Source organism: Stegodyphus dumicola, chromosome X1 (assembly GCF_044657685.1).
Source record: "Stegodyphus dumicola isolate Sdum_Otavi_A_Nest chromosome X1, ASM4465768v1".
In the NCBI taxonomy this organism is placed as follows: domain Eukaryota; kingdom Metazoa; phylum Arthropoda; class Arachnida; order Araneae; family Eresidae; genus Stegodyphus; species Stegodyphus dumicola.
This window is the reverse complement of record NC_140780.1, coordinates 123,295,271-123,415,509: the sequence shown is the minus strand read 5'-3', so window position 1 is coordinate 123,415,509 and position 120,239 is coordinate 123,295,271. Positions and strand designations below refer to the sequence as shown.

The 120,239-nt window shown below is 34.0% G+C and overlaps 1 protein-coding gene across 1 annotated transcript; it reads right to left on the bottom strand.

The window, feature by feature from the left end:
• Positions 1–47,172: 47,172 nt before the first annotated feature.
• Positions 47,173–115,553, bottom strand: Nplp1 (Neuropeptide-like precursor 1). The gene is made up of 2 exons (XM_085807525.1): positions 115,422–115,553; positions 47,173–49,131 (listed from the first exon to the last, which is right to left on the bottom strand). The coding sequence occupies exons 1-2, from the start codon at positions 115,467–115,469 to the stop codon at positions 47,722–47,724; spliced, it is 1,458 nt and encodes a 485-aa protein (XP_085663651.1). The 5' UTR covers positions 115,470–115,553; the 3' UTR covers positions 47,173–47,721.
• Positions 115,554–120,239: the final 4,686 nt, after the last annotated feature.

Here is a 120,239-nt window from a genome sequence, read left to right as displayed (position 1 = left end):
ATCAATATGATCTACTGGCGTACTGTATGTAATTGTTACTTTTTAATATATATCAAATAAGCAATTCACTATGGAAATGAAAATAAATAGTAAATTAAAGTCTGACGGTAGTAAACACTGCAGATTTATTGAATTATTGAGCAACATCACTAAAACTAACTGGATTGTTCACAAGACGGAGCCATATTTTAAATCGTTGCACAAAAATTTAAGGCAACGGATGAGGATAGCGAAGGGTGCCGACGTGGTTGGGAGTTGTTCCTAAATTTGTCAGGGTTCGTATTCGGAAGTTTAGGAAGTTCTGAGCTTTTTTATTTATTTTAAATTTTTTCACAACATTGTCGAGTATTATTGTTCTCCGTTGGTTTTAGAAGAAGATAATCTTTTGTTTATGTCTTTGTTCCTTCCAAGACATTAAACTATTCGGATATGGATATAATTTGAAATCCTATAGGCAAAGTAGAATGCTTTCCTTCATCATACTTCACTTACATTAGCTTTTACTGCTCATCATTTACGATTTTAAGACATTTTTTTAATCTTTCGTATGCATATAGTTCTTTCTTGCATAACTTCCTTACCCATGCCATTGAAGCCTTTTTGCATTCTTTCAACTCCCACCGTAGGGAAAAACCCAAACAGAAAGAAAGGCATCATTCAGGAGCGTCTCAATTCTACCCAAATCCTCTCGGGTTGTCGTAGGAATTGTGGTAGAAATCTATATATAAATCTAATAGATATCCTAAGTCCGCTTTCGAGACATGAAAAAGGCAAGTGGAGTTTCATCAATCGGCCCAGTAGAACAGGAGATATAGAACTGTCCTTTTTTTTTTTTTTTTTTTTGAGTGTCCATGCTGTGTATCTTGAAGAGGCAAAATTTACTTACCTTGAAATAGAAATTTGCATAATATGATAATTTCTAAACCTATTTCATCACTAGATTTGAAGAATGAATAGGATGGATTTAAATGTATAATAATTATAAAATTAGGTATTTCAGTGCTTGTGACAGTTAAATGTATAACAGTAATAAAATTAGGCATATGTGTTGATAGCACTCACACCCCAAATCTTTACAGATTTTCATTTAATCACGTTATTAATCATAGATGAATTTTGGACAGATGAATTTTGGTTCTGGATGTCCTGCATTTTCTGCAACTGATTATACTGCAATCAGTTTACTTTTTAATTCTATTACAAGTAAGCGTATGTAAGTCTGTTTTAAAGCTTTTGAAACAAGAACCACCAAGTACAAAAATTAAATTGCAAAGAAAATTTTTTTTCAACAGAGAAAAAAAAAAGAAGGAAAAAAAACCGTATCAAATAGTATACAAAATCTAATGATGCAGAAAAGCAACTCATAATTGAATGTCTCCATTGTCTCCATTCATTCGGATTTTGATCATTCATATGCAGGTGATTTATAAATAGTGATATTTTATGGCCCATTTTCAAATTTTGCTTACATATGCTGTCGTAGAAGAAAAGGAAGAAAATTCAAGGTAAATTATGTTTAAAGTTTAATTTGAACAATGCATTGCATAAAGATGACTATATTTCTACAATTCAAAATATAAAAAAAGTTGAAATTTTTTAGATATAAATCTTAAAATGTGTGATCGTAGGCAAAAATGCCTATCCTTTTCAAGTTTCATGTTATTCAAACTCTTTCTTTTTATAACCTAATTTATTTTCTTAAATAAAGAAGTTTAATTATTTTAAACATGAACTATTAGTGTGTTATATTCATGACAAAAATTAATTACAGAAATTCCTTTCTTTAACAAATCAATAGAGAAATAATTTGTCTTCCACTTTATATCAAGTCCGTTACATTGAGATCATTTTACCTCAAATTAGTTTGTGTCTAAAAGGGGCAGTACGTATTCAGTGATATAGATAAACTGGTCAAACTAAGTTTGACTACTTTGAATATGTACTGCCCCTCTTTAGGCAGATTTACAAACTAATTGGGGGTAAAATAATCTCAAGGTAACGGACTTGACGTGAAGTGGAAAACAAATTATTTTTATCGATTTGCTAAATTTTTATCTAAAAATTTTCAATCTTTTTTTTTTTAATATTTTAAATTGTAGAAATGTATTTATAGTCATTTTATGCGATGCACTGCTCAAATTAAACGTTAACTATTAATTTTTCTTGAATTTTTCTTTCTTTTCTTCTGGGACAGCATATGTAACAAAATTTGAAAATGGGTCTTATGTTTAAAAATTATTCACATAAGAGCAACTATATTGAGTTGATTTTAAAATTGGACCTGTTGTTAAGTCTCCCAATTGTTGCAAATAACTTTTATTTGTGATTATATTTCCCATTTGTATTTTACAACATGTGTGGCAACACGCTTTTTATATTTTTCTCTTGGCAACGTTTTTTTAGTTGTTGTCACTGTTTTACTTTACCATGTAGAATTTACTGTACTTGTGCCATTTTGTGTTTCAATATATTTTAATTTAGATGAATCTCTGCTTATTTATTTGTCTCCATTCCTAACGTTAGACTTCATCAGGTTATGGGTACCAGCATGATATAACTGTGCGGGGAAATTTATGAGCGAAGTGGAGATAAACATTACCGGCAGTTCGTAAGCCTAACACGGCAGTTCTTAAGCCTTACGTGAGTCGGAAAATTAGTTCGCAAAAATGGAAGCTGCAAAGATATTGGTTCAGCCGTTATGCGGAAAAAGTGATTGGCCTATTTGGAAATATAAGAATTAAGTTCGTATTAAATTATCACGAAAACGCTTTAGAAGTCGTGGAAGGAAAACTGAAGAAGCCAGAGGAGCCTGATCATGCGGCCGCCGAAGAGATTCGAAAGAGATTTAGAGATGATATGAAGGTTTTTAATAAAGCAAATAATTGCCCTATGATGGTACTTACGAACTCCATGACTGAAGACACTTTACAAAAGGTAATGAGATTTGACAGCGCAAGAGACATTTGGCTGGAACTTCACAAAGTATTCGAAGATTCGTCCGATAACCAACTTTATAACATATGTTTACAGTTCTTCAAATTCAGTTGGTCAAATGATGATATGGCAGCTCATTTGTCAAAATTGAAAAATCTATGGAATGAACTGAACAGTGGGCTTGAAAATAATGAAGAAAACAGACTGCCAGAAATGCTGTTGATTTGTAAAATATTGGATACTCTTTCTCCCAGTTATCGTACTTTCAAATCGAGTTGGTTACTTCTTAGTGATGAAAAGAGAACTTTAGATGAATTAACCACACAATTGTGCACCCATGAAAGAGAATTAAGGAAAGATCCAAATTTTTTAGAAACTTTAGATCAGGAAGCATTGATAGCAAATCCGGAATTTAAGCGGAAATCATCTATTAACAAGAAAAACAATGGCAAGTGTAATTATTGCCACCAGAGAGGACATTGGGTCAGAACATGCAAGAAATGGATAGCTGATGGAAAACCGCCGAAACGCAGTCCACATATAGGGCCAAACAAGGGAAGTAAAAATAGCGTTGCTGCAAATGTGACACTTCTAGCTGTAGATGATACAATATTTTCTCCAGAAACGAATTCTGATGATTGGTTTATTGATAATGGGGCCTCGAAGCATGTCGTCAATAACAGGCACTACTTTATAGACTTAAAAAGATTTAAGCTTCCTCATAGCATCACCGTGGCAAATGGAAAGTCATTACCAGCAATTGGAAAGGGCACCATCAAGATAATGACCAATGTAAATGGGATGAATCAAATCAAAAATCTTGAAAATGTCTGGTATGTTCCAGAAATAAGTAAAAATCTATTTTCTGTGTTAGCATCTCAAGGTAGAAATCAAAACAGTGTGTTTGAATCAACATTTAAGGACTGCTATTTAAAAATAGATGGTGAAATAGTTCTGCATGGAACAAGAAATGCTGGTGGGGGTCTCTTCAAAGCCGTGATGAAGACCTTAGTTCCTAACACTCACATTGACATCAACATGACTGAGAATAATGAATCAACTCTCCAACTTTATCATGAACGATGGGGTCACCAAGATAAAAAGCATGTAAAGGCCATTGTAGAGAAAGAGTTGAATATTAAGATTAAGTCTGATATGAAATTATGTGAAGCTTGTGTATACGGAAAATCCCACCGTTTAAAGTTTGGAACCAGGAAAGCGGTTACAAAAGCTGGAGAATTATTCTCGACAGATATTTGTGGGCCATTTGATCAGTCATTTAGGAAATACCGTTACTTTGCAATCTTCAAAGATGCCTACACCAAATTTTGATACTGTTTTTTCTTAAAGCACAAATCAGAAGTAAAAGATGTGATTGAAAATTTCATAGCTCACGCTACGGTTAAAGAAATGCTCAGTGACAATGGTGGAGAATTTGACAACCAAGCCGTTCGCAAGATCTTCAACAAGCATGGAATCTCCCAGAGGCTCACAGCTCCATATACACCAGAACAAAATGGCAGTGCTGAACGAGAGAACAGAACAGTCCTAGAAATGGCCAGAACTCTCAAATACTCGAATGAGGAAGTGGACTTTCCAGCTTTCCTATGGGCAGAGTTCTTCAGTACTTCAATTTATATATTGAATAGGACAGGCAAGTCTTCAGTTCCTAATTCAAGCCCTTATGAATTATGGATGGGAAAGAAACCCAGAATAAAACACATGCGCATCATTGGATCGACTTGCTATACTCATATCCCAGTTCAGAAGAGGAGAAAGATGGACAAAAGGGCAACTAAAGGCTATCTCCTTGGGTATGATGGAGATGAAAGGTACCGCATTTACATCAAAGAAACCAGTACAGTAATCTGTTCCCGAGATGTCATATTTGAAGAGAAACCTTCCATGACTGGAAACATTATAACATTGCACCCACAACAAGTTTCTGGAAGAAATTCATCTCAAGATGATGAAGTTGAAAATAAAGTAATAGACGAAGGCCCTCAACAGGAAAAGAAGGAGGTGGAGGATATACCAGAAAAGGAGACTCGACCCAGAAGACAAATTTCAGCGCCTAAGTGGACAAAGGATTATATCATGGAAAATTCAGAGATTTATGAAGAAAATCCTCCAGAAATAAATGGAATTACAAGTGGAATGCAGTGCAGATGACAGTCCGAGAAACAGAAATATGAAGGCTCAACACCCAAGAAAGCTTTCCAGAATGATCCTGAAACTTTAGAAGAGGCATTAACTAGTCCAGATGCCGAAAAATGGAAGTTAGCCATGGAAGAAGAGTTGGAAAATTTAAAACGAAATGAAACTTGGGACATAGTGCCTAGGCCAGAGGGAAGGAAAGTTGTGAAATGTAAGTGGGTTTTCAAGAGAAAACTTAACAAAGATGGACAAGTGGAAAGATATAAAGCTCGTTTAGTTGCTCGTGGCTACACCCAAGTCGAAGGAATTGACTACAAAGAGACGTTTTCACCTGTAATAAAAACAAAATCAATTAGAACTTTATTAGCATTCTCAGTTGAGCAAGACTGGCAGGTTCATCAACTTGATATTACTGCAGCCTATTTAAATGGAAGACTGAGTGAGACAATTTTCATGGAACAGCCACCCGTGAGTCTGCATGAGAAAACACACAGAGAAGTTTGCTTGCTAAAGAGAAGCCTTTATGGACTTCATCAGTCTGGGAGAGAATGGAATATGTGCCTCGATAAATTTTTGAAATCAACGAGCCTAACAAGATCCAGAGCAGATCCTTGTGTTTACTTCAATAAAGAAAAGGAGTTAATTGTAGGTGTGTATGTGGATGATCTTCTTGTAATGTCCAGCAAAGAATTCATCATTCAGGAATTTAAGGATAATATTGCAGCTACATTTAAAATCAAGGACTTGGGAGAAATACATCACCTTCTTTCAATTAGGATAAGTAGAAGGGAAGATAGCTGTGGACTCTTGACCAAAGTGTCTATGCTAGTGAACTCTTGAAAACAACCAATATGCAAGATGCTAAAGGAGCATCAACACCATTAGATCCAGGTATGAAATATACAACAGCCACTAAGGATAACATGTTGAATGCTGAAGGAGCATTAAAATATAGGTAGGCTGTTGGAGGGCTCTTGTACCTAGCAGGAGGAACAAGGCCAGATTTAGCTTTTGCTACTACTTACATGAGCCAATTCAATAATTGCGCAAGGAACATTGGGCTGGTGTACAACATATCCTTCGTTACCTAAAACAGACCAAGGAATTAAAGCTGACTTTCCAAAAGACAGGAAAGAATTTGGAAGTGTTTTGTGATTCTGATTGGGCTGGTGATAAGATTGACAGACGATCATTTAGTGGCTATGTGGTGCTACTAGCAGGTGGAGCTGTCTCATCTAGCGGTAAGAAACAACAGACGACTGCATTGTCAACAGTTGAAGCTGAGTACCTCTCAATGTGCCACGCAGCCAAGGAAGTACTGTGGTTCCAAATTTTTTTTAAAGAAATTGTGGGAGAACATTTTTTAAACTTTCCACAAAGCATATTTGTTGATAATCAGGGTGCCATTTCTTTAGCCCAAAACCATGTCACTTCAGAGCGTAACAAACATATTGAACTCAGGCATTTTTTCTTGAGAGAAAAGGTTGAAGAGAAGTTGTTAAACTTTACGTATGTGCCTTCCAGTTCAAATGCAGCAGACATGTTCACAAAGAGTGTGCAAAAGAAAGCCTTGTTCAATCAAAGGTTCTGTGTAGGACTGAGGGAAATTTAATCAAGGGGGAGTGTTGCAAATAACTTTTATTTGTGATTATATTTCCCATTTGTATTTTAAAACATGTGTGGCAACACGCTTTTTATATTTTTCTCTTGGCAACGTTTTTTTAGTTGTTGTCACTGTTTTACTTTACCATGTAGAATTTACTGTACTTGTGCCATTTTGTGTTTCAATATATTTTAATTTAGATGAATCTCTGCTTATTTATTTGTCTCCATTCCTAACGTTAGACATCATCACCAATGGCCCTTGTTTTCGAGATTGTCTGTTTTTGAATAGCTTTCTGGAAATAAGTGCTTTTAGGACATTTACAGATCATTTTATTTTAATGAAAATTAGAAAACATTGACAAGCTTACTGTCCAAGTTAACGTATCGAAATTTAAAATTTTCTTGTATTTATGAAATTAGTTTGTAATTTTAATTTTACGCATGTTTCACCTAGATTATGCAAAATTGAACTTTGTGCAAGTATTTTAGCAATTATTATTTATGACAACTTTCCGTGAATGTTAAAAGTTTGCTTTCAGCTGTATTGCCATGACTGTCACGTGTAAAGATCTTTTCTACTTTATGAGTCATTGATTGTTAATCTCAAGCAAAGTATTGTTAACAATTTCTTTTCTCTTTATTACCTGGAGACAGTAGAATCAGAGATGTCTTTTCTGTCCTGAATGTTTCTAGATCAAATCACTTTGAACTAAATATGCATTTAAGGGACTTGCTCTCTTTCATCACCTCCTATTTAATAGCCAAAATTAATTTTCTTCATTAAAGAACTTGAAAGTTAACAAATTTGGGATGCCATAAATTTTATGCTTTAATCTGAAGGATGTTTTTGAAGAAAAACAATGTTGATTGTCTAGATGAAAGGCATTTTTTTGCCAACACCACCTCCTAGCTCGTTGATGATAAAATTCTTGCCAATTGGGAAAAGTTGTAGAGAGATTAGGTTATTTTCTGGAAGCAGGAGACTTGAAAAATGAGCAATGCCTTCGCCGGGAATCGAATTACGGACCTCTGGAATACGCACCCAGCGTACAGACCACCACACCATGAAGGCACGCCAAGAAGGCGGGAGAAATACCTTATATACTCCACATTTTAAAGGGCGACTGGGGTTTTAGGGGACCCAATCGCCAAATCCTGGGTGTGTAGAATCATCGTCCACCACCCTTTTAGTTCGAGCGCCACTGTAGAGACATTAATTATATTTTTAGGAGCACGAGACTTTAAACTGAGCAACGCCTTCGCCGGAATTCGAACCACGGACTTCTGAAATACCGGCCCACCGTGCAGACCACCACACCGCGAAGGCACGCTAAGAAGGCGGGAGAAATACCTTATAAAGTTACCAGTGAAATGCAGGGACACCTCTTGCTCTGAATAATAATTTTATTCATTTGAATGAAGCATAATCAGATCTCTGGGAAATCACTAAGAACTTCTTTGCCTGATGCTAGAAAAATGGCTTTGAAGACCTTGTCACTAAGAACTGGATTAAAAGTTTCTTCAAGACTACACTGCAAAGGCCATAAGCCTTTCTATGCAAGGAGGAAATGCAGTTTACCATCCTTAGGAATTCTCAGGAAACACCCATAAAAGGACTCCCCATAATTCTATTGGGAGCGCATATAAAAACAAAATTTTGAACTGGAAATACTCATATAACTAAGATCAGAACAAAGCAGGTAAAAAAGGGGTAATTGTTGAAAAATTCCCAATGTTTATAAACAAATGTTGCTTTTCTGTCATATATATTTATTGTTATTATCACTTTCTCTTTTATACTTTTATTTGATGCCTTATGATTTAGTTTTGTAATGCTTAACAGAAAATTATTCATTCTTTGACTTTTGGAGGGCAGTGTATTTTTTTTGCAATAGGAAGAAAGCAATTATAAGTTTCAGAATGTCAGTTACAAAAAACACTTTTCATTGAAAATTAGTTCATAGAGGAATTTGCTCAGAAATGAGATTACAGTACATGAGCGTCCTATAGCTATCATTGAAGGAGCATAAAATATTGTTTTAAGAACGCAGCCACTTCTCACAGCAATGTTTTATGCTGTTAATGGTAAGCCAATATGCTGAGAGTACTTTTTGATTATTATATAATATCCTTAGTTTTGACATTTGACAAAATTGCTCTGTTTATGGCGTATTTTCAAGTATACACGCAACAAACATCAACCCACGCATGTCTGTATCGTCTAATGTGTTTGAGTCCAGACAGATTTATATGCTGAACATTTAACTGTGAAAATGAAGTTGACATTGACTGTGGAAAGGAAAATATATGTCATGCAGATATTGGTTTCTCATAAAATGCTTCTTTTTTATCATTATTTATGTAGAGAATAGTACTTATGAGCTGCAGAGATAGCCAAACCATTATTTTTCATCAATTCACAAAATCGCCAGTATACTGGTGACTTTCTGGTGGGGTTACGGATAATCAGAAAGCAACGAATGATATTATTAATATGCTGAAGCAGCTAGAAGTTCTGCTCTGCTTTTAGCTGGCAGTTTGGAGATAATACATGTCTTTTGCTAAGTAATTAGAAAAAACGGTTCTATGCCGTTAGGATCGGGTTCACTTTCCAAAGAAGTCCTGGATGTTATTTATCTGTTATGTTCATACTTTCATTTTGGCATGGGAGTATACCAAAAATCCATTTGTCAGGTTGATGGAAAAGGAAGAGCAGTATAAGATATTCATGCACTAGGTGTTTTCATTAAAAATGAAGAAGCAGCTGGGTAATGTTGCTGCGGCAGCTTTTGAATTTGAGACTTGGAATTCTTGAATGTAATGCATAGGAGCTCTCCTGTGCTAGTGGCACAGAAGACTTCTCCAATGTTGTGACCTCTAATTCTGTATTCCAAGTCACCGAGGACTTCTGCATCACACTTCTGATTCGACCCATAGTTGTCACCATGAGCAGAGTTGTCACCATGAGTTGTCACCTGTGCTAGGAATACCGAAAGCACGGAACAATTGTGAGCTACAAGTCAAACTGGCTAAGCTCCACTCCCTTTGGAGGCTCAGAATTATCCAGGTAAAACTAGTCAATTTTTCAGTAATGTCAGAGATTCAAAAAGTGGGGTACGGTTTGGAAATACTCTACCGACAGTTCCGCCATTTTACCGCTTTGTACCTTTTTAATAAAAGCTATAAATATGCTTTTATTAGGCAGTCATAAATCATTGTCAACAACCTGCAGTCGCTTACAGATATAATGAATGTCTGAGAAACCATGGAGTATGATTTAAAACAGTGAAGCAATTGAATGCTTCTGGAATAAAGAGGACACCCCTGTAATCTGAGAGATCAGTACAACAGTTTTCAGAAATGAGCGAAGAAAGCTATGATGTTCAAGAGTTTTTGTAAACTAAATTTATTCTAGGAAGTGCAGCACTTCTTGAAAAAATACTTTCTGTTATGAACAGTATGCTGCCAAAAGTTAAATCTGAGTTGAGCATCAAGCTACAAAGTTCTAGTTAATTTACGTGTCCTTGCCTGCTAAAAATTTAGTGAAGATTCTGGCGACTATTCGCTGATCTTCTAACAGTTATAAAGATAGGTTCAAAGAATGGTTAAAATACCCCTTTATTCACTCACAGAAATAATAGCAGTCGGACCCTCTCGGGCTTAAAGGAAAGCCTCCACTTGGGCTTTAACTTAAGATAGCAAAATAAGAAACTAAACTAATTCTAACTAAAAGTTACCCTAAGCTTTGCATAAATAACTAACCGAGTGGGTCCCTAATTAAATCTCATCGGCGAATATTAACTGGCACGTAAGACTAAGGCCGAACATAATAAGATAGGCTTAAAGCAACGACGTAGCCCGAAGGCAGAACACGCTTTACTGAGAGCTTCTGAGCTCTTGTACGGAAGTGACTCAGCTTCCCATTAAATACTGGTTCTGCATTTCCATAAAACGCGATACTAAAAACTCATTCTGGTAAGGAGTTGTAAGAGGGAAACAAGGATTTAAAGGAAAGGGTTTCAAATTAAAAATAACTATTAGAAAATTAAAATAATCAGTACAAAAGAAAAGAAATTTCTGCTGAATTTTGATGCAAATTTACACCAGAAGTGTGCGAAGTTTATGGAAGGGTACAGAAAGATCAAAATTCTGCGTATGCTAACTTCATCAGAGAAATACTCATAATATAATCGTCTCGAAATATACTTCACCTCTTAAAGTATACCTAAATTTTTCTACGCATTCCGAAATCTTTCTTTGTTACAATTAACCCTTTGTCTTCTTTCTGTCGTTCAAATATCCTGTTTAGTTTAATGAAAGTCTGTAAATCATATATCTTATTGTAGAAGAGTTATTATTTGTATCTCTAACTAGGCAGCTCTCCCTTCAACCTATGCTTCTGTTATTTATATCTGCCGTTTGGCAGCACAAGCTAATTCAGTGACAATCCATCTGCATGACGGCATAATCACATGCTTCATGTTCAATAACGTAAAAGTACTACGATTTCGTATTAAAAGGTGCTTTATTTAGACTTGTTTATTCATTTCTGATGACCTGCACTGCAACGTTCTAAGAAATTTGTCTCGAATTATAGTCATTTTAGAGCAATACAAAATGACAGACACTTTACCTGATAATTAATGTGCTTACTATGGATTGAATGTGCAGAACAAATGAGGTATAGAAAAAATTTGCCAAAGCGGTAATTTGTTTTACACCAGCTGTAATCAGCGAAATGAATCGAATAAACTCCTAAAGAATCTCCTGCTCTTTTTTATCCCCTCCCGAATCAGTTTAAAGTTTGAGTAAGTGCAAACTGCAGTTTGGTTGAAAAAATGAGGAAGCGATTTTTTCGATAAAATATTAAACTTACGGGAAATAACCCAATGCGCAGGAAATTGAAAATGCTTTTTCTCATTTAGAATCATAAAATATTAAAAGAATTAATTATTAAATCGAAGTAAAAGGGAACTGAAAATATGCAAATTTATATTTAGCAATGCAGCTGTGTTTATGAGATTTTACAAAATTTTTAAAATTCTGCCAAGTTTTTTTCAGAAAGTTCGAATTTGGCAATCAAGAACTCCATATTTAATTTTTTTTTAAGTTATCATTAGCAGTTAAATTTTTTACTACTATGTATGTCTAAATGAGTAGATTCACATATACTTTTCTTCTGAGAAAAAAATGAGAGTTCATGCTTGGAAAATGTTACTTGTAAATAAAACTCATTAAAGCTCTCAAAAAGACTCAGTGAATGTTTCCTATTGTATAAACGAGATATGATTCAGAATAAATAATGAGGAATTGAACGAATAAAACTCAACATGCAACATTCAGGAATTAAAAAAGAAGTCCTGAACTTGCCCCAAATTCCGCAGCTAATAGAGCTTATTGACAAAAGGAATGCTAGCAGTAAATTATCTCAGATATGTTCATGACAATCGCGTTAGCTAAGAATTATTTATGTTATGCTAAAGCACACGAGGGCTATCTAGCCATAGGATACCAACCTCATACATAATCTCTTTATACCAGTTAATGTAATGTTAATGCATAAGTTTAATGCTCAATGTAATCGAACAGGGGAATGCAATTTTTATGTTATGTATGTATTAATGTAATGTTATATATGTATACATGTATTATTAAGGTATAATACATAACGAAGTATTACTAACGGTTTGGTTAAATGTTGAACGAACTTGAAATCGTAATACGTATAATTAATAAGCATGTATAATGTATGTGTAATGAATAAGTATGGATAATGTATGTATAACTAATAAGCATTTATAATGTATCTATAATTAATAATACGTATAATAAATAAGAACCACTTCTCGAGGTCACAGTCATATACAGTCATACAGTTCTCTATACAGTCACTAGTTGTATAATGTACACTGGTACTGTCCTGTAATATGTAAGTAAAAATCGGGAACATATTATTAATGTAACAAAGTATTGATAATGGTTTAGTTAAATGTTCAACGAATTTGAAATCGTAATATGTACGAGGGCTATTTTTTTTTCAACCTCCGATGGGCTATAAAGAAAAAACGGGTGAATATACAAAAAAGATTTTATTACCAAAAGTAATGTACAATACAGGTTACTTCTCTACATGATCACCTTGAAGATTGAGGCATTTGTCATATCTGTTAACAAGCTTTGCAATACCCTCTTCACAAAATATCCCCGCCAATGATTGGAAGTGAGTTGTGACGGTTTCTTTCAGCTCCACGTCATTTTGGGAGCTCTTCCCGCCAAGCCATTGCTTCAGTTCAGGGAACAGAGGAAAGTCACTCGGCGCTAGGTCGGGACTATATGGAGGATGTTCGAAAATGTCCCATTGAAATTGCTGAAGGAGCCGTTGGGTTACACGAGCGCTGTGAGGACGGGCATTGTCGTGGATCAGAACTATTCCAAGAAGTCAGCATGCCTCTTCGTCGTTTGTTTTGAATAGCTCTCCGTAAGCGTCGCAAAGTTTCACAATATGAATCTGCATTAATTGTTTTGGCTGCATAAACTCCACAAGCAACACACCCTTTTGGTCCCAAAAAACAGTTGCCATACCTTACGGTTGTTAAAGGTTCGTTTGAATTTTGTGGGTCTCTTTGGAGAATTTCTGTGCATCCGCAGTTGTGATTGTCGTTTCGTTTCGGGTGTGTCATATTGAACCCATGTCTCATAACCTGTCACAATGGATTTCAAAAACTTTTCTCCGTCAGTATTGTAACGGTCAAGAAACTCAAACGCTGCAACCATTCGGCGAGTTTTGTGGTCGTTAGCGCAACTGTTCAGTAACGATAGAGTACAGGGAAGATCTTGAAACTTCCGGACATTTCATCGATAATTCACTTATGGTGAACCTACGATTGCTTAACCGCTTGGTCAACTCGTTGAACAATGTCGTCTGTAGCGACAGACTTGCGTCCTTGACCCCCTTCATCATGCGCATCAGTTCGGCCATTTTTAAACTTTCGACATCATTCACGAACAACGCCATCACTCATAAAGCTGTTTCCATACACTCGACTCATTCTTCGATGAATTTCCGCTGCACTGTTCCCTTCTGCCTGCAAGAAACGAATAACAGCTTGCAATTCACACTTGGCGGGACAATCAATAACGACAGCCATGTTTACGTGACTGCAACTCAACAGAAAATGGCGTGTTGAATACGCCAGTGACAGAGCGTGTGGAGGGTGAGATGCGCAGTCGCCTACTACGCACACCAACCACCTGCCGCATACTGTGGTATCGGAGGTTGAAAAAAAAACAACCTACGTATATTTAATAAGCACGTACAATGTATATATAATTAATATGTATGGATAATGCATATATAATTATTAAGCATGTGTAATTAATAACTAATATTGTAGAGACATTAGGTATATTTTTGGAAGCAGGAAAGATAAAAAATAGCAAACGCCTTCGCCGGGAATCGAACCACGGACCTCTGGAATACCGGCCCAGTGTGCAGAACTATTACACCACGAAGGCACGCTAGGAAATCTGGAGAAATACCTTATAATATGTATAATCAATAAGCACCCCCTTTCGACCTAACGTATCTTTATATATTTACTACACGCATAATATGCACCAGTACTGCTCTGTAATATGTCAGTGGAGTTTAGGAACCTTTTTTTAGTGTATGTCTTTATATATAGAGGGCTATTAATGCATTATTATTATTATTATAAGGGGATAGCCCCGATCCTCCTAGCAGGCAGAAGCCGGACGTATGATAAAAAAAAGGATATTTTATAACGATATTAATGCATATTTTATAACGATGTAATATTACCGTATTAATTCAATATAGCACAACTTTCTTGTAGTTCAATGCTTAATGCTATGTTTTAAATGCTCAACGGGCTTGAAAATGTAAAACGTACAATTACTAGGAGTAACACCTTTTTTTGATGTAAGGTATTTTTATACTGGTATGTAATTGTATAATAAGCATTGGTATTGTAAGAATCCGCAATTCGTCTATTTTCTAACATCAGCCCCTGTCTGGTAAAGTTTTTATGGACAGCTGCGGGATCCGGACACTTATGAATAGTCAATGAAAGCCGCCCAGGTGTCCAGGCCCTGCTCTCACTGTCACCTGCCTAAGGGTAGTGATATTTCCGTAGAGGGCTTTTATAGGAAACTGATGTGTATTTATATGACGCATGGGAAAAACGACGAAAACTCCCATGCAGTTAGCCTTTTGCCAGAATTAGAATCCGGCTTGAAATGCCAGTAGAGATCCACGATATTTTACATAATTTATTTAAGAGATCAATTTAACTAATTAACTAACTTAACATATTAACTAACGTAATTTTCCCTAAAGGCATGATACTTTTGCTGGTTAAGCATTCGTCAGGAATAACCGAACCCATCGGTAATTTAATCGTCTCATCGCCGAGAACTTTGTTCAAGGTGCCACTAGGAAGAGACCGAATTACACCCACTAGAAAATCGAAGCCCCGTTTCAGTTTTGATGGAGAATCCCTTGGGAGATGGATTCGACAGACTGTCACTCCTCTTCCCCTATCACAGCCTCTTGAGAGAACTTTCGGCACCACAGTAATTTACGTGTTCCCATGCAGCAAAGATACTATATATTTACAAACATCCGTGTTTTCTCCGTGATTAGAGTTCGGCCCTAAAGACATGACAGCCGTCTTCCCTGACACTCTGCCAATAGGGCGTCAGTAAACATTTGTAAATCGCATAAAGTATTTATTACATTTTTGCAAATGTTAGGCTATTCTTCAAGAAGTACAAAATTTACAAAGGTTGCTCTTGTGAGTAAATTCTTGATCGAAATCTCAAAAAGATTTGTAATAAAATAGAAAACAGTGAAAAGTAAGTGCTTTATTCTTAAGACAACAACTATAAACATGATATCCTTAAAAGAGCGCCAGAACTCGATTTTAAGAGTTTTATAAGGTACCTAATCATGGGCACGTTGGAAAGCTGTGTTATGAAAATAATTCCTAGAAATCTCTAGTGCTCTTAAAATCTTCGATTTCTAATATTCCAATAAATTAGCAGTTAGTAATTTCCCAATTTGCTATGTTGTTGTTGTCTAAAATAATAAATTTTTCTTAATATGAAATTTTAAATTAGTTTTGATTTGATTCATCCTTTTCTATAGGATCTCTCATCTTTTCTATAGGATATCTTATCTCTTATCAAATCTATTCAATTTTATTTATTATACTCAATTTAATTGTTCACACCTTTCAATATAATGCATTCAGTGTCCAAAAACTCATCTAAAGCTAAATAACATGCAACAGAAACTGGGCAAGTTCGTAGCAGAACTTTGAAGGTAAATTTTTCGTTACGGCAAATATTACTTTCAGAAAAAGAAGATAGTGTATTTTTATCTTTTGAGATTTGATGAAAAAAAATAAGCTTTACACTGCGATAAACATTTAAAACATAGCAATCTTGATTCAGTGTTCTAAAGCTTAATTTCTCATTTTGTGCTGCATATCATTTCTTGCAGAGGCTTTCTCCAGTTTTGCTTACCGCTTGCTACAGTATCTAGGTTCATTGTCTTTAGAAAATTGATCATGTTTCAATGCATTTATTTTACTGTACAAACATAAAGTTACCCAAATCTTAAATGAATTATATTCAATGAAGCAAATAAGTAAACAGGCATATGCTTATTTGTAATTATCGGAACGTGTACGTGTGTGCATTAATAATTTAGTTACTTTGTAAGATATATTTTAATTTTATAACAATTATTTTAAGTTTACGACACTTTCCTATCTCTTCTAGCTTCTGATTGCAATTCCTTACCAGAATGAGTTTTTAGAATCGCGATAAATGCAAATGAGAGTTATTTTGGTTCAAGTTGAATTATGCAAAATTTTACCAAGTTCGAATAAAACTGTAGACTTTATTTGGATAGAAAAAAAAATATTGCGTGCCGATTCTTGAGCAAGCTAGGTGTAACTGACCATATGAAAAACATGGTGTTTTCAAGTTAATCTCTGCCACACAAAGGGATTGTCCCTGTGCCTTGTTGATACTCCTAACGAATGAAAATCGGATAGGGAAAAAATTCTCTTGAAATCGAAGGTAATACTTTTATTCGTTGGTGCCAATAAAATGAGAGTAATAAAAATGTTTTCACCTGTAGTATTTCTATGAGGATGGAGCCCCTGTTACGTTCGGTAAGAGACTGTTCACAGTGAACCTTGTACCGTTGCACTTACGTTACGTTGCACTGATATTGCGTTGCACTCATGTATGTTGCACTGTTGTTACGTAATAATATGATAAGGAATACTTTTTAAAAGTAAGCTTGTGTGGCTGCATTCCTGGGGATTTAAGAGCATTTAAAAATTCAGTCCAGTAATGTAAATCTTGCTCTGTATCTGTTACTTAATCAATGGATGAAAAGATGACAGTGTTCCCGGGAAGTATTTTCTGCATAAGCTTGTTAACATAATTAACACTACCGTATTCTGGCACTAAAACGACCCTTTTATATAGCCATAGATGCAAAAAGCAAGACGAGTTAGTTGATATATGGTTATCCAAGCTGACGATCCTGCAACAGTCAAATGAAAAATGGCGATTTAATGGCGAGTTCCTGCGTTATGTAAATGACTTTCGAGCTTCAGTTTCCGAAAAAAATTCAAGATCTCAGTGGAAACTCTTAGAGCATTCTAAAGCGAAAACGAATGACTAATAAAAAGAAATAATAAAAGAAGATGCTGCTGCAGTCAGATCATCAGGACAGCCATAAGAATTCCCAAACGGGTCGTCGGTGAGAACTATCAGAATACCAAGATGATTCGTAAAATAGAAAAGTAGCCAAGAGGGAATCATACTGCATGTATACTGTTATATGTAATTATAAATTAATATCCATCGATTATTTAAAGATTTGAATTTTGCTTGTTATCAGTTATGTCTTTTTTCAGAAATGATCTTTCGGAAAATCACCATCCACTCTGGCCGATTTCGAAATATTTATGAAAACCTGATAGATAGCTCATTTAAATTTTGATTCAAAGCTTCTACACTGTTCTAAAGCAATAATTGACGCGGCGCTAAGTAAGGGTTTTAGTAAGAATTGGTACTTGCTTTGCTATTGGCCGATTTCTTGTCATTTTCAAAGCATTCACAAAAAGAAAAAGAAAAAAAAAAAGGGGGGGGGACAGACAGCCTACTTAAACTATATTTTAAAGGATTTACAATGTTTTAAGAATAAACAAACACGACGCCATCTAACCGTTTTAGTAAGAACTGATAGGAACGTAGCATCGGCGATGTGAACGTAATTTTCAAAATTGAAATGGTACAGAAAATTTAATATTTATTTTTCTGTAAAAAAATATAAATTTCTTGCCTAGTATGAATGATTTTCTCTAATAGTGAGAACGCAACAACGGCAATGCAATCCTAAAATGAGTGCCGTGAGAGCACCGATTTAATATACACGTTCGGAGTGTGGAGAAGGTGATGTGGTTTATCAAAATATTATATAGACAGTTAACTTTATCCTGTTTTGAAGGTCAGATGGGAAAATTTCATCAAGATCGTAATAAAGTTGGAGACTTGTTTGGATTACAAACAAAGAAACAAACGAACACTCTTTTATATCTATCTATATATATGACTTTAATGAGTCCAGCTAATGTAATTTCACGGGTCCGACTAGTAATTAATAATAACTGAAATTAAGCTGCGTTTGCTGATTTTGAATCGCTCAGTTTATAAGGTATTTCTTCCACTTCCCTAGCGTGCCTTCGTGGTGTAACGGTAGCACGCTGGGCCGGTATTCCAGAGGTCCATGGTTTGATTCCCGGCGAAGGCGGTTGCATATTTTTCATCTTTTCCCTTCCAATTAACCTAATGACTCTACAAGTTTTTTAATTAATTACAGAATAAATTTAAAAGAAATGTTAAATATCTTATGCTTTCCCGAAAACGACTACAGACTGCTGCTTGGAAGAGAAAAGTATTTTAACTAGGGCAGTAGTAACACAAAGCTTTTAAGTCACTGAGCTTTTATCAAAAGTGATTAAATTTCCATAAAATCTGTATGTATGGAGTGTGGACTCGTGGGGTGGTTCTTTCGAAAACTTAACGTAGACAAAGATATTTCTTTTGTTTTGAAGATCAAGTGCGCAAAATGTCATTAAAATCAAAATACAATTGTAGATTTGCATGAATTACAAACAAACGGACGCTCTTCTTTATATATATAAATTAAGATTTGTTATTACATTAGAAACACTTCTTGTGTAATGATTGCAGTGTTTTAAAATTTCAAATTAGAATCCGAATGCCAAGTATCTATTGATATTTTTTAGCTGTTATGCAAGCAATTCGAACAAATTCTCCAAAACTATTAAAGAAAATCAAAATACCTGTACTTTTGATGCCAATAAAATGTAATGAAAAAGTATTGCCAGATCGCAACCGCGCAACATAGGGCGTAAAATAACTACAAGTCTTAACGTGTTTTATTTCTGTACGAAACTAATTTCAGTTGTCCGCTCTTTAATCGGTTTTATTTAGTTCATAATTCAAAAATATTTACACGATAAGCAGTTTTATTTTAGAGCTAAGTAGCTTTATATGTAGGCGAGAGACACGTAGCTTATAAAATATGTGGCTATTCTATCGCCTAGAAAAGCCTGCTTGAATTGTACTTGTGCTGCGATAGTACTTTTAACATGATCAGTTTGAGCATGATTTTACGACCCAGAGTGTCCCTGACTCAAGCCTGACCTGAAGCAGAGCAGTCAGGAAGCTTATCAACCTTCACTGGCGTCACTAATCGGATAATATCGCCATTAGCAACTACACTCATGTTCATAAATTAAGGATAATTCGGAGTCAAGCGGAAATCGAACTCTAAAATAAATATATCACCTGTAAAATCATTACACACATCTTCAAGAATCATATGCAAATTTCAGGAAGTAACCAGATGACACTGATGGTACGTCACAATGATGAGAGTGTAAGAGAGTGATCTATAAGGAATACAGGCAAAGAAGTAAAATTGTTCGCAAGCGCTTTATAAGCATTTCAGTGCAATAACCGAATAGTTATGACACAAAGGACGCATTTGGATGGTTTTTTTACGTGGTAGAATTATCGGCCGTCTGGAATGTGGGCGTACCCAACTGGAAGTATCAGACGAACTTGGAATTGCCCAGAGTGTCATCTCCAGGCTTTGGCAACGATACCAAAATGATGGTAATGTGAGTAGACGTTACAGCACAGGTCGCCCCAGAGTTACAACGGCGAACGAGGACCGGTATTTGGCAATTACTGCCAAAAGAAACAGGCGGAGCACACCTGTCTCGTCAGCTCTCTTCAGCCACTGGTACAACAATTTCAAGACAGACCGTGTACAGACGCTTAGGGCAGATTGGCCTATATGTTCGTAGACCTGTCAGATGCGTTCCACGTACTGCAACTCACTGTCGCCTGTGGTTAGCCTGGAGTAGAGAGCATGCATTGTGGACACCACAGCAGTGGGCTTGCGTGATGTTTTCCGACGATTCTAGGTTTAGCTTGCGGTCTGATTCCCGCCAGACTTTCATATGGAGAGCTCCAGGTACCCGTTACCACCAAGAAAACATCATTGAACGACACCGTTACTGTGGTGCAGGAGTGCTCGTTTGGGGTGGAATTATTCCGGGTTCCAGAACTGACCTGCATGTTCAAATTGGAACCATGACAAGCCAAATCTATCGGGACGTCATTCTGGAACAACATGTACGTTTGTTTCGGGGCGCCATGGGCGCACAATTTGTGTTTATGGATGACAACGCCCGTTCTCACCATGCAAACATCGTAAGCGAATGCCTTCAATCGGAGGATATCACCCGTATGGACTGGCCAGCATTCTCACCGGACTTGAATCCAGTAGAGCACGTGTGGGACATGCTTGGCCGACGAGTTGCAGCCCGTCAACCTCCTCCTACATGTCTACCGGAACTTCGGAGAGCATTGCTTTTTGAGTGGTGTAATATCCCCCAAGATCAGATCGATAATTTGATACTCAGGATGCCTAGGCGTTGTACGGACTGTATTGCATCGTCTGGGAGACATACAATGTATTAGCAATCATACCAACCATGTAATATTGGTTTATTGTAAATAGGTATTTTTTGTAATTTGCTCCAGGGAAAAAAATCGCTAATTTTGTTTAACAATATCAAACATATAGCATCGTTTTTGCTCTTTACCTTTTGCTTAATAAATAAGCTTTACAAATAAGTCAAATTTGTTTTGCTTCTAACTCTTCCTCTGCCTGATTTTGCATTATCCTTAATTTATGGACATGAGTGTAAATTGAACAGACTAAAGCTACGATCCCACAAGCCCATCTGCACGAAAAGTGGCAACGCGGGGGAAAAAAATCCTTTTCCGAGGGCAATTAACAACAGAGAGGAAAATTTCAGTCTAAAAGTTGTCATATGCACCCATTAGATCGCTCTTCATATCGGACACTTAGGGTATTTTTGAAATTTTTGTGTGGTATTTTGACTTCCTAGGTTACATTTTTTAAAAATTAAAATGGAACCAATTTCTGTTAGATTAAAACTTATTGTACTTCTTACGTTACGTACAAGAAGAAGCAAAAATTTTCAGTTAAACTAATACGTGAGAAACAAGGAGATGCAAGTTATTTAAATGAGGATATGTGCTTGAATGACATCGAAAGTTTTTTAATTACTTTCGCACGACGCCTCATCAGTTCGATGAGCCAATTTCAAATTCCGGCTACTGGAAAAAGAAAGATATCTGGGTATCATTACCTTCAAAATTTATAGAATTTAACTCAAAATCTGCGCCAAACTAAGATTGTGTTTTTGCTTAATTTGAAAGGTGTTTGTTATGCTAACTTGTTGGCCCAACTCTGCAAAGACATAAAGGTGTGGCAGCACAGCAGAAAAATATTACTTTTTCACAATAACTCTCTCGCAAGCAAGACTCAGATTTAGATTTCCTAGACTAGTATTAAGAATTGTTTATTATAGTTTATTCTCCATCCACTAGATTCACCAGATCTGGCTCTAAATGGCTTTATTTTTGTTTCAAACACTGAAGCCGCATTTGCATAGTTCATGTTTCAGAGAGAACACTAATTTTAAGGATGCCAATTTAGGTATGAGTTGAAGTTTGCGAGGAAACAGTTATTTTCCCTACTGGAGTCCTGCACTTAGTAGATCGCTCGTCTAAGTGCAAATTTGAAAAAGTAATTTTAGACATTAATATTAAGCTTACTGAACGTCCGGCCTGCTCTAACGGAAATTTATAGGTGCCGTTAATTGTTTGGAATCCCCCAGTGCTTATAAATCTCAGTATTTCGACGTTCACAGTGTTTGGAAAAGTTAATACGTATGAGTTCTAATAAATAGTGTAATACAATATTAACCTATAAAGCAAAATTAGCAGTTGATGTTGGAGCTGAAAAGTTCTTTCATCATCTCTAAGGTAACGGATAACGTTCTTAATGAAACCCCAAGTGACATTAAGTAACAAACAAAACCTATAATAACACTAACGTATAGTAAAAGCGCATGGGAACCATGCGAGAATAATATATAGAAATGATATGAATACAGCTTATATGATACGATACATTCCTATAACTAAGGGGTCCAAATAGCAGCCAAGTGGTTAAGACCAATGAAAAATGATATTTCGAGCCTTGACAAGCGGGCTGGCTGCATTGGTTGGTTTTAGAGGTTTACCGCACTTGTAATATGGATACGAGCTAGTTTTCTTAGAAATTCCTCCAAGAAGTCATCCGTACGTGCCTACGGTGCCTCGTGCATGCAGAAAGCCCTCATGTGCTTTGACGTACTAAAAAAACCTAACCTATAATTCAGGTTCACTTTCCTGAGCCAGAAATGTTTGAATTCTTTCTCTACATATTTTTCATTAAGTCATAAGTTTCATAAGTGAACAAAGATATTAAAGATGATGTTTCATAACAGCGAAATGGAGCTAAGAACATTATTGTAGATTAGAGGATACTCGCATTTTAAAAAGATGTTATTGTGGTAGCTAAAAGGGGTATTTTAGGACTGCATATCCATTGCTGAAACCATAAGCACAGTTGAATGAATGAAAGGAATCTAAAATGCATATTAAGAATTTTCTACAGTTGTATATTTGCACTTTAAATGTAGTGATAATTTATTCTGATCTAAAGCTATGAAAAATGTCTTTAATGATCATTAAATTCACCTGTTTATGTCCCACATACCATTCAAGGTAAAATATTAACTGCAGTAAATGCCATAAAATGTATTTTTAAATTTTATCACATTTACTTAATTGCGTTATTAATATTGAACAGGCAGAAAGAGATTTGCGAAGTTTTTGAAATAATTTTTCTAATCCCCGAAGCCGTGAATACATTATAATGAAGCTATAAATGCCACGAATATTAAACTCAATCGAGAAAGACACTTTCATTTGGTACTGAAAAGTTCTAAGAAGGCAATTAATGAATAATACTAGAATTTATTTTGTACCTAAGTTTATCTCTCTTTTAGGCTCTAATCTTAGCCAGTTTCTGTTGAGCCTAGGTGTAAAATTGCTTTAAAAAAGGAAGAGATCGATAGGAGTATTTAGCCCCATCCAAATGTAGATCGATTCTACTTAATAATCATTTCACTGCTGAAAAGTTTCATCACCACTTTTTAATCCTTTATAAGCCCTTGAGGTTTTACATTTAGCATTTAGCGAATCAATAAATCTCTGTGTGATACATCATATTGCATGAAATATGTTAAGAATTGCTTTCCATGACTAATCCTGGTCTTAAAAAATAAATTAGATCAATTTTTAAATTGAAAAGCTCCTTTAGTTGCAAGGATCTTTTATAAAAATTACATCGCAAAAACTCTTTGAAGGAGAGCTATTCTATGCAACATATGGGAAATGGGAACAGTTTTCTTGCAATATGTAACATATCTCGAAGCTAAACATTCGTGCTTATATTTTTTAGGTGTTTTATGAAAAAGCTATAACAGACATAAAAAATTCATGCAATGCACCTGTTACAGAAAATATATTTCGAGGATTTTAGGCCACATAAACCCGTAAGGAATTAATGGCATTCTTCTCAGTGCTGCAATTATTCGAAGACCCAAATATAAAAGGACTGGATTATTTCAGTTATGAAAACACACACAAAGCTTATTTTCCTAAGGGAATGGATACTTTATTGAGGATATTTTAAAGAAAATTGGTCCCTGTTGACATTATATATGGGATAAACCACGAAATCTCTTAGCAGAGTATTTGTCAGGATTTCAGCCTCGATCGAATTACCAGCATTCAGCTGTATTACCGCTCTGCGGTTGGTGGGCTGGGGGATCGACACCTTCTGCTCTGGTGTAGCAACGGTTTGACACCAAATCGATTATTTGGAGATCCTCTGCTTAAATTCGAGCAATGGCGCATTTTATTTTCAAGGATTTCTTATCCCCAATTGCTAGCGCTATTAGCTATTTCCAGCGAATGGGTCAATGCATGAAATTTTGGTGGCTTTCTCCATGCAGAATGCAAATGCAAGGAAGTTTCCACTTGAAAGTCTTCCTGGAAGGCCTCCCTTAATTTAAGCAGATAGTTCTCGCCCGTTACCAATCAATCAGAAATCTAGATACATTTTATATTTTAAATTCATCTTAATATGTCAGTAAGGAACCAGTTTTAGGCAACAGATCAATTAACTTTTGTAAAAAAGCATAACTTTAGATTATGTTTACTAGTATTTAAGGAAAAACCTTTCTACTCATTTATTCTAATTTTCTATCTTGCAAGGCCTTTTCTGTTCGCCTTTCTGTTTAATCAAGTATCGCTTTTTACTAATTAAATATTATTCTTTCATTTTATAACTTTAAATTTTGATTTTCTACTGTTGTCTTCGAAGCTATAAAAGCTCTGTATTCCTCTAAAAGCTCACTAAAGTAGATCCCCTTTCTGTAGTGCTACGACAGGCCATTAAAAAAAGATAAAGTTATGTAGATTTCCATAAAAGCTGCATATATTTTACTTTTTTAATCATTTGCAGCTCTTGAATTTTTTAAAAACTCTAAGTTGGTATAAAAATTTCAAGAAGAAATTTATTAAATTTTTCAACAAATTTATCATGTAATAATAGTTTTGATGAAGTTGGTCTGTTTTATCAAGAACGTTTTAAGTGCATTTTGAATTCATTTTCGTTAAAATTTTGAAACTCCGTTTTCAGTGAAATTAAAGTATTATTATTTCCAAAATAAAGATCCTAGGTAATCGAAAACGGTGCTATCCAGGCAGATTATTTCACTGTGTTAAAATTGTAATTTAAGGATTTAAAGCTACTGGGAATCTAAAGTTCCTCTGGAGCATGGCATAGAACTTCTATTTGCAAAAGAGAAATTAAATTTATTTGATTTTAAATGAAATTAAACTTGTTAATCTGCTCCTAAATTATTATTTTCGTATGGTTCTTTATAATGTGCTGCTGCATGCCCTATCCTTATAGCTTTAAAAATTTAGCATTTAGCAGATCATGCTATGATTCTGTTGAAAGGAAAGCTGAATAATGAATGTTGTATTTAGTTTTATGGGTTAACATATTAGCAACAAAATTAGCATTCTAAGAAGAAATTTATAAGCGGAACAATCGCAAATCATAGTACAATTTTCTGAGCCTCCCAGACTTCTCCAGCTTTGATCAAGGGGTCATTCTCGCAGCATATCGCAAGTAGAACAGTAGTCGAATAGTATCATAAACAAGAAAACCTTTAGTTGGATTAATATACTTTTCCCAAGTCTTATATAAGGTCCATTCCCTTTGCGGTTCTGATGAAGCCCAGCAGGAAGAAGTTTGGTGTCGTTAGGCTTAGAAATCTAAGCCGCAAAATCTAATGAACGAGGACAATTGCTTAATCTCTTCCCGTGCTTTAACGAGTTTGAAGATTTTGTTCCAAACATAAACGTCACAAGCCAGGCTCGGGAGAAGAGAGCTGGGCCTAGCATAAACATCACGAACCAGGCTCGTGAAAAGAAAGCTGGGGCAAACATAAACATCACGAGCCGGGCGCGTAAACATTAACATCCTAATTTCACGGTCGTAATCGAAAGTTAGTTCCCACCAGTACACCACAAGAGTTAGTCACGATTCTCATAATTGCTGTTATAAAGCAGTTTAGCTAGTAAAATTTAATAAACGCCTACAAAATGCAAAATACAAAAGATTGAAGTGTGAAAGCAGTGATAGTCACGTGCTTGCGCCAACCAGAAAGCGTCTAAGGCATATGATCATAAATGAAAGTAGTGAAGAGGAAAGTCCGACGCGTCGGTCATGGATTTGGGAGAAAGTAAAAAAATAATAGTTTGGAAGTATTCTGAAACTACGAAAGGCCAGAAGGATTAATGTTCACTTCCACGCCAGCAGTTTCGCGCAAAATTGACTACACTGAAGTGACAAAAGTCATGAGATACCTCCTACTATTTTGTCGGTCCTCCTTTTGCCTGGCAAAGTGCAGCAACTCGACGTGGCATGGACTCAACAAGTCGTTGGAAGTCCCCTGCAGGAATATTGAGCCATGCTGCCTCTATAGACGTCCATAATTGTGAAAGTGTTGACGGTTCAGGGTTTTGAGCACGAACTGACCTCTCGATGATGTCCCATAAATGTTCGATGGGATTCATGTCGGGAGATCTAGGTGGCCAGATCATTCGCTGGAATTGTCCAGAATGTTCTTCTAACCAATCGCGAACAATTGTGGCCCGGTGACATGGCGCAATGTGATCCATAAAAATCCCATCGTTGTTTGAGTACGTGAAGTCCACCAATGGCTGTAAGTGATCTCCAAGTAGCTGAAGGTATCCATTTCCAGTCAATGATCGGTTCAGTTGCACCAGAGGACCGAGTCCATGCCATGTAAAAACAGCCCAGACCATTATGGAACCACCACCAGCTTGAACAGTGCCTTGTTGACAACTTGGGTCCATGGCTTCGTGGGGTCTGCGCCACACTCGAACCCTACCATCAGCTCTTACCAACTGAAATCGTGACTCATCTGACCAAGCCACGGTTTTCCATTCGTTTAAGGACCAACCGATATGCTCACGAGCCCACGAGAGTCGCTGCAGGCGATGTCGTGCTGTCAGTAAAGGCACTCGAGTCGGTCTTCTGTTGGCATAGCCCAAGGAAGACAAATTTCGCCTCACTGTCCTATCGGACACGTCCCCCGTACGTCCCACATTGATTTCTGCGGTTATTTGACGCAGTGTTGCTTGTCTGTGAACATTGACAATTCTACGCAGACGTGGCTGGTCTCGGTCGTTAAGTGCAGGTGGTCGGCCACTGCGCTGTCCATGGTGGGATGTTATGCCTGAAATTAGATACTCTCGGCACACTCTTGACACTGTGGATCTCGGAATGTTGATTTCCCTAACGATATCCGAAATGGAATGACCCATGCGTCTAGCTCCAACTACCATTCCGCGTTCAAAGTCTGTTAATTCTCGTCGTGCGGCCATAATCACGTCAAAGCCTCTTCACATGAATAACTTGAACACAAATGAAAGCCCTGCCAAAGCACTTCGCATTTATACATTTTCTTCGCTATACTACTGCCATCTGTATATTTGCCTATTGCTATCTCATGACTTTTGTTCCTTCAGTGTATAACAGAGGCATTTACGTTTCGGCTCGTATTGTGATTTTTCTCAAGCATCAGTTTGGCTTGTTTACCATGCGTTAACCCATAACACGTTTCTTGCTTATTACGTGCTCCGCCCTTAGGCACTACACGGAAAGGGAGGGATGCCGCATGGCGGCTTTTTTAAGGAAAGCTGGCTCGTATATACGTTACACATGGGGAAAACCACGAAAACTCCCATACGGCCAGCCCGTTCGCCGGGACTCGAACCCCGGACCGAACTGCCAGTATTCAGCGGCTTTTACCGCTCGGCCGCTGGTGGGCTGACCCGTAACACTTGGGTCCAAGTTTCGTCGAGGTAAATGGCACGGGAATGGGTTAAAAAGGCCTTTCTGCTTAACCTTGCATTTCATTGTCTATTGTCTGCTGTCTTGTTTATTTTCTGCTGAAACAAAGATTAGGCGTCTGTTGCATTGCGTTACGCGAGACATTCAAGCATAACTGCCAGCATGCATTAATTGCAACGGGCAATCTTTCAAGCATTACTATTAGCTTACATCAGTTGCAATGGAAACCATCTTCCTAACATAATTTTTAAAACCTGAAAATGACTCAATAAGGTGCAATGCATTTTTTGTTTTTAGCAGTGTCTATGCATATCTCTGCCTGACTCTCCGTAGTACCTTTTTTTAATAAAAACCATAAGATTCTGCTGTTCGACCCCACAGATTCTTGCACAGCGACAGTGACTTCTGCTCCCTCGGATAAACAGAAGAAGCAATCCACTGCATTTTCAATTATTCATCCTCAAAAGGGTTTCGTTTGAAGAAACCTGAAGTAGTATATAAGAATTTTTGTAGTTATGAAACATTCACTAGTACCAGTCTTGTATTTAAAATAAGAAGTGCACTGAGTTTTAATAAAACTTAATAAGCAGTGCATTGGCCGAAGAGTACATAATATATGAGGATAACGCGGTTAGACATAGTGCATAATATATGCGGATGATGTCTCATATGTAGTAATACAGCATCATGTTACATAATATCGCAAGACTTATCAACATGATGCAAGTGTGATGTTTACTTTTAGGTTACTTATTATTCTTATTTATTTTTTATCATCATCATTATTAAGCATCATTATTACGTGATATCGCAAAACGTATCAACGTGGTGCGTGTGCATTCTTTGGGTTACTTATTATTATTATTATTATTATTGTTTATTTATTTTTACCATCACGATTTATTACCATTTATTTTCTCTACTATTATAATGCTGTTTGCAGTGAAATATCGTTCTTACTTTCTGGAATTTTAACTTTTTCTGTATTTCATGTAATGTTTTAAGGGTCCGAGATTTGCTCATTGGCGCACATTATTAATTAACACATTAGTTTCATCTTTAAATAATAAGATTTCATGATCTACTTGTTTGCTTATCAAAGTAATGTGTTTCAATGCTTTGTGTACTTCAGAGAACTATATTTCAATAGCACTTTAAGAGGGAATGGGTATGACTAAAGCATGAATGCGATGCATTTGCTTTGTAATAAAAAAAGGAATTTATGAAGGGGTATCAGATAAGAAAAATTGCTTTCAGAACACACTTGTTGTTTCTGTCCTGATTGCTCACATTAGTTTTAAATTAATTTTATTGCTACTTGACCTATTTAACAATAAAGGCTTTTATTTTTGTGAGCAACATGGTGATTTATAAAACAAAATAGCCAACCACTGGAAACAGGACATACGGAAAAGCTGAGCAAATTTCAGGTACGCACCAGAAGGCACTTAAAATGCTGACTTCAGAAATGAAAGAAAGCCGAACTGAAGCTTCTTGAGAAGTTCTGTGTATAATAAACGCTGACAAAGATTTTTTTTTCTGTTAGCGACATAAGATGAGACGTAGTTTCATCAAACCGAAGCAAGAGAGGCAAGGTATAGAAGTTTAGCCCATAAATTCCTGTCCCCATAAATTCAGAATACCTTATGTTTTCTCGAAAGATTTTGCTCACCATGTTTTCGTTTAAAAAAGGAGGGTCATTTCTCATTGACTATTTGCCACGTAAATACATGATAACACCATAAAGGAGAAAGTTCGGGGCAAGCACAGCTTGAAAGTTTCGCTTTTGTATATATCCGAGCAGCAGGCTGAGGTTTTCCCAATTGTTATCCAGTGTGTGTGTATGATTATGGCAAAGCCTCGAGGACTAGCTGCCTAAGGGGAGGGGTGACTTCGTGTAGGACTTTCTAAGGGAAACTGGCTCGTATACACGTTATGCATGGGGAAAACCACGAAAACGCCCATGCAGCCAGCCCGTTCGCGGGATTCGAACCTCGGATCGAACTACCAGTGTTCAGCGACTTTACCGCTCGGCCGCTGGTGGGCCCATTGTTTTCCAGAAATAAGGATCTCATCTTCCTCCTGACGCACCGTGTTCAACGAATATCGACTTTTTAAAATTTAGAAACTGAAGCAGTGTTTATGTGGTTCATGTTACAACGATGATGATGAGATAAAAGATGTCTTTTATTAATCACTTGAAAGCTGTAACAAACGTTTTCTATTTATTGGAACGAGATGTCTAACAAATCGAAGTGCTATGCGCATTGAAATGTAAGGAAACTGCAGATCATTATGGACATTTGCTTTTTAGACATCCGATAGGTTTAAAATTTACTAATCGGCCTTTGCAAATTCGCAGAAAGGGCTGACTCTTTTAAAGAAACTGAGCTTGATTTGTAACTAGACGGATTACCTCCAATTCCTTTCAAAGTTTGGCATTCAAAGTAAAATGGGAATATTGCTATGATAAAATGATTTTGTTACTGAGCCTGAAGGTATTCTGCACAATTAGTTTAAAGAAACTCGAGCTGTCAGTTTATGAATTAGCAGTTCAATTTTCAGAGTGAAAGCTTTAGAAATACTAATATAGTATGTGTGCGTACATGCATGCCTGGGAATAAAAATATGTCGATCCATCGGTGAGAGACTATATAGCTTCTTGGCTACCTTTGATGATTCAAAATAATACTACAAGAAGAACGTCCAGTGCGTTATAGAAAGGGCATTTTTTTCTAAGTGTTGCTAAAACTAAGATTTCATCGCATCAGAAGCAGTGCACTGTTACACTGTGCGTGTTGCTAGACCTTCTTTGTTGATTGTTCCTGTCTTTAAAATATTTCCTTTTATTTTTTTCTTTATAATTTTGAGTATTATTACACGATCTCTGTCACAGTTTTCCTCTCCTGATTCTATATCCTTTCTGAGTGTTTTACCTTTTTCCAATATTGAATACCCAGTCCATTCTGGTAAACCCATGTTAGAAGCTCAAGCATTCCTTCTATTTTTCTTAGTGCTTTTTACTGTGCAATAATTAGCAAAAGGTGAATGTATTATCTGTGAGCCCGTGTTGAATTTTCTGTTGTGTGTTGTGTGAATTTTTTGTTGTGAATGATTGGGCAATGCAGCTAAAAGATCAGCTATGTATTTAATAGTGTAAAACAATGGTCCCGAAAACATCGTGGAAGAAAACGTGGCGGAGAAAACTACGCAAGAGGATAACATAGTAGTACAAAACAATCGTGGGAAGAGAAAACTTCGCAGTTCTAAAATAGCGTGGTATAAAACATCATCATAGAAAATAAACAGACTAAAAAACTTCCCTTTTTTTAAAAAATTATCATAAAAATGTCATGGTAAAACATGAAGCACCTACTAATCATCGCAGACATATGTTTCCAGAATGTAAAAATTTTGAATACATATTCGCATTACCAATCCAACTTTGTAAAAGAGATTATTATTAATCCAGTTTTAGAAAGAGATTAATTGAACAATGACCTTTGTTAGCTAACTCCATTCAGTAGACTAAATTTTCTTAGCAAACATAAACTAATGCTATCACATATATTAATGCTAAACTGTGCTAAACATAAACTAATGCTAAACTGTGTGAGGTATTACCCCCAAGTCTTCAGTACGACAAAGTACAGAGAAGGGTGTAAGGGTACCTTTATTAACTCATCATCACAGATGACACCAACTAATGCTTACAAAAAGCCAATACTTCAGGCTTAACTCAAGAAGTAACAAGTAATTTAAAATAAAATATAATTAAATTAACCTAACGGACTTTAATAGATTACTTAAGCCACAGGCAGAGTCTGACTCGTAAAATCCGGCGTAAACAAGCTTAATAGCTAGTTTAATAGCTAGCTTAATAGCTAGTTTAATGCCAGTTTCAGGATACTGGATCTAGTTGAGAAGACCTAGGCAAAGACAACCAAGCTCTGCAAGGACGAAGTGCCTCGGACCAGACTTCAGTGGAGCATCTTTCTTTTTACAGATAACTCGAGATTCAGCTTGGACACTGATTCTCAGCGTGAATGTATATGTAAAAAGCCTAGAATACTATGCCATCTCTCGCTCATCAGGGAAAAGAATCATTACGGTGATGGAGGTGTAATGGTTTGGACAGGCACTGCGTTTGACTTCGTCACACCTTTGCACGTGTTTGACAAAGGCTCTCTGACTGCTATGAAGTATAGACAGAAGATCGTAGAGCCCTATGTTCGACTTTTCAGAGGCGCAGTTAGTCCTGGATTCTCGTTAATGGATGTCAAAGCATATGAACATAAGGCTCAACTGTAGACGGTTACCTGAAAACTGAGGACACTTGCCGCATGACTTAGTCATCCAGATATCCTGACCTTAACACTGCAGAGCATGTTTGGGATGCTCTTGGGAGGGAATTTTCATCTCGACATCCCCCTCCGAGAATCATTCCTAGGTTTAAAATTGCTTTTCTGCAGGAGTGGGATCGACTGCAGTAGAAACTCTTCAACTGCCTCCAGTCCAGTCTCCTGTCGTGAGAGGAGAACATACCCCATGTTAGATTCATTTTCCGTTCGATATCACAATTTGGATTTTGGACATCCCTGCACTATAAGCTTTACTGATAGTGTCGAGTACATAAAATGACCTTAAATGGTACATGGCTTTCTCTGTTTCAAATGTATACTCACACCAAATTTCACTAAAATCTATCCATTAGTTCTTCGAAAATTCGACGTAATGTTCAAATCTCTTAATTTTATACACGAGTGCATAAAGGTACGAAAGGAAATATTTACAGTCCAAAAGTCTGATAGTGAGTTTTCAATGAATAAACAGGATTTAGGTTCTCCACAACAACATTTTTACTGTTTTTACATTGATGTCTGTGTGTGTGGCTGTCTGTGTGTGACTAGTTTTTCGTCCACGATAACTTTTATATCAAACTTCTAAAAAGTTCTATTTTCCATATTTAAGCTTTTTGCTTTCATACAAAAAGATGAGTAATTGCGTAAATCTGGAGAAACCTAAATGGTACTTTACTTGAAGCCCGTAATAATTTTGCAGCAATCAAAATAATGCATTGTTATATATATAAACCATAACATATTGTTGCAGTTGAACGACCATTGTTTACTGATACCTAAATACTGCGGGGTTTATATGTGCATATGAAAATGAATTTAGGTTTGTTAATACTATAGGAATAGCATAAAGTTATTAAGTTAAGAAATTACGTTATTCGCTTCAAACTACTTATTTTAAATACATTATAAACACTTAATTTTCTTGAAATAAAATGCCAGTTGAATTATATGTTATTTAACTGCTTAGTAAATTATAATTTTCAATAAAATAAATAAAGGTCTAAGCATTTGATTATGTTAATATTAATTTAGAAAAAACAGCTTTTCCGCATAACTAACTATATTTAATAAAATCTGATATACAATTTTGTATTACAGATCTTCCTCTTTATGGGATCAAGAAATTAGAATTTGTTCACAAACGCTTAAGCGGAAATGCTCCTATATTTAAAGCATGGAATTGGCGGAGGGTCATGTGCTGACCACATCAGCTGTTTTTCAAATGAGTTTCTAAAGTTTCATAGCCAGTTTTGAGCCTTTTCTAATTGTTCCCTTGAGGTAAGTTCCTCATTTGCCTCACCCTTGTCCCGACTCTGATTGCGTTATTTAAAATATTTTTGTATTTGGGAGTATATATTTGCTATAAACTGTTACGAAATTAAAAGCTGAGTAAGGACTTTTGGGAATAGGTTGTACTAATAGCTAACCAATGAAATGTGTTTTTTGAATTTACATTTTGATGGCCAACCAACGGCCCAGCGGTTAAGTTACTGAGTACTGGAAGTTCGGTCCGAGGTTCGATTACCGGCGAACGGGTTGGCTGCATGGACGTTTTCGTGTTTTTCCCTCATGTATAATATGTATACGAGCAACTTCGCTTAGAAAGTCCTCGAATGCATCACTCCCCATAGAAAGATTGACCTCCAGTGCTTTGCCATAATCAAATAAACCAAACCAAATGTTATTTTTCTTAATCATCACTTTTTTTCTTCTAAAAGAGTTTGAACTCTACGTAACAGTAAATCGGTCATTACAACTATCAGCCGGCTATCGCACTTTTCTGTCTAGTTTAAACTTCTTTTAGAATAGACCAGCAGCAGCTGCATCAACAACGTTTGATCATGTATCCACATTTAATACGTTTTTCACTTTTTAATATAAAGTAATATTAATTTGAGGCTAATTGATAACGATTTACGATAATTAAAATAAAAAAATCTGATTTGCATGGTATGTATGCATTGAATGTTTAGCTTCAAAATTAAATGAGGCCCACCAGCGGCAGAGTGGTAAAATCGCTGAATATTGGGAATTCGGTCTGGGATTCGAGTACCGGGCGAACGAGCTGGCTATATAGGCGCTTTCGTGGTTTTTCCCGTGTGTAATAATAAGAAATATTTTCCCTTCGAAAATCCTCCACGAAGACACCCCTTTCCTTAGGCAGATAGCCGTCGCGTGCTTTTCCATAATTAAGCAAAGCAAATCAAAACTAACACGACAGATTTTAATAACCTCGAACCAGAAATGAGCTATTTTATTGTTACTTAAACATTGATTATATTTTCCAAGCACTGCACTGTAAAGGTTGTAAATGAATCAATACATATAATTTAGGAATGTATTAATTCATTTAGAGAGCGCTGCGTTGCAAACAAGGCTATGAGATAAATAACACTACATTAAATAAAGATGAGATTTATGTATTATAGAGTTATAAAGCTGTTTTCGATGTTTACAAATTATTTTTTCTGTTGGAGATAATGGTCTTTGATTTGTATAAAGCTTGAGAAATATTTTAGGTCAATATCAAAATTAGACGTCTTTGTTATTGCCTTGATCTCGATCGACATAGAGTGTGCCTCGACATCTAGAAAATAAAATAAAATTATCAGTACTGAATGCTCATTTACGTTCTTATAAATTTTAGTCATTTTTAATGGTGATCGTCTACAGGACGTGCACGCCACAAAAAGGTTTACTCTTTGTGTGAAAGTAATTGTTGCATGACTTCTGTCTTATGTCTTCATTAAGTATTATGAAATAAATTACAGATCTAGCATAATTTATTTTAATGTTAGAAAAGGCGTTACTGTGCATACACTGTGCAAAATTTTAGAAAGGTATGTTCTCTTTGGTTTATTAAGAGTAAAGAATATAATTTACTTTTTTTTCAGAAATCCTATGTGTTGCAAAATTAGTTATTAGCTCACTTATCTATTCTTTTAATTTTATGCATAGCTCAGATTTATCTTTAGTTTGTTTTAAACTTTAGCCGAACCCCATTTTTATGCTTCTTTCTTTTAATAACCAGGTTATTACTCATTTTTCAAAATAAGTTTTCAGAATGATTCAAAACTGATTCAATGATCCACGTATAGTTTCTGTAGGTTATTATATATATATATTTTGATTTATCTATAGCTGGATTTTCTTCTATTGTATTGTGAGGTTTATGTTAATTTTTCTAGCAATTCATTTTTAGTTAAAAGTTACTTTCCTATCCTCCTGAATTTCAGCTTATAACTTCCGGACAGAAAGTATTTTTAGAATCGCGTTTGAATGCAAATGAGGAGAAGTATTTAACTGTGAAGTTCTCTGACTTCGTGAGAGAGCCATAGATTCTATGCAGCGCGTGTTAGCCTTTTGGCTATACTCTCTCTAAAGCTATTTCTACGATCGGCCGTACTTTAGGCCCTTGATAGCTTCGCCGTTAATTAACGTTAAGGGGCGAACTCTGTTAGAATACTGATAGCTTCGGCTATATCTTTTTAGTTAGATTAGTTAAGTTTAATTTCTTAGTTTTCTGAGTTCAAGCCCGAGTGGAGGCTTTATTGTAAAACTCCAAGAAGGAGTATTCTGTAAACTTTCTTTGGAATAATAAAGGGTATTTAACCCTTCTCATGTTTTGTTCTCTGTCTCACGAACTCAAGCGATTATTCGCTTATCAGTTCTTAAGGTTCCTCCATTTTAACTGTAACTTAAAAGTACACAGGTTGGAATCTTACAGTACTTTTCACATTATGTTGACATTTTCTTCAATTTCAGGAAGAAAATTTATCAGAAGTACATAACTTTATCTGCCGTAATTCATTTTTGATTATACAGAATACTTAATTGTATGTGTCAACTATGAAGAGGCCTTCGATATTAAGTAACGGATAGAAAGTTTTCTTTCAGCGCACGCAGTTTAATTCCTTCCTTCCGCGTGCTGTTAAAGTGCAAAGAGTTGCACACCAAGAGGTCATTCGAATATCCCGCGCTCTAAATAATATGCCACGAACTTCGAGTGTTAGACTGAGAATCAAACCGTCTCTTCCGATCTTCTTCAAAGGGAACGTAATGAATAACAGCATTTTTCTCATGTGTTCTTGTGGTGTAGTCAATGAGCCAAGACGACGATTCCGAAGTCTTGCGTTCGACTGCTAGAAAGAGCACTTTTTATTTACAAGATTTTTTTCTTCCTGAAGTCTTAATGCTCTTTGCACCTGACGTCTGAATCGAAGTTGGACAATGATTCTTCATCAGATTTAGACACGGTTTATTGGGCTCCTCAGATTAGTCCCCAGACGCTTTTATGCACTAGGAAAATGTAGGATATCAATGACGTTGTCTTTTGGGATCGTGTGATGCAACTGTAAACACACCGAATCGAGTGTTTGAAGATCTCGCATTTGACTTAGGACAAAGTCACAGTTAATTTTCAAAGCTTTAACTCTCCTAAATTCCTAATGTTTTCTATTTTGTTGCTTTGTATTGGTTTTGCTAGATTAAATACAGTCCTGTAAATTAGATAAAGAACTTCGAATAATCTTGAAATATATTCATGCATATTTATATTTCTATAAATTTTTTACGATACGTCATTAGTTAAAAATATAAGAATGGTTATTAAAATTTATTACCTTTTTGATTGCGTTTAACTTCCTATTTTATCTTAATATACTAATCACACCGGAAAGTGGGATCGGAAAAACTCGTTAATAACCAACTGATATAGAATTCTATTTTAATTATATTGTACAGTGTTTCGCGTGTATAAATAATAAATGTTGCAATAGTTTCTGCATTTACTAAGTCTGACTTGGATTGTTTAAGGCACGTTGTAGTCTGTAGTCTTACCTGAGGTTTCTATGTTAACCAGATGCGTTCTAATACGCCTTTGCAATGGTTTTGTTTTTGTGTTTTCCTGCCCACACTCCATTTGTCCAATAGTTGATATAAACTGTGCTCTTGATATTCGTTTTAGCGTTAGAGAAAACATTTTGGGTGTCAGCATGTGTCTGTTTTGCAAACTATTATGTTATAATGAGTTTTTTGACTGGATAGAATTTACTGAAGAATTTGTTGCCTTTATCTATAGTGATTTTGAAGTGTTGTGCACATGTGGAAAATACTTCTTAAAATGTATAGGAGATTTACATTAGACACTTTGTCCAGAACTATACATTAAATCCTTGTTTGTGTACAATGATGTCGAGATTTCGTTTGATCATTCTTTCCCTTTTTTTTTTTTTTGAAAGGTGGGAAGATCTCAATAGTTATTGTGAAGGGATAATTTATGAGTACCTAATAAAATCTTCCAACAACTGGACTTTCTCGCTTGCAGTGCTGTAGCCCCTTGCATCCTTACAACCCTCAGGGGCTCAAACAACTCTAATCTGTTTCGTGATTCTGTTATTAGCAGCGCTCTCTTTGTAATTGGCATAGATGGTCCTGAGTAATTGTATAGGAATTTTATTTCAAAATGTACTCGAGGTGTGCAGATTTCTTTAAAGAATGGATGATAAGAATTTACTTATTTGATATGTAATATAGAACAGTCATAGTATGCTCTGAGACTTTAAAACAGACTGAATGCGAATTTCGATGGTTTCTTATTTTCGATATTTCTTTGGTCCCTTACATGTTGAATAAGTGTAGGATAATGTTCCATAAAATTTTAATGGGATATGTAAGAAGGAAAAGGCAGTGGCATCGCGCAGGAGCACCACAGGTCCGGGGTTCGATTCCCGGGCTGGGCAAGGTCGATTTAGCCTTTCATCCCTTGATTTCCATCACTTGGGTCGATAAAATGAGTACCAAATTCGCTTGGGAACTAAACACCGGGGATCCTGAGACCAAGCTGACCACTTGTTCAGGGCATATGCTTACGCACACTGGGGCACGCGGTCAAGAAAGCAGATTTCGGGCACTGCAGGCCTTGGCCCATTAGGGATGTTATGCCACTGAGTTTAGTTTTTTTAAAACTTTTTTTCTGTAAAAATGAAATTCATTTTAAGAACTAGATTTTAAAAGGCATAGACATTCGAGATCTCTGGTCATGGATCATACCAAAGTACTTCTATGAACGAAATCTTTCAAGCACGAAAATATGCGTTTGTGGCATCCGAGTGATCCAGACCATTATTTATTCCAATGCCCAATAACAGCAGACCATCATCTCCGCCATCCCACAGCACCAGGAACAGACTTCAAACGCTTCCTGATAAAGCATCAGAAAGTCCACATTAGTATCAAAAACATAACTGACACACTCCATCGTCACGGCCTGGAACTGTGTGCACCATAACTGATATAAGTGCTTCTTCTTCTCCTTCTCAGACACAAACGCCAGTTCTCCAATCGGGGTGTCTTTATAGTCAATGCAATAGATTATCTTAGTGTATCAAGGTCAGTACTGATTTAGAACCTAGAAAATACGACCACAGTTATGCACATCAAAAAATGGCATAACTGGAACTGGTGAACTCTACTGTATGTATGAACTCTGACTCAATCCATGAACTTTTCATGAACTGTCAATGAACTGTGAAACATCTATGAACTGCAACTCCGTACTGACACTGCACACTGAGCAAACCTATCAACTTGTAAGGATCCTAAGTTTTACTAACGTTTATTTTATTTTAAAACTGTACTATCACTTCTTATTTTCTACTTTCGGCCAGAATTAAATGCTTTAACTTGTTTATGCAAATTGTCTTGCTAACGCCAAGTACTTAAGTTGTGGCTTTTTGCCAAGAGAGAGAGAGAGAAGGAGTTTTTAGGAAGCAAGCCGCTTGCCACTGTACTTTTACGAGTTTCACTCGGTGGCTGGTTGCCACCGAGTGATATACGGGTATAGAGTGGTATTTTATCCAGTTTTACGAGTTTCACTCGGTTGCTGGTTACCTTTAAGGCCAGAGGTTTAGCCCTCTTGATAATTGCAGACGTATCGTAGTTTTAGAAGCTCTGCGTACTACATACGTACCTTTCTTTAAATAAAGGCCAATCTTAGTGCTAGGCATTTGTATACTTATTCAAAGTTAGTTTTAAGTTAGAGTTTTAGTTAGTAGTTTTTATATTCTTACGTTCAGACCACAAGTGGTTGGTCTTTGTATTCCGAAGCTCGGAAGATCCTGTAAAAAATTGAAAATAAAGGGTTTCGTATATCCTTCTCGCTTGTATTGTCTACTTCACACCTTCTTGAACATAGCTTGAGTAAGCTCCCTGTTCCGATTCAGGACCATTCATGTTTCCAACGCAAATGAAGAGAAACACGAGTCCTGACAAAACTTAAGCCCACGACACCCACAATGCAATTCTCAAATATGTATTTCACTGTTCCAAAAAACATCACCTTAATATCACAATAACTTAACCAAGATAATAATGTTTAATGTTTTTCGATTCAATTCTATTTGTTTATTTGTGTACATATACTTATATTCATATTTATACTTCACCATCAACTGTAATGTATGGTATTGTATTGTGGTGTCATTGTCATCAGCAACTGTATCTCCCGACCATGCTCTGTACCACAAGTTATGTATGCCCCTAACGATAACTTTTCAATTACCACCGATGCGTGGCGTAAGTGCGCCCAGTGGAGGTTAGTGTGTATTTCTCAAGACGGTTAGTGTGAAAAAGCGACACTAGTTCTGCCAATGGTGATGTGTTGGTGCTTCCCACACTTAGTCCTGTCCTGTGAAATATATTTCACAGAGCTTGGGATTGGTCCTTAATCCTCTTAGAGCACTGACTTCCTTTATCTCATTTTTAGATCCCAAGTGACTCTTAATTTATCGCACAGTTATTTAAATTATTTTATTTTTCATTTTTATAAACCTAGATTAATGAGAAGCAAAGTGCAAATCGCAAAGTAATTTTTGTGGATTACAAGTTGTTTTGAAGTTTTTTTTGGGGGGGGGTTGGTTTCCTTTCATAAAATTTTGTTTGTTTATTGATAATTATTAATTAATTGTTAATAGTTTAGGCATACTGATCTTATTTATTCTGCTATTTGCTTCTTTGTTTTTGTTCAGAACAACCGTATGTATGTTGGCAGCGATATTACAAAGTTTCGAAATTAGTGATTTAGCTATCATTCTAACGAATGGGAGGTTAGTTATAAAAGCTTCCTTATTAATAGAGTGGAATATAAGTTATTACACAAATTACGTTAGTAAATGCTATGTAAATGCAGGTCTGTTCACGACTGGGTTCCGAAAGCTTAGCCGCACAGAGAATTGAACGAGGATGCAACTGATAAGTTAGTTTATGTTAACTACTTCTTTAGAAATATATACTTTATGATACATATCCAAAGCATACAAAAAAACTAAATTTGACTCTGAAATTTTCGAAATTCTTAAAATTTTAAATGCATTAGATGAAATGTAAATTTGATGTACATTTCCCCCACGCATTTCTTAAAAGAGCAAATGAATTAATTTTAATATTCTTTTACATAGTTTTCGATCAAATTTAATATTAGTTTGGTCGACTAAAGCATAATTTGGTGCATCAAAGTGAACAGTTTGTTAAATCGAACACAACTATTTTGGTGAAAACTATATTCCATCTTCGAAATGCGTTTGAAAGTTCAATTTAATATATTCGAGGAAGCTAGCTCAAATGTATTAGTAATGAAATCTAGTTCCAAATCACAATGGGTCTTTTACCTACTTTAAAAAGCGCTTATTTAATAATTTTTTAAACAACAATAACTTTAAGACCTCAGTAATTTTTACTCGTTTAGAAAAACACAGTATTTGGACCACACGAAGAAAAGATTTCTAATATTTTGAGAAAATTCTTATTTATTGTTATATAAAATCAATATTATGACATTAGATCACTCACTTGTTAAAAACATTTATTTTCAGCTACTGTTGTAAATGTTAATTTAATTAAACACAGGAGGCAAATTTTGTATCTGAAGTTCTCCCGCAGAAAATATTTAAACTTTCGGCAGTAAAATGAAAGTAAATGAAACAGCGTTCCCCACATTTTAAACTTTTTGGATCAAATACTCCATTTATTATAATCTGTCGTTCAGTGACTTTTACCGCTTAGAATCAGGTATTGTAAGAGAATTGAATGGGCGTATTACTTCCGTTTTTTGAATGCATTAGTTTATTTAACGTTGAATCCATCTTTCATTTAATATTTCTGCCCCCACTGTAAAGAAAGCTATAACAAAATCGACTAATACAATATTTTAATTTCGTATCTGCTTTTACTTTTAGCGCTATACTACGTTTCAGGTTTGGTTATCATAGTTGGTTATTTTCTCCCAGGAATGTGCTTAAATTTTTCTGAAATATGTGTATTTATAAATGCAGATTGTCATGAAAAGTATTCATCAATGTGAATTTTTTTCCGAAAAGATCCTATTTACAGAATCTTATCGAATTCCATTATAGAAAACAGTGGTGCACATAGCCATTTGGTAATATTATATGCAAAAATTAGAAATGAAAAATATTTCTAATTTAATGTTTTTTGTGTGATTATTAGATTATGATTCTAAAATAATAAAATTAATAATTTTTAGCATTTGAAAACATATAAATTACTTATGTGAAAAATCTTTCGGCTTGCCATATCTAACAAAATTATAAAGTAAGGAATTTTACCTATTGGTAAAACATCAAAGATTGTCACAATGACTTTAGAGAACACAATCTACCTCGAATTATTATAACGCATTTTTTAAATAAACCCTAGAAGTAACTTGAAAAAGACGATAAAAATCTCATAATCTGAAACTGAATATCTATGTTAATTTTTAACATATGGAAGTCAAATGCCTTATAATTCAGCTTTGTATTATGAATATACACGTTTACTAAATGTAATTATAGAGAGTGAGAGGCTGTATATAAAATCAGATCTCTTAATTTTCCCAAAATTAATATTCAAATTAAAAATAAAACATGGAAATTTGCGATATTTAGAATAGTTTTGTAAGTTGGAATATATGTACAATGAATATATAATTAAATGTTATTCATATACAGAGTGCATATGTACAAGAGGACTAAACTTTAGGGAGTGATAGAAGGTAGCTTACAAGAAATATTCGTCATAGAATGTATGGACGGAATGCAAGCGGTGAGAAGTTAAAGAGTAGTTTTCCATTGTCACATTTAAAGCATTAACACAAGAATGAGAGGAGATACTTCAGAAAACATTTTGTTAACAGAAAATGCTCATAGAAATTGCTCAAAAGACCTTCCGTCATCTGTAATGTAAGCTCCACAATTGCGGAATAGGGGGATTGACGCACATTTGCGAAGACATTAGGCATTTCCCGAATATCGCCGACAACAACGACGGTCCTTGCGACTAGATCCAAATTGGTTTCAATGGGGCACTCAAAGATTAGGCCTTTTTGATATGGCCACACAGGAAAATGTCCAAACACGAGAGATCTGGCCAAGCTATGAGACCACCTCGACCAGTTCATCGCCCTGGAACTTTCATGGTTCGCATAACCATCAATCCTCTCGGCTATCCACGGTAGAAAATGCTGTTGGGTACAACTGCGACTCAATAATATACCGAACTATTGCTGACAGCAACGCTGCCGGTTCCTGAGACAAAGCCCGAAGGCACATGATGTATTAGTTCTAGACCTGGGAATCTCTGAAGAGAAATCGGAGGCAAGGGAGAAGGAAGAAAAAGGAGGGTGACCAAAAGGTCAAAATGCCAAAAGAAAGAATCAGGCAAATATCCTCAGAGCAGGACAAATGTCGAATAGAACCTCAGATAAAGTTATCCAAATACGAAATACAAGTTGTAGAAATCAAATTTCAAGATACAATGGGCAAGAAACAACCTACAATAAAAACATATACATATACAATATGCTATACACAAAATTCAATAAAACAAGTAACAAACTTACATGTGCAGAGAAGATATTAATACAAGTACAAATATCAACAAGAAGTGAAATCTGATAAGTAGAGACAACCACTACCGAGGAGCTCAAGAAACAAAATTTTGATCGCCATCGATGATAGTATGTGCAGTATGAGGTCTGATGTATTTGTTTTCATGGAGAATCACCGTTGGGTACGAGAATCGACCCTTTTTATACCATTTATTTACAATACCACCTAACGGCTCGCCCTTTGCGTTCCAACCATACATTCTATTACAAATATTGATTGTATAGCCGTTTTCTACCACCTTCTAAAGCTTTGCCCTCTTGTTCAGATTCGCCCTGTATACATGTATGTATAACACTAACGCTCTAAGTTCGGAGGGTTTAAAATGATTCGTTTTGTAAATTCGCCTTTTATTGAAAATACGTCACTGAAATATCCCCAGTTCTAATTACCTGATTGGAAAATTTTATGTGAGAGTTTCTCATATCTATTGACCTTTTTTCAAAAGTTGCTCAAGCTATGATATTACATCAAATTTAAAAAATAATGCATTCTTAAACTATGCTGTTTAGTGTTTGAGAAAGTGTTTTTAAGAACTAACTGTATTAAAATAACAATGGATATATGGAAGAACATAATCCTTTCTGAATTTTACTCCTGATTTTTATAACGAAACTATAAAATACTGAGAGCATTGCTCAATTAACAGGTAACTAAAGGAGAACTATGTTTTTTAACTGAGATATATATAAATATATTTTACAATAATAATTTAGTTTTTGAAGGAATTATTAATCCTCTCATAAGGGGTGAGAAATGTATTAATATGAAACAAATGACCTTACCCTGAACTGTTATAGTCCACCAGCGTCTACTAGCTAAAACCGAGGAATGTTAGTTTTCTAATTTCAGATTGCGACGAACAAGCTGATTGCACAAGTATTACGTGGTTTTTCTCTTGTACAACGCGAATTCAAGTCAGTTTCAATTTAAATGTCTTTTATGAATACAGCCTCCTACTTTGGCAAATAGCCCTTGTATGCTTTGCCATTATCTAAATAATACATTGCAATCCAGTCTGAACGTTTATTAATATAAAATCACCATCGGTACTTAATCAGTAGCGAGAACTAATTATTTTCAGATATGGCTTTAAAATAATAAAATTTTCCAAATATATTCTTCTATATTTATAGAAAATATTTTGATAATATGTCCTATTACTTCTAAATAATTCTGAAAAGTTTTAACCAAATTACTTAATCAAAATCGTAAAAAAAACCTTGTATTTAGAGTAGGTATAATGAAACACTCAATCGATTTCGAGGGCAGCTAAAGGTCCCTCCTCATCAGGAGAAAGAAATACCTAGAAAGAAGAAAATAAAGGAGTCACAGAAACACGTGGTCCTTATCAGCACTGCACGTGGTTATAACTAGATTTTTAATCAGAGTTGCACTGGCCGCCTACTTTTACTGAGCCAGGCTATCTGATCGAGCAGGAAAAATTAGCGAAGTTAAAATAGGGAGCGAGGGGGAAATGCACCTTACGCTCAAAATCTGAACTTCAAATAATGGAAAGCAACCACTGAACGGGTTTCTATACCCTCTGGTAGTACCAAACGCGAGGAGGTAACGCCATCTATCGGCAAAAATAACTGAATTAAGATAGTAGAATTTTAAAGGCATTAGGAAGGACTGGATTGGACTTCAAATCATTAACTAAACCTGCTAAATCTTTGTGAATGTGAAAAGCCTCAAGAAAATCCAATTCACCTATGGAAGAAGCCTTTTGGATAATTTTTGCAGATCCAAAATCAAAATTATGGTTAAAAGTCCAACTATGATACGCTATTGAAGACTTGTTAATTTCGCCTTTTTTGACATAAGATTCATGTTTCTTGATACGAAACTTGAACGCTCTTTTCGTTTAGCCGATATATCTTAAACCACACTGACACGATATACTATAAATTCCCCAAGAATTCAAGACAGAAACGCAATCTTTTAGAATCGAAGGGTGAATTTTATTAATAGGGGAGAAACCGACTTGAAAATTCCGACTTCCAACATAGGTACTGCTGCATATCCTTTGGCCAAATATTTAGTTTCCAGATTTTCTCCTCTACTTGCTAACAATATTCACACTGTAAAAAATTCTGTTGAAGTCATTGATAAACTTAAAAATATTTCTCCACTTCGTTCCATTATGGTTTCATTTGATGTCAAATCACTCTTTACTAATGTTCCGGTCGAAGGAGCACTAAATTGTCTTGAAACTAGGCTTCGGGAATTTCACTTCATACATACTGAAATTAATGAGTTGGTATCGCTTACTAAAGTTTCTCTAAGTCAAACCCACTTTGTTTTCCAAAATGCATATTTTCGTCAAGTTGAAGGATTGGCTATGGGTAATCCTCTCAGTCCGGTACTTGCTGACATTTATACGCACTATTTTGAGATGAAATTATTTGATAAACTATCTTTTCGTCTTTGGATTCGGTATGTTGACGACACTTTCGCATTTTTTGACGGTTATAAAGAGGATTTATCAGAGATTCTATCTATTATGAATTCAATTGATCCAGCCATCCAATTCACTCTTGAAATTGAATCCAACAATTCCCGCCCCTTCCTTGATATTCTTATAATCCGCAATGAAACTGATTTTAGCACCACTGTGTACCGTAAACCCTTTGCAGTTTGTTTACCACCCCATGCCAAGTCATGCCACACTGTTAAGCAAAAAATGGCTTCTTTTTACTATTATGTATTCCGCGCGCTTAAAGTTTGTTCCTTTCAATCTTTGCTTACCAATGAACTTAATTATTTGAGAGCAGTTGCGATTGACCGTGGACTTTCTCCCGTGATTATTGATAAAGCCGTTAAAAAATTTTCAGATTCCCATCAAAGAAGACATTCCATTGTTAGAAATAATATTAATGACCTTGTCGTGCTTCCATTTTATCCTTCTGTTAGCTATAAAATTGCACGGATTCTCCAGAAATTCAATTTCCAAGTCGGTTTCTCCCCTATTAATAAAATTCACCCTTCGATTCTAAAAGATTGCGTTTCTGTCTTGAATTCTTGGGGAATTTATAGTATATCGTGTCAATGTGGTTTAAGATATATCGGCCAAACGAAAAGAGCGTTGAAGTTTCGTATCAAGGAACATGAATCTTATGTCAAAAAAGGCGAAATTAACAAGTCATCAATAGCGTATCATAATTGGACTTTTAAGCATAATTTTGATTTTCGATCTGCAAAAATTATCCAAAAGGCTTCTTCCATAGGTGAATTGGATTTTCTTGAGGCTTTTCACATTCACAAAGATTTAGCAGGTTTAGTTAATGATTTGAAGTCCAATCCAGTCCTTCCTAATGCCTTTAAAATTCTACTATCTTAATTCAGTTATTTTTGCCGATAGATGGCGTTACCTCCTCGCGTTTGGTACTACCAGAGGGTATAGAAACCCGTTCAGTGGTTGCTTTCCATTATTTGAAGTTCAGATTTTGAGCGTAAGGTGCATTTCCCCCTCGCTCCCTATTTTAACTTCGCTAATTTTTCCTGCTCGATCAGATAGCCTGGCTCAGTAAAAGTAGGCGGCCAGTGCAACTCTGATTAAAATTCTAGTTATAACCACGTGCAGTGCTGATAAGGACCACGTGTTTCTGTGACTCCTTTATTTTCTTCTTTCTAGGTATTTCTTTCTCCTGATGAGGAAGGACCTTTAGCTGCCCTCGAAATCGATTGAGTGTTTCATTATACCTACGCTAAATACAAGGTTGTTTTTACGATTTTGATTGTCACATGAGCGTGTTTCTCTTCTAGTCCAAATTACTCATCTCTACCGAAAATTCCTCAAAACCCATTCTTATCATATTGCCACTTCAGATGACTTTAGTTGCAATACAGTGCAAAATATTCAACACTGAAGTACTTTTAAAATACTGAAAATCTTTCAGAAGTTTTAACAACAATATGATTATTTAAAATTAAATTACGAAGTTAAAGAAATTAGTGTAAGAAAACCATTATTTATGAATACAGTTTTAAACCTTCTTCTCGAAACTAATGTAAACTCAGTTTTTTTCCTTTTAACTTTATACGAAGTACTATAATTAGTATTTAACGTGTCATAAAAATCTGTGCTGATGTAAAGAAATAAATGCATAGGTAAAAAACATGTGACCAATAAAGGACATCAAAAAAATTCATAAATCAAGAACAGTCTATTTAATAAGCAGAAACAATACTTTTGAAGAGTTGAAACAAATAAATCTAAAAGAAGTAAGCCATTTTATCATTTATCACTAAAATACAACGATCAACTTGCATCATCCACGTAATGGGTAAAATAACAGTCATATTCAATAGCTAATTATTGTAAAAGCAATAAAACTCCTCTTTTTCACCAATATTAACACATATCGATTGATATACTATCTCTCTGATTTACAGAACTTAAGATCAAACTCAAGGAACTTTGCACTACTTAGAGGATATGCAGCATAATTCATTATTACATTAGTACGATTCTGCTTCTGACTATTTATCAGTTTTGTAACTTATGTCACTTACTTGATTGAAATCATATTAAACACATTAGGTAATTCGTTTTCTTGCAATGAATACATGAATGTTTAACGATTATTTAACATTTATTGAAAAGGTAGGAGATTTCTTTACACTTGAGTTATATATTTTTTGCCTTAGCTCAAAGTTTTCAATTTCTACAGATAATATTTTATTCTTCGCTTCTTTAACATTTTTTCGTTTTCAGTGCAAACTCTTCTACGTCATTTTCTGAGTTATCTCCATTTGTAAAGTTCTGTGACATCTGGTGGGAATCATCTCGTTTGTCTCCCCACCACATTCTCTGGGAATGCCATGCTGGAAGGCGGCCAGACCTTGCTAGTGCTGCTACGTAACGCTTTTGCTGCACCAGGTTTGGAGTACTTTTGCAATCTATGACTTGCATGCTGCTAGTTTCGTCACTATTCATTCTTCTCCTGCCAACCTCATGTGACTGATGACTCCCATAACGCAAAGCATTAAGTCTACCAAGTCGAGCTAAAGCGGCGACATTTCTCTTTTCTTCACTTTGTTCCTTCAAATTGGTATTTCCAGAACGCAGAGCATTAAGTCTACCGAGACGAGCTAGAGATTGAATATTTTTTTTCTCTTCATTTTCCGATTTCAAATCAGAACTTCTTAAGTGTACAGCATTAAGTCTACCGAGGCGAGCTAAAGCTGCAATGTTTCTTTTCTCATCATTTTGTTCTTTGAAACCTGTGTTTCCAGATCGCAAACTATTAAGCCTCCCGAGACGAGCTAAAGCTGCAATATTTCTTTTCGCGTCATTTTCTTCCTTCAAGCTAGTACTGCCAGAGCGCAGAGCATTAAGTTTTCCGAGGCGAGCTAAAGCTGCAATATTTCGTTTCTCTTCATTTTGCTCTTTCACACTGGCATCTCCAGTACGAAAAGCGTTAAGTTTTCCAAGACGAGCTAAAGACTGAATATTTTTTTTCTCTTCATTTTGCTCTTTCAGACTGGCATCTCCAGAACGAAAAGCATTAAGTCTTCCAAGGCGAGCCAATGACTGAATATTTCTTTTCTCATCATTTTGATCTTTAAAACTGCCATCTCCAGAACGAAACGAATTAAGTCTTCCAAGACGAGCTAAAGCTGCAATGTTTCTTTTCTCTTCGTTTTGATCTTTCAGATTGCTATCTACTGAACGAAAAGCATTAAGTCTTCCTAGGCGAGCCAAGGACTGAATATTTTTTTTCTGTTCATTTTGCTCTTTCAGATTGGTGTCTCCAGTACGAAATGCATTGAGTTTTCCAAGACGAGCCAATGACTGAATATTTTTTTTCTCTTCATTTTGTTGTTTCAAATTAGTGTTTCCATATCGCAAAGGATTAAGTCTTCCAAGACGGGCTAAAGCTGCAACATTGCGTTTTACTTCAAATTGTTCTTCTGAATTTTCTTTCCCAGAGAAGGGATAAAATGTTACTGCAGATTCCTTGTTATCTGAAAACGGTAAAATTTCCGTTTTAACAACCAAATCTTTATTTCGAAAATCGACTAATTCAGGTAAATCTTCTGTTGACTCGAAAGCTTTAAGATAGTCTTCGCTATCTAGCCGCGCTTCGCTGTGCGACGACATCTGCAAAACAAAAATATCTTTAAATCAATATAACCAGACATTAATTAATGTTAATGTACTATAAAATTTCATTTATTTTCACAAATTTTAATTTTTTTAAAATTACGCTTTTTATTAGTTTATTATATTTCTATAAAACACCTATTCTATCTAAACATGAAAGGAAAACCTAAAGCTTCAGATATCATGTTATTACTGTTTGCTAACCTGACAGTTTTGCTAGCGCAATTTTACTTTTTTTCTGTTGACTTTGTTTCAAATTGGCGAGAAAGCTGATGAGTATATAATTATCAAATAATGGGTAAACTTAGATAGCTAAGACGCTTGAGAGTAGATAGGTGTCTTTTACAGAAAGTGCAGACGTATAATTAGTTGCCATTGTTAAGTAGTTAGCGCTTATATTACACGATGCTCTAAGATCATCAAAAAAGTTTAGCCCACGTAACCTCAGATTAGTTATAAATTAATTTTACATTTTACTTATATTGCTATTCACTTTCAATTATGTTGAAAAGTTGTTGGAATAGATTAAATCTAGCCAGTACGTTATTATAAAAAGAATGAAGATCAATTATTCAGAGGTTGTAGAATTTATTACAATTTTCTTCTGCAAAGGATTTTTATTTCTTAAATACATTAAGACAAAGACAAAATTCTTCGCACCATTTTCAGTACTGTTTCGAGTCAAGCATGTTTTAGTTCTTCATGGAGTAAAAATAGATGTATAGAATTATTCCATAAATCAATTTGTTGCTGATATGAACATGGTAGTCTCATATTGTAAAATAATTGCTTCAGTCAGACTTCGATTCCAAGCGAAAGATATAAGTCTAAAACATTTCAGATGCGAAAACTTAAAATTTAAGAATGCCAAAAAGCAATTTGAAAAGTAAAATTAAAAATATGTTTACCTTTGTTATTTAAAAGTATTTTTAATAGATTTTATACTAGTTAATACTTGTCGCTTCAATGGTAAGCAACTTACCACTAAAATTTTAATACATCATCCGTGAAACTTAATTTGAGTTATAATCTGAGTGTAACTTTTATATCATCTCTTTTCATTTATTTAAAAAATTAGTTTTCATTTATTTAACAAAAATAGTTTTTTAAGTTAAAATACAGTTTAGTGCAAAAATTTTACAAATTTTTATGAAAGCGTTAGCTTGAGCATTTAGTCGCACTTTGAAAATTAATTTAAATGCTAATGTTAATAAATAACATATCAACTTAGAAATAATTTTATAGAAAATTTAAAAAAAAATAGGCTTAAAGATATTGTAAACAGTATGAATGAGAGAATGGAAAGAAACGTTGAGACTAATAAAAACGTTTTTTAAATATAAGTCTATTAAACTACAAATAATTTTTAATGCCAAAGATAATAATTAGGTAAAGTTACAAAATGAATTTTAAACATGTTTCGAGTTATATAGATTATTAATAGATAATTAATGAGCCTTTATTTTTAAATACTAATGCACATCTTTTGAAAATACTAATTAAAGTTTGCAAAAGTCATTCATTGGAATTAGATTATACATGGAATTACGGTTTCAGTTAAGTCTGCTTTACTGTTGTGATTTTGTAGAGCAATCTGTTTCAATATAATCAAAAGTTTCTCAAATGGACTGAGATTTTGCATTTGGCAGGCCACGGTAATTTTTAAGCCATTGTTCGTTCTCAATGGCATGGTGCATTATCATCCTGAACGACATAAACACAATAACAGAAGGAAGTATTTTTTTTTCAAACATCAATACTTTGGGTCACATTCATTTTTTCTTCTACGATGTGAAATCGAACCGCTTCATATGTTGAGATTAACTCCATATCATAAATGAAGTAAGTTTATTTACTGTCGCTACAGTAAAATATGATTAAATATATCATTATGATGTTGTACAAAAGTGGTTCCTTTATAGACTGTTGAAGAAAGTGTTGTTTCATCACTGCAAATAACTTTACGCCGTTGATCTACAGTTCGTCCTTCATGACCAGTGTCTTTTGAAAGTGTAATGATTTTATCATGCCTAATTTTTTTATTTGCGAACGACATTCATTTAAATGAACATAAAGTATATAGGAATTCAAAATTGCAACGCAGAGGTCTCAATACCAAAATCTTTAGAGCAAGCAATAGTTGTTCTTTTGTAGGTAGCATTAGACAACCAGAGAGATCTACAGTAGATTGAGAAAGCAATTTAGAATTTTTATTTATTAATTGTCCTTTTCGTGAGCCAATCTTTCTTTAGTAACTTTTCAGTTATTGATTTTACTTTAAAACGATAATATGTTTTGAACAGTATTTAAAATTATCTTTAAAAGTGTGTGTAATTTATTAGATTTGGTCTTGAAGTTAACTTTAAGAATACAATTATATTCTCCGAATACATTTCAGGAGGTTTTTGCACCAAGTTGTATTTAACCAAAAATTCTCACATATAATAACTATAGAGGTTTTTAAAAGGGGAAATATACAACGTTTGTGTCTATCTGAGCTTTAGTAATGGACTGTCGAGTTTTCGTTCACAAGCACGATGTTTGAATTCACTTCGTGAATTTCAATGTTGTTCAAAGTAACCAAGTTTTGAATAAATAATCTTCATCACTCTTAACAAAATACTATCGGGAATTTTCATCCTTCAGCCCGGAAGCCGAAGGCATAAGCCTGCATAAGTAGGAAGTCCGAAAAACGGAATAAGTAGAACTACTAGAAGCCTACCATGGCATTTCAGCAATGACAAATAACACTGCATATTTTTCATATTAATTGTGGAACGAAGCCAATGTGAAATATACGCAGTAGAAACAATATTTAAATAACAGCATAATTTTAGTAACGAAATATGAAATATATATTTTTAAAAATTGTTCTTTGATTTAGTCTTCAAAGTTTCAAAGAAATCTAGAAAAGAATACATAAAGATATTGAAATTTAAGTGATCGATGATTGAGTCACAAAAATTGTAAGGAATATTTTAAACAATCGATCAAAACCAGTCAGGAAATTTTTAAAAGATTCTAAATGAATTTTTACAATGTTTCGAATGAAATGTAGGAATAATTTTGATTATGGTAACAATATAAACTGCAGAAACAAGACTTTTTTGATGCAGGTAACATAAAAATTATCTATAGTTTTGCCAGGATTTAAGCGACAGACATGCCACTTGCTAGTTAAACGTACTAACCACTTACAAACAAAGCATGAGATTGATAGTTGAACTTATTAACCACTTACAACACAAAATCACGTCTAGAAGTATGTGTTAATTCCTTAATAAGTAAGTAAATGCTAAGTTCGTTGATTTGATTTGATTAAAACAAAGCATGCGATAGCTAAGGAACGATTCTTTAGTGGAGGTTTTTTTTAACTGAGATTGGGACGCATTTTCATGTCAAACTTGGAGAGAAAGAAACGTGATTATGAAATATTTATTCATTAAAATGTACCAAATAAATTCTCTCCTATTTATTGCAAATGTTCAGTAAGAAAATGACTCAGGTGTATTTCATAGTTCTATTAAAAGTATTTAGTTAAATGAAGAAAAAGGAGAAAGATAACTAGAAACCCTGCATTATTAGACTTATTAAATTGAGTATTACAGGATTCCTGAGAGGTTTTATAGATAAAGAGCTTTAAAATTTCAAAATTACATGAAGAGATATATTTTGGATGAAAGTACAACTAATCTGGGAAGCAGTTCCTAAGAAAATGTTTTGCATGTGTGCCGAAAGTAGTTCCCTTAATGCCAGGAAAATTTTAAATAAAATCTTAAAAAAAAAAAAAAAAAAAAAAAAAAAAAAAGGCCACATTTTATGCAAAATATTGACCTTATAATTTAGTAGTGATAGTTCAAAATACATTATGCTTCTGTTGTTGAAATTAAATGAATAAAAATATAATGGTTATATTCTCAAATAGTCTTTACATAGTTGCAACAAATGAGAGACACGAACATTCGCGCAGTATTGTACTCGTATACATGCTTTACATATGCTCGCATACGCATTTTAAATTCTCATTTTTTGCGTCTTAATCCAAACAGGTTTCTTCTTTCCCACGTGAGATCATATCTGTGTTGCTGTGCTAAGAATTCATTCTAGTGATCGAAATTTAACAGACTGTAAGAAAATCATTACCCATCGAGAAGATTGAATCACAGTGCCATTAATGGAATACTGAAGACTATAAGCACACATAGAATAGGACTTAAAGCAGTCGAGCGTCATGTCAGATTCCGGAATTCTATCTCTTATCTAACGCGTGGGTAATTGATCCACAGAAATCTATCTAGGAAACATGAGATATAAGTGAAAGATAATCGGTCTGCACAAAGGTACTTGGGAAACACAAGATGCCAAACGACAGATAAGTTTGAAAAGCCTTATGATGAAGAATGGAATAAAATCAATAACATTTCATTATGAGTTTCAGAATTAAGATTAAATTTTAAATTAACAGATATTTCTCAGTATAAATAAACTTTCTAGCTAACGTTAGCTTAAATAAGTGTCCATATTAACTAGTTTGCTTAAATTTATATTTCATTTAAACTGAATCCTCCTTCTTATCACAACTATGCTTAATACACCACAAAACCGATATGTTTCGTTCTCTTACAATGCTTATACCATCAGGTGAGTGCGTTATATGAAGAAGACTATAAACTAAAATAAAGAAGAAAAAAGAAAAGAAACCTCTCAGACGGGGATAGATTTTTTAAATAAGACGCTAAATTTCGAAGATGATCTGGCATAGGTCCCTCTTTTTCAGGAGCAAAAAGTGTTTACTAAAATGGAAAAAGCAAACTTTTGCAGGAAAGACCTGTCAGATCGCTCTTGAAATCAATAGAGGTTTAGTCAAAATCTACTCGCATCTAAGACTTTTTTAGTGCTAAATTTTAATTTTTATATTACTGCCTTTCTCTTTTAATTAGAATACTATACGTCTCGAAGTCATCGTACTGAAACCTATCAGAGGTAAATTAGTTTTACTTCCTAGGCATGATATCACATTTATTTTGAATTTGTCATGATAAATGCTATAGAATGGTGTCCAGATAGACATAAAGCAGCATTTGTACCAACACGACAACGCAGAATACGGATAAACGATAAGCTTGAAAAGCCTTTTAAAATACAGTCAAATGAAATATTTCACTATACTTTCAGGGAAATGTGTTCTATAATGTAACGCAAAAATAAAACGCAATTTCGCAAAATACAGGTATAATGTAGATCGATAAAAATGGGCAGGAGATACGTACTTCAACAGTGTCGAACTTCTGAAGCACACTAGTTCATATTTACTTTACACGCGGGAAAAATCACTGAAGTGTTTATTCTCTCAGACCTTGCTCCTGATAATCGAATTTCAGACAAAAAAATTCGGTGCTTTTGTTCATTTATTTAAACTTGTGCCCTTCTGATTATATATTTTCTAGCAAACAGGTTTAAAATTTTATGAATCATGGAACAACTGCTGTGGTAAAAGTAGTCTTCGTTTAGAGGCTTTTCTAAAGCATCATCATCAGAGACATATGAATAAACTCAGTAAGTATCTGCAGTTTTTAGGTACTGACAATACTTGTATCTTTCAAAGTGCCTGCCAATGTAAGAGGCGTAAGGAATGTTCACTAGTCTCCACGTTCATACAAACCTCATCTTTTATTTTCGAGAAATGTCTAAAGAGAAAATTCACACACAAAAAAAAAATGTGATTGGTTATATATAATGTAAATGTACGAACTCATAACGGAATTACAAGAGTCTTCTTTTCATAAAACGAAACAAAATAATAAAAAATAAATAAACTTTTGAACTTTTCTCGGTCGTGACTTCACACTCTAAACAAATCCGAACTCAATTTTATTTTGTAAATGCATCTCAGAGATATTTCACTGCTTGGCATGCTGCGGTAATAGCAGTCAACGTATCAATGCTAGAAATCTCAAGAATGCTGTCAAACCGAAGATGGATTATTCTAATACAGGTATTGAATTAAACTTCTCCAAGAAACGTGACCAAAATTGCAAATAAATAAGGAAATGCTATTTCTTCACAGTAAAGAAAACTAAAAGTTATACGATTGCTAAGAAATTTAAGCTTTGAGAACTTTAAGGTCAGGACTTATTGTTTAACGATATATTGCGTTAAGTATTTTAAGTTTCCCCGAAGTCCGATATTTTATTAAGTTTTTGATAAAAGGTATTAATAAAATCGCTGATGTTAAATGTATCAATTATGATAACCCGATATTTTCCCCTTATCCTCCCTCAACAAATGAAAATTTAGATATTATGAAGTAAAGTTTGTGTAAAACACGATATTCAAGCACCCAACTCCTAACAATTAAATTTTTTACAGCTGCTAGCATGAGCTCGACAGATTTTCACTTGTGTTAAAAACTGGAATTAACGTTGATAGGCTATTATTTCTTTACTTCTGTCCTTCATGCATACATATTTTGGCATTAGTAAAATAAATAGAAGTACATAAAAATTCTTAAAAAATTATGACTTACTACGCGTTGTATTCAGCACTATCGAAAAGAAATAGAAGAGGAATGCAGTACTGGTGTGCATATCAATAAACAGTTTCCGATTTAGTTGATGTCCATTATGACCATAATTAAAACGCATCGAATATTTTATATTTAACATATAATGATGGAATATTAAAATATATTTCATTTTAAAGTTACAGTTAAAAACGAGGCATTTGAATAATAATGTTTATTAGTCACTTTAAATAAATAGATACTGAAAATTTGTTTGTGAGCTTAAACAGATACCGAAATCGGTGGAAAGAATAGAATCGCGGTTAATGAAATTCACGAAGGATATCGAATGTACTTTTATCAATTGAAGTGTAATAATTACTTATGTCGCCTATCAGTTTTATGCGCGATAAATAGATAAATGAATGAATCTTCGAACTACAAATTTCTTTCTCACACAATAAATACGCTCTTTGTGTTCTTCTCTTTAAAACGTTAAATGTCCTAAAGAAACTGTTAAATTTAATAACAAAAAGAGAGATTAAGCTCAGATCTTATTTAACGTCCATTAAGAAGTTAAATAAAAATTGACTCATAATACATTCAAATCGTTCTTTAGCGATGTTACAAATTAAAGGAATTCTGATTCGAGCACTTTTTATTTTCCGGAATAACGTTAAAATTTCATGATGCAGGAAATTATGCAATGAAATTTGATAACTAGGAGAAATACTTTAACACATGTATAAAATATGACATCATTTAAAGCAAAAAATGACTTCATGAATCATTTCTCTTTAATACACTCAACGTAAGGAAAAAAGTCAGCCAGATGAATTTATTTAAATTGATTTGAAGACGTGTGTTCAACACACTAATCCAATTTTAAGCGAGTAATTTATAATGCGAAAAATTTTATTTCGTTGTATATTTTCTCAGAGATGTAGGGCTGTTTCTTAGAATATTGTGAAACTTTAACCAACATAAGTTCTTGATAGGAATAAAATCTGGTAATTCAGTACATATTAATTTCTAAATCTGTGATTCCAATAAACGGTTTATAAACATTTTTAGAACTGCTAAGGAATAAATATGTAGAAACCATTCGGTTTTTTAAAGCCAGGAAACATAAAAAAAAAAAAAAAAAAAAAAAAAAAAAAAAACTGTGCCTTCACTGACATTCAAACTACGGATTTGTCAATAGCTTGCTAACCCCTTACATCACAAAAGCACGAACCGGGTGGTGGTCTAATTCCACATAAATGTTGCTATTTTGAAGATTAACCCAAGAGAAGACGCCTTTTTCCAAACTGCTTCGTCATCTTCAAACGATATCGAAAAATTAATTAGTTACTCTCTGCTTGAAAGTAAATTAATTTTCTTTTAAAAGTTTGTGGCGTAGTGCTTTATTCATAGAAAATTAAGGTTGCTGAAAACATTAACTCATTCAATTTTGTATAAATAATTGATTCATCTTTTTAATCTGAATTTGTCCTTTATTTCAAATTTTATTTTATTTAAAATATATGTTTTTTTGGTTATGACATGCTTTTTTGTAGGGATACAGGTAGAAGAAGCTACAAATCTTCTACATGAAAACATTTTCAGTCCTTTCTGGCTGTTTCAATAAGTAAGTTTTGTATTATTACAGGACATAAAATGTCAGCGACATCTTATTATACATAATAAGGTTTAATTAAGAAATTTCATTTTCTTACAGTAATTTCCTAAAAGGTCTCCAAATTATTCCATAGGCAAACAATCTCTTTTCTGTTGAATTATTAACTGCTTATAAAACCTCGAGATATTCGAAACACTCCAAATAGTACTAAAAGGAATTTCTCTTATTTGAAAGGCATCCACTCAGTTATGGCTTGAAGGAGTTACAAATGGAATACCGGCAGTTTCTGTTTGTCAAACGACAAAGCGCCTTCTTCTATAAATTCCGTCTTCTGCATACATATCTTTGGTTGAAATTAATTACTAATTTTATTTCATGGGAACATTACTCTAATCATTTAAGTAAAACATTGGATATTAGAATTTTATATCAACAAAATTCCATTTTTCTTTTTTATAGTGATATGTAATATATATTAAAAGAAATACATGCACACATATAATATATTATATTTATAAAATATGGATAATACCGATATATAGCGTTGGCTATTTATAATCTAGAGCACAGGTTCTCCAACCTTTCAAATTTTGTACGACATAAATAGGAGACAAAAATATGTGTATCACCATAAAAACATTTCGCAATTAAAAATCAATGCATCCTAAATGGAGTGTATATAATCAAAGTAATATTCGTAAATGAAACTTTTACATTACAATAAATATAAATAAGTATACTACAAGTAACATAGTTGTACAAAAGCAAAGAAGACACCTGAGTCACAAGGCTAACATTGACAAGATACGTTTAAAAATACATACATTCTGTCTTTTTGACATTTTAGATATTATAAGGTTTAAAAAAGTGGTGAATGTTGTGAAATTTAATCAGTTTTTTTGGAAAAGTCGTCATTTTAACAATAAAGCTAGATGTGTTTCTGAATAATAAAAATTAAAACAAAATGTTAAAAAGGGGCGTAATTTTACATTCATTTTGAGCATTCACTTAATTTTTTTTCTGTAAAAAATTGTACCACTAAAATATTGTAACGTACCAACAGTAGTACAGTACCAGAGTTTGAGAACCGGTGATCTAGAGTAAAACTGAAGGTTGGCTTTCTGTTAATTAAATCTTTATTCTCAAGTTTTTTAAGCAAAAGTAACCAGTATTTTTTAAGTTCGACTAATACATCAGCTCTTCCTTAAAGTTATAAGGTTACACTTATTCTGATATTGGAACTTCAGTCCTATGACTGGACATGTAACGAGGAACCATTATATCTAAAATACACTCGTGTGCAAAATTAAGAGATTTTGAAAATTATATCGAATTTCTAAAAAGATAATGAACAGATTTTAATGAAATTTGGTACGAATATACATTTACAACAGAGCCATTTAAAACATTTGAAAACATTCAGTTGTACCATTCATAAGTCGTTTCATGTGCGCATGATTATCAGTAAAGCTCATAGTGCAAGGATGTAAAAAATCCACGTTGTGATATTGTATTGAAAATGAGTTTAATATGGAGTACGGTAGCCTCTAACATCCATACAGTTTCGCGCAGCGTGATGGCATAGTGGACAGGAGGCAGTTGAGTAGTTTCTGTGGCAGTCTATCCCACTCCTGCTGGAAGATAGTTTTTAACTTCGGAATGGTTCTCGGAGGCGGATGGCGAGATGAAATTTCTGTTCCAAAAATGTCCCAGACTTGCTCTGTAGGTTAAGGCTAATTAATGCGGCGAATATCCTCAATTTTCAGGTAATTGTCGACAGCTGAGCCGTATCTGAACATGCTTTGTCATCCAGCAACAGGAATTCAGGACTAAATTTGCCCCTCAAAAGTCGAACATAGGGTTCTACGATCTCCTCTCTGTATTTCATAGCAGTCTGTGTATTTCATAGCAGAGAGCCTTTGCAGAGGTGTGAGGCCGACCAACGCAATGCCTGTCCAAACCATTACGCCTCCATCACCGTAATGATAATTTTCCTGATGAGGGAGGCATGACATAATGTTCCAGGCTCTCTCCGGATACTGTTACGCTAAGAAGTTAAGAACATTTACGCAGTGTCCAGGCTGGATCTCGAGTCATCTGTAAAAGGAAAGATGCTCCACTGAAGTCTGGTCCACGGCGCATGTTATCTGCACCGGCTAAACGCGCTTTTCTGCCATGCAGACATATCTTATGAAGCCTTCGGGCACTTGTAGACCATGAAACTCGGGTTCCAGTGGCAGCATCCAGTTCACGTGAGAGCTGTGAAGCTGTAACCATCCTCTATCGCTGCGCTGAAAGGGCCAAACAACTATCCTCATTAGTCATCGCGGATCTTGGTTGACCTTCCCTACGCCTTCTCTATGTAGATGTAGTATCCTGAAATTGTCTCCAGAAATTGCAGATACACTGAGCGTTACATTGAGCTCTGTAAGCACGCGGGTTTGTGATCGACCTGCCTCCACTCTACCGACAATTCTCTATTTCATTTCATCATTCCTATGTTCGGGGCTACTCATTTTACCTGATAACTTATAAAATTATCCAACTCCTGCAAGAAATACGCTTAAGGTCGTGAAGTTGTAGCAGTACGAGCTCACAAATTGAAGAAATTCGCCCATTTGTTAACTTACGAGTATATCTCCTCCACAATCACAGCTCCGCAGTTACGCACGTGTACGCTTAGGTATTCGAATATTTCCATAAGTCTTGGGCGGTATAGCTAGTACCTTTAGTTCAATACATTTCTTAAAAATAGACATAATTTGCAAATTCGCTTAATTTTGCACCCGAGTGTAGCATTGCATGACTTACAAAGCTTTTAAACAAGCTCTTGTGAAATTGAACTTTCAACAAACCAGAACATTGCTCGTGCTACAGATAACGATTGCATGGGGCAATGCAAATTAAATAAGCAGTCAAATGAATTTAAACGTTGATCAGTTTGTAGCTTAGTATTTAACTGTGTAGTCTGTAACTGTGTAGTCTGTAATTGTGTAGTTAACTGTGTAGTCTAAGACTACACACTTAAATACTAAGCTGCAAGCTGGCTCAGATAATTTAACGGTGAGGAAGTTTTGAAATATCGTCTACGAAGGAACGCAAATCCGAGAAAATGACATTTAGCTAGAGCTTGCAGAAACCTAACCACGTTACGCGAGTGTCGGGAACTCTCACTCTTAAGATCTAAAAACCTCAGCTTAAATGCAAGCTAATTTGCATTTTGATGAAGAATGCGAAAAGAAGAAGTTAAAGTAAAGATCAAAATCATGTTTAACATAAGAACCTTAGAAAGTTATTCTCTCTTTGAATAAAACCTCTGCACGTCTGAAATGATACTTCATAACGTTTCAAATTGTACTAATTTACTGTCGAATGATATTGGCCAAAAACATTTATTGAAATTAAAGAAATAATAATAGATGCTATTTGTTACTCTGACCTCCTAGAAGCTATTCAGGATTATTATTATCCGTGCCGTTCAAATTGCTAAATTAGATATTCTAATGCTTTGCTTTTGAGATAGTAGACTTGTTTATTTAAAATAATGAATAAATATATTTCCTTTCCGAGATTTATTTATTAAATTGAGAAAGAAATTAGAAACTTTGTTTTATAAATCATATTAGTTTCTTGGAAGTCTACGAACTTTTATTACATATTATTACAGCATTCGTATTATTAGCCACTTTGCACTACAACAACTGCAGAACAATAGCTTTTTCTGTCAAAATAGAACAAGCTATTGTTCTGCAGTTGTTCTAATCTAACTTTAAATACTAATTTATATTTATCTTAAACTATTTATTTTAATTCATTGACTAATAATAATACTTGTAAGTTTAAGAATCAGTTTGCCATTTTGGAAAGATATTACTTAGTTTTTAGTTCTGTTAAAGTAGAATCTTACAGCTTTCATCCGCAATCAAGAAAAAATAAGAATTAGATTTCATTGCAGTTCTTTTATTTCTACAAGTCACATTGCATTGTTTCTCAGTTTCGAATTGTACCAGCAGATATATTAGTTAATTTAGCAATCTTCTATATTTTTTTAATATTTCAAGATAAAATAAAACTTTTCTCATTTCTTTTTCTCCCTAAATTCTACACTACTCTGCATTTAAATTCAGCATATAATTTGTAAAATTCTACATTTAGAGACAGATCTGATTACAGATTCAGTTTAATCCAGTCATGATATCCAGCTTTTCGCAGCACACAAGGATTCCTTTATATCACTAAACAATTACATTTACCACAATTACATTTAATTAAATGCTAAGCACATTCACCGGAACATATCCACTCATACCTGTCAAGAGCTATCTTAATTACATTAAGTCCCTTGCACTATTCGTCACATCTGTCACAATGCTCGAAGCCCAGTCTAGGCTTACTTAGTACACGTTAACACGCAAGGAATTATTCTACCAATTCTCTGCTTATGAACTAGTGATGCAAGCAAAGTTTTGCGTATGGCATCATTTGCATGATTTTGAAGTGTACTTATAATTTTTGGAGCTGCGTTAATTTCTTATTTTTAAACAGTTATCTCAGCTAAAGCAAATTATTTATTATTATCATCGAATCCCTTTTTTTATTAGAAACTAAGTAATTTTTTATTACTTTCTTCCTAAAGATCAGTTACTTACCGAGAAACTGAAATATTAATGTTGCATTTATAATTATTTTACGGGCAGCAATTGAAATATAGTTAAAATGCTTGATATTTTTTCCTGTCTAGAATTCACTTTCTAGTAAAATTAAGTAACTAATAAAATAAAAGTTTTAGTAAAATAAAGTAATTTTTTAGTAAAATAAACTACCTTTTGAGCAATATAAAGTAACATTTTCTAGTAAGTAAATATTTTTATCATATAAAGGAAGTATAAAAAGGAGCCGAACCAAACAAAATTGAAATATCTGGTTACAACGTGTTGTGAAAAACGCTAATTAAAATTTGATTACAATAACAATGTTACTGCTATCTGTAATTCCATTAAAAACGGAATAAAATCTATCGAAGTGTTTTATAACTGTCGTATAACTCTATACCTATGAATATTTTCCTTCTGAATTATTATTATAATAAAAAACACGGCACTTTCTAGTTACTGAATTTGAAATATTAAGAATCTGCTGTGCATTCAAAATTACCAATCGCTTTTTTGTAAGTCGCAAAAATACCTCCTTCAACGAATTCTGCATAACTGGAAAAAAAACTACATTTTAACAGAATAATAATGAAAATAACATATTCTGTATCCAACTAAGATTCTGAAGACTGAGCGAAATGGTTTTTAAACCGCTTCAGGTACCTTAGGTTCTATTTGCTGTATAAAGCTTGTACCATCAATATCTCCTGAAGAAAACCTTGTTATGCAAAAGAAGCACATATTAATTTATAAGGTATTTTCCCCGCCTTCCTAGCGTGCCTTCGAGGTGTAGTGGTTCTGCACGCTGGGCCGGTATTCCAGAGTTCCGGGCTTCGATTCTCGGCGAAGGCGTTGTTAAATTTTCATCTTTCATGCTTGGAAAAAAAATTACCTAATGTCTCTACAGTGGCGCCTGAACTAAAAGGGTGGTGGATGATGATTCTCCTCACCCAGGATTTGGTGCTTGGGTCCCCTAAAAACACCGGTCGCTCTTTAAAAGGGGAGTATATAAGGTATTTCTCCCGCCTTCCTAGCGTGCCTTCGTGGTGCAGTGATATTATGAACAGAAGAATTGAAAATAGGTTACATATAAACAGACTGATGAGAAGAATATTATTACATTCAATAAAATTTATAAGCATCTGTTGACACCTCTTAGAAAAAAAATCAGCGATTTAATAACTGCGCCAGATTATTGATTTTAAGCTTATTTTTGATCATAGCCGTTGCTTGTTACAATAAATATGAAACAAAATTTTGTTGATGTTTACCAGGATTTGGAATTTTATTTTAGGTCATTAAAATGCAAAAATGATGCTAACTAACAAACTGAATGTTGAAAAATTTATAAAATTAAACTTTATTTATGGAAAGTAACAGTAATTAAAATGCTTGCCTTGACTGAACAATTTAAGTATTATATGACCCTTAAATACGTAAGGCAATGCATAAGTAAATTTGCAGATCGTAATTTCTTTGCAGCAATGCTGCAATTTTCGTTCAGAAACTGTAATATGAAACAGATTGCAGTGCAGAGTACCATTATATGTTTTACCTAAAAGTCAGTGCAGTAGTGAAGTAAGACGAAGGAAATGGGCAATAAAGACACATAATATGCTGTCTAGTTAAATGCTGCTTATTTGCGCTTTTGTGGGCTGGAGACCATACGACATCCTGGGTTTCTTTGATGTGCCTAGCCTAGTCGCTACCCTGCCGTGTGTGTAAATTGAGGGCAAAGTTATGGTTGTGCTGATGCGGGAATCCCCATCACTTCACTCGACGGGGACTCTACGGTAAACGGAAGCCGGAGCTAGCCATTACGTAAAACTACAAGGAAGTGCTCTCTGAAGATAAAACGGAAATTTCTCATATTAATCTTTTCTATTATTTATGGAAAATAGTTCCACGTGGTATACTGTTAGTTTGGTTTGGAAAGTGTAATTCGTATTGGCGTTTGTTTTGAATTATTTATTATTTGAATTTGTCAATTTGTTTAAAAAAAGAAAAAAGTTAAGTATTAGTAAGAACGTTTGTCATCAAAATTTAAAAAGAAATCATAATCTTTGAAGGAAATTACTGTACAAAGAACCCAATATATTGGTAGAGAAAAATAAAAAAGATAAAAACTGTTTTCAGGCTATGAAGAATTCTTAGAACTATCAGCATGATGGGTTAAGATATTGAGACACTAATTTAAAGCTATCGGATTAAAAAAAATAACATATTTATGTAAATATTTTCGAGTAGTGCTTCATTCTGTTTTTTGAAATCCATTGAGTACAAATGCAAAGTTTTTAAATGAAAACTAAATTTACAAGTGAAATTAAAAAAAATAAACTGTTTTAAAAAGAAAAGGCATTTGCCTCCCTTTTTCATGTTAAACCTAGCTTTTATCCAGCTTATTTTTTTTCATGTGCTTTGTAGAGATATTAGGTTTTTTTATGTGGGAGACGTGAAAAATGTGCAATGCCCTCGCCGGGACTCGAACCCTAGACCTCTCGAATACGCGCCGAGTGTGCTAACCATTACATCACGAAGACATGTTGGAGGGAGGGAGAAAATAACTTATAACTTAAATGACTTTTTAATAACATAAGAAACAGTTTAATGATTAAAATACGTAAAATCTTTATAAGGATTTAATGACATCTTCCCTTAAATGAGAAATTTCAAAAAACAAATAAATGTATGCCGATGACATAAATTCATATCAAATAATATTATCAAAATACGTTTTCCTACTTTTGCATGTGTAACGTGAATACGAGCCACTTTCCTTTAGAAAGTTCTCCACGAAAGTGTTTCTTCTTTCAAGCTAACAGCCCTAGTGTGCTTAGCCATAATCTAAATAATGCAGTGCAATTACTAGCTTAATTCTCCAAATGAAATTATTTTAAAATTACAAATTATCAAATGAATTTTATTGTACTTCAGATATTTTTTCTTATAACCAAAGAAATCTACACGTTGTCAAGCTTTTGGATGACACGGATTTAATTAATCATCAGTGAATACAACTTTTAATCACGAATTAATTCCTTTTCATATTTTTGCAGTGACAGTTACTTAAACATATTTATTCTTGCATCGCTTCAAATATGTAATTTAGATTTTATATATTAAAACCCTATCATTTTGAACAGCCCTTAAATATCAGTCAGAATCGTAGTTTTTGTTTTGATGCGAAAATACAAAACTTTTTATAAAATCAACATACGTTCTGCATCTCCATAATAAAAACCTAGATTTCATGTTCTTGAATTTTGAATTTCTTCTTTGTTTATTCTTTTTAATATCAGTCTGGGAATTTAAATTCCTTTGTATAAATAGAATTATCCAGCGAATGTATTTTGTTTAAAGGAAATCGGAGTTTTCAAAAGCGTAGCAAGGCTGTTTCTGGCAGAGTGAGTAAAGAAAGTTACATGCACGTACACGGAATCTTATTTATAAAAATGCCGCTAAAAATGTTTCTCATCTCTTTCTTATATTTCTTTCTTCAAACTAAAGTATAATAGTAAAAACTAGGCAGGCTATTATAAATTGAAAAGAAAGTCAGTGGTCTAAAACAGTTTTAATATTAACGAAACAAACTAGGAAGAATATTACAAATTGAAAGTGAACGCTCTAAAACTTTTTTAATATTACTGAACAAACATTTACTTAGGAAAAAACCAACAGGAACTTAAATAAAATTATATATTCAAAACTACAAGACTCCCTATTACAAAACAGAAGCTACTGCAGAAAGTAATATAAAAAAGCAACATTCTTTAGCGTGTACTGTAACACTCAACTCAATCAAGTTCAATGTTATTTTAAATTCCTAGGAACCACATTAATTTTCATGGGATTAAGTAATAATTATTAGCCAAATCTCTGACGAAAGTTATTGATTCTGTTGTTATTTTGAATTTTTGTTTACAGTTTCGATAATCTTAAGGAATTACATTCAAAAGCTTTGGGATTAAGGATATAGTTGTAGTAGGAAGGATGTTGTCAAAAAAGGGCCTACAGCAGACGTATGTAAAATTATTTCTCAGCGATATTTTACAGTTCAGGAAATGAAAAATGCAATAACGTGGTTAAGGGATACTAATTATGCTGAGCTAAAACTCGATCCTGAGCATCTACACGGTCAAGCATTTTTGGGTCAAGTGACTTTACGTTTCCGATAGTTTTGAAGCCGAAAATATTCATACGCATTAAAATATGTGAAACTATTTAAATTACAAATGTACGGATTATATCTCAAACTATAAGTTATATGTTCGCAAAAAATGATAAAAATAGAGACAAAGAAATCATTAAAATGTTTCAAAAATAAATCCAAAGAGCTTGAATTATGCCTTTTTAGTTTTTTGTCTGATCAGTGTGATTCTAGCCAGAGTAGGATTTTGACTTAATAAGGCCTTAAACTATTTGAGATATGGGGCCCTTTATAAGTCTATTATACTATATTTTAATTTAAATTTATAACTATATTTTAATTTTTGGGGGGTCCTAATCTATAGCTTGTGTAGCTTATACGTATATCCTACACTGATTGCAGCTCTAAATTATAACTACTCATACAAGTGAGTAAAAAGAAATACATTTCTGAGAAAATTAAAATCCTCATGGTTTTGATACCACTTTCACTTAATTAAATGCATAAGTATACGACTAAATTGTCAATATGTAAATTGAATTTCTTATTTGCTTCAAACATTATATATAACGAATAAGCAAAATAAATATCAGAAAAACAAGATTAAATACACAAAGAAATAAATACAATAGAACTAAATTCTTCAGCTTGTTTAAATAAGATACTAATTTAATTTCAAAATTTTATTTAGACAGATTTGCGTCCTAATTAAACTCCATGTAGTATTCCTCACTTATAACTAACTACATAATTATCTTATATGATTTTAGTGATGCCTTTTACATAGAACAATGGATTTTAAGTAACGAGTAAAGTAATAAAAGAGTTAGGAAAATACTCACGATTAAATTTTTAAGATCAGCTTGAACAGAAAATTTAAGTTGTGAAATTAAGGAAATTCTGTATACATTAATGTATGTATATCTATCTCCCTATAGAAAATCAAATTCCGATAAAGCACTTTTTTATATTTCCCTTTTGATTTTTGGACATTATTAGAAACGTATGTGGAAATTAAAGTTAACAACGTTATAATAATAGAATTTCGTTTTAATAAGAAAAATGAAAAAAATGAAATAAGAAAATATGGGAAGAAAAATCATCGTGCTTCTTACTTCCAGAGATTTATGCAACTAAAAATACGAGTGCCCGAATGAATGATTTCTAAAGATTCCTCATTTAAGCGAAAATGTTTTATAGGTATGGATTTATCACTCCTTTTAATTGTTTCTTCAGATTCCTCTCGTTTTTCTTTTTTTAATCTTTATATTCAAAATTATTTCCTTTCTTTTTTCATATCTTTTTGCTGTTAATTTTCTCTTTTAATTTGCACAGAACGAAGGGAAAGAAAACGTGAGAAGTAATTAGGAATTTTTCTTTAAAAGTTTCATTCGTTTTTGCTTTTCATTCATAATTTCAATAATTAGCACTAAAAGTGAACAGAAAAAACATAGGAAACAATTAAAATTTTGCTTTAGTTGTAGCAAATCGCTCAAAAGTAAGCTAGTCTGTTAATGTTTATTTGAATCACGTAGTTATCAGCTGTTCTAGAATAGTATTCAGTAGATTTAAAAACTGCGAATAATTTAATTTAGAATTTTGCTGTAAAATTTTTAAATACAAGTTGTAAGGGGAATATTTAAAACGTTGTTTTAGTAATGATTAAGGCATCGCATACTATTTGTTCTGGTAGCCTTTCAATCGAGTGGAATTTAGAATATTTATTTCTGCGTTGAGATAATTAATTAACTTTATTTTGCTTATTAAATTGATAATCTCTGATATTGGTAATCGAGAAAAGGTGGTACAATTTAGACTAAACTACTAGTTAAGCTACATTTTGTTCCACATAGAGTTTTCAGTTTATAAAATTATCAATATCTAACAGGCTTTTAATGCGGAAAAATTAACAGTTTAGAAATTTTGGAATAATTTAAGGCAAGGTGATTATTTAAGAATGTCGCGAAAAGATGCCTGAACCTAATTAAACACAAATGGGCATTCATGGGAGTCAAATTTGCTTTCTAAAATATAAGAACATGAAACCTTAATCAATTACGTTGCAAGTAGAGAAGGCGAAAAGATAATTGCTTAACTTATCATCGTTAGTTGTCAGCATTAAGCAAAACCATTTTCGTGGCGGTAATTAATACCGGATTCTTATTTATTAGATTATTAGTTTTCGTGATGATAAGATGATGAAGATGAATGAAGAAGCTCACAAAGTGTGCATCAATAGAATCAGGGCATAATAATGTCTTATTTAATGTTGTCCCGTTAAGGAACAAAATCAGTATTAGTTCTACGCTATTACGCAAATTTACAAATATTTTAAACAGTTAGAATGTAAATGGATTAGACTGAATTATTTTGATTATAATAGAGCACGTTATTTATCTGTGAGGAAGGAGGCCTAAGTGGAGAATTTTTCTAACGGATCTTGTTCCGCTTTTACGCTGTACATGAAGAAAACCACAGGAAACTCCAGAAGAAAGGCCTTACAAACATAAGGAATAAATCCCAGGATAACCTAAGAAGTGTTTCGCGTATTCCTTAGTCATTCGACGATTAGTAGTCCTTATAACGTAAAATGCACTGTTTATTATCATTTATCAAGATAGTTTATAATTACTTTCAGGTGTTTCACTGCTCAACTGAAACTTCGAAATCAGGTAAAGGGAAATAATTGATTGAGAAGAAAAAAGAACAATTCTGTACCAAGTCGCTCAACTTGCAGAGTCAATAGGTATTTTTTTTTAAAGCAGACAAGATGAAGAATATGCAACCGCCTTCGCCGGGAGTCGAACCACGGACCTCTGAAATACCGGCCCAGCGTGCTACTGTTACACCACGAAGGCACGCTAGGGAAGTGGGTCTTATACTCCCCTTTTTAAAGGGCGACTAGGGTTTTAGGGGACCTAGTCGCCAAATCCTGGGTGCGGAGAATCATCATCCACAACCCTTTTAGTTTTGGCGCCACTTGTAGAGTCATTAGGTTAATTGGAAGCAGAAAAGACGAAAAATATGCAACCGCCTTCGCCGGGAATCGAACCACGGAGCTCTGGAATACCGGCCCAGCGTGCTGCATTTACACCACGAAGGCAAGCTAGGGAAGTGGGAGAAATACCTTATAAACTTATGACGTTGGAAATTTCTTTTATTTTAACACAAATTCTGCAAATCGTCACAGAAATTATCAGTATAATATTTTTTAATTTAAATGTCTACTAAACTGCGCAAGTCAGATATATAAATTCAAATTATATTTTTAAAATTATTGCGCAGTGAATTTGTTTATTTTTAATCTCTCAAGTTTTTAAGTAGTCCTGAGTTATACGGGTACAATAAACAGAAAAGATCTTCTAAGCCATCATATATTGTTAGTTTATTTAATTAAATACGACAAAGAACTCGAGGGCTATCTGCTTGCAATTACAGATCAATTAAATACATAAATTACAGGCCCAATATTGTATCATATGCTTTTAGAACTTATTATTTTCTCTGCGATGGGGAAGGTAAATTAATGATCTTATGTTTCGTGCATAGCAATACTCGTCATGTTGAATGAATGATAAATGCATGGTAGGGAAACGTAAAGCAATGTAACGGTCCAACACTCACTGAAATGTTTTTAAAATCAAAATACTGCCCGTCAGCGCGAAATCAAATATTTTTAGCTAACGAAGACCAGGGAATTGATCGCTGCAATGTGAGTAATGGAATTGTAATTAGAGATTTTCAACACAATTTACTAAATTAGTTCTATTTATGGGTTGCAGCAATTTGTTGTCAGAAGAAATGTAAGGCTATTATAATTTTTCATATTCATTGTCCACGTAATTAAGGAAATAAATATGTTGGCTTGTGTTAAAAAATAAAACTAATCACGTAATTACAAGATTAGCATTGGTTTTATAGTTTTAGCATTCTTTAAGTATAATCATCACTAAAGATCACTAAACTTATATTGCAGAATATCTACTCTATGTTACGCGTGTTGTGAAATCTTTAATGCCAACTGTGAATTTTGTGCTTGAACGTGCTGCTGTTCTGGTTTACACAAAAATATTAGAATTGTAGTACTTACCGGTGGCTGACTGTTGTTGGTGAAAATATTTTATTGAATATAAGCAGTTTATTGTTCAAAATGTCCATAAAAGAGATGCACAAGTTTATTTTGCATTCGCTAGAGTACGGTGTAAGATGACACACACACACACATATATATATGTTTTAGGAAGAAGGTGGTATAGTTAATATGTATATCTTTTTTGAAGATGACGGTAATAATTTTAATTTTACATAGAAGTCACCAAAAATTACTTTTTATTTCGTATATTATGCTTATTACGGAATACACATTTTCTGAAATGTTTAATCTGTTGCCGTTTCATCATCCCTTTTTTTTCCATTCTGAGTTCATATATATATTATAACAAACTGTACAGTCATTAAGTTTTTTGAAGCAGGAGACGTGAAAAATTACAGTGCCCTCTCCAAGATTCGAACCCTGTACCTCTTGAATACGCGTCGAGTATGCTTCCAGCTACACCACGAAGGTATGAGGAAAAGAAGGAGAAATTACCTTATATATTCCCCCTTTTAAAAGGAGACTGGGGATTAGGGGACCCCCATCACCAAATCCTGATGGTGACGAATTATTGTCCACCATCTTTTATTGGGCACTACTGGATAATCATTAGGCCTTTTTTGACGAGGGAGATGTGTAAATTGTGCAATGCCCTCTCCGGGACTCGAACCTTGAACTGTCGAGCATGCTTCCAATTACACCACGAAGGCATAACGAAAGGGAGGAGAAAATACCATCAACATATGATAAACATATATTTTAATTCAGTGCTATATAAGATGATTGTATTTATGTATTGTATCTATGTATGTAGCTTGTTAATATCAGACTGAAATGAAAAAACAAAAATCAGCATGAGGCTGCGAACATACTAATTTTATTGATACGGTTAACAGTTGTTATTCAGGCTTTGTGCTTTTCGGAAAGTAGGGAAGATAACTTATAGCTGTTAACTAAACTATTTTTTATAACTAACGGCCAATGTGAACCTTCTTAATTACTTCGAAGAGTTATCGTTATCACCAAGAAATGAAATATTTTGAAATTAAGATTTAAATTAATAAAAACTTTATTAAGGCCACATCTTCTTGGACAAGTTAAAAAATAATGTATTCAAAGCAAGAGTTCGCTATTTGCTATATTAAATTTACAACTAAAGTAATTACCTCTCTTCAGTCACAAGTGTCAACGTCTGACCGGCACAAAGAGATACTTGTGCAAATTACATAAGCAATTAATGCAATAGCACTTGTAACTTGGCCGAAATATTACGTTCACTGACAAGAACATCTTTTAAGCCATTTCGCTGATACACTAAGCACTTCGGCTATGGACAATAAACTATGCTCTGATTCCGCTGTAGCATGAGTTGTAGTTAAGAAGAAGTCGTATTTAGTTTCATTTGTTCGTAAATTAAATTTGTATAATCATGGGGTATGAGAAAATATTTGTAAAGGAATTAAAGAAAGATAGGAGAGAAGGCAGCCCAAAGTATGATTTTTAATAAAACTTTAAAATAATTATCACAATCCATTATCGAATTTTCCGTGCTTGGTGATATCTCCTCTGCAAGCACAGAAGACCATGCTTGGAGACACCTCATAAAGGTCTTAATTTAATAACAAATACTGAACAACTATGCATGTAATAAATGAAAACAATAATAAAAGAAGTTTCGGAAACTTAAAAAATATAGTGTAGCAAACCTTTTCCATCTGCTTTATTTTCCCCGTTTTTTTCCCCTTCTTTTCATTTCCTTTCGCAAATTTTCGTAGTACATTTGTAGGGTCATTAGGTTAATTGGAAGCAGAAAAGATGAAAAATATGCAACCGCCTTCGCCGGGAATCGAACCACGGACCTCTGGAATACCGGCCCAGCGTGCTACCGTTACACCACGAAGGCACGCTAGGGAAGTGGGAGAAATACCTTATATACTTCCCTTTTTAAAGGGCGACTAGTGTTTTAGGGTACCTAGTCGCCAAATCCTGGGTGCGGAGAATCATCATCCACAGCCCTTTTAGTTCGGGCGCCACTTGTAGAGTCATTAGGTTAATTGGAAGCAGAAAAGATGAAAAATATACAACCGCCTTCCCCGGGAATCGAACCACGGACCTCTAGAATACCGGCACAGCGGGCTACCATTACACCACGAAGGCACGCTAGGGAAGTGGGAGAAATACCTTATACATTTAGATTCTTCAAATTCTATTGCCGTTATAAGGCAACCGAAAACTAACAAGACTTTAGTAAACACATCTAATCGAGCTTAAAGAAATTTTTACTTCCATCATACATTTTAATCATGCTTTCATTAAGTCCTGCACTTGATTACTCAGACACAGATATACAATTAAAAAAAAGGATAGTATATACTATAATAGATACTTTAAAACTCTTGGTCACCTTCATCCTTCGAAACATTTATCCTTTAAAAGTTTGGCAATAAGCCTGCAAACATTAAAGCTTGTGAAGCCGAAATGTTCTAGCTACTTTAAAGAGCATTCTTTTGTGAACCAAAAAATGACACAGAAAAGTAGAACTTATTTTAGTTGTACAAACAGTGAAACTTTAATATTCTAAGAGTGAAAAATAATTGGAAGTTAAATTAGGAAGAGATTAGATATTTTGATTATTACATAGCGTTCTTCCCATCCAACTCAACATAGATAAAGGTTTTTTAACTGAAATCTTTTGGACTAGAATTATTTAGCCATATAAAATTAGATAAATTTGTTACAAAAACTTTATTACAACAGAATGTCTATAATGGATCTTTAAACAGTTTCTTTCAATGGATGTATTTGCATCAATAACATTTACCTTAACTGTTACGTAAATTTACTTTACGCTTTCCTACAATATAAAATGAAGAGTTCCAAATAAAAAGAAACATGTAAATGTTTCAGAAATTCAGTGAACGGCGCTAACAGGTAGGAAAAAAATTTAAAGGAGGATAAAAAATAATTTCAAAAATGTTTACCCTTCTCATTTCTTATAATTTTCATAGAAAAGTCTTTCCTCGCTAAAAATACAGTAATATTTTAATACGTAAAGCAGGAATATTAAGAAGGGAAATTTAAAAAATACTTAAAAATCTCAAATATTTTACCCATTAAAACGTGAAAAATTAATTCGAATGAATTCATTCTAGAAAACATTCTTCGAGAAAAAAATTTGCAATAATTGTTAATTTAAACTTCTTGAAGCCAAGGAAGAATTATAAATTTCCAGTTTTACGTATACGGCCTATATTATATATTATGCTGAAAATTAAATTAAGTTAAGTAAATGTCTTAATGTAACAACTTAGATAAATTCTTCTGCATATAATTACTTAAAACGCAAAAACCTCGAAAGTTATCAGTAGCAAAAAGTACAGAATTTAGTAATCAATTACTTGGCTTTAGATAACAACTTTTTCCTCCTCAAGATATATAAAATGGTCTCTATAAACCAAACAAATTCACAAACAAGTCTACTTCAGCACCCTTTTAATCTGTTATTTTTCATATCTTTTTGACTCCTGATAAGAAATTCCTTCAGGCTATTGATGCTGTTTGGCTAGAACTACATGCTTAAACAAGATGAAAGGATATATGGATACGCAAAATTTATAAATTTCATTGTACGTTAGTAATTTTATCGAAAGCCCTAAGGACTGAAAAAGTAGAAAGCCTTGCTACGAGGAATATATTGTTAATTTTTTATAGCTTATCAAAATATCTAAATGGGAATATGATATTTTGGTGTACTGCTTGATGTGTAGACGCGTTACTGATATAAATGTCAAAGATTTCTATGTGAATATAATCTTTAATAGAAAAGGCAGTGAAAAAAATGTCGATTAGGTTGTAATGACCGAAGTTCCTGCGTAAGCATGACAGCATAACTCCCGTTTCAGACTGTCATTCTTTTTCTTCATTCTGAACTATCAGAAACGGCAACCATCTATAGCTAAATTTTATTTAAGAAGGAGAATTGTATGATTTTATTTCGAAGACATGACCTTTGACGTTAGGGTTTCTAGCTATGCAATCCAATCGTATGCCTTCTTTACAAGGTTATGGTATTTATCACGCATTTATGAGGTTTTAGTTTAACTAACCAGTGTTTTTTGTTTTAAGTTTCATTACTTTCCTTTCATTTTTTTCTCATTTTCTGAAATTATGTTAAAAATTCAGAATTCTCTACTTTCATACGAATGATTTACAAACGGAGAAAGTAAATGTGCAATGCACAGTATAATACACATGATTATTACGTTACTTAATATTGATAATTATGTATGAATTAAACTTTATAGTATTTATGGTGTGTCATGTGAATATATTAACAACTGAGAGGAAATAGGAGAAGTTAAATAAGAACAGAGTAACTCTCAATGTTCCCGCTAATCCCTACCTTCGTATAATTTGTTTTCTTCTCGTTTCACCCTATCGTGGGCGATCATGGAACGCATTATTTGGCGATGACTGGGAAAGGGCATTACTATAAAATTTTCGTATGCGGGAGATGATACAAAAGTTAAAACTCTGTCATGAAATCCTTCGTAGCAATAAGCTTGTATTGCTGACGAAAAACAAAGTAGATCAGGTCAGTGTTATCCCTTTTGTTTAATGAAAGTGGGTTGAAGTCGTATTTCAGGTACGACTAATGACTTCGAGAAACAGCTAATTAGAAAAATGAAATTCATAAAATAAATTACTTTACAGCTATAAAATAATTCAAATAACATAAATACGCTCCAGCATTTGTTAAGTACATTAATTATACTTCCTCCGGCATCACGACAGAAGGCATTTTGTCTTGTTAAGAAATCCAGGAATCTAAGTCATTCCAGGATCTGGGATCCTGAAATAACGGAGGATATGAAATTAAGTAGGAAATAATATAGCAAAGAAACCTTGTCAATATTCAGTAACCTTTATGAACAGGAGAAATTTAAATCTAAAAATGAAAAGTCTAGAATGATAATATATCATAAGCAGTCCTAAATCAATTCGTCGTCCCGCGATAAATTTCACCAATAAGCGCATTAAAAAGTATTTTCAAGTAAAATTCCTGAGCCTTATCTTGGACACAAAATTCAGCTGGATTGCACATCTCACTTTCAGAAAAGAATGCTTTGCTGAAATTGCAGACACTTTACAAAGAGTTCAAGGGCAAATGAGGCATAAGTCACATTTGTGTAATGCTGTGGTAGCAAAACTAGGGAATTACGGTGCAATGATATGGGCCAATATCAAGACAGTACAAACGAAAAGACTATTGACCCACTTTTCTCCTCAACGTTGGTCGAGTGGTTAAGACTGTTGAATCCCAGGTATCAGTCTTAACCACTCGACCTGGGTTGGTAAGCTGAACCCAGGTTCAAAGTCAGGCAAATGAGTTAACTCCATGGTTGATGTTCGTGATTTTCCTCATGCGTAATGTGAATATGAGCCAATTTCTCTTCGGAAGTCCTCCTCGAAGATATCCCTTCCTTTAGGCAGATAGCCCTTGTGTACTTTGTCATATTTAAGCAATATAATTTAATCTAATCGTGTTAAACTTTGCAGTGGGCTATAGAACGAAATTAACAATAGCTCTGTGTTCTCTTGCTGCTGTTCCACCACCGCATATATTAGTAAAAGAAGAGGCTGCGAAAGCGCAAGTTTTGCAATTCAAACAGCAAGAAAACTTTAAATATCCAAGTACTCCGTAAGCAGATATCCTACTGCAAAGTTTAAACTTGAAATGAAAAGAAAGAATTTCAAGATAAAACACCATATCCATGTGCATAAACGAAGGACGTAAATAATTCAAGACTAAGTGGGTAGCCCATATATGTTCTATGAAATGCCAAACGTGGTCCACGCTTGAAAACGCCACCTCAACTAGAATAACGGTGTCTTCCAAGCTTGAAGTAACAAACTTTAAATTTGCAATTGTCCTTTCCGTTAAAATAAGAATAGACAAAATCTCAATTCGTTCCAAAGCTAAACAAATAATATAGACAGTTATATAGGCAATTTCGTACTTTAAACACCCGTCTCAATAGTGCAAAAAATATATGACATACTTCAGTCCTATCCAGAACTTCGAGTCAATATATACCGAATAAGTTGCGTGCAATAGATCTTAACGGTAATGTAAAACAGCAGACATCTGGCCAAAGAGACGGCTTTAAATACCAGTGCTCCGAATATCAATATAAGATGGCCAATATTATGTTTTAAACATTATTTTACAGGAACAGAGTATCAAAAACTGGCAACAAAAATGTCAACAAGCATTTTAAGGAAACAGACTGCATGTGCTCTATAACTCAGTAAACCAGATGCGGTCTCTTGTAAGTTCTTAATTAATTTTATATATAATAGGGCACGGTCTATTTACTATATGCGTTTTCGTAAGAAGTATGACATCCAACAAGCAGTGTTTATACTAGTACTTAATATAGTAAAGCCAGATCATTTCGTGTTCAACTGCTCCTGACATCTAATATCTAAAAATGCAAACGTTAGCATATACACCGAAGAACCATTGCATTATGGCCACCCTCCATCTATGACAATGGGCTCGCCTAGGAACAAAACCACTGCGCTTGCGCGGCTGATGTTAGAGTATATAAAGCGGCTATGCATTGTCTTACAAATTTACATTACTATGTCAGAAATGTCACACTTCACGAAGATCTCAATTGACACCATTGAAACATATCTTAACAAGACAAACACAAAATTTGTCGTTAAATCACTTTGATGTCAATACTTAAATTCATGTAATCTCTTCAACTATAAAATGCTTGAAGAGGACTATGATCTAAGGCCATTTGCCGCATACCACAAAAAGACTGATCATCATTTAGTCATTTTTTACATCTTCTTTCCATATTGTTTTTGCATTTGTTTTGTCTTTCATTGTACTTATTTTGCATTGTATTCTTTTAAACTATGAGGATATTTTATTACTTTAAGCCAATGCCATGTTAATTTTACTACACTTATTGACTTGCTTTTTCATACACTCCAGCCCTTCCTTATTTGCGATGTCGGGTCATTTCATGATCCTCTTTCCCTTATTTGCCTCCACTCACTACTATTCCTTTCCAGGTCCTACTTATCATGACACCATTCATGTTATGTCTCTTTACGCCAATATGTGTTATTGATTCGGACACTTCGCGCTCTGCGCGATATTTGCGCAATATTAAGGTTCGATTCGATTCGATCTTTCCAAATATAGCGTGATTAGCGACATAATGAGAAAAGCAACTGATTTATCAGACTTCGATAAAAATCAAATCATTATGTCTCGACGACTGGGAACATTAGTATCAGAAACGGCGGGTTTAGTGTGATGTTCACGTGCAGTTGTTGTGAGCACATATCTAAAGCGGTGTATGTATGGTTGAACGACAAGTCGCCGACCAGCAGTGTGTCGTCGACGGCGCATTGATTCCAGAGGAAAGCGGAGATTGCTATGCATTGTTCGCCGTGACCGAAGAGCTACAATAGCCGAAATCAACACTAGCTACAACAATGGTGACCCAGACAGTGTTTCTCAACACAGTGTGCAGCGTACAAAAGCATGTCCCTGCACCGACGGTACGTCATCGCCACCTGCGTCTGCAATGGGCCAAGAAACATCGGAATTGGACATTAGAAGAAGTTGCATGGTCCGAAGAATCACGTTTCCTGGTCCATCACATCTACAGGCGTGTGTTAATACGCCGATTCCCAAACGAAACCTGTCTCCCGGATGCACAGTTGGACGGAGACAGGCCGGTGGCTGGGGTATTATGGTGTGAGCAATGTTTTCATGGAGCACATTAGGACCTATCCCATCGAAAAATCCCTGGCACCTGTGCGCTACGTGAACATTGTTGCAGACCAGGTTCATCCATTCATGACAACAGCATTTCCGGCAGAGGATCGTGTTTACTAACCGGATAATGCAACACGTCATAAAGGTCGAATCGGTGGTTCGTAGCTGTTTTCATTTTTCATCAACAGATGGCGCCAGTAGCTTGACTTTCTGCCTTTTATTGTTATCGCTTGAGCAGAGGCTTCTCTTTCATTATTTGTACTTCTGCAGCTGAAGAAGTAGATTTTATATTTAAACTTTCGAAGCTAGTTTTAAAACTTTATGAATATTACTCCTATTCTTATTGTTTTAACACCTCTAATAATGGGTTATTCTTGTTATTCAGAATTCTCAGATTATAAGGATACAGTAATGTGAACGTCCTTAAATAGGAAAAAGAAATTAATATTTACTAACAAGTTTATTTAACGTAAACAAATGAGGTTAAAAAATACATTCCTTTATAGCTTACGATAACAAATCATTTGTATCAAAGGTGAAAACAATTCTGTCATTTATATAAAAGCAAATCGGAAAATTATGATTAGAAATAAATGTTTCATCATAAATTAAGTTTGCTAAAATAATACCAAAATTCCAAACCATTCTAGGCATATGCTTCTTTAAGCAAAACACTGATTCAGGAGCCGCCATTGCTCTTCGGACTCTTGATTTTCATACGCAGTTCTACTGGCTGTTCTGAACTATGCGACATCAACTTTGTTTACCGTCGGGCTCATGATCATTTTTCCTGATGCCAGCACCTGCAACTTGTGTCTATTGCGCCTGAAACATGTTTCTCTGTATACACTGAACTTCTGTGACTTCATTTCTTCTCTAGCTACTTTAGCTCAAAAATTTCTAGCAACACTGCCAGGGAGTTAAACTGAGTTCTGTGCATTGATTAGCCTCGTTTTTGTTTGGAAAATGATTCCAGACGTGTTACAATCTGGAGTGAATAAAGCCCAAATAAGTCTGAAAATATCTGTGAAATGCGCCGGTGCAAAGGCGGTGGGACCATGGTATGGACAGGCATCATTTTGAATGGACTTACATATCTACACATTGTTACCTATGAAGCCTGAAGTATACAAAGATGAATTTTGTGGTTCTTATGCCAAGTGGTTTAGAGGCAAAATAGATAACAACTTGTAGAACTTTTTAGGTATTTATTTAGAATAGGAAGCAGCAAAATCAGTGACTCACTCGCGAGGGTTCGAACTTCGGATCTTCTGCTGTTCGTGCTTCGGACGTGCTTCTTATTACACCACGAAGGCAGACGGTAAGAAAGGTGATAATTCCTTTTAAACTTCCTCCTAATGGACGATAATTTTCGTTCGTCCCTTTCGACCAGTGACCGATTAACTGGAAAGCGAAGGTATCCAGCGGACGGAGTGGCGGCCCCACCTAGTTCTCTCCAGCTGCTTCAAGGCGCTATTCATCGTGAATACACATTTTTACCGCAGGAACTCTTGGACAACGTACGTAGCATGAAAAAAGATTGCATTTCCATTAGTGGGAACACCTAATTAATATTTTCTATGTATATCTAAATAGTTGTAACACCACCTTTTTCCTAAACTACTTTATATCATACTTTTTATGTTTTTCGTTAAAATTGAAATTGAAAATTGGAAGTTACGAATTTTGAAGATAAGTCAGTCATTAAAAATAAAGATCTTGTGTAAGTTCTATGTTGTCAACTGACAAATCATTCACGTTACATGAGTTTTTATAGTTCTCTGTTTAATTTTTCTCTGCAGTGTAGTTTAGATGACGATAAGAATGTCAAAGCTAAATCGAGTTATCAAAATTCAACTACTTTATCCACTCGATTACAAAACTCAGAGCGGGTCAATAGATAAGGTAATAATGATCATTAACTTTAGGAAGTAACGTGTTACAAGGCAAGAAAATGTTTCTGATTTCTTCACAGTTTGATATTGTAGCATCCGATAAGTCACAGCTTTTGTCATTTTGGGTGTCTGAATAATGCTTGTTACTATATGATTTATGTAATACAGATAATGTAAATTTCTTAAATATCTACAAGAGACTTATTCTGAAATTATACATAAAATATATTTTTGAAATTTTGTAATATATATATATAGAGAGAGTACATGTGTATGTGTATAGTTTATAAGCTTTTCATTCCAAACGAGTTAATATTTATCAGAATATAAACTTCAGTTTCTCAGTTGCTTTTGAAACGTATAGGAATCTTTTCTATTTTAGGACAACACATGCCAAAGAGTTTTCTGTATACACTAGCTTAACATTTAAGACTATAAAGCATACGCCCGTCTTCAGCTCATTTCGACTACAGTAAAAATTATCCAAACATAGACGTTTACCTCAAATCAAGAATGGAATTAGAATATCACTTAACAATATTTTTATTGATAATACTTACCTTAAAACAAGAACACTGTTGCAAGAGATAAGGACAATAAATTTACTTAATGGTAGCTTATAGACAACGCAGATGCATATATCTTTCTCTAGAAATTTGTTTTGCGCGTGCTGTCCTTTAACGGAAAGATCATAGTTTATTTCTTGCTTTCGAGAAATAAGGCAGCATTTCACTTTATAAGTAGCAGAAATTCATTATTCTGTAACCTTAGTTTCTTTGCATGGTAAATAAACAAAATGATGCAGTTTTTCCTTTCAATTTTAACCGCTCCTCGAAGTACGAGTAATTCTGTGAAAAAGCATGTTATGGGAGAATGTACTCTTGGCATAAAAAAGAATATTTTTTTACATAGCGGAAGAAGAAAGTCATTGGATATCTTCATATGAAAAAGCATGAGAGCTATTCTCTCGCTGCCGGAGATTTAAGATTCTCGTCTTCAGAATTATAATTAATTCCTTTCTTTTCTTTCCTTCTTCCGTCATTTTAAGATGTGAAGGTATTTCATTTTCAGCGGGTTGTTCTATCAACAGCTGTGGAAAAACCAAATTAAAATTCTCATGTAAGCATGAGAAAGTTATGATTTCTGCTGAAAGTAATATTTACTGCTAACTTTGAAAGATGCAAAAGATCTAATTACATAACCTAAACATCTGATAAGCTGCATCCTCTGATTTTGCCTAAGGTTTAAATCACATGCTTTCAAATATGCAAATTTTCTAAACGTAACAAGCATATCAAAGTAAATCTCATATGAAAATTTAGGACAATATTTCACTAATTTTGCATGTGCGATAAAAAGTGATCTCACTGATATCTTCTTAAGAATTGGAACGTTGGAAAGAAAGTTTTAAATTAAAGTAAGCAATTAAATTAAGTCCATTTAAAAAAATATAATCTGCCATCACAACAAGTTTTTCAAATAAAGCTTGCCTTCATTTTCCACACCAAAAGAATGCTGCAATAAAATATCAAGTCTTAAAGTATTTCTCCAGATTGTTTGCTAAGATTATATTCTTATTATATTCTACTAAGAAATTTAATGCTTCTTTCTGTTTGTTAATAATGAATAAATTAAAATAACAGTAGGGCCTTGTTAAGAGCTGGTCCAATATAATCCTGTTTTCACCCTAACGCTAAACATGAGTTAAATTAAAAATAAGATTCATTATATAGCAGTTATATTTGAACTTAAAAGCCTGCCAACAACCGAGCGATAGAACTACTGAACACTAGCAGTTCGACCCGCTTCAAAGTTGCACAGGAGTTTTCATGGTTTTTCCTCATGTATAAAGTGAACACGAATCTGTTTCCCTTAAACTGCCCTTTAAGAATATATCCATTGTATGTATGCAGTATATTATACATTATAAAAAAAATAAAACATTTAAATCCATCCCATTTTCAACTCGGAACAAACCATTAGAAATATTATTGAGAAGCACAGTGAGTAATTGCATGAAAAGGGACAAAAGCAGTGCATACGAAGAAAAAGGAAAACAGTAAAAGAAATTAGATTATTCACATCCTGCGCCACATCGTAGTCAAAGGGTTGGTGTACGTATTACGAGTTGGTATTGTAATTAAAGAAATAAATGAATCAGCCTGTTTCTGAGCTGGCAATGACAAAAATTTTTTAATTAGGATTTAAAACTTCAGTTGACCATATAGAATGAGTCTTAGAAATTTGTGCCTTTATCAGTCCAACTCTACAGACTGTAGTGGGTAGAGAAAAACTTCACTATTTCTCAAAAGTGCCCAAATTGTAAAGAAATGCAACCAAAACCATAAATTTGTTTAAAAACATGTAGAAAAACTGAAAAATGTCGAGCAGATTATGTCTAAATAACAAATGCAACTACATGCAAGCAAAACAACACACGCAACATATGTCACAATTAGCATAAGATACAATAAAGATAGAAATAAAGGGAACATAGAATATATTTAAGAAATCTCGTCACGATTAGCATCCATTTATAAAGAATGGAAATTCAGACCCTTTTAAATTGGTTTCCAGTCTAACACTTCAATTTTCAAGTACGGTTCAATAGCAGTTTCTTTCTTTATTCGAATTTTTTATCTTGAATACATCACTGATATGAATATGAATAAAAATGATTTATTTGTGTTTAAATCTGCATCCAAAATAAAAAAATTTGGATCAATTTCAACAAATTCTAAAGTGAAACTTTGTAAAAATAATGTGGTTTTCTAACATTCTCTTCTATTAAAAATGTATAATCTTCATCCAATATTCCATATTTTGTCAATTTCAAAAAATGAATGATACTCCACTCTTTTTTCATGATGAATTGTAACTGAACCGAGCGAATTAGGATATAGAGGTGTTTTATGAAGATCTGAATAAATTCGTTATTAATAACACACTTTTTTGCAGAATCTTAATCTTTTATCATCTTGATCAAACATTTTCGATTCTTCTCTCTATTGCAGTAATAAATTTTTTAATTTGTAAATAATTATCTTTTAAATTCTAGTTTGATTTCGTTTATTTAATTAAAATCAGAATTTCCTTTGTTAATCACTCCTAATGTGGCTCTAATATGTCTTGCATTTTTCTCTTGCATCATGTTTGCATTTATAATGATTTAACATCAGGTTTAAATCTTTAACAACTCCTTATAATTTTTTTTATTAATATATATCATATGTTCACTTATATAAGTTAAATTTTAAAATTTGTAGGAGCTTTTTTATAGTCTCTGAAGGAAGAAAATATACATTTTGAAGAAATCCTTTTTACCACATTGCCATTTTTCATAATAGACCATCTCTTAAAAAATCCTTCATTATATTCTTCATTCAGTTTTATATTATTCATTACATCAGATAATTTAGAGGCTTCAATATCATCTACTTTAATAGTAATAAAAAATTTTTCAAGTTTATCCGAAGCATCAGGACAGAAAAACATATTTGTACCTTCGGTTATAAAATAATCAGGAGTACAATGAATGATAAAAATAGTATGAATCATTAATAAGCATCTACGTTATGATATTAAGTTCGTTTACCTGCTATAGATAGTTGTGCTGTATAAATAAATCCCTCCAAACTATTTAAAGTTACATTTTCCTCTCTAATATTATCATCCAGTATCTCCAATATTTGGATTATTTAACTATGGCAAAGCACACGAGGGCTACCTGTCTAAAGGGAGGGATACCTTCATGGAGGACTTTCTAATGGAAACTGGCTCGTATACACGTTACACATGGGGAAAACCACGAAAACGACCATGCAGCCAGCCCGTTTGCGGGATTCGAACCTCGGACCGAACTACCAGTGTTCAGCGTCTTTACTGCTCGGCCGCTAGTGGGCTTATCTCCAATATTATACAATCTTTAATTATAATTTTTGTCATTTATAAAGCTTACTTAAGAGTAAAAAAATTATAAATCTTACGAGTAAAAATGATTCTACTATAGGTAAAAAATGGTTTTATTATAAGTAAAAAATAGAAGCGTCAGAAAAGAGGTCCTCAGTTTCAATGTCTATTTTACTATTAAGTAAAATCTCTTATATGTAAATGGACGAGATAGAAGAAGAAAGAAAATTAAGGAGAAAAAGGCAACTAGAAAATGATATTAAACTTATAAATACAAGCTGAAATTAGAAGAAAAAATGATGATGGAATAAAAGAAAAATTAGGAATCCAAAAAACTTTAGAAAAGTAATGATTATTATGCTTAAAAAGCTTTTAACGTTAGAAATTTAGAAGAATATTCAAATTTATATGTTACAACAGATGTTTTACTATTAACAGATATTTTTGAAAATTTTTAAGGTGTTTGTTTAAAAACCTATAAATTAGATCCTGCTTGGTATTTTATAACTCCTGGTTTATCTTGGGATGCAGTGTCACAAAAGACTGAAATTAAATTAGATTTGATAAGAGATGCCCATTTGATCTTAAAGACAGAAAAGAGAATAAGAGGAGGAATATCAAAATGTTCTAATAGATACGCAAAACCAAATAATAAATATATGAAAGCTTATGATAATAATAATAACTATTTAATATATTCATATGCTAATAATTTATACGGCTGGGCTGTAACTCACTTTTTATATTACGGTGATTAAAAATTAAGATTTTTATGTAATCTTAGAGGTTTTTTCACATCTAAAAACATGTAAAAAATATATAGATATTGCTATAAACTTAGAATCATTCAGGTGTTTTACAAAATAAGCCAGGTCGATCACTATGACTCTATTGAAAAAACATAAAATAATCTTAATCTCAGAATCAGTAACCCTACATCTCATATTAAAAAGTTTAAACAAAAGCCACCTGCTACTAACAAAAAAGTATCTGCAACAGCAGTACTTGAACATTTTCAGTTACATGATTTTGAATAAATAAAAATATCAGTTTTGGATATCATTCCCAAGACTTTTAAAGGAATCTATCTAAATCTCGCAACATAAATCTCTTTACCCATTTGGGTTCAACTTCTAAGTACAAAGTACGACTGGTAAAAACGACTTCTCCACTTACAGTCAGTTTAAGATTTACTGTTAGAAAACTAAGAGGAAAAAGAAGAGGAACTCATAAAAACGTACTTTTATGCTACTTTAAATACCGAGAAACTTCAAAATAACTGTAACAAATTAATATAAGTCCAGTTTTTCACAAAAAGTCTCCTTAAAGTCCTCCACAATTTCATTAAAAAGTTTTATGGGAATTGCTTAATTAATTCCAACAAAAATATAAAGGTTACCAAATTATCAAAGACCGGGTTATGGTGGTCGGCACAAAATTTCGACCAGTTTTCGAAGTTAGCAAAACATTCAACATCAACAACTTCGAAAATAAGTTAAAAGCATTCATCGTTTCTACAAGCTACAAAACTACGACATTTTTAGAAAGGAAAGCAGCGACTTTTAACAACTTCAAAATTAACATATCTTTTACCAACAAAAACAAACTTCAATATTTCCGTAACAGAAAGGAACTTGATAACAAAAGTGAACTACAGGGTCAAACATTCATAGTCACCAAAATAGGCAAGTAAAAACTTCAGTATTATTTGAAAAGCCTTTTATTACAAACAATGTAGAAAAAGAACTCTAGAATAATACTACTTACAAAAAAAAAACCAATACAAGTTTAACTGGTCAACGATATCCGCATGGGTTCTAATTCATCTTCGCAACTATGTGACTTATACCTTTTTATTAAAGAATATCAATTCCAAATAGCGCTAAATAAAGACCAATGGATCTATTTTTCAAATATTATGAGATATATTTTTGACATCTTAAGGAATAATAATTTTGAGAAAATTGAAAAAAACTAATATCTATTCTCTTTGCCTAAAACTTAACAAAGCTAACCTTCAATAATAAAATATCAATTAGCTAGATTTACAAATTCTAGAAAGTAAAAAAAAATTAAATTATACGATAAAAGAAGATAATTTAATTTCAGTCCCATCAAACTAATTAATTGGCCTTCCAACACCTCCAAAAATAATACTACTCACACTCAACTAATTAGAATCAGAAATGTTTGCAATGATGTCAAATTTTTTAAAGAAGTTCGATTATTAAAAAATCTTCTTATAGGAAACAGAACTACCAAATTTAAAATTTGACAAACGTTAAAAGAGAAGCAGGCATTAACTACAATTTTTAAATTACATTGTTTACAGCTATATGATCATTTATTCTCAATTGAGAGGCGGATAAAGTGCTATTACAAGTAATTTATTGTTCATATGTAAATTGTTCGATGTTATAAAAATTGTATTTCTTTCTTTGTACCGAGGAGCGGCGCAGACGCAAATTTGTTAGGTTTTTAAAGCTCGCGGTTAGAGCTTCGAGGTTGCTGTGAATTACTGGAGTTTCAACTAAGCGGAGGTTCTTCTGAGTTTGTATTGGTAAGCCGCCACTGAAGTCGGAGTTTGTGTGGTCTTCGCCGTTCCTCTTCGCCTAACTTACTATTTGAAAGTCAATAAAGAAGTTTCGGTCAACGTTAGGAGTCTGAGGTTTTTTGAGTTCTATACTGAAGTAACATCAAGTTAATTTACAGTCCACTATTTTTAAACAACGGAACGTACATGTTTTATGGTCCGTCGGCTACGGAGTCACAGTAAATTTGGTGAGTCAGTGTGTTTTTTTTTTATCTTTCTTATTAGATAATGGAATTTACAACGCTTAAGACTAAAAAGCGTGTAGCTAAAGCTAAGTTAAGTAAACTGAAAGAGAAAATTGCAGTGACTTACGATTCTGCTGATGTTGATCAGTTGGAACTTTTTAAATCTAGATTAAATGACTTAATGACCTAACTTTCGGATATTTTTAGTAACATATTTGTAGTGTGTGAAGAAAAAGATATTGATGTATTTATAGAAGAACAACAGGTCATACAAGATACGGTTGATGAGTTAATTTTAATGCTAACCAGAGTTAAGAATGTTAAAGACATTAGTGTTGAAACTAAACCTTGTGAAATAGCGAGTATACGCTTACCTAAGCTAACTCTTCCTGTATTTAGTGGCAGTACTGAAGAATGGTTATCATTTTCTGATTTATTTAAAACGGCGATAGTGGATAATGACCGTTTATCAGGTGCACAAAAGCTACAATATTTAAAGGGTTCTTTAAAAGGAGATGCTTTGCGGATTGTTCAAGCTTTAACTATTTGTGACAGGAATTTCGAAATAGCGTGGCATTTATTGTGTCAAAGATTTTCACATAAGAGAGAATTACTTTCATCGTTATTAAAGAAACTCTTGTATTTATCAAATTTACAATCTGAAATTCCTAGTCAGATATTAGCGTTAGTAGACACTGTAAGAGAGTGTGTATGTTCGTTTGAAAATCTAGGATTCAAAGTGGAGCAATTCGCGGATACTATTTTAATGTTAATAGTTCAGTTTAAATTGGATTCTTCGATGAGAGGATGGTGGGAAAGAACATTAAAGAGTGAGGAAATACCAACACTTAATAATCTGCTAGAGTTCTTGAAATCTCATGCCAGAACCTTGCAAGCAGGTAAAACGCAAGGTGTTAAAAAACAAGTTACAAAAGACAAATTAACTTCATTGGCTTCAGAGATTCGCGTGCAGTGTACGTATTGTAAAGCCGGTCATTCAGTTTTTAAATGTAATAAGTTTTTAAATCTGAATGTTCAGGAACGCGTTAATTTTGTCAAGAGAAATAATGTTTGTTTTAATTGTTTGGTTGCAAACCATAAAGCTTTCGAGTGTAGAAGTACACATAAATGTAAAAAGTGCTTTAAAAATCATCACACGCTACTGCATTTCGAAAGAGTTCAAAATGAACCAAAGGCACTTAAAGGAGTTTCGAACATTTCGAATGAATTATCAGTGACGGCTAAGCCATTTTTCCCTGGGCCAGAACCTCGCGCTCAATCGGCTGGGTCAGGGAAGAATATCGCAAGTTCTAGTCCAGTAATTAAATCTTGTGTTTCAGACTTTAATTTTCAGAGTGAAGTTTTATTATGTACGGCTGTTATTAAAGTGTTAGATTCATCGGGTGAATACCAATTGTGTAGAGCCCTCCTCGACCCTGGCAGTCAAGCAAGCCTGATTTCAGAAGATTGTGTACAAAGGCTAGGGTTAGCAAGAAGAAATGCCAAAGATTTTATTTCATGTTTAGGGTCTTTGGATACGAAAACTAATGGGATTACGGAAATAAACTTCGTTCCGCATTTTTCGGCGAAAGTGTCATTTAAAACACCAGTATTTATCATCAATAGAATTATTGGAACTTTGCCGCATTTTACATTGGATAAGAAGTACGTTGAGGAATATAATGATTTAATGTTAGCAGATCCAACATTTTACAAAAGTGGGCCTGTTGATATACTTTTAGGCGTAGATATTGCCTTACCTCTTTTAAAGGGAGAAATAATTAAAAGCGAAGAAGGTAAACCGGTAGCTTCTCGTTCTGAACTAGGATGGATTATTTCAGGTAGTGTGAATAATTCAACAGAAATTAATCCTACTATCTATGTTAATAATATACAAGTGGAAACTGATCAGATGCTGTCTGACTTTTGGAAATTGGATGCTGTACCTACGTTTGACATGCTTACTAAATCGGAGAGAGCATGTGAAGATTATTTCAAATCTACATATACGAGAGAGGAAAGTGGGGTATATACTGTGAAATTACCGTTTCACTCTCCGCCTTCTCAGCTTGGAGATTCCAGACAATTAGCTATGCGTAGATTCCAATCATTAGAAAATTCACTTCTAAAAAGGCCTCAGATATATGAACAGTATAAGGATTTCATGAGGGAATACCTTGAGCTGAGACATATGGAGGGAGTGCCTGAGGGAGAGATTCTTATTGACTCTACGTATTACATGCCTCATCATGCCGTATTAAAGGAATCAAGTACTACGACTAAACTGAGAGTTGTTTTCGATGCTTCAGCTAAAACGACATCGGGTCTTTCATTGAATGATATTTTGATGGTTGGGCCAAGAGTTCAGCAAGAGCTGTTTCCAATTCTTCTACGGTTTAGAACTCACAAAATTGCAGTCCTAGTGAGCCCTTGAGTACATTTAGATTAGTGACAGTTACATATGGGACTGCCTGTGCGCCATATTTGTCTACTAGAGTAATGAAACAACTTGCATTAGATGAACAAGTTAGATTTCCTTTAGCATCAAAAATTGCCCTTCGTGATTTTTATGTTGATGATTTACTTTCAGGGGCACAAAGTGAAGAGGAAGCGAATGTTCTAGTTCAGCAGTTGCATGAAATGATGAAAAGGGGTGGATTTCGCTTAAGGAAGTGGATTTCAAACAATTCAGCTATTTTAGAGAATATTCCCGAGTGCTTACGAGAATCCAATATTTCTCTTGAAATAAACAGTGACAAGAAAGTAAAAGTATTGGGAATTAATTGGAACAACTCTAGTGATACGTTTCACTTTTCGGTATGCATAAGTGATAAAGAGTTTACTAAGAGGACTATTTTATCAGAAGTAGCGAAAATTTTTGATCCAATGGGATGGTTAGCGCCAACAATAATATACGCGAAAATATTATTACAAGAGTTATGGAACTTACAGCTGGGTTGGGATGAACTCGTTGATAAGAGAATAAGTAGAAAATGGAAGCGTTTCTATCTAGAATTACCCTTACTTTCATGCTTACAATTTCCGAGGTATGTCTTGAGTCCGAAGGCAGTAGTGATAGATATCCATGCTTTCTGCGACGCTTCAGAAAAGGCTTATTGTGCAGTCATCTATCTCCGTACAATCGACCTTGATTCGTCAGTCAAAGTCAGCCTTCTGACATCGAAAACCAGAGTAGCGCCCTTAAAAACCCAGTCTCTTCCGAGACTAGAGTTGTGTGCTGCGTTACTTTTAGCAAACCTCTTACATGCAGTATTATCATGCATAGAACTGCCTATTAACAATATTTACGCATGGACCGACTCGCGGGTTACATTGGCATGGGTTTCGTCCGAACCTCGCCGTTGGCTACCTTTTGTGGCAAATCGAGTTGCAAAAATCCAGGAAGCTGTTCTAGGTATTCAATGGAATTATGTTGCTGGGAAAGAAAATCCTGCAGACTGTGGGACCAGAGGTTTTATTCCATCAGAATTCCTACAATGTGAGTTATGGATGAAGGGACCGCAGTGGTTAAACGAATCCGTAATTCATGTACAGCAAAATTCAAGTGTAGAATTAGAGGGTGAAGTTATGTTGAAGGAATTGAAAAAGAGCTTCAGTTCAAATGCTTCCAAATTTGAAGAGCCTAGTGTGTTTTCAAGATTTTCGTCATGGTTAAAGTTATGTCGGGTGTTAGCGTGGTGTTTAAGATTTAGAAATAATTGTAGCAAGTTACCTATAGAGCGTATAAAGGGTTATTTATCTACTGAAGAATTCTGTGAAGTTACTTCTATGATTGTTAGGATTGTGCAAAGAGCCGAATTTCCAGAATTATTCTGTTTAGAATCTGGTAAACCCTTGAAGACATCAAGTAAATTACTGTCTTTAAGTCCTTTCTTGGATTCCGCGGGAGTAATGCGTGTAGGCGGAAGGCTCAGAAACTCTGCAGTTTCAAATAATCAGAAACATCCTATGATTTTACCTAAGAATCACAATATTACGCGTTTAATTATTAAGCATTATCATGACACGTATCTTCACGCAGGTACGCAGCTACTCACTTCTGTCATACGACATAGATTTTGGATTGTGAATGCTAGAGATATTATAAGAAAGTGTATAAACCAATGTGTTATCTGCCGTAGAGTTAGAGCGCAAACTGCAACTCAGCTAATGGCAGATTTACCCGCTTCAAGAGTTACTCAAAGTAGAGCTTTTTCTCGTGTAGGGATTGATTTATCAGGACCATTTAACGTTAAATATCGTCCTGGTAGAGGAGTCAAAATCTTTAAGTGTTACGTATGTCTATTTATTTGTTTTACTACAAGAGCAATACACTTAGAATTAGTTGGAGATCTTTCAACAAAACCATTCCTCGCGACACTTAAGCGGTTTATAGCTCGTAGAGGCAAACCGTGTGAAATTCACAGTGATTGTGCAACGAATTTTATAGGAGCTAATAAAGAATTAAGGAAAGCCTTTTCTATTTTTCAACGTGATGAACAGCTACAGGGTTATATTTCTTCAGAAAATATTAAATGGTTGTTTAATCCTCCCTCTGCCCCTCATTTTGGAGGGCTTTGGGAAGCGGGTATCAAGTCTATGAAACATCACTTAAAAAGATGTTTAGGAAAACTTATTTTAACATACGAGGAATTTTTGACATTAATAACCCAAATTGAATCCTGTCTTAATTCTAGGCCTTTAGTACCAGCTTCAAGTGATTGTAGCGACTTGGAGGCGATAACACCAGGACACTTTTTAACCGGAGCGGCTTTAAGCGCTATTCCAGAATCTAACCAAATTCAAGAAACCATGAGCTGCAGTGACCGTTGGAGGAACGTGCAAAGGTTATTTCAACATTTCTGGAATCGTTGGAGCAGTGAGTATTTATCTAGATTGCAGCAGAGACCCAAGTGGTGCAAGGTACAACAAGACCTGAAGATTGGTGATATGGTTCTTATTAAGAACGAAAATCTACCTCCGCTACGTTGGAAATTAGGTAGAATTATTAAAGTGCATCCCGGTCTGGATGAGAAAGTTCGAGTGGTGAGTTTACGCACGTCTAATGGTGAAATAAAACGACCTATAGCAAAGCTATGCGCTTTGCCATTTAATTCTTGATTTATAGACTTTAATTTTTTTTTCAGGTTTATGCAGTTCAACAGTTTAAATTTATTGTTTGAACCCCCTTGGGACTTCAAGGCTGGGGGTATGTTCGATGTTATGCAAATTGTATTTCTTTCTTTGTACCGAGGAGCGGCGCAGACGCAAATTTGTTAGGTTTTTAAAGCTTGCGGTTAGAGCTTCGAGGTTGCTGTGAATTACTGGAGTTTCAACTAAGCGGAGGTTCTTCTGAGTTTGTATTGGTAAGCCGCCACTGAAGTCGGAGTTTGTGTGGTCTTCGCCGTTCCTCTTCGCCTAACTTACTATTTGAAAGTCAATAAAGAAGTTTCGGTCAACGTTAGGAGTCTGAGGTTTTTTGAGTTCTATACTGAAGTAACATCAAGTTAATTTACAGTCCACTATTTTTAAACAACGGAACGTACATAAATAATATTCTGTAAAATACAATGTCTTGTAAAATGTGTATGCACATTCTCAGTTTTGTTTTTAGAAAAAAGGAATTTAACAGCTTTCCTTTTATTAACGAAGAAAATCCAATTTCTTTTCTAAGACACATTACCGCTTGTTTACGTGAATATTTTAATATTTTTTACTAGCTACATTATTTACTATACTTGTAGACAGAATTAGTTTAAATCGAAATTCTAACGTTTAAAATCAGTCGATATTTTGTCTTCAAAGCGGCCTTGCATAATCAATGTTTTCCTTTCACCAAGTTTTTTTTTTTCTTTTTCTACGCTTTTTTAAAGTTTCTCGTTATGGTAACTCTGCCCAGACGAATTCAACTGAAGAATTTTTGCAACCTGCCTTTGCACTTGTATTTTTGTTAAGTAAATTCACATGATTTTGAGACAGTCAATACGGACTACAATAGTAAGCTCTTTTTCAGCTTGTAATGGTCTTCTTATATTTCATTTTCCAAACTTGGTTTAAATTTGCAGCACCAGAAAAAATTAAGATTTCTCTTTTTATCACAAGTAAAATTTTTAAATCTAAATTAGATAGGACTTCAAATTTACAATACAGGCCTTTTTTAATTGTAAATTTGACTACCCGTAAATGTTTAATAAATCGAGTGGATAACGTTTTCGGATTTTTTTATATACACTTCTATCAGTTTTCCTTTCAATTTACTACATTTTTTAAATTTATATGTTTTTATTTTATTTTATTTATTTTGCACATTTTTTACTTTTTGTTTATTTACTTTTTATTTAGTTTTATTTAATTTTTTTTACTTTTTATTTTTTATTTATTATTTTTTACTTTTTATTATTAAAGCTTTTTATTTTTACTGTAATTTTAATTCAAAGAGTGAGGATAACATGTCGGAGAAGCACTTCAATGTAAGACAGCCTAAGAAATAATTTTTCAAAAAAGAAAATTAATTTACAACGGTTTAGATTCTTATAGTGTAGAGAGGAATAAAACATGTTATTCAGCACTCGTTAAGCAACCTGGTTTAATATTTTAAATATTTAACCCTTGATAAGCTCTTAAGTTCTTCTTAAAAAATTAAATAATCGTAATTACTTTATTATTTTTCATAGCTTCTTTAATTTTAATAATTACATCATTGTTTTACCAAGTTTTAACTTCCCGTACAGAAGGCTTAGATTACCATCTTTGACTACTCTAAATTTTCACTTTTGCTGTTAAGACTTCTTAAATATTCCCCAGCCTATAACTTTTTCCTCAGATAGGATAATCAAAATTGCTTTTAAACTTAAGTATCTCTCTCTCTACATATATATATTACCGTAAAAGATCGAAATTGGAGAATGTCGACTTTCAAGCGGAGAATGTCAACATTCACCAAATACGTCGGTGAAAGGTCGAATATTGCATTACATTCTTGTACATTCGGACCCTCACCGGTGTATGTCGACAATCACAGATATGCTCTGGTGTAGGTCGAAAAGAGAGGAATAGACAAAGAGGCGACTGGCTGTTTCCAGCCACATCCTTTGTTCTGGTGGGAGTCAGTCTTATGCAAGGTTTGACGGCGCAGGCAACGTTTTCTTAATTTTTTTTCCGATACCGTAATTTATATTGAATGGATACTTTCGTGATCTTTCTTTATTGAGTGAATAGTAATCTTCTTTTTTTTTTTTTTTTTTGAAAAGTTAAGTGCATTAATTGCGGGTAAACGAGAAGACAGTTGTTTTTATTTTTTTTTTTAAAAGTACTCTAAAATACTTTCTGAAGTGGTTTCTGCTAAACTAAGTGCAACACACCTTTGGATTACAGACGATTAAAACGTTTTGAAGTTTTAAAAATTAATGATGAAGAGAAGTTAATTGTACCATTAAAACCAGGAGAAACGAATGTACAGTATTATGTTACCAATGGGGAATTGTTCAGTATACTATATGAAACTCACACCAGAATAGGCCATGGAGGAAGAACACGTACGCTTAAAGAGTTGCAAATTAAATACAAAAATATTACATATAAAGATGTAATGTTATATTTAAATTTATGTAAACAGTGTCAAATGAAACACAGTACACCTAAGAAAGGTATTGTTGTGAAACCAATGATCAGTTCTGAGTTAAACTCAAGATGTCAAGTTGATCTGATAGATCTGCACTCAAACAGAGATGGCGAATATAGGTTCATAATGGTGTATCAAGATCATTTAACTAAGTTTGTCTAACTACGACCTTTGAAAGCTAGGAGAGCTGAAGAAGTAGTGTATCACGTTCTTGCAATATTTTTAACATTTGCAATATTGCAATCAGATAATGTTAGAGAATTCAGTAATCAAGTCATATCCGAAATATGCGCTATGTGGAAAGATGTTAAGATAGTTCATGGAAAGCCTCGTCACAGTCAAATACAAGGCTCAGCTGAAAGGGCTAATCAGTATATACAGAATATGCTAAATGTATGGATGAACGATAAAGATACAAATAAATGGACAGAAGGTTTAACCTTTGTTCAATTTTCCAAGAACACTACATACCACGAAGGAATACGCCAAAGTCCTTATGAAGCCATGTTTGGCGTTCAAGCAAAAAGAGATATAGCATCGTCTTTTCTGCCTAGCGAACAAATCGCAAATATTGAAACAGAAGAACAACTCGAAGAAATTGCCAATACTTTTGAAACCGAAGAACAGCTTGAAGAAATTAGTAATACTTCTGAAAAACATTTGAGCGGTGGTAATACCGAAAATCATATTCCAAAGAAAAATATTGAAGAGGAATTGCAATCTACCCCGTCTTCACATCAAGTTCTGACTGAAAAACACGAGTTAATTTCTATAAAAAGAGCGGCTGCGAAAGAGAATATTCAACTGCGAGCAACAAAAATGTTACGAACCTCACAAAAACAATTTCCTCCTGCTCAAATTGGTGATACTGTACGAATACAAGTCCCTGATGTCGACCGTGGTCGTACAGATAACTGAAATGTGTTAGCGGTTGTTGTTGGAATAGAAGACTCCGACTTCTATAAACTTCCAAACGAAAATGGTACCCTCAAGCAGCTTTACACACGTAGTCAGTTCGTAATTTGTAAAGAAAAGTTACTTTCCACAGATGAGATTTATTTTCAAGAAATGTGTAAGGATCTTAAGTTTTACTAACGTTTATTTTATGTTAAATCTTTACTATAACTTCTTATTTTCTACTTCCGGCCAGAATTTAAAGCTTTTAACTTATTTATGCAAATTTGTCTTGCTAACGCCAAGTACTTAAGTTGTGGCATTTTGCCAAGCAAGAGAGAGGAAGGAGCTATTAGAAGCAGGCCGCTTGCCATAGTAGTTTTACTCGGTTGCTGGTTGCCTTCAAGGCCAGAGGTTTAATCCTCTTGATAATTTTAAACGTATCGTAGTGTTAGCAGTTCTCTGTACTACATACGGCTTTTCTTTTAATATACGGCCAATCTTGGAGTTAGGCACTTGTTTATTAATCCAAAGTTAGTTTAGTTAGAGTTTAGTTAATATTTTTATATTCTTACATTCAGACCACAAGTGGTTGGTCTCTGTATTCCGAAGTTCCGGAAATCATTGTAAAGACAGAAAAATAAAGGGTTTCGTATACCCTTCGTATGTGTATTGTCTATTTCACCATTTATTGAACATAGCTTTAGTAAGCTCCCTGTTCCGAGTCAGGAGAGTTAATGTTCCCAAAGCAAGTAAGGAGGAACACAGAACCTGATAGTGGCGCCCGACGAAGAAGAATAACCATGGCCGAGTTTCAAGAAGAACCTGTGCTGCCTGCAGAAGCGGCTCAGAATCCAGAAATGCCAGCTGCCGCCCTGGAAGGATTTGGTTACATCGTCCAGACCATGCGCGAATCGATGAAACCAGAAGCAACATTTAATGGAAACTCACCGGTAACCAGTTTTTTGGAAAAATTGGATGACCACTTCATGCTGTATCCAGTAAATGAGTTCCAGAAAGTCACCTTAGCTACCAGCGCTTTGAGGGGCCAAGCGCTTAATTGGTTCAAATGTATAGGCAGAAGCCTCTTGGGTCAAGCGGGAAGTCCCACCTATACTTACGAAAATTTTAAGACTGCCTTAGTAAAAGCCTTACCTGTCGTAAGATATCGTGCAAGATTAGAAACGGAACTCTTCAGCATATACCAGAAACGAATTGAAAATCTCTCAAGCTTTATTTTAAGGAAAATTCACGTCTTCAAACTCTTGTATGGAAACCGTCCGTATCCTGAGATAATTCAAGTGATTTTGCCGAGGTTACTTCCCCAAGTACAAGACTTTATTGAATTAAGGAATCCGACTACACTGGAAAAGTTATTTGAGCTAGCAATCCAGTTTGAAAGTAGAAGAACGGCGGACATTGAAACAAGACGCCAGTATAAGCAACGAAGCCAATTTGGTGCGCCAAGACCACAGCAAAGTCAAGAACACGGCTACGGAAGCAAAGCGAATCAGTGGGCAAGGAAACCCGAGTATCCAAAAACAACCGGCGAAAATTTCCTGAAAAGGATGAGAATTTAGAAATTTCAGCGGATGCTTCTGATTATGCGGTAGGAGCGGTACTTTCGCAAAATCAGCAACCCCGTGGCATTTTTTAGTCGAACTTTAAATCAAACACAAAGAAATTATTCCGCGACTGAGAGAGAGGCACTTGCAGTTCTGTTAGTAGTGCAAAAGTTCCGAGTCTATTTTGGAAGGGCGCCAATAACAGTGTATTCTGATCATGCGGCGGTAACTAGATTGTACTCAGGGAAAAACTTATCCCCAAGGTTAATAAGATGGGCACTCAAGTTACAAGAGTATAATCTGGTAATCAAGCACACCCCCGGAAAGGAAAATATCGTAGCAGATGCCCTATCCAGAATAAAAATAGATGAAGAAGATAATACTGTAAAGGTGGCAATGCTCACAGCATGTACGATACATTCCCGAGAAACTGTAATAACCGAACTGGGTAAGGATCCTGAATTTAAAAACATTTATGAGTATTTAAAGGATCCTGAAAATTTTAGCCACCAAGATATTGTGGCGATAAGAAATAGGGCGGCCCATTACGAACTAATAGATGGTCTATTATTTTATACAAAAACTACGAATTCCAACAACGAATTTCGACCTGTTATCCCAGATAGTCTTAGATTAAATATACTGCAGGAGTTACACGACTGCCCATTAGCTTCTCATGCTGGTATTCGAAAACCCACCCAAAGCGTACGCGAAGCAGTTTATTTTCCTGAACTGCAAAAGTTAACAAGGGCGTATGTCCAGTCCTGCCCAACATGTCAAGCAGTTAATTATATTAATTTCCGCCCGGCCGGGTTTCTAAATACCATTAAATCCGAATTTCCAAATGAAATAATTGGCATCGATTTCAATAGTAAGCCAGAAAAAAAGTCTGAAGGCCAGCGGAAAAAGAAGGAAGGCATGGAAAGGAAGAAACAAGATTTAAACTAAAACGGATTTCTGCTGACGGGAGGGTGCGGAAATCCGAAGGCCAAGAAAACCCCTCTTCCTTCAAGTTAAATACAGTGATGCTGAAAATTTTGACTCTTCCAAAGATTGAAGTGTTGGTGAATAACATCCCAGCCACCGCACTCCTGGATACAGGCGCGCAGTGTTCCTGTGTGGCAGAAGATTTTTTTAGGAAGTATTTTCGTAAATACGGCATATATAATTCGGATAATACGACAGTGTTAGCTGCGCAGGGAGAAAGATGCAAGTGCATAGGTAAATTACCGTTATACATTCGTATCAAGGACGAGCAAGTAAAGATTATGTTTTTTATCGTAAAGAATTTGCAAGCACATGTCATTTTAGGGACAGATTTTCTTTCAGAGGCAGAAGCAACGCTGGATTTTAACGAAGCGTCCCTTAAGCTGACGATGAAACCAGTTCGTGGAGAAAAGGCTGAACCGCCGATGTTAAATCTTGACCACCTGCCTAATGAAGAACAGCGAAGAATTCGACAAGTGGTAAGTGAATTTGCTTCGTTATTTAGTGATATTCCAGGATTTACTCAGGTTACTAACTATAGTATTGACACCGGAGATTCAATGCCAGTTCGCCACAAAGCATACCGGTATGATAAGAATAAGGAAAGAATTATAGAATGGCATATCACCGATATGCTACGTAAAAAGATCATAACGCGCATCTCAAGTAGTTATGCTAGCCCGGTGGTTTTATGTAAGAAAAATAATGACTATCCTTTGACACATCCAAAAAGGTGGAGATTCGCAATTGACTACCGTATATTAAACTCCATAACTAAATATCCGGTATATCCGTTACCTATTATTGAAGAAATTCTAAGGAACATAACATCCACCAAATATATGACGACTTTAGACTTAACGACTGGTTATTTTCAAATAGGGATTAGGCCTGAGGACGTGCCTAAGACTGCTTTTATAACCAAGTCTGGCACTTATGCATTTTTGCGTATGCCGTTTGGCCTTTCAGGGGCGCCGGCAACATTTCAGCGATGTATGGACATTGTGTTAAGACCTGTTCTTGGAAAGTCCACATTTATCTATTTAAACGATATCATTATTACTAGTGATAATCTCGACCAACATGTACAGGATTTAAGACCGGTGTTTTCTTTATTAAATGAGGCCGGTCTAAAAGTTAATGTCGAAAAGTGCAAATTTGCAGCCCCTGAATTAAAACATTTAGGTTACAAAATATCTCATAAAGGAATCGAGACAGACGAATCAAAAATAATCGCTGTACAAAAGTATCCGCCTCCGAACACGGCAAAGAAGCTCTCTTCTTTTCTAGGACTTTGTTCATATTATAGGTCCTTTATAAAAGATTTTGCAGCTATTGCTGAGCCATTGTTAAAATTAAAAAGGAAAAAGGCAAGATTCTCGTGGACGGCCGAAGCCAATAGTGCTTTCGAAAAATTAAAACAAGCATTAACGCAAGCCCCTGTGTTGAAATTTCCTGAAAAGGATGAGAATTTAGAAATTTCAGCGGATGCTTCTGATTATGCGGTAGGAGCGGTACTTTCGCAAAATCAACAGCCCGTGGCATTTTTTAGCCGAACTTTAAATCAAACACAAAGAAAATATTCCGCGACCGAGAGAGAGGCACTTGCAGTTCTGTTAGCAGTGCAAAAGTTCCGAGTCTATTTTGGAAAGGCGCCAATAACAGTGTACTCTGATCATGCGGCGGTAACTAGATTGTACTCAGGGAAAAACTTATCCCCAAGGTTAATAAGATGGGCACTCAAGCTACAAGAATATAATCTGGTAATCAAGCATACCCCCGGAAAGGAAAATATCGTAGCAGATGCCCTATCCAAAATTAAAATAGATGAAGAAGGTAATACCGTAAAGGTGGCAATGCTCACAGCATGTACGATACATTTCCGAGAAACTGTAATAACCGAACTGGGTAAGGATCCTGAATTTAAAAACATTTATGAGTATTTAAAGGATCCTGAAAATTTTAGCCACCAAGATATTGTGGCGATAAGAAATAGGGCGGCCCATTACGAACTAATAGATGGTCTATTATTTTATACAAAAACTACGAATTCCAACAACGAATTTCGACCTGTTATCCCAGATAGTCTTAGATTAAATATACTGCAGGAGTTGCACGACTGCCCATTAGCTTCTCATGCTGGTATTCGAAAAACCACCCAACGCGTACGCGAAGCAGTTTATTTTCCTGAACTGCAAAAGTTAACAAGGGCGTATGTCCAATCCTGCCCAACATGTCAAGCAGTTAATTATATTAATTTCCGCCCGGCCGAGTTTCTAAATACCATTAAATCCGAATTTCCAAATGAAATAATTGGCATCGATTTATTGGGCCCTTTCCCCAAAAGTCAGTTAAATAAAAGTCGCTATCTCCTTGTTATGGTTGATCATTTTAGTAAGTGGACCGAAATTGTTCCCTTAAAACGAGCCTCCGCGAAATTAGTTACTGATTCTATTTTAAATAAATATATTTTAAAATACGGGGCGCCCCTTAAAGTTATATCGGATAATGGTCCTCAATTTGTAAGTAATATATTTGAAGACATGTGCCAAAAACTGGGCATATGTCATTTAAAAATGGTCCTGTATCGGCCGCAATCAAATATAGCGGAACGGGTCAATAGAAATATGGTGAAAATTATCCGTAGTTATGTTAAAAATTTTCATAAAAGCTGGGATAACTATGTCAATGAATTAGCTTTTGCCCTTAGGACCGCAAAACATGATACGACGGGCAAAACTCCTACTGAGTTATTTTTAGGCAGAAAGATTTTAACGCCGTTAGATAAATTATTTTATGTTCAACAAAGAGCCCCAGAATTTAAAATGGGCGATATAGAAAAAATAATTAAAGAAGCAAAAAAGAACACTGAAGTAGCACAGAGAAAACAGAAGCTTTTTTATGATATGAAACGACGGGGAGTAACTTATAAAGTAGGAGATGAAGTGTTAAAAATTAAGCATTCACTTTCTTCAGCACCAGAAGATAAAACTGCCAAGTTTTTTCCACGATTTGAAGGACCATATGTCATAGAAAAAATAACACAGGCTGTAGTGGTGTTAAAAGCCAGGAATGGTGAAACATATTCCGCAAACATTGACCAGATAAAACCATTCTATAATCGTAATAAAATGCCAATATTTAAAGATCTTTTGCAGGATCCGGTACGGCAGGCACTGCAGGCACAAGCTCCAGAGGTGGAACAACGATAATCACAAGGGCAAGCCATTAGGAGGCAGGAGCAATTGAAAAGAAAGTTTCCCCGTTGGAAAATTTAAGGTAACAAGAAAAAGAAGCCGTTCCACCGACCAGAAAAGAAAGAGCACAACCACCCCCAGAATGAAGAAGGGAGAAGTACGACGAATGCAAAGAGAGCCAGGAGAAATGACGGCAACTATAACACGGCTCCAGAGCGGAAGATCTACCCATCGGATAGGAGTCTACGCAGGAAATGTCGACGAATTGATGAAGGAACACCAGCTGCGGAGGCAAAGAAACAAGGAAAATTTGAACAGCCAGCAACGAGATCCAAGCAGGAACGAGAGAGAGTTGTCCCGGTTCTGCCAAAACCAGCTGCCATCAAACGGCCGAGACCACAAGCAGAGGCTAAAAAGAAGGTCTTCAAGGGTGACCGCACTGGAAGAAAAAGAAAGCTCATAGAGGAAGGAACCGAAGGGCGAACCCTCACAAGAAGGAAGATAAACCAAACCGTAGTCTTCGCTACCTTCCAGGACTGGGCAGAAAAAAGGATGTCGGAATATCACAAAGATAAGTAAAACTTTATGTTACTTTGAAACCTTAAGTTAATTTTTCATTCTTACTGCAAGTGGCAGAATTCAAGACGTTTTACCTCATGTGAGGTCTACCTTTATCGCCAAAAAGGCGAGAAATGAGTTGTTACCTATTTTGGTATGTTTTTCAATTACTCGCGAGTAAAACTAAAATTAATGTATAATAGGAATGTGTAAATACTTGAATATTGTAAAAGCATTGATAATCTTTGAGAAAGGTACCTTAAGAAAATTGTAAAAGTTATTGTATAAAATTTTATTTAAAAGATTCTGGAAAGAAAGAAGTTTTAGTCTGAAAGACTTTTGAAATGTAGTATTTCAATGTAGAATTGGCACTTGCTTGGAAAAGAATAGAAGTTAACAATGTACTACTAATGTATGTTTTAAAATGCGTAAAATTAACGGCATGTTAGTTTGTCCTTATATACAATGTGAACTGTTATTTTAAAAGTTAAGAAATACTGTGATATGTTAAAAGTGAAAGTAATGCCAAAAATTTTAACTTATTCGTGTGACTGTAAAAAGAGCAAATTATTGTGAATATGTGTTAAAGTTTGAATGAATGTAGTTAGGCTCTCTGACGCTACACTTCAGAGTTAGCCACTTTTCAGAATAGTACCTCAGGGTTTAGAGATGAATATAATGTGTGTTCTGAGGTCTTGTTATGTTGAATTTTAACACGTTAGTGTTTTGATTGCAGGCGGTAGTGTTGAACACTTGTACATAGACACGTTCGTGTTTGGTGTTTTTCTTTACAACACATGTCAGAGAGCACGGGGAGATAATTAAATAACGTCATGAATGAAATAAGAATGTTAAGAGAAATATAAGTATTCATGTTACTTGCCATTTAATTGTGTAACATTTCATTAAACTAGTTTTCCTTCCAGATCTCTGGAAGGAACCAGATTTCAACTAAGAACTCCTGTTTAGATGCAGTACAGATGAAAAGTAATTGTCCATGGAGTTGATAATGTAAAAACGACTTTTTTTTAATTTCTAGTTTCTAGTGAGAAATGTTTGTAAAAGATTGGCCTCGCGTTAGATTCTAGAGCTAAAAGTTTTCAACAAGGTCGTTTTAGACCTCAGTTTCAAACTAATTAACTCTGGCGGGAAGTATGTAAGGATCTGAAGTTTTACTAACGTTTATTTTATGTTAAATCTTTACTATCACTTCTTATTTTCTACTTCGGGCCAGAATTTAAAGCTTTTAACTTATTTATGCAAATTTGTCTTGCTAACGCCAAGTACTTAAGTTGTGGCTTTTTGCCAAGCAAGAGAGAGGAAGGAGCTATTAGAAGCAGGCCGCTTGCCATAGTAGTTTTACTCGGTTGCTGGTTGCCTTCAAAGCCAGAGGTTTGATCCTCGTGATAATTTTAAACGTATCGTAGTGTTAGCAGTTCTCTGTACTACATACGGATTTTTTTAATATACGGCCAATCTTGGAGTTAGGCACTTGTTTATTAATCCAAAGTTAGTTTAGTTAGAGTTTAGTTAATATTTTTATATTCTTACGTTCAGACCACAAGTGGTTGGTCTCTGTATTCCGAAGTTCCGGAAATCATTGTAAAGACAGAAAAATAAAGGGTTTCGTATACCCTTCCTATGTGTATTGTCTATTTCACCATTTATTGAACATTGCTTTAGTAAGCTCCCTGTTCCGAGTCAGGACAGTTAATGTTCCCAAAGCAAGTAAGGAGAAACACAGAACCTGATAAATGTAGCTGAGAGAAGCAGCTGCAGCTAATTCGAGAAGCGGTGGGCAAGGCTGTCATTGCAAAAGGAAGTGTTCCACAAATAAATGAAGTTGTAAAAGCAAGGGCCTCTTGTGCATTCAAAATGTCATAATAGTTTAAGTTGTTGCAATAAATAAGATTTGAATCCATAATTTAGTAAGTTTTTTATTACAATTATTTTATTTTCTCATTTAGAACGTACTGTATAATTAAGTACGTTTTTAACTTCTATTTTTTCCTTTCTCATTTTGAATATACTGTGTGTTTTAAGTTCTTATATTCTTAAGTTCTTATTTTAAGTCTCAAGTGCGTTTTTTCGCGACTGAATTACTGAGAAGAAAATATAATATTCTTATATGTTCAAAATTCACCATTAGTACATGGTGAATGTCGACATTTACCGGTGTAAGTCAGAAGTAAGAGTATTTGGAAAATATTTCGGACATACACCAAGCGATTATGTGAATGTTGACATTCACCGGTGAAAGTCGACATTCTCCAGATTTCGGTGTTTCACCGTAACATATATATATATTGGCCTATTAATGTGTAAATTATTTTGTGTTCAAATATATATATATATATATATATATATTGGCCTATTAATGTGTAAATTATTTTATGTTTAAATTACTTTATTGGTATATTTCTTTCTTTTCATTTGCATCTTGTTTTTATTTCAATTTCTCATTTTTTTCCTTATTTTTTAGTTTTAAGTATTGTTCTGTATGACTGTTAAGTTTATTTTTGAAATTAGTTTTAATTAATAGTTTATCCGTAGAATTGTCACGCATAGCTGAACTTTTAAGATTTAAATTTGTATATTATAAAAATTGAATAGAAATGTAAAATTGAAAAGAATTTGTTCAGATATGCGATATGACGAAACAAGCTTTTCATGAATTATTGATGGTTGCATGGAGAGGTTGCTGTTCACCTTAATAAGTCGGGATCTCTCTATGGAATTCGCAACTATTCTCTTATTTTCTTTTTATTCTTTTTTTAATTCTAATTGGCAATTCCAGTGCATTTATTTACAAATTCCAATTAAAAATTATCGCAATAGTGCACGTTTGTTTTCTAAATTTCACTTTAAATTTCCTATGAGATAATTTTTAGTCATGTACATTCTTTATTAAATTAAATATTACATTTGCAGTAATAGATACTACTTTAATTTACAAATATATATATATATATATATATATTTATATATATTTATATATATAATTAATACACAAATTTCTTGAAATAATTACATATATTTCTTGACCATATAGGTCTCTCTTTCTACTTTTATATATATATATATATATACATCATAAGCTGTAGAAAATGTTATTAACAGGCTTTAAAATGTGCAGAAAGCGATACATATGCATAATTAAAGCTAACAGAACAACTAAATACAGTTCATAAATTCAGTTATGTAAATTTTGTAATCCTACCTCATACTGTCAATTAAACGTTCAGACAACGCTGGGGGAGATGGAAGTGGTGGTGGTGTGGTGTATTTAATTATGGCAAAGCACACTAGGGCTAGGAGATGGAAGAGAATGGATACAGTAACGCGAAGGAAACTGATAAACAGGTGGATAGAAATGGGTAATTTGTTCGATTATCTGAAATCGAAAATGTTTACGTGGGCTATTTTTGTAAGGGGGATACCTACATGGTGGATTTTTAAGGGAAAATTACTCGTATAAATGCTACACATAAATAAACCACAAAAAACAGACTAGAAATGACAAAGACACCTGAGCTAAGCTTTTGGAGTTCTGGTTGATAAATATTTTGTATAAAATGTGTAAAATTATTTGTCATTTTGAACATAAAAAAGAAATATCGCTCTCCGTATGTAGGTAGCACAAAATGGAAAAAGCATGCATTTTCAGAAATTGATAAAAATCTTGTGTAATCCTGAGAAAAAAAAAACGCATTTAACATTTAACAATAGGCCTACGTCACTTCATAATTCAGCGAATTCTTTTTGAGGTTTTTAATGACAAATGACTATCATACTTCATTTCAGTACTGTTATGTTTTTGAAGCCACCTTTACTTTTCAAAATCATACCTTAAAATGAAATATTTTTGACACAGTGCACCGCAGCAATTCAAATGATCAGTTATAACATTTAAAACATTGGAAAGTTAATATTCAACCAAACTCTAACTTGTGCTTTAACATTTCTGCTCTCTTCTTCCCTATATTAAGCATATTCATGAAACCTTTATTGTTTTTTTTTTTTTTTTTTTTTTTTTTTTTTTTTTTTCAAAATAAATACACTGTTACCATAAAAGAAACTGGCAGATTAAACGATTATAAATCAAAAAGTGTTTGGTTTTATCAGGAAGCATTTAGTATCGTTTTCATAGAGGAAGTCTTACGACCTCCTTCTTTCCGTTGTTTTCATGACGTCAGCATCATGTGAGCATGGACCTTATAAGAGATAGACTAACCCAGTAGGCGGGGCCCGCGTCACCGACATGTCGGCAAGAGAGAGTAGGGACGAACTGGTTTACTTTAACACTGAAACCTATGGCATTTGTATCACATAACTCTTTTTAATTATTCGTGATACGTTGTATAGTGATGAGATTATGAAAGCCACAGTTTTTTCCAAATAGGATTTAATATATCTCATTAAAGCACTTTTTACTGCATTTCGCGCATTTTTTTCACGCGTAATTCTTGTACAAGCATCTTTACTTTGGTAAAACAGTAAAAACTCTAAGCACAAAATTTGTGAACTTAATTTTGCGTAAAAATAAAGTAAAATTAAATAAGATTGATAGTACGTGATGCTTTGAAATAAATAAGTAAAATTAAACAAGATCTGATAATTTTTTTTTAAAAAAATTAATGAAAATTTTTAGGCAGTGATTTTCCAAACAATAATAACATTACAAAACGATCATATTTATTTGATTATAGGATCATTAAATTATTAACATTAAAGTGGATTAGTTATTTTAATAATTCATAAAATTCGGAGCATAAACTTTTCGAAGCGTAATAAAGAGAAAAAAAAAAGATAAAATAAAATCTAGAAGCACTCAAATTTTATATTACGCCCAAAAGGAACCTTTTTTTAAAGTTTTGTGTGTTACCTATATTTATTGAATATCATGTTCTTCGCCCGTAAACCAAATACATTTGAAAACAGCATATCTTTAGAATTTCCGCACTGAAGATACAACTGTTATTTTCCGTACAGTGCTCGCTCTGAACTCGTTGAATTTGTTAATCAAAAATTTTTTAAAGTTTTACAAAATATGAAATAGATTAAAACAAATTCGAAATTCGGCCGTCCAGATGCTCATGTGCGGGTGGAGGATTACGTTATTCAAAATTTGATGGCTCTAGATACCGTCGTTTTTGTCACAGTGCGAGAAGCATACATGTATTCATGCAGATTCTTCATTATTTAATTTCTTAACATATAATATAGAGCGATAATATTTGGTAACAACAATTTTCAAGGAGACACGGACATTTATAGTAAGACAGCGCAAAATGCGGCTTCGAACCTTTCTAGGCTACCGCCCCTTTAGGCTAATAAATTAAATTAACAGTATGTAGCGTTGCGCCTCCAACTTGCACGCAACCAAGAGGTGACTGTGAAAACTGGATAAAGACAGAGTCTTGTTAAGGGTTTAAGTCCCTTTTTATTCAACGTAATAAATTACAAGTGCGTGCTCTTGACGCTCACAAACTGCGCCAACTCGGCGGTCAAATAAAAATAATAACCTGAAAAGAAACTAAAGACAAGACTCTAACTACGAGGCTCTCTAAAAGTAACTAATCTCACCGCGTTTTACAATACCGCTGCTAATTCAACAAACTTGAAAATCACGTTGAACGATTAACAATACTTCCAGGCAAGCACACAGGCCGAAACGCAGGGTTCTTCAATTTCTGGCCAACTACATCCGCGCTCGTGAAGTAAGAACAGCACACCTTGAACTCGTTTCCTTTCTATTTTACTCAGAATACTTCCGCTGATAATTTGAATCCTTGCGCGTTCTACTAAAATTTACATACTCTGGCATTGGCAGTTCCAGGGGAAAGTAAGGCTTGACAGGAAAGGTAGTTTAAACTTAAAATAAATGTTAGTTAAAATAAATATAAACCTTACAAGTAAATAAAAAAATCTTATGCAGAACTAAAAATAAATTTAAAAAAAATAATCACTATAAAATACAAGCAAAATTAATTACTACGCTTAAATACAATTTTTAATATTAGAATTAAATGTATAAACATTTTTAAGGAATCAAACGTGTTTATCACTATGATGTATTATGAAGTATAATTGAAATAAAATTCCTTTATAGAAATTGTGCTATACTACTCATCTACTATAATTTTAAAAAACAGCACAATTTAGAATTTTAAACACAACTTTCAAAAATTCGTTTTTAAATATTTTAGCATTTTTTACTTATTTACACCTATAAAAAAGCATAAAAATTGCAAGAGAAAATTGCTTGTTTGAAATTTTCTATTAGTTCAGATTTAAAATATTATTTTCTAAAAGAAGTACCGTATATACTCGCGTATAAGTCGATACCGCGTATAAGTCGACCCTCCCACTTCGACATAAAAAATTCGTAGAAAATAAGAAACCCGCGTATAAGTCGATCCCCCACTTCCGAAATCGACCAAGAAAGTTCGAAAAAAATTTTTTAAGTACCACATTTATTCAAAATCATCTGAGAAAAAGTAAATATACGATAAAAATACCTTGGTAAATAAACAAAATCAAAATCCTTCAACGTCTGATTCATGGTCAGATTCGCCAAACATTTCATAGAACTCTTCTGTCGTCGTTGGCTCGTCATCATACATATTTTCAGTCTCGAACTCTGTACTGTTACAATCACTACTACAGCCTTCGTCGTCATTTTCACTTTCAAAAACACTATCATCTTCCGTGCTGTCTAGTTCGTTGCTAATACAACACTTTTTAAATTATTTTATAATCATTCATAGGGTATTTCGCAGGCATTCGCATTTTTCAGGGGCAAAAACATAAAAATTTCCAAAAGTGTCCACAATTTTGACCACCACTGTAGTTCGTCACATAATTTAAGTCATGAAATTACTTCAAGTAAGTGACTTATTTGATAAGTTGTCCAATTCGAGTGCGGGAAGAAAACAACTGCATTATACAAAGAAATTTTTGAACTTCCGATTCTTTTAATTTTTTATGGCCCCGCGTATGAACCCCCCCCCCCACTTTTAGTCTTTTTTTTGCCCAAATTATCTCGACTTATACGCGGGTATATACGGTAGTTACAAATTTCCTTACAGCATAGGAAAAGCTAAAAAATATCAAGTCCTGAAAGCATGCAATAGCTTTATAATTATTTGGAACGTTAATTATGCTTGATAAATATGCTAAATTTTTAAAAATCAATCTCAATTTCAAAAATCAAAATATGTAGAAATTCTAATTTGTGAAATGAGGCGCTACAGCCAGCTTTTTCTTGACAATTATACATGCTGCAATAGGCAACCAATGTTAAATTTCTGCAGTCGTCCCTACTCCTCCGGATGTGATCAAGGTGACAGCCGGCAACGCCTCAGACGAGGGAGAAAACCCGTTTGGGTTAGTCTATTTCTTATAAGGTCCGTGCATGTGAGCGTTCTTGATGTCAGTCGAGCAACATAGCCCGCCAGTCGAATAGAAAAAGCTTTTTGTGTGCTTTAGTATGCAACAACAAGATATTTTGCTACTGCGCAGCCTCATTTTAAAACACAGTATGAACAAAATTACTTGCCTACTAGACTTTCCGTTCAATAAAGCAAATAATAAATTATGCTGTTCAATAAAGCAAATAATAATTCAATAAAGCCGTACTAGATTTGCCGTTCAATAAATTAGAACCTGGATTTGGTATGTTTGCCATCAAGCAATTCGGATTTAACATCGTGTGACTACTTCTTGTGGAGATACACGAAGTACCGAGTTTTTATTTCTCCACTTCCTACAAGTCTGATTAAACTTAAAAACCGCGTCATAACAGCCGCCGTTAGTGTTGACATAGAAGAAGAAGAATCTGATTATCTACATGATACCTGTCGTTATACCAAAAATATCATATGCAGAGCATTTTCAACCTTGGCATGTAAATAAATATCAGGATACACCACTCTAATCGTTCAAATATTTTCTTCCTGCTATTAAAATTCTTATCTCAGTAAAACTTTGAAAGTATAAGGCTAATCATGCATATTACAATATTTATACCTTCAGGCACCATATTTAAGTCGTTAAGATTTCCAACAGTATTCAATTAACAGTCTGATTAACGCTTAGTTTTCATGTCATTATTCGTTGAGACAAATTCAGAATTGTATGATTTCTGTTCAGTCAGAATTATATAAATTGATTTTTTACTCAAAAAAATCTGGTTAAACTTTGCTCTCTTGAGAGCCGCCTTATTTCCGCTTATGATTATAATATTTTGTAATCAGAATTCATGCGTTATAAAATATTTGAAGTAAACGATTATCAAGGGTACAAGTTTTTCGATTTTGTTAGCACCGTGAAAAACAAATTTGAACTATAATGGCATTTTGGTTGCGAATGCCTACCGACTAACAATGCAGTGAGCGCAATCTGATTAACGCTTAGGCGCGCGGGAGGTGTTGCTCCAGGTTTCAGAGTGCTCTAGAATTATTTTTCACTTACTCATAAACCAAATAGCAAAAAGAAAGTTGTCGTTGCGAACCCATTAAAGAACACCGTTTGTAGGATCCCAGATGGGCTGATTGGGAGTTGGCAGTGAGTGGAAGTGGTATTTTCATTGTTATTAGCTTTTGATATAAATTTATCTTTATGGGCTGTCATTGTTTGGCGCCATGAGTATAGACTTCAACGTAATTTCCCCACCGCTATCTTTCATTTGTAACAAACTCAAATTTTAAGACATGAGTTTTTCTCTCTGTTGTATTTTTTAACGTGCGATGGCCATAAATACTCACGTATTCTTCCGTGATAAAGAGACAATAATGATGAGTTAAAATTAGCAGCTGTTTCATCCCAAATGCATTGTAAACTTTGGGTTTTTCTTACGCTTTCTATATTTTATATGAAGCAAGTGAAATTGTTCATTAATAATTTCAGAAATTTTGTAAATAATCTCTTTCGGTAAAAGTATTTTTTGTATATCATTTTCATTTCCACCCCCCATGATCTATTTTGGACAATTTAATATCAGTAGATTACGCAATACCTTCTCTATTGAGAACTCTTTATAATTGTTTAACGAGAATATTCGTAAAATGCAAATAAAAACTTTGCAAAAATAGTAAAAACATCCTCATCTTTTATTTCAAGACTTTAAAGTTCGTTACAAACGTTTCTTCGATTTATTACAGTACTTAGTATGATTGGCATCAAGTTGCATCAGTTAAGATAGTTTCATGTCCTTCGGAACCAAATTTTTACTCCAAAGTAAGCAATAGTGTTAAAGCCATGCTCTAAAAACTATTATATACACTTTCTTATTTTTTTTGATTTATCCTTATGAGTACTGCTAATGAAGCTGACCTCTGATCCAATGAAGCAAAGCGCTTGCCTCACCATCACCTGTATTTTTGAAGGAAATTTAATCATTTACTCATAGCTGAAAAATACTTATCTCCTGAACCATCAATAAATATAGTACTTATATGAAAGTTCCTCAAATACATATTTGCTGCAATTTATAAAATCGAATTTACTTATCTCATTAAAAAAACATGATATTCACACCTACAAATGCATTTAGGAAAAGTTCTATTAAAAAGTGGAAAAATATTACTAAATGACTGTTGTTTGTAGCAGTTAAACGCTTATAACTATAGACTTCAACGAATCTAACGAAAGAACGAAATAACCGCAATTTCTAAAATAAAGAATTCTACGGCAATACACAAGAAAATTTTACATTTACATTCTGGGAAGTGTCAAGAAAAGGCTTTTTTTTTAATTTCAAATTCGGTAATTATTATATTTTTGTAAGGACACCAAGACTCCTCCAATCTGAGCCTATGCATAGAAACATACAGGCAACGATTGCTGGCGATATGTCACACGATAACATTAATTCAATAAGTGTGCACTGCAGTGTATGCTCGCTGTCAGTTTGTGTGCCTGGACTAGCTTTTCCTGATAGTGACGGAAAATGAGATTCTTAAAATTTATCTACAGTAAGAGAAAAGAAATAATTTATAAATTTTCATTTTATTTATTTAAATACATATTTTTTGTTTATTACAGAAATTATTTGTAATCTTAAGGAATTGTATCATCTTTGACGGAAAGTCATTCAACCATAAGTTTTATTTATTTATTTTAAAATTAAAATAGCTTTCGTAATTAATTTTGCTAACCACTAGTGAAGAATTTGATAGAGCGACATTTCTGGTTGATATAATGCTTTTCGTAAACAGCTGCCAAAATTTTTGCACCTCTCAAATTCTGTTATTTGATCCCGCAGGGGTTTTGAATCTACAGTTACCGTATACAACCAAGAATTACATGCAAAATAGACCGACTGTTTCAGTTGACTTCTTTCGATTTGACATTTGAAGTAAGACGATGTTTTGTTTTCCAAACTGCAAAACTTTTGCGATATTGTTCAGATCTTTATATTTATTTTCTGCATATCTTCTAAACTCTTAAGTAACAGAATTTGGCGTATTTCATAAAATACAAAACCATGAGCTATAGAAATTGCGTATTCTTAGATAAAGAAAACTTATTTTCATTAGTGCAATACATAATCCTATAAAAAGTAAGAGAAAAATAATTAACCCTCTTCCTGGATGTTTACAAGACTGTCAAGAAAATCCAATCAAGACACGATCAATGAGACATATGCTACTGAGAAATGAGTATTTTATAAGAGAGAAAAGCATACATCAAGATGTGTAGCTGAAGAAAAAAGAAGTTAATATGCGAAACTCCTGAGAGAAAAGCTAAAGTCTGATATAAATATTTTAGGAGCAACGGAAAACTGTTCTAAAATGGAATACCACAGAAAACGTTTAAAATCTTTAATGATCAATAAACCTGCGTCACCCATAAATGAGAGATTAATTGGCTACGAGTGAATGTTTCCATAAATAAAAAATATGTTTACAGAGAAAATTAGAAAGGAAGGAAATTTTAAATCAAGGGCTGAATTAAAAGCAAAGTATGCCGCTTTTTGATTCTCATTACTCAGTGTAATTATACCAAAAAAGAAATTTTATCTGGGCCTTTTAAAGCCTAAAAGTATCGAATTAAAAACATTAACATATATTGAGAATAAGGGGAAGCAAGAGTTGAAATAACAGAGTTTGATGTATGTAAGCTTTTTATGGTGTGAAAATATGAAGTTGTGGAAAAATATGTCTCATTTCCTTTTTGAACTTCGTGATTACGTCTATCATCTGTCTGAAAAAGTAATATTTGTTTGATTGAAAGATTTTGTGTAGAAAGCAATCACTTATTCAAGAAACCTCTAAAGTCCAACACACTGAATTTATTTACTTGGTTTAACTGAATAAGATAAAGCATCCGATGGCTATTTGCCTAAGAAAAGTGATGCCTACATGGAGGAATTTTAAGAGAAACTTATTCGTTGAATTTTCGTTGTAGATATTAATAAATAAAGATTCGTATAGAAACTCAAGAGGAAACATAAAAGTGCCTAGAAGCGCAAAGGCTTACTGAAATTAAGGTCATGAAATTTAGGGTTGAGGCTCTTTTCGCTTAGAAAGGTTTACAAAGCTAAATCAAGAGGACTATCAGGAAAATCGTTTTTACCTCCATTTCGATGTTATTCTTTTCACGTCATTTCATGAGAACTTTAAAATTTAAGTAATCAATTTATATTAATTAATTCAGTACAGAATCAAGTTAAAATTCAGAGGGAAAGTTTATATTTCTGATATACATGAGGTATCTAAGGTATTCTAGTCCACAAAGGGCGAAAATCAGTTACTGCGCAAGAAAATTGTCACAATTTGAAGACACATTCAGCTTTTTAATTCTTAATGACATAGTTCCTCCCTAATAATATTATATACAATATTATTAGGATTACATTCAGTGGACTAGGCAATATATTTTTACGAACACTTTTACATTATTAAAAGCAGACGCAATGATTTAATTGAAATGTTTCATTGTTTACAGCAAAGCTATGTGAAGAAAATTTTGAAACATGTGATAACATGAGTTATCAAAAGTGCTCAATAGCTTTGTTCCAATACGACATTATAATTAATTTTTTTCAAATTTTCATTGTATCCTTTTCTGGGATAAGGCTGTTTGGTAATATTACAATCATGTTATATATATGCTGCGGAATTCTCACAATTTACTTAATACTATGCTTTAAAATCGTGTAGTAATACAAAATAGAAAAATTAAAGAAAATTTCTGTGCAAAATAACATATTTTCTTTGTTTTTCCTACTTTGAATGCAGAGTATTTTCAGTGTTCTACTCATGGCTAACTACTGATTTTTTAATACAAAAGCAGATACGAAATTTATGATTTTACGAAATTTTAAAATATTTTTCAGCTCTTTCTACAGTTTCTACATTATCAGATATAATTAAGTTTTTCATTTGAGACATTTTGTAGCATTTATAACAAGAAGTTTGTCAGCAAGAAAAATATTTAAAAAATGAGTTTTTATGAAAATTTATTCCTCTAATAAAATAAGAACAAATATTTGCACTCATACAGTGCGAATGCAAAAATAGCTAAGTAGATTTTAAAAAAGAGCAATTAATCTTTTACTGTGTTAAAATGTATTCCTCATTGTTCTCTTACCTTCTGTAGATACAGAAAGGCTCATGAATGAAAAAAATAATTAAGGGCTGAGACATTAAGTGGAAAACCATAAATGCATTAATTTCATGTAAACTTTCTTAAAACAATTAAACCAATTTTATTTATCTGAAAAAAGTAATTCACTTTTGTTAATAACTAGCAGTTTAACTTAAAAAACATATTTCACTGAAGACTCGGAAGTTACCAAATGTTACGGATACTTCTAATAATTTTATGCAAATACAAGACTAACATTTTTCATAAAATCAGTGAATCGGGAAAAATAAAGTTATTACTTAAGAATTGCAAGAGGAAAAGACTTCAATAACACAACTGCAAACTACGATTTGACAGAGCCTCGTGTTCGAGCCAAACCTTTGCACATTTTATATATTTATTAAAAAGGATATCTGTACTTTGTGCTCTGGACATAGTTATTTTTCTTACTATTGAAAATATATGAATTTTAAGACATTTAAAGAATTCGAAATCACAGAGTAACATTCACTGCCTCAAATGAAAAACTTGTCTTGATATATTTTTTTTCCTGTTCCGTAACAACGTTCAAACTAGATTTTACTAATTTTATGGTTCGTATGAAAACGAGGTATCTAAAGTCTGATTATTGATTATTAAAACTATTTCATTATAATTCTTGAATCAAGCATATGTTAAAAGGAATATTTCTGAAGAAATAGCTTGTACCAGGTCTAATGATAATCGAAAAGGAAAGATTAAATATTACTTCCGTACCAATGCCTTTTGAATTACCGAAGTATATTAATCAAATAATTACGTAAAATCTCTACAGAAATCTTCATATATGATATTTGATCAAAAAGCATTAAAGCATTTAAAAATTAACTACATCTGAAACCTTTTCAGTTTAAAATTAAAATATGAAGGAGAAATATCATTTATCTTTTTTTTTATTCTGCTAAGAGATGCGTTTCAGCATTTACAGCAATAATTTAATTGCAAAGAAAACAACCAGAATAGCATTTGTTTGCACTAAACATATTGCAGCATCTCTAGAAATATTGATAGAGAAAAGTTTCAATGCATCTGTGCTTTCAGAGTAGGTTTCAGTTTCATGTAAATTAGAGTGATGACCTTTCAGTGGCCTGGATTCTGTCTTATATCAGAAATCTGGTTTGATCGCAGTTATTGTCCTGTGTAACTTCGTATGTTGCAAAAGTCACAGTCACCTAAGAACATACAGTTTCAATTATTTTAGTACCTTTTAATAGACAATATGTTTTTCAGATAAGTTTATATGCGTTAACGTGTTTGCAATTAAGAAAATCCGACTATATTTCTTAAACTCTCTTTGGATGTATGAAATTTTCTACCGAAAATAAAGATAATGAAAAGTACCAGTAACTAATTACAGCGTTTAAACAACACGAGGTGAGAAGAAAATTCACGAATTTACTCTTTACAAAGCATTTCAATACTTACCGTAAAGAAAAGCCATTGAAGCACAAGAAAGGTAGAAAGAACCTTCATCCTCGGAAAAATTGAAGAACTCGAAATAAGTTTCTTCGTATGGTGTGACTGGAATACGAAGAAGTAGAGATCAGCCTTGTAACCTTTTTTATAGCTTCTCCTCCAAACTTCAAGAGCTCGTTTCTGATTGGCCCCTGGAAACTGACGTCGATGGCTGATCTTATAAGGAGAGGGGGAGGGAAGGACAAATTCGCATGAATAACCGCCTACTTTAACTCGAGTCTCTCAAAGTAAACTTGAGAAACATAATATCTTAAGCATTATTCAAATTGATTGGAAGTGTCATAATTACAGCCTTGTGCCTTCGAGAAGTAAAATTAAGGAATGAATAAGACTTGCATTACAGATGACAGAATTTGGTGCTAAAGAGCTAATTACACGTCGGAGGATGGAAAATAATGTTTATTTAGAAGGTAAAAGTTATTTTGGCAGACTAGTTTGTTAAATTTATAATTACATAAGATAGATACGTTTAATTATATCTTTACTATTGAGGCACTGCATATCCCTGAAGCCTTATTAATATTTCTTCTTTTAAAGTAAAACAATGATTTAATTTTATTAATTTATTAAACCAAAGATTTGATTGATTTCCTTTTATATCTACCAATTTATTACATCAAAGCGTTTTGTAACTTGCATAGGAGAGTAACTTATTTTATTTGTTTCTACTTCTTGTTGCAATAAATGAAAGGAAAAGAAACAACTAGTTCAGTTTAATCCAAAAGTATTTATGGTAATGATTATGATAAAAGAAATCCCATTGTCCATGCACTTAAATAAGCACAAATTAGAAAATAATCTTTAACTAGTACAATTACACTCTGTTCTGCAGACTGAAGTTTCTCAAGTTTGATTCTTGGTCGAAGCAACTCTCTGAGTAAGTAAATATTAAAAGACAGTTCTATGCTGTATCTTCTAAGCTTTATTATTACTGTTTTAATATTACTTAAATTTCAGAACAAGTAGGGGTTCGGAAGCATAGAACAACACTACGCAGTCTCAATAAAATTACATCTTGATCTCTTACTTTTTTGTTCATGTTTTACTTTCTTGTTTAACAAAGTTGGATTTAAATCGTTTTTTATTGTTCTGAATTATCTAATGCCTGACTATGCCTAATTACTGATTATTCAAAGCATCAAAATTCATAGATGAAATATATGTTAAAAGTACTTCTTTTTTTACTAAGGTAATGTTGGTATATTTCTGAATAAATAGCTTGTATAAGCTCCAATGATAACTAAAAAAAAAGGTCAATGATTGCTTCTGTCACAAGGTCATTTAAATTGTCAAACTCTGATTCATGCATACTGATATGGAACATACAGTTTAGTGAAATTGTTTTCAATACTGTTAAATGCAGGAATTGTAATGAGATTCACACAAAATATGCTTAAGCAGAAATTGCAATGCTTCTTATTTTTACACAGTTTCTAGATTCAAATAAAAGCTAATGCAGCTGTGAAATAAGTTGACAGATCAAGTTACATTGCTCTTTAGCTCTCTCCTCTCGCATCAGGTCGAAATCTCAAATGAAACTAAATAGATAAAAAAATCAAAGCTTGCAAATTCTTTCTTCCAATAATTTAATTAGACTTTTAGTCAACATATCAGTTTTTAAAAACCATTTCCTGCTCCTTTTTTGCTCAGCAAACTGTAATAATTTTTTATGCCGCACAGTTTAATTAATAATATACCAAATTTTTTTCTTTATAAGGAACCAAGATTACCTTTGTATTGAGGCATATAATTAAAAGATAGCTTAGCTAAAATAATGCTAAAGGTAAGTGTTAAGATGCAAACCCATGAACTGCAATTTGATTTGCAGCAGAAAGATACCAAATATTTTTGAAGAGAGAGGATCCACCTCTTGTGCAGCTAGCATGTACTAAGAAAGAAAGAAATATTTGCTTTGATGATGTTTTTTATGCGTGGCAGCCAGGGTAATCTGTCTTCGCGTGTTATTCATATGTAACTGAGTTGAGAAACTAAAATGCTTGAACCGTTGTGCTTAAAATTCGAATTGAAAATAGCTGTCAAATCCACCCCCTTTTTAAAAATTAACTCGAAAGGAATGACTTCGAGAAATTTTGCTTCTGGAAAAAGACAGTCACTTTTATTATCAGGTTACTTAGTTCTGTAACGCGAACGAAACACAGCAAAATAAATATTTTATAAGTAGAAGCCATACACTTGGCAAGAACTCTGGGCACTCTACGTTCTAAGTGCTGTACTCACTGTTCGCTAATCATTGCTACAGCTCTCCTTATGCCACTTGTTGAATAGAAGGACAAAATCATACATTTTGCTCCTCTCTTGTTGTCATTTTAATGCAGCAATTATTAAATATGCTCATTTTTAACATTGATGAATACCTTAAAAGTTAAAAGTTAAAAGTTAATGTGCGTTTGCTTTTGAGGGATCATAGATTTTCTATTACAAGAACTTTAGTTTCCTGAGAAAAGATGTGCAACTTTTGATCTGAAGTCCAACATTTGAAAATGTAAAATTTTGTATTTGCATTCAAGATATTTTACAAAGATATTATCACCACTAATAAGAAAGAAACAACTTGCGCAAAAGGTAAAAGATATAAGGGCCACCTGCTTTAACTGGATGCTTCAGTGTACCAGAGTCAGTTGTTACTTGGAGAATTCTGTAATTAAGATTATAAGGTATTTCTCCCGCCTTCTTGGCATCCCTTCGCGGTGTGGTGGTCTGCACGCTGGGTGCGTATTCCAGAGGTCCGTGGTTCGATTCCTGGTGAAGTCGTCGCATATTTTTCATCCTTGCTGCTTCCAAAATACCTAATGTCTCTATTAGATAGTGAGCAATTACCTCCCTTAAGGTATTTGGGGATTATACCAAACAAAGAATATAAAATAAAGAAATATAATAAATGAATATAATATGCTCCCCACAGCAACATAAATGTTTCATAAATGTCGACAGAGATTACTGCTATGGGCAGATTGTTGCATTTGTTGCTTCGTTAATTATTCAGTAGGTTACAAATAACATGATGTTATTTGTAACATCATGTTATTTGTAAATTTTCCAGTTTTGAAGCCGCAAGCCGCACTTTTGTAATTGTGATCATTGTCATTAAAGTGATAGTATAGAGGCTAAAATATTAATTTATCTAGGGCTTTCTCACATCAAACAAAAATTAGATAGAACGATGTAAAGCGAGATCATTACTACTTTTACAGCCACTAAAAATATCAAAAACTTAGGAAATACAGCAAGTACCTTTTCTAGAATTAGAACATGATCAGAAATTTAAATCTGCATTACAATACAATAATGTAGCTAGCTCATGCAGGCCTCTTCTGCTGAAGCATTCTTACAATATTCGATATATATATATATATATATATTTTTGAATGCCTTCTGCTGAGTGTCACACTTGTTAGAGATTACAACATTTCTCTCGCGCGTGTCCTTCTTGGGTAGTGATTAACACATCCAATTAGCAGCTGGCTTAATTCTCAGAAGGAAGCAATTTAATTTCACATTTTTCTCGTCCAAAATCCAAAAAAGTCTCTACACAATATTGAAAAATTAAATTCTAATAGTAAGATAGTAGAGATATTAGGTTATTTTAAAGCAGGAGATGTGAAAAATGAGCAGTGCCCTCGCCGGGACTCGAACCTGGACCTTTCGAATACGCGCCGAGTGCGCTACCATTATACCACGAAGGCATGCAGAAAGGAGGTAGAAAATACATTATATACTCTGCGTAGTGTCTTATGATCTTAAGATCAACTTCTTTGGCTATGTGGGTCGGGATCCGCCAACTTCTGGTACTTTAGCCTTTTAAAGGGCGACTGGGGATTAGAGGAACCAATCGCCAAATCCTAGTGGTGAAAAATCCTCAACCACCACCTTTTTTAGTTCGGAAGCCACTATAGGACATAAGTTATTTTGAAGCAGGGGCGTGAAAAATGTGCAGTGCTCTAGCCGGGATACGAACCCTGGACCTAACGAAGACTCGTCCAGTATGCTTCCAATTACACCACAGAGGCATGCAGAAAGGAGGGAGAAAATACCTTATAAGATGAATGCAGATTTTACGAATGGGTGCATTTCAAATATGATATGGATATTATATATGATCAACTAATTATTTTTGCGCAGGATTTGATACGATGTTAAAATAGTCTAAATGACAAAGGCTGGAAAAACGCAAACAGATAGCAGCTAAAATATAACCCACACAATTATGGAAGTACTATAACTGTAAAGTGGTTTTTATGGCACTAAAATTATTAATGCGTGATGCTGCTTTTACAGGCAAGGTTGAATAACATGTCTTACAAAATGAAATTAAATTCTAGCTCTGCAAGAGTATAAATTCTAAAATTGGGAGGGAATACTTAGATTACATTTTAAAGGAAATAAATAGCGAATGTAATGGGAAATCTTCTGGAGATTTATAAAACATTAGCTTAGATTGTAACTATGTTGTTTATGGTGGAAGTAGAACTATTACGCAAAAACGGACTGAGAATAAAATACTTTGGAAGCTAAGGAAAATTGAGTTGGCCGAGCATGTTAATGCATCTTAAGATGACCGTCAAATAAGGTTTCCAAGAAACTCGAACTTTCAAGCTTGAATTGCTGAGACTTATAGAGTTGCAATAAAATTAAACTAATAAAACTTAAGTTGCAACAAAATTAAAAGGAAGTTAAAATCAAAATATTTGCTGAAAGAAGGGAGGTATTAGGATGCAATTTATGTGGGCATAATGTTTAGGTAAGAAG

Coding starts and splice junctions, on each gene's coding strand:
- Nplp1 (XM_085807525.1), bottom strand. CDS start 115,469: ATGAAGGTTCTTTCTACCTTTCTTGTGCTTCAATGGCTTTTCTTTACG. Junction 49,132..115,421: donor TTCAATGGCTTTTCTTTACG/GTAAGTATTGAA, acceptor TTTGTTTTGCAG/ATGTCGTCGCACAGCGAAGC.